This window comes from Parambassis ranga, chromosome 21, assembly GCF_900634625.1.
Source record: "Parambassis ranga chromosome 21, fParRan2.1, whole genome shotgun sequence".
Lineage (NCBI taxonomy): Eukaryota > Metazoa > Chordata > Actinopteri > Ambassidae > Parambassis > Parambassis ranga.
This window is the reverse complement of record NC_041041.1, coordinates 2,603,266-2,747,444: the sequence shown is the minus strand read 5'-3', so window position 1 is coordinate 2,747,444 and position 144,179 is coordinate 2,603,266. Positions and strand designations below refer to the sequence as shown.

Sequence of the window (144,179 nt, the reverse complement as noted above, 5' to 3'; positions counted from 1 at the left end):
AAGGAAACTTTCTCCACAGTAATGACACACACACACACTCAGAGGATGACCATCAGCCACGTGCCTCATTTTCAATCCAAGCATTGTTAACCAAGCGCTTAACTATCTCATAACTCCAAATGTTCCAGTCGGCAGAGTCCATACATTGTAAATTAGGTCTGTTAATGTACTCTACTCAGAGCGGGACAGCGGTGGGTGTAACAGCAAACACACACACACACTGAACAGAGAGGCTGTGCAGCTGGCCTCGTATGCACTTTTTGTTTTCCCACCCTGCACAAAGTGATCAACAATCACACCCCAGACGGTGAGATGTCAACATGAAATACCTTCATTTGCATCAGCTTTAAAAAAAAAAAAAAAAAAAAAACTGCCTGACTTCTTGTTATGCCAGCGACCCACCAGTGTCTCCATAAAATTCACTTTAGCCGCAGGGGTCCTGAGACCTTGCTAAATACTGCCCCAATACTGCTGTCAACAGTCCGTCAATCACATGACAAATCCTTGTGATTAAACAGAGCTTCGCTGGCTGCTTCACAATGCACTGGAATCAGCTGAATTAAGTCTGGGCCTGTCTGTACTGCAGAATTATGTCATTATGGTTTTATCTGCACTATAAAAAAACAAACGTTAAAGTTTATAATGCATGCGTTTGGAATTCTGCTTCAAATATTTAAAGTTCTTATAAACAGATTCACACATACACACATTTAATAGTAAAGAAAAACTACAACCTTGCATTAACTTTATTTATTTGTATTTTGAGTCCACTCTTACAACTTCTTAGCTTGCTTTTACAGCTGATTTTAAGTAAGCAGCCAAAAGGAACCCTGAATCAGCGTGTTAAGAGCATCTAAGCAGCCTGCAAAAAGCCTCAGACAGACAGCTGAATAAAAGGCAGCTCGAAAAGACAGGCTGTGCTGAGATAAGAGACAACATCTAATCTGACTCGGATAGCTGATACAGCCCCGGCCGCATCTAAATCCTGGAGGTTTGGTTTGAAGAGGAAGGATTTAACTTAAACCCCTTTCAACGTGCTAAATGTGTTTTTGTAATTAAACCCATACAATTAACACTGACAAGCACGGGTCAGAGAGAGCACAGCTCCTCTGTTCGAATGGACCCGGGTGAAAAGGGACAGAGACAGAGGACAGGAGAAAGAGATGAGGAGGGACAGACAGAGAGAGAGAGAGAGAGAGAGCACAAGCTGCACTACAAAAAGTTACAGAGAGAGAGAGAGAGGTGGGGACATGAGGGGAACTTAACTCAAGCAGTATGGATTTCAGTATTCAGGCTATATGGTGCTCTGCGAGTTAACCTCCAGACCACAGTGTTTATTCTGGGACTGTGTTCCAGATCTGGGGGGATATCCAGTTCCCTGACATCAAAGACACGGAGCTGTTGGAACAAAGCTTTTAGCTGCTCCTATAAACCCGACATTAAGTGAATTGGAGCAGCTGTGGCAATGTGCGACAATATTTTTACTGTAAATACAGCTCCACACATGGCTGGAGGGGGGGAAAGTAATGGATTACCCACAGCAGGATTACTGACATTTTAATGCAAAAATAAATAAATAAATAAATAAAAGTAAAAATATGTACAAATGCGCATTTATGTAGGTTTTTAAAATCATAAAGACACAAACTTTTCAATGTTTTAATAACAAAAACAAAAAACAAAGATTGTAAATTAATACTATTCGATGGATAAGGGAACAAAATGTTAATAATTCAGGAGGCCAGAATTTAGCTAGATTTAAGCAGCAATTTGTGGCAACACTTTTTTTTTTACTGCTTCAATAAAATGCCACCTTCATTATTATTATAGTGTCATAAATTATTTTGCGATCAAAATTTCAAGAATTTAAAAACAGTCTCTGTGCTTTTCTTGTCTTTTTACATATTTTTTATTGCATTTAAAAAAACATATTTATATATGTTCTAGTAATAAGTGCACTAAAAAGTCTAAAAAACTGCTAGTTTTATTAATAGTTACTAATTTTACTAATGCAAATGTGTATTATTAAAAGGCAAAAATGCAGCTGGGGCACTTTTAAAAACTAACTTTTCAATGTGAATATATATATATTTTTTAATTCTTCTCTTTTTAAATGTTTTCTGTGTGTAACGTGATTTTAAACCTTTTAATGGTAACATAATAGACCTCATTCAGATGGTCACTCATTATTGTGGGATCACTGGATATATGACAAAATCTTTCTGCAGTCTCTGTGGAGATTCTAATGAGAAACTCATGCACATTAATAATAATAATAATAAGTAATTAATATGCATTAATATAATCCACATTAAACTGTGTTTAAATGGCAACAGAAATAAACTGAATGTACTTCCCTCATTTTTTATTTATTATTTTTTTAAATCAGGGAGAGACATGAATTTTTCACTGCTGGTCATGAGGGAGCCTGTGAACATGTCCTCCCTGCACAAACAGAGAGACGAGCTGCTTTGCTGCCATGATCTTAGTAAGTTCTTAGCATGTGACCCATGTCACAGGCACCACGGCCTGATGGACACAGCTGTCCTGCCGCAGGCAAAAAGGAGCAAGGAGGGAAAAAAGAGACAGAGAGGGCAATAGATTGTGTGTCAGTGTGTGTGTTGGTGTGTGTGTGTGTGTGTGTGGACTGTCCTCTGGCACTTTCTGGGGCATTTGCCCACTCAGCGAGGCATCCTGCTTATTCAGCACCCCACGCCACCCACAAAAAAAAAAAAACTCCACACAACAGACAGCAGAGTTAACAATAAAACATGCAGCAGATAAAAGGAAACGTTTCACTTGATCATCATGCCACACGATCACACACACACACCGTGAACAGATATGAGCAAAGTGCACTGCTACTCAGGCCTTGACTACTGCATGATGAAACACAGTGAAGTTGCCAGACGCCATAAAGGAAGGCACACAGTTAATCCCAGGAGATGTCCTTGTACAGAACAATAGACTGAACACAAATACCACAGGACATGCTTAAGAAGGTCAAAAAAACAAAGTAAGGACACTCAGAAGGATTGTCTGTTCAACTGTACAAACTCTCAACAAAATTCATCCAAAAAAAAACCTCAGTGTAAATGAGCTATTAATTATAAACTGCTCAGAAAACAACATCAAAATAACAAAATACATGTATAACGTTTTACATTGTCAGGTTTTTATTACAATTTGTCTAAAAATACAACCAAATTTTCCAAAAATTATGAGCTGTCTTGATGATATGTTTCCATTTAAAGTACTGAGCTCCCTCCATAGCTCTTGGTAAATGGCCGGTCTCCTTGCTGAGGCCCTGCCTGTGCCGGACAGGGCCTCACAGAGCCACGCAGGGGCCGGTGGACAGGGCCGGGGGAGGCACAGAGCGCGTGTTAGGAACAGAGGAAAGAGCCACTCGGACCGGAGGAAAGCCCACATGTGCTGGGCCGTGGAGAGAGTCTCTGACACCGCTCATGCTGTCAACATGCTGACATATACATACACAAACATCCGTGTGGAGGTACAGACATGCACGCAGGCACACACCGATGCACATACGCACCACGGGGCCAAGCCAATTAACACCCTGCCACAGCACAGATCATATTCGGAGCAGTGGCGGAACAGGAGGGCATATGTGGATAATCATACATGCAAATTAGACAAACAAGAACGGCGTCTGAATTCTGGCAACATATCACAACGACACATCAAATATATAAGAAGATGAGTTCATGTTTTCTTGCATATGATTCCTAGATAAACAGCGAATTGAATTACACTTAAACCCCTGAAAGTCAGCCCTGAGAACATCATCTTATGTTAAATCAAGGAAAGAAACAGGCACTAACTCCTCTTATTTAACCATAAATATAAAATATGGAGCGCTGAAGGATCTTGGGGAGGAGGGGGGGGGGCAAAAATCACTGCTTTCCCTGAAGTTTGACTCTAAAACCAGAAGATGGCAACATACCTCTGGCTGAGGCAGCGGCCAGCCTCCCTGCTCCTGTAGTTTTTATGCATTCACATATTCACCTACTGCTTCATTTATTTATTTATTCATGTACTTGCACTGCAATACAAACATTATAAGTCTTGAGGAGAGGAGCAGGTAAATATAGTGAATTATTCACCGGGTTCCTGACTTGACTACTGGGTGGTTAGGCAAGATAAAAAGACAGACACACACACACTCTCTGTGGTTCAGTGTGTGTGTGTGTATTCACAGCTAAAGAGGAGAAGGATGGATGGATGCTGTGTTTTTTACATTATTACCTCTGAAGGTCTGGTCTCTGTTTCTTGTTTTGTTTTTGCTCTTCCTCCTCCTCCTCCTCCTCCTCCTCCTCTTTCCCTTCACTGTATGACATTTGTTACATAAGCAAATGGACAGAGACCGCAACAGGGTTCCAACATTAACACCCAAAAAGCAAAGAGTCAGTAGTGACTAACGCAGAGTGGGTGCCTTTAAAACGAAAAAATAGACACTACACAACTGAGTGAATGAAAAATGAGTCTCTCAGTTACAGTTGTAGGGCTCCACTCTAACGACATCCACTTTACCCACTACTCATAGCATTTTCGCTGTCACTTCAAACAGACTGGGCTAAGATGAGTCTATTTGCCGTGGTAAACAATTTAATATTTGATGTACAGTACAGTAAGCAATCCCTCCTCATGTTATTCCCTCCTGTCTTCTCTTCTGTTTGTTTTTCAGTGTGTGTGTGAGTGTGTGTGTGAGTGTGTGTGTGTGTGTGTGTGTGTGAGTGTGTGTGTGTGTGTGATGGGGGGGGGGCTGGTGCTGGCATAGTCAGCAAGGGTACGTGAGGCAACGAGAGTATCTGAGTGCATGCGTAATCTCTCAGAGAGATGACGATGGAGAAAATACGCTGGCTGTTAAGTAATGTTTCCATATGTCTCATTCTGGCCACTGTTTAGACGGCAGAGTATGGGACATTATTTCCTGAAAGAGACATTGTAACTGCTTAAGACACCATAAATGGATTTAATTAAATTAATTGTCAATGGGGAGTAAGGGCGGAGGGTGAGGGGGGTGAGGGGTGAGGGGTCTGTGCCAGAGAGGGAGAGGAGGCAAACACAAGGGCGATGTGGCACGACCAGGAGGTAGAAGCCAGTTGGATGGCAGAAGAGTAAGAGCTACAAGCAGAACAATTACAGCAGTCACTTACCATCACAGTGTCTGGTTGAGGCAATGGCACAGCAGGACGCCGCGGGGCAAGAATGAAGCTTTCATCCAGCTGGTATCACAAGATCAAGCTGGTCATGCCAGAAATGACAAAACAATATGCTGAGCTCAGCCTTCACCATGCGTTGGTTTTTTTTTTTTTATTTTGTAATTTGCAAGTTAAAGATGATAATGATGTGGTTATCAGTGTCAAAAATGAAAGTATCCCCTCTTGTTACAGTTTTGGAAATGTCCAAAAAGAGACATTAGAAGTCAAAGATGGCTGACATTTTGTCAGGTTTATATGTAAAATGGGACGCTGCCCACCTCATGAAGTATCCACCTGTGTTTATTACCTATAGTGTAGCAGCCAAAAATGGGAATGTCCTAACTTTTCTTCACTTTCCTCTCCTTTCGATGTGATTTTGTGTTCTTAATACCGACGTGTCGTTCGGCATCTGTCACAGTTTTAGAAAAGTCCGATAACAGACATTAAGAGTCGAATGCTGCTGATATTTTGTCAGCTTTCAAAGTAAAAATGAACGTCATACAGCTAATGAAATACTTTGGGTCCAGATGGAGAATGTGACTGGAGTGAAAAAAAGACTACATGTGCCAAAGTAACCACCCACAGACATGGCCATTCAAAGGCATGCATTAACATATCTGCATGTAAACATTCACATACCAGCCTACACACACACACGCACAGAGCCGAGGCAGCTGACCGCATCTGCCCTCGTCCTCAGGTTCAGTGGTGGCCACTCCTGCAGCCTCACCTCCCCCCCTGTCACGTCTGATTCTCCTGGTAGGATCCATCATCTGGTTGGCAGTCTTGGTGCCAGTCAGCTGCATCCCAAGGGGACTCCTATAGGCAATGGGAGCCTGGAGGCACTGGGCTGAAGCCTCCCCAGCCTCGGCAGCAGCTGTGTGGGAGACAGGGAGAGGTGCGGCACAGATGTGGGAGTCTGGAGCCAACAGAAGGTATGGCTGATTTCAGCGGCAGCCATGTTTGTTATTCCACCTTTTCCTGGGAGGAAGAAGCAGGCCCTTGATCTGGCTCACAGCTAAACACTTAGCTTTTGTTCCCCGAGATGAATAAGTGCAATGAGAAGGAGGCATGAGGGAAAAAAAGAGAGAGGGAGAAAAGGAAAAGAAAAGACTTGTGGGGGCCGGAGGAGAAATCCGGTGTCCGAGTGCAGAGTGAGGTTGGTCATTCTATACTCGGCTAAAGCTGCCTGAGCCTCTGTTGCAGAACAAGAGCCCAGCGACACACCTTTCCTGCTAACAGATGTACTCACGCTACAGTACAATCGCTGCACACAATCTCATGACAAAAAGAGCAATTTAATCTTAAATACAAAGAAGAAACATTACTATCAATGAAAATTACATTTACAAAATGTGGGAAGACGGGATTCATCCCACCGTAAACAAACTCGCTCTGCCATCTCTCTCTCTCTATGGACCCATGTGATGAATAGTACCAGTCAAAAAAAAAATCACTGCTAATGCTCATAACTAGATTTTCACAGGGAATTTTTTCCACAACTTCATTTTGTAGTAACACAATCCACCTTGTAAAAATGAACACCCTCTCCTAACAGCACAAGTGAGAAATGGGATAGTTTTCCCACTGAGTTCCCAGATGTAGGATTGCCATTGTATTCACACACCCGGTGTTAGCCCAAGACGGCACCCTCAAATACAGCTCTGTCTTGGCTTTGCAGAACAAACAAAGGCTGTGATATGGAAGAGGTGGCAGTGTGAAGCTGTCAGTACAAAATGTTTGTTTATACTACAATAACCCCAAAAGCAAAATTCGATTTGAAATCTGACAGCCTCTTCTCACGTTGCATTTAAAAACCGTTGTCCTAATAAATATTTGAGTTCCCATGATGTGCCTAATGCTAGGAAATACTGTGTGTGTGTGTGTGTGTGCAGTACAGCGGAGCAGAGTACATCTGCAGTGGTAAGGAAACAGTCTGTTAGCATACAGCTTTGACAACTCCATCAGGCCAGTCTCAAGGTAGCTGTCAATCACAACAAATCATCTCATCCCTCAGCGCTGCGAGGACCTCTCTCCACTACTACACACATGACAGGCCCCCATACAGCTCTATTTACCCATGCACACCCGCCCGGTGCCAGTGGGTTTGTAATTAGACAACAGGAAAAGAGAGAAAGGAACGGGGGTCAGTAGTAAAAGTAGCTCAGAAACAAGTTGGAGTACAAAGCCAGTGAATGGTGCCTTTTCATCGGCTACACTGGCATTTGAAGAGTGGGTTGGCACTTGTGTGGTGGCAAAGCAAAGGCATTCACTCTCCCATTTAGGGGACAATGTAAGCGTGTGTGTGTGTGTGTGTGTGTGTGTGTTGTTGGAAGGAGGAGGGTAGGGGTGTCACACACACTCCTGATTTGCAAGACTCATTTTCAGCTATCTATAATTAGATTAATGTGGTGATGGCATAGCACAAAGCCAGGCTCACTCCACTTCCATCCCGGAGCATACGAATTAGGGACTAAACACATCTCTATTCCAGGCAGAGAAAGTGGTGGTGGTGGTGGTGGTGGTGGTGGTGTGAGTGCTTAGCATATCCTTTATGATGGGGAAAGATGTTAATTGTGTGCCATTACCTCTAAACTGTTTGCTTGTTGTATTAATCACTGTGCTAATTGATGCAGAAATAAAATTGTTGCCACGGGCGAGGAAGGGAGTGAACCGGAGTCAGGGATGGAGGATAAAAGATTATCGTAGCGAACATATGGAGATGGCACCGCTTTGAAAGTCTGCTCTATATGCCCACCAGCAGCTCACGGGGCTGGTGAGTGGAGTGCCGGCCGCAGCATCTAATGTAAGGTCCCTGCAAATTACAGCGTGCGACTGTATTTACTGGACCCTTCCTTTCACTGAATTTGCATTACAAAAAACACATTTGTCAGATCTGTTTCATGTATTGAACATTTTATGACTCAGAAAGGCTGAGCTCAGCTCCAGTTACATTACAGTAGCCCTGTAATTATTGACACAGTCAGTACTTTGCTCACTTCCACCTTTGAACAGGTACGGTTTAATACATATAATTATCATCCTGCTCAATTTTCTCCTGTGAACATCAGTGTAATACACGATGCCGCCTTCAAATGGAACTTGTGAGGTACGAAGATGAAAAGTACACGGTGTTCTACAGGTTCAAATCACACCGCTGATGGCTAAATGCAGGTTTTTACTTTAGTTTTGGGCATGTTGCTTTTTATAAAACAGGCAAAGGGCTGCATCAGTTTATGGGGCAGACACTCAACCAGCTGAGCTACCTGGACAACCTGAGATGAAAAATTTAATGCAAATATTTTTTTCTTTTTCAAAGTTTAAGTGTGTTTTTTTAACATTTATAATTACTAGTAAATTTTAGGCAAAAACAAAAGTAGAAGAAGAAAGAAAATATTTGCAACAATAATAACACAAATCCTCATTTTCATCCATGGCTGCTTCAAGATCCCACAGAAAACAATAGCTACATTTAGAGTAAAATATGTGCAACAAATGCTCAGAAAAGTGAGATGCTTCTGTTTCTTTGTGGGGTGTTGATGAAAAGAAAACTTTCTGGACAATGAAGTTAGTGCCTGCAGTGAATAAAGCAGCACAACATGAAAGTAAAGAGTGAGAGAAAGCTAAACTTCAAAAAGAAAAATAATAATCCCACATGTGACTCTAAAGCTAAAACTTACACCTCCTCTGTCAGGTTAGCAAAATATCATCAACTAGAGCAAAAAAAATGAGTTTCATTTTTATAAATAACACATGTATCACCATCAGATGAAGAAAAACCTTGATATAGATAATGGAAATATTACTGTATAATGTTCTAATATTCTCACCCTGTAATTATGCAGTACAGCCTATATGAATGAAAACATGGTGAGACTTCATGTTGTGCAGACTAAAGCTGAGATGTAATGGATAATTACACATTGCACTCATAACCACTGCAGATGCATGTGCAAGCTGTTGATTTAGTGGCATGTATGAATATTAATGTTTGTATTACACCACCACTGTGACACGCGGAAACTTAAAGTGGTGAGACCACACTTCATTAAAGATTCTTCTTCTCTATTTTGCAGCTTTTTCACAAAATCTTCTGAAAGTTTCTGCATGAAATATTTAGCAGGTAAAATGATGATGTGCAGGTGCCAACCACAAGCACAGAGGATGTAATGTGTGTGGCTGCACGCCTCGCCGCCTCGCTAACCTCCAGAGTGAACAGGGGAATAAACACAGGGCGGCCATTTAAAGAAATGTAAGGAAGCGGGCAATGAATGAAGAGATTCAGAGCGAGAGCTTCAGAGGCCCTCATCGGCCGCTGCCTCCAAACCTGCTGTGTTTTTGTATGCAGATTCCCCTTGTCAGAATTCATTTATTCAAAGGGAGTTATCTGAGAGTGCGGGTTATGAGACAAAAATAGTTGCATTCACGTTGGTCTTGAAAAACATTTGGAATGCTAATGCCCTGAGAACATGCCGTTTATGCGCCTGTGTTTGCGTAAGAATCTGATCCAGCGCTCCCTCGGCTTGCTTGGCCGAGAGGCACGGTTCACATAGACAGGAGAGCACTGATACCACTTACAGGGTTCAATAGTCTAAATCTACTCTAGGAACATTTTTGATATTGCCAGGAACATTTATCATTGGCACTCGCTGTATGGAGCAGTTTGATCCACCAGCAGAGATCTATATTTTTTTTTAAAAAAAAGGTCATTAGATCACTCTGTTGACAGCCAACGTTCGCACAATTGCACCTTTGTTTATCAAAATAGATGTCCTCGGTGATGATGACAAAATTGCCCGCCCTAAACTAAGAAGCGATAAATCTCCACAATAGCTCGTACCGTGGCGTTGCAATCTCGCTCTCCCTGCCTGCTTCTCCCTGTGCTGCTCTCCCTCTCACCGGCTCTCTCTCTCTCTTGCTCTGCACAGGTGGTAGGAGCTTCCTGGTAGAGTCTTTCTCATTCCTTTTTGTTCCCCTCCAATTGCTCTGATCGGGAGCTGTTGATGGTGATGACAGTGCTGGCTGTCCATTGATTTGCTGTGGCCCCTAGTTGCGAGTTCACAGCAGATGACACTCTTTCTTTGGCTTTAATTAGAGCTGCGCCCATCTTCTCTCTTCTTTCTGCCCTGGATGTGGTTCGACAATATGAACACAAAAAAAGCTCCCATACACACACACATAAGACCCTGCTAGGAAATAGCCAACACTTGCCTACTGCAGCTACTATTTAGTGCCTTGACGATAAACCTGTGTGGTCAGGGTAGTGTACATATACTGTGAGTGTAAATACACACTATTGTATTCATGTTTATTAAACTCCATCTTATACAAACTGCTATCAGACTAGAAGGATGGCAAATTTTCTTCATCTTTATATCACCCATGAGGCTTTGTTCAACCCCCCTGCTCCGCCATCAGATACAAGGGCCTCAACTAACCATCTGTCCTGGACGAGAGCCACTCCAAACCTGGGTGGGAGTGGAGGAGAGAGAGAGTGGACAGAGAATCCGTGGTCTGGGCAGGGGCTATTATCTCAGTGGTCACGGGTCCTTGCACATATTTCATGGTTGCTCCCGGGGTGTCTTCTCACAGCTATTAGCACACTGTATTCATTTAAAGCACTTGTGGGTCACTTGTGGCCTGCGTAACGCTCTTTCACTGCTGAGAAAACAAAGCAGATAAGAAGCACGTGAGATGAAATGTGAGCGGCCACACAGAACATTCAATTGCTTTTGCTACAACTCTGACTCACAAGCAATTCAACATGGCCATCTTATTTTCACATTCCCTGTGTGGACGGGTACTGGCAGTTCCTTTACTAATTGGGACATGAATACTTAAAATGTGCATATACACTGCTTTCCTATTGCATTAAGATGAAATTGCCCTTCTGTTTTTATTTACCAGCAGTGCTGCAGAAGCTAATAACTACATTTATATATATATATTTTCTTACTTCATTTTGCACAAATTTTAATGTGACTGACTGATGTTTGAACAGAGACGTGGAATTTAAGAATGAGAATGCAAAGACTAATGTTTAGGTTTAACAACTCGGCCGTCATCGAGCGTAGAGACATTTCCATAATGGGCACAGTGAGATAAATAGCTCAGTAAGCATTGACCAACCCATTGAGAAATTTTTGCAGGATATTTTCATGAAACTCACTGTGGTTATAGAGGAGACCTTCTCTAACAATAATACAGTGAAATATCTCCTGCAGCTTTTATGGATTATTAATGGTGAACTTTTAAAAGATTCAAAATTTCTCAAAAATTTGGATTTTTGTGCCAAATCAACCTTCCATTTCTCCATAATTCTGCAGGATATTTTCATGAAACTCACTGTGGTGATAGAGGAGACCTTCTCTAACAATGATACAGTGAAATATCTCCTGCCGCTTTTATGGATTATTAATGGTGAATTTTTTAAAAATGCAAAATTTCTCAAAAATTCAGATTTTCCGTAATTCTGCAGGATTTTCTCATGAACCTCACCATGGTGATAGAGGAGACCTTCTCTAACAATAATACAGTGAAATATCTCCTGCAGCTTTTATGTATTATTAATGGTGAATTTTTAAAAAATGCAAAATTTCTGAAAAATTCGGATTTTTGTGCCAAATCAATCTTTTATTTCGTCATAATTCTGCAGGATATTTTCATGAAACTCATTGTGGTGATCGAGGAGACCTTCTCTAACAATGATATAGTGAAATATCTCCTGCAGCTTTTATGGATTATATATGGTGAATTTTTTTAAAATGAAAAATTTCTCAAAAATTCGGGTTTTTCAACCAAATCAACCTTTCATTTCGCCATAATTCTGCAGGATATTTTCATGAAACTCACAGTGAAATATCTCCTGCAGCTTTTATGGATTATTAATAGTGAATTTTTAAAAAATGCAAAATTTCTGAAAAATTCGGATTTTTGTGCCAAATGAATCTTCCATTTCTCTATGATTCTGCAGGATTTTTTCATGAAACTCACTGTGGTGATAGAGGAGACATTCTCTAACAATGATACAGTGAAATATGTCCTACAGCTTTTATGGATTATTAATGGTGAAATTTTTAAAAATGCAAAATGTCTCAAAAATTAAGATTTTTGTACCAAATCAACCTTTCATTTCGCCATAAATCTGCAGGATATTTTCATGAAACTCACAGTGAAATATGTCCTGCAGCATTTATGGATTGTTAATGGTGAATTTTTAAAAAATGCAACATTTCTCAAAAATTCAGATTTTTGTGCCAAATCAACCTACCATTTCTCCATGATTCTGCAGGACTTTTTCATGAAACTCACTGTAGTGATAGAGGAGACCTTCGCTAACAATAATACCGTGAAATATCTCCTGCAGCTTTTATGGATTATATATGTTGAATTTTTAAAAAAAGCAAAATTTCTCAAAAATTTGGATTTTTGTGCCAAATAAACCTTCCATTTCTCCATAATTCTGCAGGATTTTTTCATGAAACTCACTGTGGTGATAGAGGAGACCTTCTCTAACAATGATACAGTGAAATATCTCCTGCAGCTTTTATGTATTATTAATGGTGAAATTTTTAAAAATGCAAAATGTCTCAAAAATTCAGATTTTTGTACCAAATCAACCTTTCATTTCGCCATAAATCTGCAGGATATTTTCATGAAACTCACAGTGAAATATGTCCTGCAGCATTTATGGATTGTTAATGGTGAATTTTTAAAAAATGCAAAATTTCTGAAAAATTCGGATTTTTGTGCCAAATGAATCTTCCATTTCTCCATAATTCTGCAGGATTTTTTCACGAAACTCACTGTGGTGATAGAGGAGACCTTCTCTAACAATGATACAGTGAAATATGTCCTACAGCTTTTATGGATTATTAATGGTGAAATTTTTAAAAATGCAAAATGTCTCAAAAATTCAGATTTTTGTACCAAATCAACCTTTCATTTCGCCATAAATCTGCAGGATATTTTCATGAAACTCACAGTGAAATATGTCCTGCAGCATTTATGGATTGTTAATGGTGAATTTTTAAAAAATGCAACATTTCTCAAAAATTCAGATTTTTGTGCCAAATCAACCTACCATTTCTCCATGATTCTGCAGGATTTTTTCATGAACCTCACTGTAGTGATAGAGGAGACCTTCGCTAACAATAATACCGTGAAATATCTCCTGCAGCTTTTATGGATTATATATGTTGAATTTTTAAAAAAAGCAAAATTTCTCAAAAATTTGGATTTTTGTGCCAAATAAACCTTCCATTTCTCCATAATTCTGCAGGATTTTTTCATGAAACTCACTGTGGTGATAGAGGAGACCTTCTCTAACAATGATACAGTGAAAAATCTCCTGCAGCTTTTATGTATTATTAATGGTGAAATTTTTAAAAATGCAAAATGTCTCAAAAATTCAGATTTTTGTACCAAATCAACCTTTCATTTCGCCATAAATCTGCAGGATATTTTCATGAAACTCACAGTGAAATATGTCCTGCAGCATTTATGGATTGTTAATGGTGAATTTTTAAAAAATGCAACATTTCTCAAAAATTCAGATTTTTGTTGCAATTCAACCTTCCATTTCTCCATAATTCTGCAGGATATTTTCATGAAACTCACTGTGGTGATAGAGGAGACCTTCTCTAACAATGATACAGTGAAATATCTCCTGCCGCTTTTATGGATTATTGATGGTGAATTTTTAAAAAATGCAAAATTTCTCAAAAATTCAGATTTTCCGTAATTCTGCAGGATTTTCTCATGAACCTCACCATGGTGATAGAGGAGACCTTCTCTAACAATAATACAGTGAAATATCTCCTGCAGCTTTTATGTATTATTAATGGTGAATTTTTAAAAAATGCAAAATTTCTGAAAAAGTCGGATTTTTGTGCCAAATCAATCTTTTATTTCGTCATAATTCTGCAGGTTATTTTCATCAAACTCACAGTGAAATATCTCCTGCAGCTTTTATGGATTATTAATGGTGATTTTTTTTAAAATGCAAACTTTCTCAAAAATTCGGATTTTTGTGCCAAATCAACCTTCAGTTTCTCCATAATTCAGCAGGATATTTTCATGAAACTCATTGTGGTGATCGAGGAGACCTTCTCTAACAATGATATAGTGAAATATCTCCTGCAGCTTTTATGGATTATATATGGTGAATTTTTTTAAAATGCAAAATTTCTCAAAAATTCGGGTTTTTCAACCAAATCAACCTTTCATTTCGCCATAATTCTGCAGGAAATTTTCATGAAACTCACAGTGAAATATCTCCTGCAGCTTTTATGGATTATTAATGGTGAATTTTTAAAAAATGCAAAATTGCTGAAAAATTCGGATTTTTGTGCCAAATGAATCTTCCATTTCTCTATGATTCTGCAGGATTTTTTCATGAAACTCACTGTGGTGATAGAGGAGACATTCTCTAACAATGATACAGTGAAATATGTCCTACAGCTTTTATGGATTATTAATGGTGAAATTTTTAAAAATGCAAAATGTCTCAAAAATTCAGATTTTTGTACCAAATCAACCTTTCATTTCGCCATAAATCTGCAGGATATTTTCATGAAACCCACAGTGAAATATGTCCTGCAGCATTTATGGATTGTTAATGGTGAATTTTTAAAAAATGCAACATTTCTCAAAAATTCAGATTTTTGTGCCAAATCAACCTACCATTTCTCCATGATTCTGCAGGACTTTTTCATGAACCTCACTGTAGTGATAGAGGAGACCTTCGCTAACAATAATACCGTGAAATATCTCCTGCAGCTTTTATGGATTATATATGTTGAATTTTTAAAAAAAGCAAAATTTCTCAAAAATTTGGATTTTTGTGCCAAATAAACCTTCCATTTCTCCATAATTCTGCAGGATTTTCTCATGAACCTCACCATGGTGATAGAGGAGACCTTCTCTAACAATAATACAGTGAAATATCTCCTGCAGCTTTTATTGATTATTAATGGTGAATTTTTAAAAAATGCAAAATTTCTGAAAAATTCGGATTTTTCTACCAAATCAACCTTTCATTTCGCCATAATTCTGCAGGATATTTTCATGAAACTCACAGTGAAATATCTCCTGCAGCTTTTATGGATTATTAATGGTGAATTTTTAAAAAATGCAAGATTTCTCAAAAATTCGGATTTTTGTGCCAAATCAACCTTCCATTTCTCCATAATTCTGCAGGATTTTTTCATGAAACTCACTGTGGTGATAGAGGAGACATTCTCTAACAATGATACAGTGAAATATGTCCTACAGCTTTTATGGATTATTAATGGTGAAATTTTTAAAAATGCAAAATGTCTCAAAAATTCAGATTTTTGTTGCAATTCAACCTTCCATTTCTCAATAATTCTGCAGGATATTTTCATGAAACTCACTGTGGTGATAGAGGAGACCTTCTCTAACAATGATACAGTGAAATATCTCCTGCCGCTTTTATGGATTATTGATGGTGAATTTTTAAAAAATGCAAAATTTCTCAAAAATTCAGATTTTCCATAATTCTGCAGGATTTTCTCATGAACCTCACCATGGTGATAGAGGAGACCTTCTCTAACAATAATACAGTGAAATATCTCCTGCAGCTTTTATGGATTATTAATGGTGAATTTTTAAAAAATGCAAAATTTCTGAAAAATTCGGAGTTTTGTGCCAAATCAATCTTTTATTTCGTCATAATTCTGCAAGATATTTTCATCAAACTCACAGTGAAATATCTCCTGCAGCTTTTATGGATCATTAATGGTGATTTTTTAAAAAATGCAAAATTTCTCAAAAATTCGGATTTTTGTGCCAAATCAACCTTCAGTTTCTCAATAATTCTGCAGGATATTTTCATAAAACTCACTGTGGTGATCGAGGAGAACTTCTCTAACAATGATATAGTGAAATATGTCCTACAGCTTTTATGGATTATTAATGGTGAAATTTTTAAAAATGCAAAATGTCTCAAAAATTCAGATTTTTGTACCAAATCAACCTTTCATTTCGCCATAAATCTGCAGGATATTTTCATGAAACTCACAGTGAAATATGTCCTGCAGCATTTATGGATTGTTAATGGTGAATTTTTAAAAAATGCAACATTTCTCAAAAATTCAGATTTTTGTGCCAAATCAACCTACCATTTCTCCATGATTCTGCAGGATTTTTTCATGAACCTCACTGTAGTGATAGAGGAGACCTTCTCTAACAATGATACAGTGAAATATCTCCTGCAGCTTTTATGTATTATTAATGGTGAAATTTTTAAAAATGCAAAATGTCTCAAAAATTCAGATTTTTGTACCAAATCAACCTTTCATTTCTCCATAAATCTGCAGGATATTTTCATGAAACTCACAGTGAAATATGTCCTGCAGCATTTATGGATTGTTAATGGTGAATTTTTAAAAAATGCAATGCAATGCAAAAATTCAGATTTTTGTTGCAATTCAACCTTCCATTTCTCCATAATTCTGGAGGAAATTTTCATGAAACTCACTGTGGTGATAGAGGAGACCTTCTCTAACAATGATACAGTGAAATATCTCCTGCCGCTTTTATGGATTATTGATGGTGAATTTTTAAAAAATGCAAAATGTCTCAAAAATTCAGATTTTCCATAATTCTGCAGGATTTTCTCATGAACCTCACCATGGTGATAGAGGAGACCTTCTCTAACAATAATACAGTGAAATATCTCCTGCAGTTTTTATGGATTATTAATGGTGAATTTTTAAAAAATGCAAAATTTCTCAAAAATTCGGATTTTTCTACCAAATCAACCTTTCATTTCACCATAATTCTGCAGGATATTTTCATGAAACTCACAGTGAAATATCTCCTGCAGCTTTTATGGATTATTAATGGTGAATTTTTAAAAAATGCAAAATTTCTCAAAAATTCGGATTTTTGTGCCAAATCAATCTTCAGTTTCTCAATAATTCTGCAGGATATTTTCATAAAACTCACTGTGGTGATCGAGGAGAACGTCTCTAACAATGATATAGTGAAATATCTTCTGCAGCTTTTATGGATTATTAATGGTGAATTTTTAAAAAATGCAAAATTTCTTAAAAAGTCGGATTTTTGTGCCAAATCAATCTTTTATTTCTCTATGATTCTACAGGATTTTTTCATGAACCTCACTCTGGTGATAGAGGAGACCTTCTCTAACAATAATACAGTGAAATATCTCCTGCAGCTTTTATGGATTATTAATGGTGAATTTCTAAAAAATACAAAATTTCTCAAAAATTCGGATTTTTGTGCCAAATCAATCTTTTATTTCTCTATGATTCTGCTGGATTTTTTCATGAACCTCACTGTGGTGATAGAGGAGACCTTCTCTAACAATAATACAGTGAAATATCTCCTGCAGCTTTTATGGATTATTAATGGTGAATTTCTAAAAAATACAAAATTTCTCAAAAATTCGGATTTTTGTGCCAAATCAATCTTTTATTTCGCCATAATTCTGCAGGATATTTTCATGAAACTCACAGTGAAATATCTCCTGCAGCTTTTATGGATTATTAATGGTGATTTTTTTTTAAAATGCAAACTTTCTCAAAAATTCGGATTTTTGTGCAAAATCAACCTTCCATTTCTCCATAATTCTGCAGGATTTTTTCATGAAACTCACTGTGGTGATCGAGGAGACCTTCTCTAACAATGATACAGTGAAATATGTCCTACAGCTTTTATGGATTATTAATGGTGAATTTTTTAAAAATGCAAAATTTCTCAAAAATTCGGATTTTTCAACCAAATCAACCTTTCATTTCGCCATAAATCTGCAGGATATTTTCATAAAACTCACAGTGAAATATGTCCTGCTGCATTTATGGATTGTAAATGGTGAATTTTTAAAAAATGCAACATTTCTCAAAAATTCGGATTTTTGTGCCAAATCAACCTACCATTTCTCCATGATTCTGCAGGATTTTTTCATGAAACTCACAGTGAAATATCTCCTGCAGCGTTTATGTATTATTAATGGTGAATTTTTAAAAAATGCAAAATTTCTCAAAAATTCGGATTTTTGTGCCAAATCAATCTTTTATTTCTCTATGATTCTGCTGGATTTTTTCATGAACCTCACTGTGGTGATAGAGGAGACCTTCTCTAACAATAATACAGTGAAATATCTCCTGCAGCTTTTATGGATTATTAATGGTGAATTTCTAAAAAATACAAAATTTCTCAAAAATTCGGATTTTTGTGCCAAATCAATCTTTTATTTCGCCATAATTCTGCAGGATATTTTCATGAAACTCACAGTGAAATATCTCCTGCAGCTTTTATGGATTATTAATGGTGATTTTTTTTTAAAATGCAAACTTTCTCAAAAATTCGGATTTTTGTGCAAAATCAACCTTCCATTTCTCCATAATTCTGCAGGATTTTTTCATGAAACTCACTGTGGTGATCGAGGAGACCTTCTCTAACAATGATACAGTGAAATATGTCCTACAGCTTTTATGGATTATTAATGGTGAATTTTTTAAAAATGCAAAATTTCTCAAAAATTCGGATTTTTCAACCAAATCAACCTTTCATTTCGCCATAAATCTGCAGGATATTTTCATAAAACTCACAGCGAAATATGTCCTGCTGCATTTATGGATTGTAAATGGTGAATTTTTAAAAAATGCAACATTTCTCAAAAATTCGGATTTTTGTGCCAAATCAACCTACCATTTCTCCATGATTCTGCAGGATTTTTTCATGAAACTCACAGTGAAATATCTCCTGCAGCGTTTATGTATTATTAATGGTGAATTTTTAAAAAATGCAAAATTTCTCAAAAATTCGGATTTTTGTACCAAATCAACCTTTCATTTCGCCATAATTCTGCAGGATATTTTCATGAAACTCACAGCGAAATATCTCCTGCAGCTTTTATGGATTATTAATGGTGAATTTTTAAAAAATTGAAAATTTCTCAAAAATTCGGATTTTTGTGCCAAATCAACCTTCCATTTCTCCATAATTCTGCAGGATTTTTTCATGAAACTCACTGTGGTGATAGAGGAGACCTTCTCTAACAATGATACAGTGAAATATGTCCTACAGCTTTTATGGATTATTAATGGTGAAATTTTTAAAAATGCAAAATTTCTCAAAAATTCAGATTTTTGTACCGAATCAACCTTTCATTTCGCCATAAATCTGCAGGATATTTTCATAAAACTCACAGTGAAATATGTCCTGCTGCATTTATGGATTGTAAATGGTGAATTTTTAAAAAATGCAACATTTCTCAAAAATTCGGATTTTTGTGCCAAATCAACCTACCATTTCTCCATGATTCTGCAGGATTTTTTCATGAAACTCACAGTGAAATATCTCCTGCAGCGTTTATGTATTATTAATGGTGAATTTTTAAAAAATGCAAAATTTCTCAAAAATTCGGATTTTTGTACCAAATCAACCTTTCATTTCGCCATAATTCTGCAGGATATTTTCATGAAACTCACAGCGAAATATCTCCTGCAGCTTTTATGGATTATTAATGGTGAATTTTTAAAAAATTGAAAATTTCTCAAAAATTCGGATTTTTGTGCCAAATCAACCTTCCATTTCTCCATAATTCTGCAGGATTTTTTCATGAAACTCACTGTGGTGATAGAGGAGACCTTCTCTAACAATGATACAGTGAAATATGTCCTACAGCTTTTATGGATTATTAATGGTGAAATTTTTAAAAATGCAAAATGTCTCAAAAATTCAGATTTTTGTACCGAATCAACCTTTCATTTCGCCATAAATCTGCAGGATATTTTCATGAAACTCACAGTGAAATATGTCCTGCAGCATTTATGGATTGTTAATGGTGAATTTTTAAAAAATGCAACATTTCTCAAAAATTCAGATTTTTGTTGCAATTCAACCTTCCATTTCTCCATAATTCTGCAGGATTTTTTCATGAAACTCACTGTGGTGATCGAGGAGACCTTCTCTAACAATGATACAGTGAAATATGTCCTACAGCTTTTATGGATTATTAATGGTGAATTTTTTAAAAATGCAAAATTTCTCAAAAATTCGGATTTTTCAACCAAATCAACCTTTCATTTCGCCATAAATCTGCAGGATATTTTCATAAAACTCACAGTGAAATATGTCCTGCTGCATTTATGGATTGTAAATGGTGAATTTTTAAAAAATGCAACATTTCTCAAAAATTCGGATTTTTGTGCCAAATCAACCTACCATTTCTCCATGATTCTGCAGGATTTTTTCATGAAACTCACAGTGAAATATCTCCTGCAGCGTTTATGTATTATTAATGGTGAATTTTTAAAAAATGCAAAATTTCTCAAAAATTCGGATTTTTGTGCCAAATCAATCTTTTATTTCTCTATGATTCTGCTGGATTTTTTCATGAACCTCACTGTGGTGATAGAGGAGACCTTCTCTAACAATAATACAGTGAAATATCTCCTGCAGCTTTTATGGATTATTAATGGTGAATTTCTAAAAAATACAAAATTTCTCAAAAATTCGGATTTTTGTGCCAAATCAATCTTTTATTTCGCCATAATTCTGCAGGATATTTTCATGAAACTCACAGTGAAATATCTCCTGCAGCTTTTATGGATTATTAATGGTGATTTTTTTTTAAAATGCAAACTTTCTCAAAAATTCGGATTTTTGTGCAAAATCAACCTTCCATTTCTCCATAATTCTGCAGGATTTTTTCATGAAACTCACTGTGGTGATCGAGGAGACCTTCTCTAACAATGATACAGTGAAATATGTCCTACAGCTTTTATGGATTATTAATGGTGAATTTTTTAAAAATGCAAAATTTCTCAAAAATTCGGATTTTTCAACCAAATCAACCTTTCATTTCGCCATAAATCTGCAGGATATTTTCATAAAACTCACAGTGAAATATGTCCTGCTGCATTTATGGATTGTAAATGGTGAATTTTTAAAAAATGCAACATTTCTCAAAAATTCGGATTTTTGTGCCAAATCAACCTACCATTTCTCCATGATTCTGCAGGATTTTTTCATGAAACTCACAGTGAAATATCTCCTGCAGCGTTTATGTATTATTAATGGTGAATTTTTAAAAAATGCAAAATTTCTCAAAAATTCGGATTTTTGTACCAAATCAACCTTTCATTTCGCCATAATTCTGCAGGATATTTTCATGAAACTCACAGCGAAATATCTCCTGCAGCTTTTATGGATTATTAATGGTGAATTTTTAAAAAATTGAAAATTTCTCAAAAATTCGGATTTTTGTGCCAAATCAACCTTCCATTTCTCCATAATTCTGCAGGATTTTTTCATGAAACTCACTGTGGTGATAGAGGAGACCTTCTCTAACAATGATACAGTGAAATATGTCCTACAGCTTTTATGGATTATTAATGGTGAAATTTTTAAAAATGCAAAATGTCTCAAAAATTCAGATTTTTGTACCGAATCAACCTTTCATCTCGCCATAAATCTGCAGGATATTTTCATGAAACTCACAGTGAAATATGTCCTGCAGCATTTATGGATTGTTAATGGTGAATTTTTAAAAAATGCAACATTTCTCAAAAATTCAGATTTTTGTTGCAATTCAACCTTCCATTTCTCCATAATTCTGCAGGATATTTTCATGAAACTCACTGTGGTGATAGAGGAGACCTTCTCTAACAATGATACAGTGAAATATCTCCTGCAGCTTTTATGTATTATTAATGGTGAATTTTTAAAAAATGCAAAATTTTTCAAAAATTCGGATTTTTGTGCCAATTCAACCTTCCATTTCTCCATAATTCTGCAGGATTTTTTCATGAAACTCACTGTGGTGATAGAGGAGACCTTCTCTAACAATGATACAGTGAAATATGTCCTACAGCTTTCATGGATTATTAATGGTGAAATTTTTAAAAATGCAAAATGTCTCAAAAATTCAGATTTTTGTACCAAATCAACCTTTCATTTCGCCATAAATCTGCAGGATATTTTCATGAAACTCACAGTGAAATATGTCCTGCAGCTTTTATGGATTGTTAATGGTGAATTTTTAAAAAATGCAACATTTCTCAAAAATTCAGATTTTTGTTGCAATTCAACCTTCCATTTCTCCATAATTCTGCAGGATATTTTCATGAAACTCACTGTGGTGATAGAGGAGACCTTCTCTAACAATGATACAGTGAAATATCTCCTGCCGCTTTTATGGATTATTGATGGTGAATTTTTAAAAAATGCAAAATTTCTCAAAAATTCAGATTTTCCATAATTCTGCAGGATTTTCTCATGAACCTCACCATGGTGATAGAGGAGACCTTCACTAACAATAATACAGTGAAACATGTCCTGCAGCTTTAATGGATTATTAATGGTCAATTTTTTAAAAATACAAAATTTCTTAAAAAATTCTGATTTTTGTGCCAAATCAACCTCATTTCTCCATAATTCTGCAGGATACTTTCATGAAACTCACGGTGGTGATAGAGGAGATGTTCTCTAACAATGATACAGTGAAATAGCTCTGCCAATTCAACCTTCCATTTCTCCATAATTCCATCTTGAAAATTATGTCTACATAGGTTGGACTAAACCCTCTTTCATTTTGTTCCCCTTAATCAGAATGAAATTAAACTTGCCATAGATAATGTCCACACGCTTAGCTACAGCTTGATATAACTTGGATGCTTTAACTGCAACATTTTTAAGGAGATATTAATTGTAAAAGTGACGAGAAAAAACATTTTCATTTTTGCTTTTTGCCATCTTAATTTACAAAGAGCCAGAGGCATACAAACTAATACTTACACATCTTAGCAAATGTGAGCATTATTCTACAAAAACAGTAAGACCTTATTAGGATATTTAAGGGACCAAACACTATTATTTATTTAATTGTTAAGTTGCCTGGGCCAAAGATTATGTGAGAATGCTAACAGATAAACTAAACCTTGCCAGGGTCACAGTCCTGTCGTCCATACCGAAAACTGTGGATGTGAGAACTCTGGTTCATGTACTTATGCAGCAAAACCTTCAAAGACAGATCTAAAGACAAGTGCTCACATGTTCCGGTGCTACAGTAAGCTGCGTACGGCTGACTGCCTGCTTGCAGACAAGCACATAATCAATGCAGCACTACAGCCGGGTTGACCAGTAGGGGGGCATGACCTGCCAGGTGACCCATGCATGTCTCATGTGCCAGTGCATGCCTGTGAGTGTGTATGTGTCTATTGGCGTGAAAGTCAGCTGTTCATCCAAGCGAGCACTGTATATTTCAGTTTACAAGTTTACAAGAACTCACTTCATAGTGAAGCTGCAACATGCACAAACCTGCAGACCACAATGACAATGGATAGTATCACTGCTCACCTATTTATAACACACTCTTGTCCACATATGAGGACAATGTGTATGCTCACGGAAGCAGAAAATTGCCCTGTGAGTTACTACACGTCTGTCACTCACAAAAAATTTCAATCAAAGAGTTATGTAAAAATACAGCTTTCATATAAAGTAAATGTATCGATAGAGACCATGGTGTGAAAGTGGTTATTTCTGCTGCAAAGTTGAACACTTTAACATGGAGGTCTTTGGGGTCTGACTCTCTTTAGGGGGTCTGCCCCTAGAGGCCATAGAGGGGAACTGCAATGTTTAAACACTTCCACACACTGGCCCCAGAAGTTGCCACTTTCTCCCCTCCAGTCCTCTGTATGAAATCACTCTTTGCAGCCAGTGTTTAGAGATGAAGTCATCCTGATGACATTAGTGGAGAACAGAGTGGAAGTCCAACCATAAAGCCAATCAGGAGAGTCCTCATTGGTCCTCGTAAATCATCTACTTTGTAGGGTTACTGGGAGGTCTGGGAAGTGGAGATTTCCCACCTATTATTCTCAGGAAACCTCAGACAACCTCCCCCTGAACTCAGGTCACGCAGGGTTATGACCTTGGGACGATGTCATTGTTGTTTCAGTCACTATGGTAATCAAGCTCCACGGCAACAGGAGATTTAAACTGAGGATGTCTATACTCCTATAGTATGAGCCCTAACTTTGTTAACATGTTGGCAAAATGGTTAATTTGTTGATTTAATGTATCAACTTTTTAAATTTAATTCATCAGATGTTGTTTCTTAATAACCTTAACTCATCTTTCAAGGGAATTCAGGCCTACAAAGTCCCTAAAGTTAGAAATAGGTGCACATTTTTAGTGTGTTTTTACTTTGTAAAAATAAAACTTCATAAATAGCTTCATCATAGACTTGAATCTTTTTTTATCGTCTCATTTGCATTTTTGCTGCATGTACTGTCTTTCAAACAGGGGGAGCTTATATTAGTGTACATTATAAAATGTATCCTATTGCAGCCTGACTGTGACTAATAAAGGGAAACGTTAACTGAACCTGTTGTCAACCACAGCCATGATATAGAACTACAGCAACACACATGGACATGATTTCCAGGAGTAACACACACCTGAACTGTGTCTGTATACAACAGACTAGCACGCTAACTAGCAGGCTAGTTTCCCTTCACAACTTCACTAATTTGAACAAAATTTTTAAAAATTAACGAAACGTACACAACAACCCTCAACAATTTTACAGTGATCAGTATGTTTTATTCAGACTGTAGTATGACCGAATAGACCGGATGGACAGCACGTTGTTTCGCGACTTCACTCTGGGATATCCATTAGTGAGCATTAGACATTCAGCGTCCGACTGTGCTGTGCACTCAAAATCATCGGAGAATACAATAAAATCTATTATTATTATTATTAATAATAATAAATAAACAGATTGATAAAGACTTAGTCATGAAGGTAAACACATTCTGGGAAGCTTTTAACGGTGCATATTTGACCGTTTATTGTGTGAAATGTTAGAGGAAGCTCAGCTTCCCTTCTCATCTCAGAGGAATCCCCACTGATGTACTGTTTGCCGATGTTTGTGCGCCTCTGGTTTTTAATTCCAACCTCCCAAAACTTTGTACCTTTTAAGGTTCCAGTCACCTTAACAGGCATGCAACACATTTCCAGTGGGACACCAACCACCTCTTACTATCTCACAGCAAAGAGCGGCGCTCAGGTGCCAGCCTGGTGGCAGGAGCAGCACGGGGATAAGCTGCCTGACACAACACCAACAATTCAATTCAATTCAGTTTTATTTATATAGCGCATATTACAATCAGACATTGTCTCAAAGCGCTTCACAGGAACCCCCCTAAGAGCACTGTGGCAAGGAAAAACTCCCTTTAAGAGGAAGAAACCTTGAGCAGGACCCGTCAACTTAAGGGGGAACCAGTCCTGCTGCTAGTCAGAGAGGATGAGGGAGAGAGAGAGAGAGAGAGAGGATGAAGGAGAAAGAGAGAGAGAGAGAGAGGAGCAAACATGATACAAACATGATACAGTACAGAGCAAACATGACAGCAAGATGAAACAGTGATATATTGTAATGATATCTATATATATCGTCGGTCCATAAGTAGGAATAGTAATTTGGTAGTAAAGATGAGCAGCAGGGGCTAGTGAAGTCGATGAGCACAGGAGAGACTGCAGGTCAGTATGCAGGTCTTGAGACCTGCAAAGAGAGAGAGCGAGAGCGAGGCACAGAACTACAAGGAAGACAGTTAACACAGATTATGAGACGATATTACCCAGTATGATCCAGACTAAGGAGAGTGGAGGAGAGGTCAGAGGGTGTTCAGAGGATCGTGTTTGTGCCCCCCGACAACGTAGAGCAAGAGAGACTTCACGGGCCGGACTGCAGGTCAGCATCCAGGTCTTGAGACCAGTGTGAGCCAGACTAAGGAGAGAAAAGGAGAGGTTAGAGGGTGAGAGGGAAACTGCTCAGTGGATCATGTTTGTGCCCCCCGACAACGTAGGCCTAGAGCAGCATAGCTGTGCTACACACTAGGTCTAAGGCTAACTGTACGCCTTACTAAACAGAAAAGTTTTAAGTCTAGTCTTAAAGGTGGAGGCAGTGTCTGCCTCTCGGACCCAGATTGGTAACTGGTTCCATAATAGCGGTGCCTGATAGCTGAAAGCTCGTCCTCCCATTCTACTTCTATGAATCCTAGGAACTACTAGTAAACCTGCACTCAGAGATCTGAGTGTCCTATTAGGAACATATGGTACAATCAGGTCCTGCAGATACAATGGAGCAAGTCCATGAAGAGCCTTGTAGGTTAGAAGAAGGATCTTGAAGTGTATTCTTGAGTCCACTGGGAGCCAGTGAAGAGACGCTAGGACTGGAGAGATATGATCCCTTTGGCTGCTTCCTGTCAGAACTCTAGCTGCTGCGTTCTGGATCAGCTGCAGACTGTTGATGGAGTAATGTGGACATCCTGACAATAAAGAGTTGCAGTAGTCCAGTCTTGAAGTGACAAAAGCATGGATGAGCTTTTCAGCATCACTCTGAGAGAGGATGCTCCTGATCTTAGTAATATTACGCAGGTGAAAGAAAGCGGTCCTGGAGACCTGCTTAATATGAGAGACAAACGACATGTCTTGATCAAAGATAACTCCAAGGTTCCTCACAGTCGTACTGGAGGCCAGAGTAATTCCATCCAGGGAGAAAGTATTATCTGATAAACTAGTTCTGAGATGTTTCGGTCCAAAAACAATGACCTCAGTCTTGTCCGAGTTTAATAGTAAAAAGTTGGAGGACATCCAGTCCTTTATGTCCTTTAGACACGCCTGTAGTCTGACTAGCGGCTCCGTTTCTTCAGGCTTCATGGATAAATACAGCTGGGTATCATCAGCATAACAATGAAAGTTTATGCCGTGCTTCTGGATGATGTATCCTAGAGGGAGCATGTAGAGGGTGAACAGGATCGGTCCGAGCACAGAACCCTGTGGAACACCGTGGTTAACCCTTGTACCTGTGGAAGACACATCGTTAGTGTGAACAAAATGAAATCTGTCAGATAAATATGATTTAAACCAGCGCAGTGCTGTTCCTGTAATCCTGATCTCGTGTTCCAATCTGTGTAGCAGGATGCGATGGTCTACGGTGTCGAAGGCAGCACTGAGATCCAGTAGAACGAGTACAGAGACGAGACCCCGGTCCGATGCCATGAGGAGGTCATTGGTGACTTTAAGCAGTGCTGTTTCTGTGCTGTGATGGGCTCTGAAACCAGACTGGAAAGCATCAAACAGACTGTTACTACACAGGTGGTCGTTTAGCTGACTTACAACAGCTCTTTCAAGTAGTTTGGAGATAAAGGTGAGGTTGGAGATCGGTCTGTAGTTTCCTAGGACGTCCGGGTCCAGTGAAGGTTTTTTAAGTATCGGAATGATCACAGCAGTTTTAAAAGCCTGTGGTACATATCCTGTTTCCAGAGACAAGTTGATCTGTCCTAATATAGAGTCTCCGATCAGAGGAATAGCATCCTTGAGGAGCTGTGAAGGGATCGGATCCAGAAGACAGGTAGTAGGTTTAGACTTGCTGATGCTGGTGGTCAGCTCAGGGAGGCCGATGGGCGCGAAGCAGTCCAGAGTTAGATCAGGATCCGTTTCCAGAAGTGGCGGTGTATCCTCAGCGGTCACAGAGAGATTGTGGTTGATTTGTCCTCTAATAGTGGTGATTTTATCAGTGAAGAAGCTCATGAAGTCTTCACTACTAAGAGCTGCAGGAATGCGAGGCTCCACAGAGCTGTGGCTCTTTGTCAGCCTGGCCACGGCGTTAAAGAGAAAGCGCGGGTTGTTCTTGTTTTCTTCTATTAGTGATGAATAGTAGGCTGTCCTGGCTTTACGAAGGGCCTTCTTATACGTCAGCAGACTGTCTCTCCAGATCCTCCGGGAGTCATCTGATTTAGAGGACTGCCACATCCTCTCCATCCTACGTGTAATCCGTTTCAGTGATCGGATGTTTGAGTTGTACCACGGAGCTAGCCTCTTCTGGTTTGTAGTTTTCTTCTTCTTCAGTGGAGCAATCCTGTTTAAGACTGAGTGTAGTGTGTCTGCAGTGTTGTTGACAAGGCGGTCCAGCTCTGCAGGAGTAACATTTAAGTTGGTACCCCCATCAGTACTTGGGACTGTGGGGAGTACTGGTAGGATTGCTGTCCTAAACTGCTTTACGGCGTCTTCAGACAGACATCTGCTGTAGTAGACCTTTTCCTCAGGTGCTGGTAGGTCTGAAAGAGAGAAGTCAAAAGTTATTAATGAGTGATCTGAAAGAACAGGATTTTGAGACCACACTAGCAGGTTCTCAGCTTCCAGGCCGTAGGTGAGAACCAGGTCGAGGGTGTGACTGTGACAGTGTGTGGGTTCATTTACTAACTGAGAGAACCCAACTGAATCCAAGAGTGAGTTGAAGGCAATCTTCAGACTGTCGGAGTCGACGTCCATATGAATGTTAAAGTCACCCACTATAATGACTTTATCTGTGCTAAGCACTAAACTTGATAAGAAGTCTGAAAACTCCAGCAGGAACTCTGAATAAGCAGCAGCAGGTGGACGATACACTACGACGAGTAAAACAAATTCTGACTTCTTCCAGCTTCCGTGAGACAGGCTGAGAGTGAGACTCTCAAAAGAAGTATGAGTAGACTTAGGTTTAGGATTCATCTGAAGACTGGAGCGGTAGATTGCTGCCACTCCTCCTCCGCGACCTGTAACTCTAGGAACATGACAGTTAGTATAACAGGACGGAGTTGATTCATTTAAAGCAACATATTCTTCACCCTGTAACCAAGTCTCAGTGAGACAAAGTATATCAGTGTGATGATCAATAATTAGATCATTAACTAAGAGCGACTTAGAGTGTAGGGATCGTATGTTAAACAATCCACACCTGAGTGTTCTGTTACCTTGTTCTATGTGTTTGTGTGTGTTAGTGTGTATTTTTATGAGGTTATTATGATTAATATATCTTAGCTTGTGTGCTTGATGAACTGTGGGAGGACGTGTGACCGTCACCACTTCAATAACATTATTAAGCTTAGTGTTTCTATGTGTATTTGTGTTTAATGTGTTTCTAACTGAGAGTCTACAGAGTCAACAGAGTCTCCTGAGGCCGTTTCAGAGCCCCAGAGGATCAGCAGGCTTCCAACAAGTGGTCTTCAGGGCAGCAAGGGCTTCCATACTGTGAGGGTCTCTAACAGTTTGAACTGCAAGAAAGTGAGTGACAGGAAGCAAAAAGCAATTACAAAAGTGTGTCTCAGTCTAGGCTCGTCTGAAAAAGAGCGCACAAAATTTATGCTGTTTAAAGGATACAAAACGACATCATGACAAAGCCGGAGAAAAACCTTAATTTGCTGAACAATATATCATTCTTATTTTGATGGTATATTTGAGAGAGTCCATAATTTCCCTCTGTGTTGTTATCATGTTAAACAACATGCCCATTTTCCACATAATCTAAAGCACAAAATAGATAAAGCACACCTTCCACCTCAAGCACTTAAAAAGTTCCCCCAACCCCAAATATATCAAAACGTCTTTTTATGACTTCTGTTCCACTTCTAGTTCTTGTAACAGCCATGTAGGCCATGCCAAATGTGCCCAGAAATAAGCTGGGCCTCCCCACTGTCTCTGAGATTGCCCACCCAGGAGTCTGGCACACGCCACAGTGAGCAGGAGGCCCTCTGGATTACAGTAATACACACTATCTCATAATGGAAAGCTGCCGTGCACATTTCCCTCTCTCCGCCCTCATTGTCCACACTACCAACTGCACAATCAGGATATGAGACTGTGATTGCACCCGTTAGCATGTGTGAGTTCGCCGGTGAGCTGCCTCCCTTCCTATCTCTGGGCTCAGCGCTGCTTTGCTTCAGCAAGGTACAAAAAAAATGATTTAAAACAAGTAGCTGCAGTGTGCTGCTCAGAAGCATTTCAGGTAAGGATGAACCTTATCACATCATAAACACACACCACCACGTGAAGACATAAATAGATTGATTGATTTCAGGCAGCAGAAGTCACAGGTCACAAGGAAACAATGGGGAGACTACCATGGTTACATAAACAGTCCAACCTGTTCAGGTTGGACCCGCCACACGTTAGGGAAACTTCGCCACTTTCCCTCTCACCCTGTAATCACCAGAAGCTGTAATTAATGGGGAGGCTGACCTGCAGTTTAGGGCAGTGGAGAGGAAAGGCAGACAAAGTTGAAAGCCATTAAGAGGAAGGGGAGGTGAAGGGGAAGACAGACACAGACGTGGAGGACTTTGTTGGGTGGCTAACAAAAGGTGCAGGTGGGCCAGGGTGGGGGGGCAGCAGAGGTGTATTCTGCCCTGAGCTTAGACCACCAGCTTACCACAGACTGTACATAATTACACCACAGAGGTCACTTACCAACACTAAGTGGCTTGCCTACCAGCCCTGTTGGTGCGTGCACGGTAATCAGGCCGGTGCTCCAAACAATGGACCATGTGTGCCTCTGAGTGTTGGTGGGTGGAGCAGAGGTAACCAGCAGACCACCGCTGATCAACATGGACGACATGTTTCAAAAGGACACAAAAAGCTCTGAAAAGGGGGGGAGCACGTGAGGAGAGACCAGAGACAGACAGACGGACGGGGAAGGGTCCAACTAAAGTTGCAGACTGGCATGTCTTCAAACCTATATTTATCCAGGAGGTTCAAGAGGATAAAGGCGGATACAGTGACACTTAGGACAAGCATAGGACAGATGCGTTCTCACACAAGGACAAAGAGGATTTGGAGACTTTAATAAACCACAAGTCTCACATATCCACTTTATCAGAAATCATGTCAGCCTTTCACTTCTGTCTGCTGTCACTGCTCAGGTTACTGTGTTGTGTTACAGTGATAAGACCTTCCAAACTCAACAGAAGCATGTGAAAAAATAAACAACTGTTACAAAATAAAAAGAAGCCGTGCTGCAGAAATACATTATATGCACTAACGTCATGTTTGCTGGACTCTTATTTTTTAAACATTTCTAATGAGGTCTGGACAGAAAGGGCTTTCAATGGCAAACTGGGAAGATCCTTTCATAGACACCAAGTTATCATCTAAATGTTCAACATATGTGCTTGAGCTGCAACAAATAATGAATGAATGGACATTTGGAAAGGAACATTTTCAGCATGTTTCATTGATTTGTCCAGAAAATGTCAGAATACATTGATCGTTCATGGACAATCAGTTAATAATACAAAGATTTAGTAGACTATAGCGTTAAGTTTTCAGCAGAAGATGCACATAGTGTCCATTTATTTTTGGTCACATAGTGTATCTACTAGTTAGCATCCCTACCACCTAGCACCAGCATGTACCATTATTACTTAGATAGTAGTAGTAGAGTAGAAGCAGAGACGGTCATGCAGAGAGCTGCTTTTATTCTTATACAATCTATAATTCTCACCTCTGGTCAGTCGTGCTGACAGACAGGAAACAATGGCTGAAACTTTTAGTAAGTGGCTGTTTAAGCAGCACACTAAACAAGCGGACGCCACTTCATCGGCTGCTGTCCTCTTATGTGATATATGTATCGCTAACAAGCCAATCAGTCCTGCCAACAGAAGCAGTGGAAGCACCAGAGAGCCATTAAAGGCCTGGCTCCAGCTACGAAAACAAAACCTATCCACCTGAGACCACAGAGGGACAGGATGCAGGCTACTTATAGCAACCCAAAACCAACCCACAAGAATAGCAGGAAAAACCACTCAGTACGGGAGCTACACTCGGCCCCTTTTGAAGTGCGCCACCTCTAAACTATTCTGATAAGCCACCCCAGCATCTTTGAAGGCAGGTTATCCTCCGCGGCCTCGTGTCCTGTTGTGGACGAATTGTTTCCTCTTTCACTTTGTCTCTATTTTCCTGCAGAAACTGACACTGTTTTATTGATCTCCGGGGCCCCACTGTTGCCTTGTGGAGCGTGAGGCACAGGACCTCCTGCGGGTGAAGGAGGACACTCCTGCTGCTGACAGGTGACACAGGAGTGGTCATCCCAAAGAATCGGGAGAAGGATGACCCCCCGCTTCTGGCCACCATTTCCCCTATCCTCAAGGTCGTGACCTTGCGATGCCCTTTTGCTTAAGAATGGACCGTTTGAGTAATTAATCAGTCAGCAGTCAGTGATGTCATTGCACAAACATGCCAGCGGTGACATACTTTGTTGTTTTTGGTGTAGTTCTAATGGTTCTCCCTGTAAATACAACAGATTTATGATGTTCCCCGCTGGCAGGAGGAGGAATATGCACCTGCCATTCTCTAAAAGGCAAAAAAAACAACCACCTACTGTGTTTCTCAGACTTTTACAAGTTTTTGTCAAGTAACATCTCACACCTGAATGTGAGCAATAATTTATGGATTATTTATGGCTCTGAGACAGACAGGATGTGCCATCAAAATATACTTTTTTATTACACTTCAATAAAATACATCATACTCATAGGAAGGAGATGATGCTAAAATATGCATACATACATCTCATAAGGAAAAGCTCTGAGCATTGTCACCAGGTATTAACTGTGTAATCTGAGTTAGCGCTACAGAACACGTGCTTCCCTCGACTCCTGTGGAGAAGGGGAGCTCACTTTAACTCTCAATATCAGGGAATCTAATTGCACTTACTTTGTTTCTTCTGAACAAGTCCATGGAAAATACTGTGACCCTTTCAGGTGTATTGGGCTCAGAAATGCTGATTTAAACTCTTACAAAGGGCCACAATTACAATAGTACAATTATCAGCATCTTTCCTTTTTCTTTAATACGGTTCCTCGTGTTTTATTAGTCTCTCCTTTTTGTCCTGTGTGGTGCCTGTATGGTATTTCCTCTGAGGAGCATCAGCCAACGTGCAGATCAGCACTGATTTTCTCAGAGCACGGGCAGGGGATCAAAGTACAGTCTGAACGCTCACTACAGCTAAAAATATAGCCGTAGATTCGGGGTAGAGGTTAATGCGTCTCACCTCTGGCAGCTAAATTGTTTACATTAAACACAGACACTGATTGGTCTATTTGATTAGTTTCCCCCGACTTATCTCTAAAGCCAATTTCCCTCATACACACTGTTAGACTGTTTCCTCCATTGTTCATGTAGCAGTCGATGCCTTTGTAGCATTTTGGAAGGATTTCTGTTTTTTCTGTTTAACTAAACACTACATTGAAAATATGCATAACAATTTTTTTTTTTTTTTTTTTTTTTAAGTCAGATTACGGCTGTAAATTCTGCTCTCTCGGGTCACTGCTCATGTGGTTGACTGTCAAAATTGCTCCTTGGGGATAAATAAAGTATTCTGAATCTGAATCTGAATCTGAATCTCCAAGGTTGGATCTCTGGACAAAAAAGGGACTGCTGCAGCAGTCTGGAAGTGGAAGTTTGGACACCTCACAGAGAGATGTGGTTCCGTGACGGAGGTCTAGATCTTCATGCTGACAGGTGTACAGTTCTGTGCATTTGAGCAACAGCTCATTCTGGTTACTTCCTATTGTTCAACTCCACAGTTTCTGCATCTGCTATGTCTACTGTTAAAAAACATCCAATTCTATCAATTCAAGTTTTTTTTTTAACTACAGCATGTCTTCTGTAGCTATTTTTACGAAAAGGGCCTCAAGCATGTTTTTCAAACTGAATGAGAGTTCTCCTGTTCACAAAACGGGGTCTTTTATTTTACAACAATGCAGAAAAACTGTTGTTATACTTCACACGCTTTGTGTGAATATTTTTATGTTTCAGTGACAGCAAATTGTTATTCACATAAATTAAGAGACCTAAACAAGAGGACTTAAACTAATGAAGTATTTCTTGCAGTAATGACAAGAGATGAAAATAATGGATTGTTAGTTTGCTTCATAATGATGCTAGATATCCAGGGAGGTGTAGATAGGCACATTAGAAGTCAAAGACGGTTCCAGAATAATAGGAAGGCTCAGAGATAATGTACTCTCACAAGGGGGCCGCGACATTAGCAACAGCCCAGCAGGACTCGGCTTGCACGTGTGCCAATGACGCATTAAATCTTTCAATGACAAAGGATACAAGAAAGGTATATCTGTGGGCATATTGTTCTACCCCCATCGTACAGCAGCCACCATACTGTACATACGGCTGTGACACAGAGGGTAGCTGAGGTGCACGGAGCCAGAATATCATATCGTTTGGAAGCTGCCCTCTGGATTGCCCAAATTAATCAGATTTTTTTTTTATTGCTGTCTTAAAGGCAAAAAAAAACACAAACCAAAAAAAAGATGATAGAAATCATCCTTCTCTGCTTTAAAAATATTATTTTTTGGGGGGAAAAAGAAGAGTCAAAAATCTTTAATCAGCCCACACTGTGATGAAAGCAGAGATTCAGCGTGAACCTCACTAGATGAAAACACAAATAAGACAAAAAATGAAAGTACAGATGACATTAACTTCTGCTCAAATGAGCACAGTAGGAGAGCACACAAAGTATTTAGCACCACTCTTTCTGTCTTTTGATGCTGTTTGTCAATTCACAGCATCCACTGCAGTATTTAGTGTCTTCAACCTCTCTCCTCCCTGATGGCACGAGTGCAGGGTGAGTGCAATAGTGGCCCTCTCCTTCATTAGATATTAATTTATTCATTACATGTTAACTCTGCGAGACCTTGGAAAGAGACGCCAGGTGACTCTTCTTCATTTGGTGCCTACCGCTCTCCACTGGGCCCGGGGAAAACCACAGTAATGCCACACAGCTGGGGAAGTACAGAGCAAATTATTCAGCTCCATAGAGAGAGACTCTTTGTGGTAAACACGCTGTGGGACACTTGTGCTGTCATAATTAAATCTGTAAATCCATAAGAGCAGGGTGCCTCCATTTTGATACACAAACATGGCACAGGAGACACAGTCAGGCCCCTAAGAATATCATTTATTGCATTTTCTGAATTTCTCAGTAGAATTTTGCTCCTATTTGTTACAGTTCCTGCTTATACTATTACTGCGAATAAACAGAAAACGAGTGAGAGGTAATGTAAGGTGTGTGGTGGTGGCAGGACTTTATAACTTCCTCATATAAGACCAAAAGAGCTCTCAATCTTCAACCGAGCCGTGGCAGATCAGAGAGAAAGACGCCAGTGAGCATCAATCCCGGCTTCTCTCAGTGCCCCCATCAATGGGGGGAAAATCCCCAGTGAACAGGCAGCCCGGCTAATCCACAGCTAAATGACACCTCCAGACGCTAATGCCCCAGACTGACCACAGAAGCAATCCGCGGCGACTCCTCCACACATGTACCCACTGATGCTTTTCAGCCAAGGAAACTTGAAAGGGCCGGGGCCGTCTCTGTCTCTCTGTGTGCCACCTGCTTAGCATCCCGCGCTGCAAGCTGCTATAGAGAGACATCTCCGGCAGAGGAGAAAGGCCCATTGTGTCCAGACGCCTTTGAGGGCATTGTTCTGCTTCACTGAGGCCAGGCCGACATCTGCACCATTCACGCTGAAGGAAGTTGTAATCACTCCCCTGCTCTTAGCTCTGTGGCTCCAACTTCATACCAAGACGGCTTGTGAAGTTGGGTCTATGTGGTAAACAACGGAGAGCGAGGGGAAGGGGAGGAGTGGTTGTATAGGATTTGGAAGGGTGGCTGTTTTTGTTGAGAGGCATCAGTTTAAATAGAAACTCTTACATACCCCTATACAGGCCCCCTGATCCCCACCCTCCCCTTCCAACCCCCAACTCGCCCCCAAGTGCTCTCAGCCTCCACAATACAAAGCTGAGAACTGATTTACAGAGTTACCTCTCCATCAAAAGCGCTGATTAACTGTTTGTCACTAGATTTCAAGTGTGTCCATGTAAATTAATCTGCCCGCTGCAATCTAAAAGTGCCCTTTACTTTCTTTTCAATTGCAAAAATAAAGAAGAAGAAGGAAAAAAAGCCAGGATCGTTTCAGTGGTCAGCTCTGGAGAGGGGTTTTATATAGTTTTCATTTACATATAATTACACTTTAATAGAAGTCTGACTGGTGTGGGCTGCTGAGGAGACCCCCTATGATACAGGATGACAAGCTGTAGTGCTAGCTCCATCTCAGGCTAATTAAACGAATCAATTAAGTGACTATTGTTGTAACTGATGTTCTGTAGTGGCAAAAATGGTCCCTTGGGGAGGCCTTCAAACCACATTAAAACCCGCTATCCCCTACATCTCTATCTGATACCAATATAGACACTTATTTGCGCCTTGCTGTCATGTCATTGGAGGCGGGCACATTATGGAAATTGAAATGGAGGGGTTGAGGGGAGCGGGGCTGAGCTCAGTGTGAAGCGGCGGGGTTCACTTCCCATCACCCTCCAAGGAGAACTCGCTTCAGCAAACTCCAAAGTCCCTCAAAGTTCCCTAATAGCAAAGCTAGAGCCAGCACACCCAGCTGTGTGCATCCAGTCACTAGGTAAGGGTCGCACAATTAGCATACTCCTCCCTGCCAGGCGAGTCGCGTTGATGCAGATAAATTATCATATTAGATTTACCCTCCTCAGTTCAACTGATTGGCTCCCAAATTGTTTTAGATGGCCGTCATTAATCCTTAGCATAGGCTAAGTGCTTTGGCTTCAGATCTGATTGCATAGAGGCGCCTAGGGTCAAATTAACAGAATACTAATGTCTGAACTCTATCTCATTTGCAGTTCGAGGATGCTGCTTCTATTATAGGAAACAGAAAAGAGTCAATTGCCATTTATCTAATGTAGGGTTTAGAAACTCTCAGGATGATAATTGAGGTCCAAGGTAAGAGCGGAGAAGATGTTATTGAGTTCCTGAGCAGTCATTTTAAATATATATATATATATATATATATATCTCTGTATACGCCTAGAAAGAAATGTTCAAAGAATGTCAAAGAATATTATCATTTCAAAGAAGAAACCACACTCTACATAATTAGAAGTGAAGAGAAGAAAGACAATCACTGCTTTAAATCAAACACCCCCTCTAACCTCCAACCACCATGCAGCTACATCTGTGCACGGGGACTCTGACAGATTTATGAATAGAGCAAATCTTGACCGAGAGTCCAGTGGATCCATGTCCCTTCTTTGTCTTTGAAAGCTGACCCTGTTTGTTTAAGAGCTGGCACCACATGAGTGGAATGGGGCTCCCTTGGCGCTCCGAGCTGTCCTGGCTCCTGTGGCCAAAGTCAGCACTGGCATGTTGCTGAGGACTTCTGATGGAGATCAAGGGATTATCCAAACCTCACACATACACCCATACTATATATTCACTAGATACATGCACATATAGTTCTGTTACACCAATAAAATATATCAAACAGGATCGTGTTGTTTTTACACACTGCACTCGATAGTCCTGCTGTATCATCAGCCGCCTGAGCGGCAGCATCAGATTCCTGAAGAAGCAATTAAGGATGTCAGATCCCGGGACCCTGTAAGCCAGCATGGACACCATATAGCTAAAATATCAGTCCTCAAATCCAGAGACTCCAGGCAGGAATCCAGCAGGAGGTGAGATTCTATCTCTCGGACTGTTCCGGGGTGGTACACAGATAATCCAGAACAACACAGGTGCACAAAAAAACACACATACTGTGCAAAACTGTGACTAACACAATGGGATAAAGAGGGCTTTGCTGCATTCTCATTATGACTTTAAAGACACATTGTTGGGATGTGTTTGGACAATCTTCTCCCATCAAAAATATATTGAAATTTGAAACTGAAAATTAGGATTTAGGGTTGAGACACAACATTTTCTGATTGGGTTCTGGCTCCAAAAGTGAGTCAATCCCCACAGACCTCCATGTTTGAGTGTCTAAATTACCAGCTGAATTTAACATGGACTTTAAATTTCACCCACCTGAGCTCTCCACTCTTTGCCTGTATTTGGCTTAACCAAGCAAATTTCCATGGGCTCACAGACTGACAACATGGTGGCAGTATGTGAGCCCATCAAAACCAAACATTGACAGGCTCTTCAGGAACCTATTAGTGGTGTTAGGAGAGATTCGTCCCTTTGGTTCTACAGTTTATGTGGCCTGGATCTGTTACTTTGGCCTGGAATTGTGTGTTCTATGATTGCACCTATCTGGGTGTACACCTGTGTGTGTCTGTTACGACCAACTAAAGGTTATGACTAGTGCACCACTCAGACTTAGACCTTATATGCGGCTGTACGTAGTCCAGAGACGCCCGTTCACACAGGAGAAACAGTTATACTTCTCCTGTGTGAACGGGCGTCACCTACACACCGTCAGCACATTCTCCAATTACCTGGGCTGTTACCAGGTCGCTGGCTGGACAAAGTCTGCTTAGTGTCCAGTTTGACATTTGGCTTCTCACATGCATCTCTGCCAGGTGATGTCAAAGACCATGGGCACAAATCCACATGTGGAAAAAGGTTGTGATAAGAGTTGAAACTCGGTAATTGTTATATAACAAGTTGCAGGACAGAAGGTTAAACGTTGGGATGTGTCACTGTCAGAATGTAAAAATAAAACTTTGCTCAGCTGATTTAGTCTTTGATTAAAACTAAGGCCACCTCTCCTGAGGATACATATTCCCAGCTGTGTTGCAGAGGTCTGGAACCCTGTTCATTGTCCTTCAACGGGTGTGTGTGTTTAGGTGTGCAGACCTAGCACAGCCCTGTGTTTCTTTCCTTTTCACCTCCTGCATTTCTCTCCCTCTGTCTCCCTCTCTCTCTCTCTCTCTCTCTCTCTCTCCCCGCCTCCCTTATACCTGTCATCTGGCAAGGCTAACCCCTGGTAGCTCCCCGCCAAATGCACACACATTCACACATACACACGTTGTAAATCCCCGCCAAATGCCCGCCCTTCCAGCCTCCGCGCACGCCAGCCGGTGTCAGCGAATCAGCTGAACCGTCTCCGCCCCGAGAATAACCCCATGACAGACAGCCCTAGTGGCCTCCCCTTGTCAGCACAGCCTGCCTGGAAAGCTGACAGCCAGGGCACAGGGTGGACAGGCTACTGTAGGCAGGAGTTTACACTGGGCCTGCTGAGGATGGGCCTCTGGGTGAGAACAGCAGAGGGAATGATGATGCAGTAGTGCAGCACACTGTTATCATAGGCTTTATTATAAAGATAAAGACAACACAGGCTGGTTGTTAAAACGTGTCAGAGCTGAATTTATATTGTGGGAGCCAAAAAAAAAAAAATCCATCAGAAAATAAGGATTATAATTGCAGAGGTCAGCTCCTGTCAAGGTGACTGCAGCACTTTCTCTACAGTACTTGGCTGGCAGAGTTGAGTGGTCAGTCCCTGCAGAGTGAAGATTGAAAGGTTTGGTTTGGCGTGCAGCCGGCAGATTGTCATTCTTCTATCCTCTCTACACACAGATCAGATAAGAGACAAGCCTCCATAAAGAAACTTCACACATGCAAAGCTAAAATTTGACTTTTGTTTCAAAAAGTGGGACATAAATGACACAAGACGAAATTAAAGAAGGCATGTAAATAATGAGTCCCTCTCTAGTGAGCTCATGTGCACACACGACCAACTAAAAAGAATCACATGATGAAAAATTAAATCTTGTTGAGCACTGAACTAGCAGATGTGGTTTTATTTTTGGTGTCTTACATCTTGCATGGCTGCATATCGTTTTTAGCATTGATCAATTAAAAAAAAGAACTGTAGCCCTGGAGGGAAGTAACTAAGCAGCAGCATTCTGTGAAGCCTTTTAAAGAACAACAAGATCAGTCCACTAGCCTCCTGTTATTATTCAGGTTAGCCTTGTGACTAGCTAGATAGCTGTAAACAAAAATGATGAAACGCCTTCGTGGTTTATATACGCCAGCAGCTCAGCTTTGCATTTAAGAATGACAACAACAAAGCTTCCTATTTGATCAAGGTCAGAAGCTGTGTTTGTGCAGGAAGGCATCGATTCAGATTTCTCTGAATTGTCAGACTTCATAAGGACGTCTAACAATAGTGTTATAAGCAAAAAGGGCGCACGAAAGAAGACAGTTGAAAGCAGGAGGAGGAGCGCTTCGAATGTGATCCTAATGGAAAAAATCAATTAGAGTTTTTATCCACAGAATATGGATGCGCACATCCTCACTAAGCTAATCGCAAACCAGCAACCTGGGAAACACAAAGATAGATGAGTGTGAGAGTGAGATGATGATTCGATGCTTATATGAGGCCGCTGCACACACACACACACACACACACACACACACCAACTGTGTAGATAAAAAGGGATCGTCACATGACAGATTCCCAGCAGATTGTACATGCAGAGATCTTAGGTCTTTGCTTCTGTGGCTTTTTGACTTGAAGCACATGCATCCTCAGAAAACACTAGCTGCAGCCCAAATCAAAATTCAGGATCAGGATTAGGCGCTCAGTCGGAGATATCTCAATTTTCAAGGTAAAAAAATCTTCAGGGATGGTTTAAGTTTTATTTAAGGGCTTATGCCAGCGGAAGCCTTTGAAACCCTTCTTACTAGTGAGCTTTGAAATGAAGCTGAGCTGTGCTAATGAAGCCATCAGTGAAGACTGACATGAGACAGTGTTTACAGGCTGCATCTTTAACAATGACATGACTGTGTTGCTTTTCAGTAACGTCCAGATTCTCCTAAGATTTCACACAAAAAATCTTTTAATCTCTCAGATGTTTGAGTGCTTTACTAGAAAAGAAAGAAAACAGTGCAGCAGACCTCCTTTTTTTTCTTTATCTGGCAAAAATATGCTGTTACAACAATGACATTTACCTGGATTTTTATCTGTACAAACATGAGTCGTCCTGCTGCCAGGCAAGTGTACAATCCCCCTGTAGTGGCAACCTGTAACAGGAATTCTAGCATCAATCATGCCTTTGTTCAGCCTTTTGTGATTATGCCCCAGGAAGTTGCATCGCTAACTCATGAAGGACTGACGAGTGAGAGGAGCATAAGGTTCGGGCGAGCAAGGCAGAGTCGAGAGCAGTGGGACGACGCAGCTTAAGCCAAATACATATTTATGAGTAGCATCCACCCACAAGCATGACTTTTCAAACCTAGCCAAGCTCAGGCAGGCGTGCGGGCACACAAGCTGGGCCAGAATAGGGCAGGCTGATTGGGCCAGAATCAGCAGGGGTTTGGGTCTCTACTCAACTTTGTTTTATGTGCTTTTGTATCCTCTCCCCTCAGTTATTTGACTGTCCAAAGAAATGTGCTAAAAAAAGTGATAGAGATGAAATCCTGCAACCTTTACACAACAGGTGTAAGAAGAAATGGAAAAAAAAGGATGTGGAAGGTTTGTGAAGACTCTTCAGAAGGTGTTCATGATGAATAATTTCAATATTAAGCATCTTCCTCTTCCTGTACTCTCATGACCTTTCCCTCCTCAAGGTCATTGTGTAAGATCCTGCAGTCCAAGCAAGGAAAAGGAGCTCAGTTAGCAGCGACTCGGAGGAGTAGTGCAGAGGGTCGGCTATCGACTGGCCCATCCAGTGTGGCTACAACCACCACAGTTTGGTCTCCTTCACCCAGTTCTTCAAGGCTACCTTTAATCTCTCCCTGTGCCTCCCAATCCATGCCTTTGATGTGGTGATGCCCTTCCTTCACTTACTCAATATTTGATCTATCTCACTTCATACAGCTAAATCCAGTTGAAGTGGATTCACATTCACAGACTACTCCCTCTCTTCTTCCTAACACTATCCTTTCTTGCTCTCGCTTATGTTCAATAAAATGTCTACATAACTGACGACAGAAAATCATTTCTTTTGTGTCATTTAACATGAAGCTGATGTTCATGTTAATTGATAGAACGGCCTGTCTGAATGATTGATGATATCTGTTAGATGTAAAACTGAAACATTGATATCTTGTCAAACATACACATGCTGATGTTGTTTAAATGATCCAGCACCTCTTCAGATGTTCTGTCCGTTCTCCTTTTGTCATGAGTGGTAGTGCTGGACCTTACCTCTGGTTGCCATAGACATAAAATGGAGAAACATGATGCAGTGACTCACTAACTTGCACAGTGTGTGGCCACTACTGTCATCCAAGATACATCATGAGTCATCTGCATCATCCAAAAACAGGAAATGTCAAAAATCCCTCAGATAACCAGGTCATATGCAGAATGATAGCAAAGCCACGCAGGCACAGGGAGAGCGTGCAAACTCCACACTAGCTTAGGTGGGTCAACACCCACCATCACTCCTACAAGGCCCTTATTAATATGCAGACTTTCAAATTTTGGGGGGAACCCAAGGGAACCCCACATAGAAAGGCCAACCAGAGGGTTCGAACTAAGATCCTTCTTGCTGTGGGACAACAGTGCTAACCACTGCACTGCCAAAATAGCTAATGTGCTTTAGCTGAAAGCAATGCAGCACGTTTTGATTATGTGGCAGCAATGATGCAATTAATGCTGCAGAGAAAACGACGAGGAAGTATCTGAAACAGTTGTTTATATATACACACACAGGTTGGCAGTTTGATTCCCTGTTTGTGTCCCTTGGCATAACTGTTAAATTGTCAAAAAGTACTACTGTGAATGAACAGGTAAACAGGTTGAAATGCACACTGTGATTGTGCACAGATGCTGTCTGTCTCTCTCTCTCACACACACACACACACACTGCAATGCCTTAATAAAAGTCAACCAGCTGCTGTGCACTCGCCCACCACGTTAAGCCAGAGGTGTGAGTATCAACTATCATCTCCTGCACCCACAGACGAGCCTATGAAGTAGAAACAAGATCCAGAATTACAGCCTGTTTACTTCAACTGGAGACCCGACACATGTTGTGTAGGAAGGTAGACTTTATTGTCAGCATGAAAAAAAAAAACAGCGGCTGTATTTCCATAAACATCAACAACAGATGTTTCAGCGTACAGCAGACTGATTGCTGAGGAGCAGGTACAGTCAGACGGTACAGTTCGCAGCCTACCTTTGACTGGCTGTGTGTATATAATTGCTGTCTCTTTATGGTGCACGGTAGCTGATGTCAAAGAGTGACCCTGTGGCCCGTTCGTAAGGCTTCTCTCTGCGTCAGGATGGCTGAGGAGACATCTACCATATGGCCTAGCCTTCTGCATCCTTGTGCCTGCATAATCACAAGACTGTATGCAGGACAACATTTCAGTGATCAAAATAATGAAATAAAACCTCTAAGGTGAGCAATTCTTTCTGTTTGGATAAACGGAGTACAGCCTCATTCAGACAAAGACGACAAACGACAAACAAACCCTGGATTTGTTTGAGACGTGTCTCGGATCAGTGACGCGCTAACACCAATCAGAGAGCCCCTTATTACAGAGCAGAGGGTTTGTGCAACACTGAAGCCAAACCCTCCACTATTCTGTCCCACATTAGTTCCACTTAGTTGGGTTCCAATGACCTATTCAATGTAAATGTACTGAGCAATAATGAGTGGCGGCGGACTGCAGCAGCTCTTTAATGGGTGAGTATGTTCAGGGAGAGTGAAATGACAAGGCAGCAAGAGAGAGAGAGGGAGAGAGAGAGAGGAGGGTTCAAGGCCTTTCGGGATGGGGTTGTTTAAGCAGGGTAATGATGGGAAAGTAAATTACTTTAAAAGAATAATTAGGCCAAGATAGGAAGAAAGACAGCCAGGTCTCAACAGATACACCTCCGGATTCATTAAATAAAAAGCTGTGTCAAGCTCCTATTAGGAGGCTCAGGGGCCACCGGTGTCTGATTTCAACAAAAAATCAACAGAGAAGGGGGAAAAAAATGCATCTGTGATACTGTAATGGCCTCAAAGGCAAAGGACCTGCAAATCAGTCGGAGTCACACCTCAAAGCCATCCACACTGTTTTGATTTGAACGCTGCTAAAGGGAGAGAGGACCCAAATTGATGAGTGAGGTGAACAAATGAGTGCATCAGAGACATATTAATGACTTATGTGTTAAGAGGAGTGCGACAGTCTCTTCTTTTCTCCGTCTCACTTTGGCAGGGGAAGGTGTTGAGGGAAACAGGCTTTTGACATAGCACCGTGTCGGCAGCCAGAGAGTGTTAGAAGAACTTGACTCAATCTGTCACGCTCTGGGACCGCCACTCCTAATGCTGCTTTAGCTTAATGGCCCGAGGTGTTTGTGTGTCTAAAAGAGTAAGAGTGTGTGTGTGTGTTTTCTTACTGTGTGTGTTTTCATTTATTGACGAGGGTGCACCTGTAGGTCCTTAGGGGTGCTGTTTGATACTAGGTAGCACATGCAAACAAATGCCAAGTTCAACCCAGTCCCCTCTTTCTCCCTCTCATCCACATCCCGTCTCTCTCTCTCTCTCCCCGTCAGAATCCCCTTGTAGAAGCCAAAAGACAGGACTGTTACCTCTGAGACAGACACCGAGCAGATCTCAGGTTGAGCTCCCTGTTACCATGCGGCAGCCATTGGAAACAGATGGTCTCCAAACAGCCTGTCATGTTTACTGCTGCTGCCATAAAAGACAAGAGTCCAACAACACACTCCCTCAGGAGCCCCACGGGATCGCACAGGGGCCTGCAAACAGCTGCCTGGGGGGGTGGGCGGAAGGTGGTGGTGGTGGGGGGCTGGCGTCGGCCTCGCACACCTTGAACTGACTCCTACCTTAACTGCTATTCAAATACCTCTATTACCAAACACACACATACACACCTAAGCGGGCAGGCACGCACTCCAAATGTCCTCCACCGAGCCGTCCGGACATGCTACATTTACTGCAATTAAACAAGCATGCCATTTGAATATCTGATGACACCTTGCAACCTGCTCCATGGGCTCTGAATATAATGGTGTCCCTGTGGAGCGCGGGAGAAATTGTCCATGTCACAGTTAATGAAGGGAATTTGCATTGTTATCTCAATTAAGGGCAGCGGAATAATGAAGCTCACTTCTGAATTAGTTAATCGGCAAAAACTTGTACAAATGTGTTTGCATGGCCCATAGGTATGGCTCGCAGCTAATGTATATTCTTCAGGTTACGTCAGACCCGTATGTGTGGGGGGGGGGGGGGGGGGCAGACGGTAACGAGGCAGGTGCTACCGGACACATCCATTCTTCTCTTCGGCAGTCAAGATGCTACTCTGACCTCCCAACGCCTCATCCTTCCTCACACCACATCTTCCTCAGCTCTCTTCCCAGCGCCCTATTCTTTCACTCGCATCAAACACCAGAGGCAGATAGCAGATTGCAGCTGAAAATCCAGGTGTATTTCCCTCACCACACATCACACGTCGCCTTCTCCTCTATCAGGACATCCAGCCGTAGCTGGATGAAAGCCTGTACAGGATAAACATCTATTTGCTCGGAGTATTGTCAGATGTAAAAAAAAAAAAAATCTCAGCTTTGACATAAGAGGATAATGCAGAGTTTAGTCTGCCCATTGATCTGCTGTGACAGTTTAAGTGGCTACTTAGGTTTGGTTTGAGAGGAGTGTATTCTTATGTGTAAGTGGGTATTTGTAAGGAGTGACTAAAGGCCAACACTAAAGGCTCGCACAAGTGCTCTTCTGCTCCGAGGGGCCTCAAATGGCCAATGAATTATTTATAACAGCCAGGACATGAGTTGATGTTCGGGTAGAGGAGGGGTGGCACACACACACACACACACACACACATATAAACAAACACACACTGTCCCGCCCAAGCACGTGCACACACAAACACACAATGTAGCCTCTGAAGGGGGTCAGTGTGCCAGACAGCCACAGGCTAAGCAGACAGCTCATAGTCAAAGTGCATTGTGGGACAGTGGCGAGAGCAGGATGGGTCAAAGGGGAAACTGAGTGTTTGATTGCTGTTTTCTGCTCAATCTAGTTGCTAGGGAACATTACAAACAGATAAATAATAGACTTTTTGTTTTTCACTTACAGTATAAATGTAGCCAGAATGAATTATTTACTAATCAGACTGTTTTCTCTGGTCCGTAAGGCCTCTTCATGTATTCCATTCATGTATCTGACAGCACCTTCATGTCTCACACCTGCATTAATAGAGACTTACAACCAGGAAAGAAATCCATGCCTCTACAAACTTCTGAGCACATTTGCAGATATTTGGCAAACACAGACATAAAGACAGGGAGTCAGACATGATCACGTGAGGGTTCACATGGAGGAAAACAAGAGGCAGGAACCAGCCATGCAGGTTATACTGTGGAAGGAGAACGAGGTGAACATGGATTTATGAAGCAAGCAACATCATGTATCTCACATTGTGTGATTAAAACAGCCTCCAAAGACTGAACGTATGCAAAAACCTTTCATTAAGCTATTCTCAGCATATTTCCGATGTGATAATCCTTTAGCTTTAAATCTATGTTATCTGAATATGACTACAGGGATTAAATTAAACTCTGTAGTCTGACAATGTGTGTGCGCACACACCAACGCACACAGATTTAGATCAGTAATGGTATAAAATCCCATAACCTTACACTGCTGCCTCCTTCCTCCATGAACATGGCCATATGGTCCAGTTCTGCTGCAAGGTGGAGGCAGATCTCGGAGAGGACTGTGCTGGTTTTTACTCACCCCTTTTTGGTTATCTGATCAGTCAGATACGACACAGAAAGTTATATTTACACCAACACAACATATGGACAGACAGTCTGATGTCATCCGATTGTGGGACAGATACAGGGAAAAAAGTCCTTGAAGGAATTTGGTTGGAGTATGTGTCAGTAGAGGCAGTGTGGCAGATTTTCTCTGCAGTCTGAGGTTGAAGACCCTGTGACAGTTTCGTTTATAATCACCTTTCGGTTTGGCATAAAATGTTGGGCTCCATATGGAACAATGTATTGGAACGATTAGTCCACAACAACAACAAGGTCGAACAACGTGCGCTGGATGAAGCACCCAATCACCTCAGGGGAACGAATCCTGCCAGTTTGTCCCTGTACCGTTCTCTTCTATGTGCATATACCTTCTGAATATTTACTATATATATTTACTAATATTTACTCTGTATCAAAATGTCTGACTTTTAGTGCTAATTATAATAAAAGTTTTGTTCATCAATAAAACTAATGCACTCTGCACAGTCTGTCATTAGACTGAGCTTGACAATGAGTCGTCCATGTTTCAACGTGGCTGTGAGAAAAACAGCGACGCACATTCACCGGATGGCGACGTGGGAAGCAGCAATGTGCCGTCATTAACTCATTAATCACCAATCAATCATTTAAAACTGCTTCTCAAATTGAATAAACACAAGCAGAATTCAGCAAGTCTTTAGATAACGTAATCAAAGCTTATCCACCGGAGAAAAAAGTAAAACACTCTCCATTTAACAATCAAAATATACTTCAGGGTTACAAATAAAAACAGGGTAAAGGGTTAACATGTTGTGTTTTCCTGGTGAGAATGGGCTGCATCTGATATCTACTCCTGTTAGGGGTCTGGCACCAATACTCTGCACCACTGCAGATTTTTTTTCAACATAACCTGATCAGTAACTGGCCCATTTTCCTCACCTTGGAAATCATCTGCTTATCACCGCCTCCTATGTGTGATCCAAATATAAACACCATGAGATTTAAACAGAGGTAGCATCGTACACCAACTGTTCAATGCTGTCATAGTGGATAGGTCTTACAAAAAAAAGAAGAGGAGGAAAAACGAAGAATAACTTGTGGACAAGAAAGGAAATGAGAAGTTCAGCTCTGTGGTTCAACGAGGGTTAAGTCCAAAACAAAACAAAGTGAACGTGGTTGTCAGTAATAAAAGCTTCATTAAAAGGTCAAAGGTTCCAGAGGTCACTCAGACGGGTTCTCCCCACCTCTGAATTGTCTCCCTCATTCCCCGCAACACTAGAGTTGCGTCGCGGCAGCCTCTCTGCTCTGATGCAACATGGCATCTTAAAACAAGCAGTTTACAATGAAAGGTCAGCTGGGGGAGGGCACCACGCTGAATCTGTGGCTCAGGATGAAGAGGGCATCCAATAACAAGAATATTAAAGCACAAATCCACACACACACACACTGGCCTGTCTGTCTTTTCCTCCACAGACACACACATGCATACTGTAGATATGTATGTATACGCTGCCTGTAAGCACACACAGGCTGCTTCTCCGTCTCCGTCTGCCTTTTTTTGTGAAGCAGAAAAAGTAAGAAAACACGTGTAAATACCAAAGAAGCTCAGACTCCGAAAGGTTAGTGAAATCCAAAAATCAACAAGATCGGAGTTTAAATGCCAAACGGTTTTTTAGACAAAGTTAGATTTCCATCAGTGTAAAGAAAGCTCAAATAAGGCTTTTACATGAGAGGAAAAAACAAGATTATAATAAAAAAAAATAATTAACTGACTTTTAATGGGTTTTATAATGAGGTGTATGATATAGATGCAGGGTTGAATATATATCTACATATGTGCTTTAATTACGTGCACATTCTTTGGGTCCTCCTCTGACACAGAGCCACGGTGAGCGGCTGCTTGATTAATTCTGATCCACTTAATTAGAAAGCTGACGATTTCCCGCGTGAATACTGATAACACAGGGAACTGCTGTCATTGACTGTTATTGACTGATGGGTTCATTAAGGCTGAACATGACTGTTGAGCTGAAACTTTCCTCAAAAAAAAAAAAAAACTGCAGTTGGTGTCATAGCTCATGGCTCCGTTACATCACACACACACACACATATGATAACACCATAAAGCTCCTTTACACCTGAGCCACGTGTTAAGCCACTTGCATAGCTTCTGTATACATATATATATATCCATGTCTAGTCCATCCTGTACATGCACTAATTTGCTTTTTATTTTTAGTACCCTGTGTTTATACCCTCATTCATGCTATGCTGTCTGTCCCAATGTTGCTACTATATACCTGAATGTCCCCTCTGGGATCAATAAAATATCTATCTCTCTATTAATACTGTAATTTAATGCAGACTTGTGAGAAGGAGGCGTAGTTGTGATGCTCAAAGAAAGTTTTGGCGACCCGGGTGAAGGCGTGCGCGCTAAATTTTCAACAGCACGCTGCGTGCGGTGTGTTTAAGTGTGACTGTGCACCAAGAATATTCATTCTGTTAAAGCAACACATTGTACGTTCTCTAAAAGCCTGATGTGAACATCAGCGGGAAGTTCTAACAGCTGCAAACGTGCAGGTGTAACTTCTTTCTGTTACCGTGAGCAGCCAGACGCTTTCACGGCTGTCGAGAGAGGGAAAAATGTTCCCGTGCACAACGACGCACTGTAAATGTGACAATAACACACAAAGAGATGTAAATCTGCATGATTGCAGCACTGATGTAGTGTGACTCCTGTTTACTTTTATATACATTATATCTGTCAAAACAACACATTCACACCATTTTTTGTGCTCATCAACACATCCCTGCAGCAGTAAACAAACTGTGATTTAATAAAGACGTCAGCCAAAGGTGGCTTTAAACAGAGAGGAAGATGGACGGGCCAATATGGAGAATATGTAAGGAATGTGTGTGAGGGCTGAGGATGGATGTGTAGGGGGCCAGAGTGCACTCTTTCCCCCCGCAGAGATCTCTTCAGTAGCGCAGACAGTGATAGTATGGACCCCTGATCTCCAGCCCCGCCAACAATCTCTACATGTCCAACTCCCGCTGACTACCGGAGACTCTGCTAAACAAAGCTTTATGTCTCCACGCTGTCTCTCTCTCTCTCTTTCTCACTTCTATCTTACTATTCTCACCTTCTTTGTAATAGATGCATGAACGCATTTGCCCAAGCTGGTCAGCTACTCTAACTGGATGTAACAAAAAAAACTCACAAAGCTATCCACAGGAAGAGGAAAAGGAGTTCTGTTTCTGGTTTGGATTTGCGTGTAAACTCACAAATCTCGTGAGAATCCAGTTGTTGTGTACCGAAACAACAGTCCCACCCAAGCAGCAACCAGGAGCGAGAAATAAATACCATGCAGAGTTGTCGAAAACTCCCATTCCCCCCACGGCTGGCTCCAAAAGTGAGTCAATCCCCATAAACTCCCAACTTTACAGCAGAAAGAAACACACTTACAGCCCGGGACAAAAACTGCTTGGGTCTCTATTGATGACAATGGACTAGTGGACGTGAAAGTCTGATGGCCTACTGCGGCACAACCCAAAGTGGACGCTGTACTAAGAAATCGTCAGGGTTACGTGATAATGCAGAGGGGACCTCTTGAGCTTTAGGTGTTACAGGTCCCAGACCTGAGGGCCGTGGTGCCTGTATGAATAAAATAAAGCCGGAGCAGTTTGGCCACGCCTCCAGACTGCATCTAAGAGCTGGATTTATTTACCAAGAACCTTCAATGGTATACAGTCTATTGAATCTATTTTAACCCTTCGCACATTGTATACTACATACCACAGTAATGACTCAACTAGTCAAGAACATTCAGTGCATTAGTTCCTTCAGAGTAAACGTCACATTCACACACACCTCTTAGGTGTTTTTCCAGCTGTTTAGAAGTTACAAAACCCCTTCAAAGAATTAACAGGTGAGCATCATTATAAACGAATCCATTTTAACTAGATGCTGTTGTGACTTAAACCACAGTTTACTGACCTGTATAAGGTCAGGTGAAGCTGGAGGAGTTAGGTCACGTTTGTCAAGTTCACCTCCAGAGGTTGGAAGATGCGCCCCAAGCTGCCCTCCCTGTGGAAACCACAACAATCAGACAAACGTTCCGCCTTGCTATTTCATCCATCCAGCCACCATCTGAACCTGCTCTGTATTCTACAGATGAGAGGCGGGTACACCCTGGACAGGTCACCAGTCCATCACAGGGCAACACACACAGACAAACAACCACACACACACACTCACACCAACGGGCAATTTAGAGCGACCGCTTGACCTAACAAGCACGTCTTTAGAATGTGGGAGGAAGCCGGAGCACCCGGCTCAAGGAGAACGTGCAAACTCCACACAGAAAGGTCCCAGTTGAACCGGGAACCTTCTTGCTGTTTCGTAATTAATAATGATAATGATCAAATTTAAAGAAGGACACAGAATCATTAGAAAGTAGATAATCACCTAAATGTGACACCCCAGGTCAGGGGTGTTTCAGAAGAGATGGTTTGGCCTAAATGCACATTTTTTCTTCTTCTTCCTTTAACATTAAAAATGATGTGAGGTGGTAGTGTATGTGTCAAAAACTGCAGTTCCCCGTGTGGCCTCTAGAGGCTGGGTCCAAAAGTGAGTCAATCCCCATATATGTCCATGTTAAAAACATGTTTACAAAAACTGTTTTGACCACTGTTGATGACAATAAGGAGTACTTGGTCAGCGGTCAGACACCTTAACAGACAAATAGCTGACATCACAGATGGTCATCCATTTTTATATGCAACCTGCGGTCCAACCTCAAGTCTTTAAACATGTTCTGAGCCTTTACTGTTTTTCTGTAAGACTCAGCTGCCATTAAAGTGAGTGAATGACTGACAGGTTGTGTAAAATTTGTTGCCAAAGTGAGTCGATTGTGTGGAGCAGCACAATTCATCATTCAAATGTGTCTGTCTGTCTGTCTACTTCACTATAAGGGCCCAAACATATGTCCTGAGTGAATTGATTACAGACCTCTGGTCTCCCACACTTTCTCACACAAATCAACTTAGGCAATATTGAAAAGCCTTGATTATGTGTAATTTTGATATATTGCTTTGGTTTATTAGGGGAAAAAAACACAGAAACAAGAAATATGATCTATTTCTGTGTTGCTCCCTTCGCCATTTTGGCAGCACCCACTCACTTCTACAAAACACATTAAACAGAGTGAACCTTAAACACACACCAACACACGTTTCAGAAAAATAAAACACACAAGAAACTTTGGGGAGGTCAGGTTTTTTGGGTGTCGGGTTGCTGATGCCAAATTTAGGTCACAGATTAAACTGAAGGAAGACAAAAAAGGGAAACTATTTTCACAAGCTGTATCGTTCCCATCTGAGAGGGGTCGTTTGCATTGCTTGACATTCAGAGTGCTTCCCACAACCCTACAGTTGTGCCCCAAACTCCTTTGAAGTCAGCTAGAATTACTTATGACACAATAAGCTGCAACAATGAAGCAACAAAAGAGACTGGAGACTGGAACTGGCATTCCTCTTTAACCAAACTCCACCCAAGAAACGCCAGCGATTCTCACGTTACTGTAAAAAAAAAGAAAAGAAAGGGCTTGCAGGTGGCAGATTTGCTGCCACTGAAATGTCCCTTCAGCTATATGATAATGTTTTTTAATACGCCCTCCAATGATTAACATCTCGGTGTAATCCAGGCTTGGCAGAGCGACTTAACCAGAGCTTCCACACTGGCTCCCAGCCAGACTGGCGCTGTGACTTGTCTTCCTACAGACAGAGGGATGAGCTTGGGACGAGATGGGAGATGCGGGGGCCTGGATGGACCGGCTGCAGACACAATACTGGCACAGTGACAACAGACACCGATCAAGACTAATCTCACACTCCCAAATACAACAAACACACGCACCCACACACAGACTCTATATTTATGCCTTTTTGCTTTCCACAAAAAAAGTTTTTTTCATCCCAAAAACACATCATTTCAGATACGTGTGAGCTTTAATTTTGCAATTTTGGTTGAAATAGCATAGAATTAGTGCACCATCAGCCACGGTGAAGTTCCCTGTCAGCTGCAGAACCCGCCGCCCCATCACTGTGCCCTTTACTTTGCCAATTATTGCCATAATCAAACAGGCTTATGTATATTTTACCAGAACATCGTCACCACAGATTGCTTGTATCTATATTTGACTGGTTGGTTAGGAGACATTTGGACATAAAACAGTGTTAATAGTCAGAGCATCATTAAGGGATCTTTCCTCATAACTGGCTTCATGGGGGGCAGAGGAATGATCAAGAATAATGTGCGGTGCTTTGTAGCCACCCAGGTCACAGCCTGCATACAAATCTGCAATAAGGAGGAGAGGCAGGGAAGAAGGGGAAGGCTAGGGACAAGGCAAGGGGGATCTGAAACAGTGGGAGGGTTTGAGAGAGAGAGTGAGGGACGGAGGGTGAGGATAACTGATCACAATGAGGCGGGTCATTTCTGTGTAGCAAGTTCAGAGATTCTGTGGGCCCTTATGGGGAAGAGGTGGAGGGAAGTAAAGGGGAGGGGAGGGCTATTTGGGAGAATGGGGGAAGAGGTAACAGGGGTAGAGAGGAGGATGGTGGTGGTGGTGGAGGTGGAGGTGGGGGGGAACTTGCGCAGGCTGAGGCCCAGAGCTGTATTCAGTGGGGGTATAGGCTGCTCCAGCGCCAACACTACTACAAAGCTGGACTCCTAGGGTTCATGAATAAGGCGAGGAAATGATCAGAAAAAAAGGAAAAAGAACCCTGAGAGATGTTTAGACAGATGGCCCACTTAAAACGACGCAAGGACACAGGCAGAGAAAAGTGATTTTAATGAAACTTCAGATTCCGCAGATCTTTATTCTGCCCCCCCTCCCTTCCCCTTTAAAATCCCAGCAGAAAGGTGAAAGTAAATTTAATGTGTTACAAGTGCCTTTCCAACAGACATTAAAAGATACTGGTTGCTTTAAATCCTTTAGATTGAATTAAATTGACATCATGAGAAGAGGCTGGAAGAGAGAAAGAGAGAGAGAGAGAGGGAAAAAAGGAGAGGCAGGGAATCAAATGGAAGACGTTCAGAAAAGAGCTGTGGCGCCAAAGAAAATAGATAGCAGGGGACCTCTCTCCTCCTCCAGTCGTTCTTAAAGGGCCACTGAGAGCCTTTGAGGGAGAACATGCTAGTCAGTATTTTTAGAAATTTCATTTGATGGGATTCTGGCAAACATCTCTGCTCTGGGCCTTAGATGTAATATCAAATGTTACTTGCTGGGGACAAGATGATGTTTTATGAATTTAGTGAGCATGAATTATTAATGACCAAATTGCTATCAAATATCCAAAATGTGCAACTAATTATTTGATGGGGGAGACAGAGACAGAGAGAAAGAGAGAGAGAGAGAGAGAGAGAGAGAGAGAGAGAGAAAATAAAAAGGTATCGCTTTTGTGATTCTATCAAATTAATGCTGATTATTTGACCATAGCAAACCTTCACACTTGAACTGCCTCATAAGAGAAAAAAGCCAGAGGAGATTTCAAATGTTCCCAGATGTGACAGCAGAGAGTTATTGAAGGCTTTGACTGGAGGAGCAAATAAAATGTATGGTACAGTATGGTGGCATAGAAGAAAAATGGTCAAGCCTACAGTTTAGGCAGAAAGGACAGGAGAGCCTCCTGGGGGAGTGTAGGTACGGTGCCAAGCCAATGCCTATCCTTTATAATCATAATCCATTTCAACTGCTATTGTCCTCCATGGAAAAGTCTCACTCCATGAGATCACCAAATGAGTGAGAGACAAAGACGGAGAAGGAGCAATAACTGTGTAGAAATGTGTGTGTGTGTGTTGAAGCCAGGAGCTCTTACCAAGTGAATGCCTATTAGAAAGTCCCCCTGAAACCAACCTGCCTATCCCACCCACGGTCTCCCCTCAGCCTCACCCAAACCCACCAAGGCCTAATCATACGCTTGGATTTCTCTTCAATGACATGACCATAGCATTGCAGCAGCAGCAGTTAACCACTTCACTTCTACAACATGGAATTAGATTTAGGATGGTGATGAAACACCAAAAAAAAAGCTCCAGTCAACATTTGAGCTGTGTTTATTAACACTGGTGTTTGCAGTGCAGGTGTGTGAGTGTGTGTGTGCCCACAGGCCTGGCGTCTGCCCTGCTCAGAGTCTTCATTACTGTGTGAGTGAGCAATGACTGTTCTGCTTGGGCGATGAAGGGAGCAAAGAGGGACGCCTCAGAAAATGGGTTTTCTGAATTTTGCTTAATCACATTTTGTGTTTTTCAGTTAGAAATAAAAAAAAAATAGAGGATGGACATTTTTAATATTTGAATCTACCTTCATACACAATAACTTGGATGCAAAACAAACCAATAAATACATTTCTTTGAGTCCAAAACAACTCTAAAGGCAAAGAGAGAGAGAGAGAAAACACATATATATGTGCATTGTATGTAGGTATGGGCAGTTCTCACTCAGACCCGAACACTCTGACCTTTCTAAGTGTCCTATGATTGTGATAGCCTGCCATTACCTCGAACACTCCAGGTGAACACACTGTCCTGTTGACACAGACACACGCACCACTGTGGCCTCAACAGCTCACCAGTATTGATTTTCACTTAAGTCTTACAGGTCCAGCATACACCTCTAACCCCCTGCCATCCACAATATTTACCTTGTTGCCAATATTTTGTCAGGGTGCTGTTGTGACAGATATGTGTACAATGTGGCTCAGAGGCCTGTCCTTTGACATCTGTGCTGGGTCTATTCAGCCGGCCACTGCGGGGGAGCCATGTATGAGATGCCCTCTTCATTTGTTTGTTCCTGCTCCATCCTCCGTCTCCCTCCACCTGCCTGTCTTAACTGCCCTCTTTTCTCCTTCGCTTCTCCTCACCTATTGTTGCCTTTTCTGTGTGTTGGGTTGCTTGTATGTTGGGGAATAAAATTGCTTTCCTTTCATAATAAAGTGTAGTCTCTTTAGATGTGTTTTCTTGTAAGCTCTTATTGAACAGTGCAACATAATGGGACCACAACAAAACTGGGATTTTTGCAATATATGTGTAGCACGATTGACATCATATAGTAGTAACGTCTTTCTGTGATAACTTCTCTTCACTCGGTCTTGGTTTTGACTTTTGTTTGATTTTCCACAAACACTGTGTTGATGCCATTATTCTTTGCATTTTTCCATTCATTTCACTATTTTTATGATTATATCTCATCTGTGTGCCACAAATTCTGCAAAATCTAATAACAAGAAGCAAAAATAAAGCCAACATGAGACTGAAAAAAACTGCAGTTCCCTAAATGGCCACTTGAGGGTGGCACCAAAAGTGAGTCAACCCCATACACCTCTATGTTACAATGACTAGCTTCAGCACAACAATAACCATGTTTACAGTGGTTTTGATCTCTATAAATGATTTCCTGGATACAATCAAAGGTTGCTGGCTGTCAGCCCTGGTATCATCTGATCTTTAAATTGACTCTGATCAATGTATGTGGTCCCACCAGATGCACTGCACCATGTTTTAGAAGTGACCTTCTGTTTCCATGGATGGTGTATCAATCAACCAATCAATCAAAAAAGAACTTTATTTGTCCCCTGAGGGGCAATTTACAGTTAACACAATAACAGCAATACAATAAAGAAAAAGTTCGGTATAAAAAATCAAGAACAGAATCAAGTAGTATAACTGTTGGTGGAGCGTGTGACGTCACCTGAAGAGCTGTCTGCCTAAACTCCAAATACAGGCAAAGACATGGCTCATGTGGGGAGCTGTGGTAGTTCGCATGGACTCTATATCTCATCCCTGGAGATTACCACTAGTCTGTTCCCCTATAAGTACATTTCTGGTCTGCCTGGTGACTAATAGTGTCATAGCTGATTACCTGTGTTTCTATAGCTTCATAATTTTGCCCTTTTTGGTGCCATTTTCAGAATTAAAACTGTTTTCCTAAAACAACATATCCCAGGAAAGGTCATCCAACTCAACTCGAGGGTTGCAGGCTAGTCCCAAAGTGATGGATGCTGTCAGGAAATAGACGGAGGTCTGAAGCCCAGTCACTCTCCAGGTGGTTACCAGGGAAGCGTCCAAAAGTTGTGCAGGAATGCCCTGGTCAGAGGTCAAAGGTTAACCCTACAGGGGACAAATAGTATAGTGACAGGACATTTGGCTTCACATATCATACTTGAACACTGCAAACATACATGAAAAAAAAGAAAGAAAGAAAAGGCATCAGAGAAACACGCACACACACTTTAGAGCAGTAGGGTGCTGTCTAAGATGGCTGGTGTCTCCCAGTCAGAAAGGCAGCCACTGGAAAACAAAGAGAGAGAGAGAGAGAGATTTTAGTGTCTCCTTCCATCTACACCTTTACCTGCTTATGCAGAGAGTCTCAGTGTTGAAGCAGGTAATGTGCAATATTACAGCAGCCATCTTATCTGAATATTCATGCATGGCACATTTCCAAGTCCAGCGGTGAAGGAGAAACACAGGCTACAGCGCAGATTAAAAGCAGGAGTCAAAGTCCTGGGGAGGAAGGGTGGAGGTGTGTGTGTGTGTGTGTAAGAGTGTGTGTTTGTGTGGGCAGATTTTAATGCATGGTCAGAAGCAGGCATCATTGATTTCAACACTAAGTGAAGGACAAGGAGTGCAGAGCTCGATTCCAAATCAATGACACAGTCCAAAATGTCTGCCATGCCGATTGCAAGGCTCCCAGATTAGTGTGCAAAACATGGAGTGGCACAAATTTTGTCAGACACACACATGACAAAACCTCCAGGCCTGTGAGCCGAGGAAGACAGTCAGTCAGACAGACAGACAGACAGACAGTCAGTCAGACAGACAGTCAGTCAGACAGACAGGCTCTCAGACCGCCGTATCCCCTGTGACATATAAAATGTTTGTTTTTCTTTCCGTCATTTAAAGAAAAAGAAAAAAAATAGACGTGCACAGAAGAAAGAAATTGCCTGGCATATGCAAAGGAGCACCACTTACGGGGATCCTATAGAGACCAAAGCAGTGGGTGTGATGGACTAATTAGGTAGGGGCCTGTGTACTCAGACATCAATAGGTTCCATCAGACTGCACATAGCTTCTATAATGGCCCATGCCCAATCATAAAGGGAATACTGCTGAGTACACACCTGCAAATATGAACACATTTAAATACATCCAATGCTAACATGATATATACATATAATATAATGTTCAAAAACATAAAAAAATATGCATTATCGCAGTGATTTTTCAAAATATTTATTATTTAAATCAATATAGATCCAAAAAAAAAATGAAATCGAAAATGAGGATGTAAATCAATTTACTCTGATCCTTTGACTGGTTAAAGCGTTGGGAAAAAGAGATGCAGCACAAAGAGGAAGAAAAGGGAAACCTCTGACTGTTATCCAAGCGGAGGTGCGAGCAGAAATTAAAATGTTTCATATCGAGCAATCCAAAATGAATTGGGTGAGGCAAGAGAAGAGAAAAGAAAAATCAATGGATCTCTGGCTGCGCTGAAAGGGACGGCATCACGAATGGGATTTGCCAGTGGGGCACAGCAGCTGCCAAATAACCTAGAGCTAAAGAATTACAATAATACTGATGAAGTGTATGAGGGCTTTTAGAGGCATTGCTGGAAAATTGCTCTGATGGAGGCATAACAATGCTATCTAATTCTAGTGCCCTCTCTGCTGCAATGAAAAGGCACAACAACGGATGTAACACTACCTTCTGCAGAAAGAAAAGGGGCTTTCTTCTATTATAAAGTCTGTTTGTAGCACTCCTTTTACCAGCATATGCATACATTTATTTATTTATTTATTGGTGATCATCCTCAATGAGGCAGCTTGGTCTCACTGTTTGTGCAAGCTGGACAGACAGACAGAAAGAAAGAAAGCAGAACTGAGCACCTATTCTTCCATCTCATTCTGAGCATGTAGCTGAAGAAAAAAAAAAGAAGCAGCAGAGGAAGAAGAAGGAGAAGAGGAAGAAGGAGGGAGCGATAAGATGGGGTGAATAAAAAAAGATGAGAGGAACAAGCTCCCATCATCTATTTTTATGCTGCATTTAATTTACATTTTCTTTTTGCTGCCGATAAAAGCGGACAGGGAACACAAGGACGGTGACACCCAGAGAGCTCCCTGGGTCAGAGGGCGGCAGTTAACCTGTCAGAAGCAGAGTACTGATTAGAATAAATCTACACTCTCACTAGAGGTCAACTCCGGCCTCTGCTACCAGTCCGACCCACCACTCTTCCAGGCCGTGTGTGTGTGTGTGTGTGTGTGTAGATCTTAATAATAATAAATGTATGTTGTTTATTTTTTCTCCCTACTATAAAAACAGGGGAAACACAACAGAATATCAGTTTAATCCTATTGATCACCATGATTGATGACAGATTTACAAATAGTTTCTATTGTTTGATTTGTGCGCTGAGATGCTAACTTCCTTGCTAGCCTACAAAAATACATCAAAGGTTCCAAACAAGTCATGTTTAAATTATAACATGAGTTAAACATGATAGCTGCACTACAAAAATAATGGTAATCTTTTTTTTTTGATGAAATCATTATAAAATATATATATAATGTGAGATTATTTCATAATATGTATTGATTTGTCCCTAAAACATAAATGCACATTATTCACAATATTTTCTATTTCTCCTTTGTGACACAGAAATAAATTGCCAATCTGGAGTCATTTTAATAATCTGGATTATGATGATTTATGACCATTTTTTACAGCTCTGTTTTTCTTCCAAATTGTTGATATTGTTTGGTTTGTGTGCTTAGGAGCAACGCATCAATACATCTGCTCCATCTGTTTCTTTTGAAGCCAACAAATAAAAAATGAAAAGAGGCACGAGGATCATTGGTGTATTTAAAAACAGCAATATGTAGCATAGCTATTTATCCTAAATCCTTATTGCCTGTAGAAACAGTGGAAAAGTAAAAACTGTGGAGCTGTTGTCCACGTCTCCTCGTTTAAAATGTGAGCAGAAGGGGAGGGCCCGCTCTGTGGGATGGAAATCTAACGCACATAAACACAAGACTTCATCTCTGGAGCTTAGAGGGCAAGACCCTGCGGCCCTCTTACAGAGGATGAAAGAGCTATCGTTGAATAAAAGAGTGAGGCTGCCAGTGTACACATACGCGCACACTGCCAGATGCGTGTGCACACACACACAGAATACCTCATATGAAGAGCTGGAGGCTAAAACAGTGTGAGCTACCATGTGGGATGTTTCTGGGCCCACACCTATGCAGGGTGTAAAGCCGCTGCTGAACGTGTAGGGTGAAGTGAGGTTACCTGCTGGAGAACTGAGAAGGCTGGGGGTCGTGTAATCACAATTAATCTGCAGCTCATCAACAGGAATGATTTCGCTGTCTTTTATCTTCACTCTTTTATAGTTTGGGTTTACACTTTTTCATTAAATGCTAAACAATAATGACCATCCTCTTCATCCTGCTAACAAGGTTCCTTCACATTTGCATGTCATCTATGTGCAGGGACTACACTGCTCTATATCAATACACAAACTGTTTTTGCCTCCAGTCTGCATATTTTCAAACGTGAACATTTTTAAAAATGTTATAACCTGCTTTATTTATTTACAGAGGACTCAGCACTGCTAGCTCCCACTTTATAATTGTGTCTGTGGGGCTTATTAGGCCCTGAGACTGCCGCAAAGCAGTAAATTAAAAAACTCCTGCTATTTAATCTGAGCCATGAAAAAATGCCAGATGTGACAATAGAAGCCAGATTGCAAAGAAAATAATGGTTTAATCACTGTCAAATGATTAAATAATTTTTAATCACAATATCAAGGAGGAAACAAACAATGAAGCCGTCATCAATCATCCCTGCTGCTCTACTGAAGGAAGCAACATGTGGTGCTGTAGCAAAAAGGAAAACCTGCGCAGGTAGCTGTCACAAACACCCCAGAGGATCAGCGCAGAGCTCGTCCAGGATACAGATGAACATGCTATTACATCCCTCTGACTGCACAATCACTATAGCATGTCATCAAAACATCAAAAAAGAAAGAAATTTTTTTTGGAGCCAGAAATTCGGTTTAAGCCACCATTCTATCTGTATCTCAAAATATGAAGCACAAGCAGTTATGATAATGTTTTGATCCTATTTGAACTCTTCGTTGATTTACACACTGAGGGGGGGGTCAGACCGCCTCCATGCTGGCGGTGTCATAGTCCACCTAAACTCCAAATGCAGACAAAGAGGCAGGAGTCTATGGGGATTGACTCCCTTTTGGTGCCAGCCCCTAGAGGCTGTGGTTTGAACTGCAATCTTCTTAGGAGGTTGCCATTTGCTATGTACATACATCTGCTGCCTCCACGCCATATGAGCTGTTTGGACTTGTTACCATGGTAGCCAAGATGGGCAGCTTTATCTAAATCGAACCGTTTTAAAGCCTAACCTTAACCCTCAATGAAAAGAAAAAGAGAAGTGAAGTTCACAGCATTTATGAAGCACTTAAATAAAATAAAGCAACAGCACTGGGATCAACATGAACCCATGATGCCTGCAGCAGGTGTCCTTTCTGCAAGATGTAATTGTTGAGCAACAGTGTTGTTGTTACTTCAGTTATTTTTCTCTTTTTTTGTGAGGATGTGTTGCATCATAGCCATGTAATGCCAGCTACCTTTTATAGAACAGACTCCATCACCTCTTTAAAACTCATTAGGTGAAATGGATCAAGGTCATCACCGAGTCTGTGATGGTTTATTTGTGCACGACAAGAGATATGGGTATGTACCCAAGCTTTGTGACAATTTGTCTTATAAATTGATTAATAGCTGGCATATCTGGCTGATGTTTGGACTTTAGTGTGAGTCAAAATCTGCACTGATTTGTCAATAAAGCTCCTTCAAATCTTCCTGTGAAGTGCCACAGATTGATCTGTATGTAAAACTGTGGTAACATTCCTCAATGAAGCAGGTGCGCATGCAGCAGCAGCAGCAGCAGCAGCGTGCAATGCCCACAGGTATCTCCCATCTTCTCTTTCTTTGTGTGAGTCAGCCGGAGAGATCAGTGGTGTCAGAACTATCAGGAGCCAGTCTCAACAGAAGGGAGGGGGGGTTGGGAGAGGGGGGGTCAGGTCAGGGGAACTCTTTCTTCCTCTGACCTATTGTTCTTCCTCGGTTTGAAAACACAGCGCAGCTCTTTCATCCGCGGCTCTGCACCCAGAGAAACAGGAAGTGTCTGCATCACAGACTCCATCCATCATCTCCAGCTAAAAGACCTGTCACATTTATAGACTTTTGACTCTCATTGTTATCCACTTCTAACATGACTGACTCACACCATTACTCCTGGCAGTATGAACATAGTCATCATTACTTCGTTCTTTTTTACGCGGATGCTTTCAGACTCTGTACTTTTCTTTGATATTTCTGTTTCTTTTGATTTTCGCTGCTGTTATTAGTGAGTGACATGACAAGTGTTTGAATCTGATATGGCTTTAAGCTCCCCTTCCAGAGACCGACCCGGGTCGTTCACTCAGACAGGCTTAACTCTCCTCGTCTCTCCTTCACCCAGCTCCAGGCCAGCTCTAATAGCAATCAATGAAGACCCAGACACAATAGCTAATTCAATTTCCCTGCACCAGTTTTCTCATCAGGGCTCAAGGTCCTGTCCCCAGCTGATAGGACCCCCTGAACATGTCTGGAAGTGTGAGGATTTATCCAGGCCGTCAGCCACCCTCCTGTAATAGACACAGATAACCGGATTGTTGGAGGAGAAGGGAGAGCAGAGTGAGGTGAGTTGAGAAGCAGAGTGAGATGAGAAGCTCACCTGCCTGGACGCCCAAAGTGAAGCCCTCACTCGAAGCCGCGAGACACATCCACCACCCCCCCTCTCCTACCTGCCACCCCGTCCCTCTCCTCCACCATTTAAAGAAAAAAAAAAACTCAATCAAGAGTCTTCAACTCCCACTTTGCTGTCTTCAATGAGATTTCAGTGACTTAGGGCAAGAAGGGTGAAAAAAGAGGGGAAGAGACCTGGAAGGAGGTGGAGGAGTGCGGTGCGTGTCTGAGGGGGAGCCAAGGGGAGATTAACATCTGTGTGGCTTCGGTTCACTTACCTGCGGCTCCCAAATGATTCCCTGGCTGCAAAACGGTGCGTTTCCCCAAACGGCAAAAAAAGTCAGAGAAGAGTGGATAAGAAGAGAGGCGGCACCCTCCTCTCGCTGTCTGTCAGCGGGTGACCCATGGGGCAGAGGTTTGAGGAGAAGGAATCAAAGCCAAACTGAAAAGGAGAAGGAAGCAGTATGTGAACAAATATAAGGAAAAAAAGGTATAGTCAATGATCTCTTTCTGTCTCCTTCGATCTCACTTTCCTTTATTCCCCCTTCTCTTTGCTTGGCCTTTCAGCTCTCCTGGACAGTAACCTGCTGTCCACACCAGTCATAGTAAATAATACAAGGCTGGAGTGAGGCCTAAGTGCGCAACAATCTCCTACATGCACTGGGACAACAGAGTAAACAATACAAACATCAGAGACACAACAGCCCTCAGGCTCTGCATTCTGGCTCTCACACAGCCTCTGTGAAGTGTGTGTCTGTGTGTGTGTGTGCGTGCACAGGCGAGTTTTTTTTTCCTTTTTTTGTTTTTTTTGTGTGTACATGCACGTTCAAATGTCATGTTCAGCAGTGTGAAAGCAGATATACTGGCGTCTCCAGCACCATTCGGGATCCCCGGTGAGAAGACATCTGATGGCAGATGCTGCAGTCTGATGGTAACTGAATTATCCAAACACACCAAAGCAGCACCTACATCAACTTATGTGCATATACACAAACACATATGTTCACCATCATATCTGAAGATATCCAGCTACTAAAGAAAAAAAAACTCCAGCATGCATCAAAACAAGCAAAAGCAAATCCATCCTTTTACAACAAAGGAAATTGTCAGTAAAACCAGCAGATACACTGATTTCCATTTCTAATGCATCAGACATGGTGTGGAGATGTTGTTTTCTGTTGTCTTGAATGGCGTGCCGGCAGTTGTCATCCGTCTGCTGTACGACGAACTAAAGCCGCCATGGCAGGCCGGTCCAGACTGGTGTACAATGAGCTGGATGCCAGCCAAAATGTCTCCTCTCCAAACATCACACGTTTCAGACGGGCCCTTTCAACTCGACACAGGATGGAGGAAAGGCCGAATACAAAAAAGAAAAAGATAATTCAATTTCTTATGAGCGTGAAATAAGAGTTAAGAGGGTGGAAACATCCAGAAACATCTCAGAAATTCCTAAATAAAACTGAGACAATGAAATAACAGCATCAGTGTGATTAATGGAAATGTCAGATAATTGTTTCCTGGCAGCCTTTCATTAGTCTGTGTCGCTGCTCAAAAAGCCTCAACCAAAGCAAGAATTCATAAAATATGTAATTTAGCTCTGACCTTTGGCAGAGTTCAGCAGGTCCCCATCTGTGTGTGAGGAGCAGAGCGAGAGAAGAATGATGACCCCTTTAACAGCTTGCCTGCGACTACCTGCTGATCCAAAAACACTGGCCAGACATGAAGCCCCTGCATAGTCAAAGGATCAAACAGGGCCAGAGAATACTGCTTATTTCAGAGAAACAGAAAGAGGGGGTTTGGGTGGGTGTGTGGAGAGGGAGGGAAGGGTGTGTGTGTGTGTGTGGATTGAGTCGGGGGGGTTCCAGTGGTACGTTTTGTGCTGCTTTGGCCACTAGGGAAAGCAGAGGAGGGGTGGAAAAGAGACGGTGAGGAGGAGGAGGACAGGAAGAGCCACCTCTGTGCTGAGAAAAACAACATTAAAGAATGATAATGCCACCATTAGAGATAACCCATACGAAACCACACAAACTGTACTGTTTGAAGCCTAATCCCCTTTTACATTCTTAATTAGGAAACAACAAGCCATAAGCCTCTTTGCCGGGCTGACCAAACACATACATGTGGGCGTATTAAGATCTGAGGAGCGAAATTTCCTCTGTGATTCTGGAGCACCTGTGAGGTCATTTCACTATTCAGCTAATTTGCTCTTTTGATGCATTCAAATTAAATTGTAATTTGTGAAATTATCTGACTAGGGGGAAGACATGCGCGCGCACACATAGCTTGCATAAATCCTTCAGCTTCTGAAAGTGTAATTATTATCAAACCGTCCATACATCCAGCAACTCCTGTGCTGTTGATGTTTAGGAGGCGGTACTCCTAAACATAAACAGCTACTAAGGCCACATCAAGGTGGAGACGATGCCATTTTCATTTCAAAAACGTTACCCGGAACGACAGCAGCGTTTCAGTAAATGTGTGTGTCCACACAGAACCACTAAAAAATGCTGTAATACACATGCCAGGCCTGTGTGTGACGCTGTAACGATACCACAAACACACGTCAAAAACAGAAAAGAAGACATGACAAAACTTGTGTAGTGTAAACAGAATGGATCTAAAAACTTCTTAGTTATTGTCCACTTGCTGCTCGCTGTGTTAGCAGAGGAGCAGGAGATTTTGCTGTAAAAGCAAAAACAAGTTCAGTAGTTTGTTGTTGGAGTGAGCGCATGCGGGTTAAGGGAGAGGTGGAGCTGTGGCGTCATCGTTTGAGAAAAGTTTCATATTGGGCGTAAACAAAGAAACAGCGTTTTGAAATCTATCAGCTCTGGAACCTGATTTCAAAAGTTATGGTTTCCGAGCTCCTGAAACTTCAGATCCGTGTGGATGAAACACCCATACGATGAGAAAAAAAAAATATTTGGGATACGCCCGAGCTCGTCTCCATGTGGACAGGGCCTAAGAAAGTGTGTGGCTACTACTGCCAAGTTCAAGTGAGCGAGAGAGAGAGAGGGAGGCAGATCACTCACAAGATCAGTGGAGGGATGGGTGGTGGCTCTGACCCTGTGCAAACACTACTTCCATGTTCGAGTCAGGCATTAAAATAACTGGTTATGGTTAAGCACCATAAGCCTCTCCATCAACACGTTAAATGCAGGTGGCAGAGAAACATACATTTACAAGGCCTGGAATCATCAGCCTCTCATTCCTACAGATGCTTGGCTGAACAAGACACTCTAGAAGCTTCTGAGGAAAGTTAGCTCACTAATCATTCACACAGGGGGGCAATAACATCAACCTGCTCACCCACCTCCAGCTGCATCATGCTGCAGGTTCCACCACTGCAGAGGAGGCTGCAGCTCGTCTGCATTCCTGAAACGTCACGTGTGTGTTTAAAGTTAAGTTAAAGGTATCAATCAGAGCCTGATCACTTCACAGATAAAGTTAATATTTGACTGACAGTTCTTGAATACTGTGGATGTACAGGCCTTTTAATAACTACATATGATGTAATGCATGCATGCATCCCCACATGATTTCTGTCCTCCTGACCTGATTTTATTATTACTGACACTCTGAACGTATCTCTGCTCTGCACTCACATCTTCCCCTCCTCTCATCTCTGTATGGGCTTTGTATCACTCGCAGGCCACTGCTCAGACACACACTCCTTACATTTATGTGCACACACACACACACATAGAAGCAGCTGGGGAGCGCAGGGGCGGGTGACGTGAAATGCCCACAATGGCTCCAGAGGGATTAATTTCTCCCACTTTATTTGTTTATTACTGCATGGAGAGCAACTGGGGTGGCAGCGGCACAACAAACAGGATATAGTAGTGAGTGGCTTCCTCCTGTGGTTTCTGATGCCTCATGCTGATCACTATATTAAGATGAGTAAATCTGCTGTGATATACAGTGTGGAACATTCAACATACAGAGCGGCGAGGGGAAGCTGCAGCTGCTGCACACTGGCTCGAAATAAACATGTGTTTATAGCAGACAGAGGCCACTGGATTCATGTGGATCATTTATATATTTATGAAACAAATATGAGTCAGCATAACGTGAGTTTGCCTTTAAATTGATTTTACCTTCATTAATTGGGCACCAACTGCTTGTGTGTAAATAATATGAATAATTGAAAATGCTTTGTTTATTCCTACAAATGATTATATATTTTTTTTACAAGCATAACAACAAAAATGAAATAAAAATGTTATATGAAGAAGGGTTTAAAATGCAGATTTAAGATCTGTATAAGAATCTGTACTAGGGCTGTGTATTGGCAAGAATCTGGCGATACGATACATACCACGATACACATGTCACGATACAATACGATATATCCCGATACACCAACAAAGACGCTATATATTGCGATTTTATATATATACTATACTACTATATGAAACAAAATGTTCAATTATAATTATTTTAATTATAAGAACATTGCACAATGCAACTGTATCTCACATTCACGTTTTTATGCTGAAAGAGACAGTGTGCACCACAAAAGTAAAATGTTGAAATTAATGTTTGCTCATAAATAATTAATAAAAAATCAATTTGGCCGCAACTTAAATCGATACCAGTATCTCCAAATAAAATATTGCGATATATCACAGAATCAATTTTTTCTTACACACCTAATCTGTACACACTTAGTATGTAGGATATAAAAAAATGACATGAAAAAAAGTGGCTTTAAACTGAGGATAGCAAGAGTGGAACAGAATGTCCAATTTTAGATAAATACTCTCCAATCATTGGAACTTTAATCTGGGTCCCTGTGTCACCGAGGATGAGCTTGACCTCCTTTTTTTTTACCACCAGAGATATTTTTGTACCTTCTTAAGCCACATTCCTCCCTCCTCACAGCAAGAAGCTCACTCTGGGCTATCTCATACGCGACTAATGAAAGTCATATTTACAGTGCTCACACACACACACACACACACACACACACACACACATACACACACACAAATCACTTGTGGGGCTTTGAGATGCCAAAAAATCCTGAGTGAAGGCAGGTAAAGACATGAAGTAGAGTGATGCCTTTTCTATCTGCAGCATGGCTGAGAAGAAAAATGAGCATCAAGTACTGGGAAAAAAAAAACACATTAATTAGCCACAATGGAATAAAATCAACCCTCATCATCAGACCATTAGCTCTTGTAGAAAAAAGGAGTTCTCACAAATTAATTTTATAATGTCCATTCAGTGTCGTGTTTGTCCATGTTTTAATTTCCAGCTAATTTCCAGCTAACTGGCAAAATGATATTCAATTACTTAATTAAGTATGATCCAGCTGCGTGCCATCTCTCCACACCAGGGGCTGTCTCCCCGTGGGCTGCTGGTTTAAGCCTCTCTGCACTAATTATCACACTGACATTATCAGACTGTACCTGGCATTCTCCCTTACCTTAAGCACTGCACCATTATGAGCTGCCACCACAGCATCTTATTAAAAGGCAGTGAGTCATGTACAGCCTCACTTTATATATGAAGCAGAGCAGTTTTTTTTCTCCCCCCACTGGTTCAAGAATCAATGTGATATAATATGCTATTAAAAGTCCGATAATTAACATGTTGGATGGATCAAATTGTGCTGCTCTTACTGCACAGTATAAAAACAAACATAAACAGAGAGACAATGACTGTGTTTGCTGTTGTTTGAGTCAAAGGGATGCTATAGATAGAAACTTCCTGTCAGGAGACATGATGCTTCCTATAAATGACCAAAAAGAGATCCACCCATGCTCCTGTTCTGAAAATACAGATGGCGAGCGGCAGCTTAGATGTCATGAAGTCACTTACCGAGCTGTGTTCGGATTGGTAAAGAGTTAATCACAATATTGGGATTGGTATTGTCTGTTGCCATTTATTTAAACAGTGTTTAAAGAGAAGATGAGACTTCATTGATCCCCAAAGGGAGAAATTAGTTGTTTACAGCACCAGAGACAAAAGAAGACACAAAAACTAAGACTATATAAAATAGAAAAATGACAAACACACACAAACATATAGCTACAGATATCATAGAACTGCTGCTAAATGAGCTACACAGCCAGCCCGACTTCAGGAGGAAAATGTAACATGGGGTTAATATTTTAGTACTTGGGACGTATCTCAACCTGTTCGTGGAGATGAGGACTCATCTCTATGGTAGCCAAGAAATGGAGACCGTGGAAGGACTGGATTTCTTTATAAAATGTGTTTAATGTTATGTCTTCATTCATCCACCGACCCTGTTCTTTATTTAATGCCCCTTTAACTCTAACTGCATTTCGTATCAGTGAGTGAAAACAAACCAGCTCCCAGTGTCAGGGGGACTCAAACCCTGGACTCCTGAGTGAAGGTTCGCTATGCAGCTTGTACCCCCCAACCATTCCCTAACATGGACTTTTGCAGCTGTGTTGTATCCAATATCCAATATGTCCACAGTGTTCAGCTTCTTCTGCGTGATTTTAACAGATTCACATATTATTCTGTGTAAATGTAGGCATGTATTTTCTGTTGTTCAGTTATTAAACTGGATGAATAAGCTTGTACTGTTGAAGAAATGCTAATGCAGAGCAGATAGAAGTCATGCTAAAACCTCCACACCACACACATACTGTTCTTTTTACATGCCTAATGATGCAATTTGTGACACGTCCACTGAGGACACAGTCAATTTTAGTCAGCTGATACCCTCATCCTATTGGCCGATAACTAATGTTTCATTTTTTGTTATGCTGTCTTTTTATATATTTATTTATTTTGCATTACATGTCATAAAATGTTGAGGTGTCTAAAGTATTGAAAAAGTCTCCCTTTGGTGGAGTAATCTAACACAGTATTGATGCATTGTGTTATGAAACAGATACAGGCCATACCCCCCAGTCCCACTCCAGCCAGTACACAAGGTCTTCTATACCTAATTAAAAACACCTAGGGACCCAAGACCCAGTGCACATACAGAGTGGGCGGCCCACCCATGTCTACCTGACAACTGACAGCCCAATCTGATTAAAGGAGGGGCCTCCGTCGGGCCATCCGCGGCAGACCAAAAGTGATCACCATGGCGATGGGTAATTACAGCTGTCAACGCATCCTCCATCCTGCTGGCACCAGTTTGATTGCGCTCAGCAACAATGATAGACAAGCTTAGCATGCTCTCTACCGACCGCCATCACACTCCGCTCTATTTAGCTGACACGCAACATTCACATGGCCACTGCACAGGCCAGTCATGGCATCCCAGCCCAGCTTTAATTGTTTCTCTCTCCTGCTCGTCTTTTTCCTCCCAGCCTCACATCCCTCTGTTCCCTCCTCTGTTCTCCCGTCTCCCTCTCCTCTCCCTCTTCTCATGCGGACAGCTCAGAAGTGCAAGTGTTATTACATGAAACTCCCGCTGTAGCATTAATTGAAGGGAGATATGGTGGGACAAAAACCACGGGGGGTAGAGCATGTCCATTATCACTCCTGCTTTCAACAGGTCTCACATTTGGAAACTGCAAATTGCAAAAACTTGCAAGGGCAAAATGTTTGACATTATTTGATCCGCAACCATATGGTGCAAGCAGGGGAGGGAGGGGGAGGTAAACACAAAAACAGATAAATAAGTAAACAAAAGGAGCAGAAAAATACTGGCAGCACGATGGGAAATGTGGCCTGAAAGAGCAAACAAATCAAGAAAATAATTATCTTTAAGGTGTAATTAATGAGGGGTTTTGCTTGCAAGATGTCAAGTGATCCCACCCCCCCACCCCCCTGACTAACTTCTCTTCCTGGTAGCCTCTCCTCTGCCATGCCCTTGCCTCCCATCTTATGGCTGACAGTGACAATAGCCATACTGTGGATGCTAAACAGCCTATCGTGAAGAGCTGGAGGCAGGACAACAAGTTCACATTGAGAAAAACACAGCCTTCCTGCTAGCATAGTGACGGTTGATTTAAGTTAGCGGTATTAATGAAGTCAAGTGTAACTGGACAGTGCTTCCATATCCTCTCTTAATTACCTGGCTTTGTCTCGGCATGATTGTCCTTAATCTGACCTAATGTGGCTAATAACCCAACTTGGAAACAATCAAAACAGCAATTAGAAGCAAACAATTCTCAAATGAATGCAGAAGAAAAAACAAATCTTGGTTGTCTGTAAACTAAAAAACTAAATAAAGAAAAAAACTTTTTTATTATTTGCAATTAAAACATATTAAAAATAAAATATAGATTCTCTTTTTTTTTCCTCCCCATATATTCCAACACAAACACATCTTCAAGGAGGTCTTGTTTAAGCCTGTAAATTCCTTGAAAGTGGGTGAAATTAGGATCTGCCTATTCCGGTTACAGTCCCGGCATGGTACTGACAAAAACAGATGAGTGTTTCTCCTGAGGGAGAGGACTGTGGGTATGGAACGAGTTAGCACCGCCTGTTATTGCAGCTGATCATAAAAAGGCTATGTGCATGGGAATTCCACTGTAAAAACTGGAAAATGTTTGTTCCAATAAAAACATGTTAATGCAAAACAGTTAGGTGAAAGACAAAACTTTAACCGCAGTTAATAAGGCTGTAAAACAGGAAATTAATTGTCCACAGTGTTTTAAATCAGTGGAATGCATTTCTGAACATGTGCTGCTGGAACCATGACAAAAATTAATAAATATGCCAAAATACATTAATACATTAGATATGTGTAGAGATAATTTAAAAAAAAAAAACATGAGGAAAATCAGATTGTTTGCTCTGACCTCACTAAACTCTGAGTGTGTGCCAAGCGTCTGCTGACGTTTGATTGAACTGAGAGGCGCCTCCTCTCTCTGGCCCCCAACGCTGCCTCAATCCACCAATGGGGCGCAGGCAGGCGGATTAGCAGGAATCCTGAGAGGAAGTTTAAACAAGAGGAAACATTAAGTTTGAAATAAAACACAGGAAACAGGGTTAACTACGACTCCTCCCAGTCACTGCCAGTGGCTGGGCTATTTTTTGCCCAATTATCCTTGGTTAACGGGATTAATTACTCTAACTTCTTTTTCTTTTCTTCCCCCTGCAAGCAAACGGGCAATAAATCCTTCTCTGTGCTATACGCAGTCCAAGAGGGCCACTCTAATTAGCATAACAAGTTACAAAAACATTATGGCCTTAAAGTGCTTTCAGTGAAAACAACATCAGAAGCGCACAGGATGCAGGATGGGATTTTAGGAGGGCTATTTAATTGAATAAAATGTTTGAGGAGGCAGGGGTAAACACAACATAGGTGATGCAAAAGGAGGGCAGGAGCGTAAACTGTGGTGCTGACTCCCACCACAGCACTCACCCACAGACACCAAAATAAAGAGTGTGTGCATCAACAGATGCCCTCTCCTCATCACACACATTAGTTTTAAGCAAACATTTGTGCAAAAAAAAAAAAAAAAAGTCCACTGCAGTGATGGCACTGTACGCTCACCAAGCAGCGCCATGTGCCAAAACCCACACCGCAGAGGCTGAGGGCAAAAACAGCCGCTCTCTAGCCAACCTGTTTAGCATGAGTCCCACCCAGTCGTCTGCTTTCACTAACCTGTCCTGACAAGTACCCAGATTAACGTAATCTTATATCAGTGCAGAGGAGCAGAAGAGAGCAGATGGACCCCGTGCCCCCCCCCTCTCCTTTCCACCCGACACTAACACACACACACACACACACACCGGCAAATGCAAACTCTCTCACTCATAAACACACATATTAGACTTAGGTGCAGAGTGCTTAGCATGCAAAACCTGGGCCCCAGCCACAGCAATTAATGTTCTCCCAGCAAATTGCCACAGCTTTGGATGATGCTGTTTGGGGGAATGTTACCCGGTATATTCATATGCTGCGTCTCAGCGAACACTGCAAGTCCTGCTGGTGTGTGATTTTTTTTGCCAGTGTGGCCATTTTAATATGTGAAGGGGGGGGGGGGGGGGGGGGGGTAAAAAATAAAACAGTCATGAAAGCCTCTTTTCATTCATTTGCGATGGATGAAATAAATAAATATATTAATAGATAAGTAATTGAATAAGACACTCAACAAGAGGCTGCAGCCTGGGGAATTGAATTTGGGAATTTTAACACTTGTCATCTGCCGTGTTGAAGTGAGCTTGTCTTTTTACAGTTTCCCTGGTAAATCTCAACAACTTTGCTAAACTGAACAGATGGGCTTGCTAATTAGCAGCGCTCAGGCTGTAAGTTTGTTTATAAAGAGAGAAAGGGTTCCAGACATCTTGACACATTTTATTAACATATCATACCTTAAAGCTATGCTTCTTGATACCCACCAGGCTCTTTAGCTAAAAGCGTGCACACACACTCACACACGCTCACGCAGACAGTATTTCACACATACACATACACTTTTTTTATATAAACATGCCCATGTGCACACACATACACTGAACACACCAGGGAAACAATAAAAGTCAGCCTTGCGAAACGGAACACCCTGTATGTATGCTCATGAATATGCACAATTAACTCTGTGTGTGTTTGTGTGTGTGTGTGTGTGTGTGTGCATGTCTTTACAGAAGTGTAACAGCACATTTTGCACATGAGTGTGCGTCCACTGTATAAGCATGTGTGTATGTGAGAGATAGTGTTTGTTTACGAGGGTGTGTGCCCACACACATGTCCTTTGCTGGAGCAATGGCATGCTACTCTCTCTCTCTCCCTCTCTCTCTCTCCACCAGCTACCCCCTTCTCTCACCAAATTCACCCCCTGTGGTTTTGTCAGCTTTCACTATTGTGTGTCAGGACACTGACACTAGATGATGTCCCAAGCAGACAGGGTCGGTGAGCTCCCAGAGGGGCCCGGAGTATTCAGCAGCAGGATAGAGATGGACCGCGACTCTATCGGTGCCATTTAAACCTCCTGCAGGGCCCCGCTTTGAACGGTGGGCGACATCACGGCACCCACCCACTACACACTGATGCACTGAGATGTGAAAAACTTGAGCTCAAAAACTACAATGAAAGAGGAAAAGAGTGCATGAAAAAAAAAATTCTATTACCAATGCCGGATGATATGGCTCATATCACTGTTATCATTTTTTCTCTCTCTCTCTTTTCACAGACATACCACAGCCCGGTGTTTCGGCAGGCACATATTGCCATGGTGATCCTGGTTAAGAGGCTTACATTCGGCCCATGCGAATGGTTGCTGGGGGACACTCCCATTGCCATGGTGATGGCTACTGGGAGGACACTCGCATTGCCATGGTGATGATGGCAGGAGCCAGGCATGCCAACCAATGAGATGATGGATAGATGCCATGCAGGAGGTGAAGAGAAAACGTGACTAGAATGCCCGCTTGTTATGTCTACTGTCAAGGAGACTTTTCATAAATTGCATCTTCACATATCCAGCGGCAACCAGCAGCTTCCCTGCAAAGAGATATATTTATGCTCTGGTGATGGATGAAATAATAATTACATTTTTAAGAAGCAGAGGCAATAATATTTTAATTTACAGGACAAATATCAGGGCTACTCCAAAGATTAAAAAAGAAAACAGTGCAGATTACAGATTTTTAGGATTGCAGATGACATGAATTATGGATAGGAAACATGCAAAGAAGGAGCTTCAAATTCAAAGCATGTAGTAATGCAAAATACATCAGTGAAAAACATAAATTCAGTCACTGGTGGAACAAGGTTGGAGCCTATTTGTGTCAGCGCTTGTGTGTGAAATATGCATACCACCTAATTCTACATTCCATCAGTAATAATAACAATAGAGCAGCAGCGAAGGCGATCTGGTGATTTAGCTCCAGATAATAGCTAAAGCTATTCCGCCTGCCTCCCAGCAGAGGGAGGCTGGGACTGGGCTGAGGACCCAGCGGGACCGGGCTGGGAACCGAGGGACTGGGGGCTGCCTGAAGGCATGGCCCATGTCCAAATCAGGCCCTGTTTAAGTGACTACCAGGAGCTCCTGCACACGTAATTATGTGAGCAGCAGCAGAAGACATGCAACGGAATCTATATTTTCTTCCACACATCTCTCACCTGTCTGCTCGCTCATACTGCATGTTGTTTTTTTCCTCCAAGATGGTGGACTCTGCATTTGCCTAAAACTGCCCCCCCTCATCCTCAAGCAGCCCCTAAAAGGTCAACCACAGCAGCCCACAGAAACCTCTCATCCAGCTTTGCCACTAATACTTTAAACCCGATCCCGAATACATACACACTCGTACAAACACACACAAGAATGGACGGATCACTACATGTTTCTTGTCTTTTATGTGTCACAAGAGGCTTTTGGCCAATAAGAACCAGCACAGAGTGTTATCACTGACCCCCAGGCATTGGGACTCATACTGGCTGGAAATAAAAACATGTGTGTGTTTGAGCATGTATGTTGTTCATGCTCGTGCTCAGAGAAGGGACCTTTCACTGTCTTGAATTTGCTAAAGCTAACAGTTCAGATTTACCTTTCTGTTCCTGCGTGAGTGACACAGCTCATCAGAGAAAGAAGCTGTTTAGGAGTCTCAACACATTTGTCTCTGCATGGGCAGGAGTACCTGCAGCATGGTGCAGAGATACACCTTCACACCTTCATATGGATACACAGGAAGTGACGGAGGGCGTGCGTTTCATATGCTTTGTTATGCAATACAATCCACCTACTGTAAATCTGAATATTATCATAAAACTCAATCACCTGCTGAAACGTTTTTTTTGCCTCTTACTCTGCAGTTCAGAGATCGGCACGCTGCAGATAGCCCACCGCACTATAAATATCTACGGGACACAGCGTGATGGATACCCGATCAGCTTGGGTGCAATAAAATCATTCAGCACAAACGCAATCATAATTTTCCACATTTCAAACCACATGGAAATTCACTCACACAGCAACCGTCCCACAGTGTGGACTCCCATGCAGCAGCTACTAGAAAAATGAGCACTAAAGTCACAAGCGTTATGATGTAAAAGCAAGAGATGATATAAGACATAGATGAAACAATAGACCCCGCGATGATGCAAAAGCAACATGTTCCAGCAGAGTATGGAACAAAACTGGTGCTTCAGAGAAACACAACATTTTCTACACGGCAGAGATCCTGATGAGAACCCAATCAATGATATCAGACATTAATATTGGACCTGATCATGTATTTATTCATGAAAACGATCCAGCGTTACATATCTGTGAGTGGAGAAAGTTCATGTTTGAACTTTGTTCTATGAGTCTGTGGTGGCCAGTGCCATCATCTAGAGGGCCTGGACTCTCTGACAGAGGTGTCTGAGAGGAGGATGTTGTCCAAAATAAAGACTATACTGGACTTTCCCTCTGACCCGCTCCACAACGTGCTGACCAGCTACAGGAGCTCATTTAGCAACAGACTCCGACTCCCATGATGCACCACCGAGAGACACAGGAAGTCAAACCACTGAACTCTGAACTGTAACAGTCACTCAGACACAGACACTGTACATTCATACTGGTACATTCATGTCATGTAAAGGTTTTTATACAGAAGTAAATACGTTCTTCTTCTTTACACGCAACTCAGGGATTTAAAAGCTACATAGGTATTTAGATATTTATTATATATTTCAGTTTCATCTTTGATTTCTGACAAAAAATATTTCCCCTCAGGGATAAATAAAGGAATTCTGATTCTAATCTATTTAGAGGTGTTTTCAATCACTGGGTGAATCAGGTGTCAGAGAGTGTCCTGTGTGACCTATTAAAGTCTGATCTGACTGGGTGTCGACGTTCATGAATCCACCATCAGGAGAACTAATGATGGTGGAAGTGCTGCTCTCCCGAAAGAACACTGCTGCCTGTCTGAATCTGTTAAAGACCTTATCCCATCTGTGTAGCACGGTGGGGGTAGTATCATGGTTTGCACTTTACCTCAAAGTTGCAAACTATGTGTTTAGGAAAATATGATGGTGATAAAAAAAACTGTAAATTACCAGCTAACCTCATAATATGTTATGTTGACTTCTCTCTGAATGTTTGGCGACTGCAAACAGTTTATTATTGATACATGAACAGAGATATCTTACAAAAGGGATCATTAAACTTTATTCTGATGCAGGAATGTGAAATCCATGGAGGGCATAATGCTGTATTTGCAATTCTTTTGAGATCTTTGTTTTAGCTTTCCATATACAGGGCCTTAGGGAAGGAAATATGTGTGGATTACACCTTTAAAGACACCCCCAAACTAGCCCAGCCCCTGAGGAGACCAATAGTGTGCTGTGTTACCAAAGTCCCTGCAGAGACAACAAGCCATGTGAAGTGTGAAACCCCTCGCCAACACGGATTTAAGTTTTCAAAAACGTACATCAGTAAGAATGGAAATATTCGGGGAGAAAGAAGAGAACGAAGCGAGAGAGAGAAAGAATGGACAGACTGCTGTTTGACAAATATTGTGAGACGTGGTGGAGGGATGGTGGTGTTTTCATTGCTGACATCAACATAAATTTTCCTGGCGCGGCTCTCCTTGCCCAGCGTGGGCTCAGCACTGGGAAACTGGAGAGGAAATTCTCAGAGCCGCAAGGGAGTGGAATCAAAGAGCCGGGGCTCGGAGACCTCTGACACACTGAACTCCTCTCTGACCCCACAACTTTCTACCCTGCTCACACACACACACACAATAGATATGTACAAACTGGTTCACATGCACACAACATCCAACAGCATCGACCAGGATCCACAGTCAGATGGGCACAAACAAAACCCGCTCACTGCCTTGAAGACCATTTGGAATCAATGCTCATCATTTTGCGTCTTTAGTTCCTCGCCTGTGTGAAAGCAGTGCATCTGTTTCTGCCATCTGATAAGCAGTGTTTGTCCCTGTGTGGCTCCTGGGGGTGGCACACACTGGCCTGCATCAGAACTGTGAGGCGTTCAGTGGTGGACCAAAGGTTCAATGAGGCCTGTCTGAGGAGCCTCATTAAAACTTGACAGACACACACATACACACACAGATCTCCATGTGTCATACTGAGCACACACACACACAAGCAAACACGTGCGGCTTGAAATAATGATGATGTAATTAGCCCTGATATCCTTGAAATGCTGGGTGCCAGGAAGTGGGGATATGCTTCATGTCATCCGCAGCTTCTGAGTGTGAATGTGTGCATGTGTGAGCACACTATGCCGTCAAAGTTGCTGGAGACTGTACAATGAAACATGACGGCCACTCTATTCTATGCCGCAGTGAGTAAGCTTTCCACGCCAGCTCCTCCGAAAAGAAGCACATCCACAATGGTCGCCATAATGAGGAACTCTTCCACGCCGTCGCACAACTGCACAATCTGACAATCTGAACAGGTGTGGTTGAGGCAACTGCTACAACAGGCATTTTCTGGACTGGTTTGCTGTGTATGTGTGTGTGTGTGCATCACACCTAATAGGCCCTTGCTTAGATTCCATGCCCTCGTCCAGGGAGCATTCTTGATTGGGCACCAGGTGAAAGAGGATGCAGCTGGTTAGACTTCAATGAATGCTGCTCCCTCTGACCCTGTGTGTGTGTGGGTGGATGGAGGATGGTGGATAGAGGGCGTGGGAGGGCATGATGAGTGGACAAAGCGACTTTGTAAGATGCCATCACAAAAACACACCATCAGTGTGAGGAGGAGGAGGAGGAGGGGTACAGAGGTGAAGGGGAAAAAAGGGTTTACAACACTGCTCAACCATGGCAAGTAGTTACCCACCATTTAACAATGGGACAAAGACAACATTCTCAGGGACTGAGGATGGGTGCACTAATAGGAGGGAAAGAAAGATTCCAAAGACTTTTTTTATGGTTTAATATTTTGGTATTGGTCTGTTTTATATGTGTCACCTTCTAGAGGAGCAACAGGGTCCCCCAATCAGTGCTCAGAACAGATGCCGGGGCCCACCGAGGTCTGTCAAAGTGTGCAGGCTGTTTTAATCCACTCTGCTGGAGGCCTGCTCTGTAGGCGTGCGTATGTGTCTGTGCTGGAACAGCGGCCACGATAAGCCGCAACAAGATAAAAGCTGGCTCGAACAATGATGTCATAGATTGCCAACCTCCCACAAAATCTGAGGGAAAGTCAGACCTGAACGAAGCCGAGGCCCGCCACCGCCGCCGCCTCACCTCTGCTGTGACAGCACCGAGATTAACCAGCGCAATAGGTGAAGCGTTCACCTATCCATACCACATCGCACTCCCTGAACATTGGCCTGCTCTCCCTGCCTCAGCATATCTTTTTGATCCTCACTTCTCTATATCAGTAAACACTTGTTCTCCCCTCCATCAAGGAGGAAAGAGGAGGGTGACTAGAGGACTCCAAATAATGCAATTAAACACTGACCGCAGGGTTCAGTGCTGCTTATCAATACACCCAGCAGGGGAGCAAAGACCAGCTCAAACCAGGGCTTCAGCTCTCTGCACTATGGAGACCAGCATTTTATTAGAGTGTTGCTACATCCTCCCTCTCCTCACTGAAAAATAGACAGTAGAAAACTAAACGCTAAAACGATACGAGGTATAAAACAAGCAGAAAAAAAGAGCTAATTATCAACCCTGGCTTGCACAGTATCCGTGGGTGTGCTGTAGGCGACACACTCCCTGCTCAGTGGTGGGGACAGGTGTGCTGTTCAACAAGTTTCTCCCCTCTCTGCTGCGTTTCACTGACGGCACAGCTGACCTCCACGGGTGGCTTGTCTGAAGCAGAGCCAGATTGAGAGCTCGCACACCAGCCTGGGAGCCCACGGAGCGCATGAACCGGGCCTGAACTGGGCCTCTGCCACACAGCAGCAGCTCCCGGCCCCGCCCACCCCTCTTGGTCAGTCACTGTCAAACGCTGAGCCTCTCCCTGCTTCTCTGGTTTCTCCAACCTGGACATCAGACACCTAGAGGATAAACCCTCTCATACATAATAAACACTGGCCCCGGGGCCTGGTGTGTGATCTCATCATGCATGCATCCTCTGTAGAAAGAAATGTGACAGACTGCAGTGTGTGTCAGAGAGAGTGGCATGTGTGGAGAGCTGCTCGGGTGCCAAACAGTGATACACAACAGCAGTGTGCATCCTCAGTCATCTGCAAAATAAGAAATATGCTCCAATAAGGATGGTTAAACTGACACAAGGCGTAACCAGGAGGTCTCTGGACCACAGGGATCCACTGGTGGAAGAAGAAGAAGATGTGGGAGGATGGAGATTGAGTTACAAATGGAGAAGGGTCAAAGCCAATATTGGCAGGAATTTGGATTTTCACATGCTTCACCCAAATATGCAGAAATAAAAAGAGAGCATTGAGCAATTGATAAAAGGGTGAATTTTCCCCTACAAAGCCCGGGTGGAGTGATGAGTGATTCTAGACAAACAGTGCTGGAGAGTTTAGTGAACAGAGCCAAGCACTTAGGGGACATGAAAAGCAGCAAAGCCCTGACGAGGTGGTCCGGCTGTTTCATCTCTCCGCAGGCTGAGGAATCAATGGGAGCAGGGAGAGAGGGCATTCCTGGATGACTGACTCACTGACACACAGCAAGAGTGGAGTGGTCGCCCTGCACAAGCATGGACGGAGAGTAGAAGCAGAAGCAGAAGCAGAAGAAGAAGAAGAAGCAGAAGAAGAAGAAGAAGCAGAAGAAGGAGAAGAAGAAGAAGAAGGAGAAGAAGAAGAAGAAGGAGAAGAAGAAGAAGAAGGAGAAGGAGAAGAAGAAGAAGAAGAAGAAGAAGAAGCAGAAGAAGGAGAAGAAGAAGAAGAAGGAGAAGAAGAAGAAGAAGGAGAAGAAGAAGAAGAAGAAGAAGAAGCAGAAGAAGGAGAAGAAGAAGAAGAAGGAGAAGAAGAAGAAGAAGAAGAAGGAGAAGGAGAAGAAGAAGAAGAAGAAGAAGAAGAAGAAGCAGAAGAAGAAGAAGAAGAAGAAGAAGCAGAAGAAGAAGAAGAAGAAGAAGAAGAAGAAGCAAAAGAAGAAGGAGAAGAAGAAGTGGGGATCACTTAAAAGTATAGTATTTCAGTGCATCATGGTCAAATCATCGTTACCATCCAGATGATGCATGGCCCTGTGGGGAGACGAGGATGCGTGTGACAGACCGGCCTATTAGCTCCAGGCTGTCCCATGTGGACCAGTGTGGGCCTCTGATGAGAGGGAAAATAAGCAGCTCCATTGCAGCTGGACAAATGGACTATTGAGACAGGTGGACAGCATACGGCCCGCAAACATACACACACTAATAGCCGGGCAGCGTTACCCAAATACACAAGGTGGACACAAGATACTGTTCCACATGTGGCTGATAAAACACTGCAGTGTTCAATGTGGTCCTATTAAAAGGTCTTGGTAAATACTGAGCTAAATAACACACATGTTTTTTTTTATTTTACAGGTTGTATGCAGAGCTGGCTTACTGTAGAGGACACAAAAAGACCACAATTCAGTGTACACCAGCCAAAGCAATTAGCCAAACAGGAGCTCACAGAGGTGGGCTTTGATCACAGAACTGTGAAATATTTATGAAGAGATGTGATACATGAAATGAGCTTTGAGAATGAGAGTCTGTGGGGGTCCGAAAGAGCTACCCTCAGAGAGACCTTCAGGGGAGGACGACTGCTCGGACACACAATGGGGTTACTGGGCCTAACTAGCCCTTTCAAAATGACGGGCAGGGAGGGATCGGGCAGGCCTAAAATGGCGGCCTAGTTTCGAGGCAGAGGGTGGAACAGAGGGAGTTAATCCATGGTTTGGAGTGGCAGTGGCGGCAGCAGCAGCAGCAGCCACGGCGCTGGTGTGAGCTGTGTTTTGGGGTGGGGTGTGGGGTGTGGGGTGGGACACACTGAGCTGTGTTCTCTGCTGACATGCTCAGTTCCACTTGGTTCCACTCAGACAGAGCGCAAGAGTTTAAACACACTCAAGCATGCACTAATTAAAAATCCACACTCTGCATCAATGCTGCAGCGATCAATATGCTTAATTAACTCATCTATACATCAGCGCAGCACACAGTGGACCCTCACTTTCAGTGCAAAATTAACCATTTCACTTAGAATTCTTACATTCACCCCATGTGCTGTTTTTAAACAGTCTGTGGTTCTGATCCAGACTCTGTCTCGCTGCTTCTTCTCTGATAAATAAAATCATTATGATTCATTTCATTTTTCTTCCTTTCAAATTGCGGCTCATCTTACAGAAGGTGTGGTGTAAATGACATACATTTCACCTGTGATTAATGTTAACCAGGTTTGTAGATGGCAGGATACATCTCACTGCTCCTCGCCTAATTAATTCACCCTGAGAGACATGAACGAGGAAATAGTTTTATTCTGTAGGCCTGGTTATAATCAAACTGCCCCCTGGAATATTTTCACACTTCAGCATGGCAGGGAACTCGGGATTCTTAATGCAACCCGGGCTTCTTTAGGAAGTGTTAATTTGATAGCGTTCAAATATCAGAAGGGGCATAGCTTATTAATAATTCCTGTGACTTTTGATATAAGTGACAAAAAAAATCTTAATTCTAGGAAAGTTTTTTTTACAGATTTTGTTTGTTTGCTACGATGTTAAATTTTATTTTCTGTCCTCATGGCGTCTTCCATGTGATATTTGATCTCAGTATAGTCGACCCGCAGCAGCAGCAGCATAGGAAAAATAACAAGGTGCAGATATGAGCTGCAATCAGTCTTATTATAAAAACTGAAAAATAACAACTGCAATGTGTCTTTGACTAAAGCACAACAGACGTGATCATGGACCAATTGAGGGAACAGAATAGACCTTTAACTGCATCTTTTTTTCCCCCCAAACAAACAGCCATTATTGCACAGTTTAACATGTTTGTGTGGATGGATTAAATAAATAACTTTAACATGTGTGTTTTCACAGATGTCAGTCTGGGGTTTTTTTGGGGGGCCTTCTGTGCCTCTGGCTGTAGGCCTGCTCCATACTCCAAGGAAGCCTGCAGCATTTCTCCTCTGTTTGTTGAGAGAAAGGAGAAAGGAGAACCTTGAACGTGACCCTCGAAAGGCCTTTTTATTCTCGGTTCACGTGAACTCCCTCCTTTATGTCTGACTCTTTATTTAACCCTGACTATTTGCTGAGTTTCTGCTAAAAATCCAATTAGGTTAATTTGAACCAGTCCTGGTGAGAGAACTTTATCCTTTTGGTGCAGAGATAAGTAACCTAATTAAGACTAGACCTCTACCTCTGTCCCCTTTGAGTCTGCAAATTAAGAAAACTTGTCAGAGATTAGGGTTGAGATTAGATTGCTAAAGCAAACACTGGAGGCGAGGCCGCATCTTTAAATGCCCTTAAATTGTTTAGAGCTCTTTTAACTCCAGGGTTTGACAGCTTCAAGTGCACTAACACCAGATAAGAGCAGCATGCAGATGGAATGTCAGAATTTAAAAAAACAAAAAAAAAAAACAATTAGAATAAACTTAATCCAGAGAAAAGGCGCAAACAGAGTGATACTGTAAGACCACCTGTGAAAGTAGGCAGTGATGGATTGTGTTTTTATAGAAAGTTGCCTGATCATGTGATGCAACATAAGGGCTGTTCCATTCAGCTGACTGCAACACACACACACACACACACACACACACAGAGTAAACACAAACAACAGGCCTGCTGAGTTTAGTTTACTCCTATCAGCTGGCTCTGACCAGACCACCCCGACTCCTCACTCTCATTGGGACAGGAAGGGGGGAGGGGGGCTCTGGGTGGGGATTTAGATGGAAGTGGGGGGGATGGGTGGAGCTTGGTGTATGAGTTTGAAGGGGGCCCTCCACCAAATTAACACCCAATCAATGTGAATCTCACTCGGCCAGGCCAAAGCCCCTTTTTTCCCCACCAGCCTCCTCCTCCTCCTCCCCCTCCTGACCCACACACACTCACCCAGCACCATCATGGAGCAGTGACTTAAGGCTTCTTTCCCTCTCCTCCACACACACCAGGCAAAGCAACCGCTGCAGACTCAACTTCGAATTACAACACAGTGGGGACTAATCCCTGAACAAAGGCATGCAAAACCAACCTGATTATAATAATTTAAAGTGTGTTTCAGCATTTGTAGACACATGTGTTATGTGTGAGGAGGCTGTGCAGGCAACCACAGCATCATCATGGGTACATAAACTGTGCAGAATTAGGTTAACTTGTTGAATGGAGGACTTTCAGCTTGAAAATACACATTTTTTTCTAAATTCACTTTCTCATTGTTTGTTTATTCTCACAAAATATGAGAAAAGCCAGTGATTTCAATGCCTGAATGTCACTCAGTTTTGCAGCCCTTTATGATGTCATTTGCATTTTTTTAAAGCTACAGACTAAACTTCAGAGACACATTCATAAGTTATGGAAGTGAAATTTGTGACATTTAACATAGTTAAGGTTTAACTATTAGATCAACAGTCTAGAATATACAGATATTCTGTTAATCTGGGATCAATTCATTAAAAAGTCCCTTCCAAAAAAACCATCATAATATTTATATGACACACCACCAGCTGAAGCAGTGATGGAGCGAGTCCTCGCTGGCTGAACCTATCAGTGGGGAACAATTAAACCAAATAGCAGCCCTTGATCACTTGGTCATGTGAACATGACAGGTGACCATATGGCTGAAAAAATCCAAATGACAACTGCTGCCTCAAAGTCTCTGCATGGAAAAGAAAAGAAAAAAGTTGCGATGCCGTTAAATGACTTTTACTGAAAACGTCAGCGCTGGATTTTCCATGCCCTGAGTCTTACAGAGGTGGATGCCTTCATGTAGTGAACATGTCTGAGTTTTTATTCTAATCTGATTTCATTCATCTGTCTGTGAGTAGTTTGCGTGTATACAAACGAGTACACACACTAACGCAAAGACCAAGAAAACAACAACTTCGAGATCATTAGAATTTTATAGCTGGACGAGCAGACAAGAAAGGAAGGCAGGCTGAGCAACAGTCAGCCATCACAAACAATCACTAGCAGATGCCGAGCAGAGAGAGGGTGAGAGAATGGAAGGTGAGGTCACATACATATTTGTGGCAGGATGCAGCAGAATAGACCTACTGTGTAATGTGATGGAGCGCTGGCTAACATGTGCACATGCAAACACACTGGTACACAAACCCTCTCTCTCTCCCACCACCACCAGAACCACCAGCACCACCACCTTATAACATGCTCAGCCACTCACAGCCCAGAGGCAGTTTCCATCTAGTAGCAGCAGGGGGAGCAGCTCCACTATTGTTCTGACTGGATCCAGGCCCAAGGCAACTGGCTTGGGGAGTGTGTGTTTGCAAAAGCTGCATGCACACACTCACACACACACACACAGGAGTGATAGGTGCATGGGGTAACACACCACTACAGTATAGGCTTTGGTAAAAGCAGCACAAAGTCTAAAAACTCTTATTTAAAAAAGGTCAAAGTAAATATTTATCAGCTTGCCTTAAAGTACTCCATACTCACATATTTCTCCGTCCGTTTGTCCTGATCTACCCGGCGACTGGAGAGAAGCTCCTTATTTCCCTGCAGACGTCAGTGTGAACGAGGGATCCAGTTGTGTGTTTCCGCTGCTGAGAGGGATAAACAACACATTGTAGTGCAGGAATATGTCAGAACAAAAAAAAGTCAACCTTTACAATAGTGTTACAGAGTTCTTTGGCAGGAAAACTGCTGCATGTCTCTGTCAGTGACAGCATATTAATCACTGGGTCTAAAACCAGTCTTATTGTATCATGTACATTTATATTTTTACTGATTACTTTTTTTGTTATTTAAATTTTTATTAAGTTTTAAGAAACACCAGGTCACAATACAACAATTAGGTTTTGTTTGTGGTGTAGACTCTGACATGCCATATAACAATAAAAATAAGAGTAAACAATCAAAGCAAATTTCACATAAAAAGAAATCCACACCCTGGAAATCCAGTCCTAACTCAGGAAGTCCACCACGTTTACCCAGAATTGAGCCACCAATGCACACTCCCATACACAATGTAAGAAATCCCATTTCTGTTACACTTATTATCATTCAACAGGTTCATTCTATACAATCTCACAGGGGTATGATCATATCTGTGTATGATCTTGTACTGTGTGAACTTCCCTCGCGCCTCATTAACATACTTCCCACAGCCTGCCAACATTTCCAGCCATTTCTCCTGTGTTACATTCATTCCTAGGTCCCTCTGCCACAACAACGTCACATTAGTGGATTCCCCACTTAATGAAAAATTTGTTAGTTTGTAGAATTGTGAAGTTGTGCAGTGCTTCAGTGGCATAAAATCCATTATATTATTCTCTGTAAATTTACTTATTACTTACTTTTAGTACTTTTAAATGTGAGCACAGTGTCTATTGTAAGCTAGAAAATCCAAACTATTCACAAGAGGCATGTTAGAAATATGTTTTTAAGATAAAACAACCTTTAACTTAATGATGCACTGTTCTGTAAAGAGTACAGACAAACAGTAAAAACTGGACATATTTGCAGGATGATGCTGCTACAAGGCAACAAGCGCCCATTGTGTGTCTGTGTGTCGTTAACAGACGGCTTGTGAAAGATATCTACAGTGTTTGATGACACTAATTCCCGTTTGAGTGTCTCACACAGCCATCAGTGGTTTGTGTGCTCGTAGCCTTTGTGCCTCCTTCACAGTTGTGTGAAGACACTCATGGTTAATGGCTGTTAACAGCACAAGTGTTAAAGCATCCAAATGCGGACAATTAAAGAGCCGCTCTGCCAGAAAAGATGGATGATTGCTGTTGGTGCAGAGAAGGCAGAGCCTTTCATTCAGCCGCTCACACTTTTCTTTTCTTATGCAACGTCTTGAGCTGAGAGTTTAACAGGCCACTTCACCTCAAGGGCCGCTGCTCAGCTTACCGAGACGCATGCATGCACGCACACACACACACACACACACACACACACACACACTTACATTTGTTTGTTAAAGTCACTGCGTGTTTATTTTGGAAGAATATGTGAACATTTCCACTTATTTTACCCTCTTTAACGGCAGCTTGCTGCATGGTGGAAGGCAGCAAAGTTAGAGAAACTAGTCTGAGTGAAGAATAGATGGCAGATCAGCAGATGACATCACATAGAGTCTGATTGAAACGCACACCGGCCCATCAATCTCCTCCTTCATTTCCACCATCACTCTCTCCTCCCTGCTGCACAACAGACCTGAGTCATTTGCCATTGGCCTTCTGTGTGTGTGTGTATTTGTGTGTGTGTGTGTCCCTTTGCCTCCAACTGGACCCATCACCTTGACCACCACGACAAACCCAAGCCGGACTGACCTTGGTTTTTCCCCATTACCCATTAATTCTGAGTCTTTCTGTCTATCTCTTCCTCAAAACCTTCATCTCTCAAACCTTATCTCCCATGGCTTGAGTTGTATGTACGCTTCTGTGTGTGTGTGTGTGTGTGGTCTCCCCCATGGTTAGGGGAGCGTGCATGTGTCAGGTCCAGTGAAGGTGACACCTTATGCCTCGTGCAGAGATAATGAAGGCTTTAACTTTACAACTCAAGCATATCAGATTGCAGCACCCCAGTCCCTCAGACACGAGCCTGCTACATGACTGATCTGAGAGGGTCGCCACCCTCCATTTCATGTGCACTGAGCAGTGTGCACTGTAAAATCTGCCAAAAGGCCTCATCATCATAACCATCACTTATTTCAGGATTGGGTTTAGTGAGACATATCACAGTACACACACTCTATAAGGAGGGCAGGCGAGGAGTTGCATACTGTTTACCAACTGTTACGGCAGCCGGAGGCAGGGAGGAGAAAAAAAAGCCCTGTGTGCATAACCTCAGAACATGTGAGAGTCAAGATGTCAAAAATCATTCACATGCTCCACAACTGGGCTAATGTGGTGAAGTAAAAACACACACACACACACGCCTCCTAAATTCCCTCACTGCCTCTCTCTTCCATCCTTTCTCTCCTCGACTCACCTTTTCCTCCCCCTTTCATTCAGGAAGGGTTCTTTCCATAATAAAAGGAACCTGTGGAACTAATCCTTGCAAATCTCCTGTGCTTTCTGTCCTATACCTCCAGGCAACACAGCACACTGAAATCCTCCATTTGCATGCCTAAACTGCACTAACTGTGAATAAACCCTTTTAGCTGCTAATGTAATAACATCTCCATTTCAGGAAAGGAGCAGGGGGTTAGCCAGCCCTCAGAGATTCAAGCAACCCTCTCCCTCCTCTCACCTACCCTCTCCCGCTCTCCCTCTCTCTCTTTTCCCCTCTCATCCCTTCTCCTCTGCAGCACAATAGGCCTGGCATACAGATGCATCGAGCGGCCCTCCTTATCAGCCACATCTGCTACTTAGGGTCAGCTTTGGAAATGGAAGTGGAGTCCTGATTACAAGCAGATAAGCAACAACACACACACACAAGCATCCTCACTTCACCTTGGAATTGTACATCAGAGGATTAAAAGTGATATTGAACATGTTTTTTTTTTACTTCTAAATGTGAACTTTCTCTGTGTTAATTGAAGCTGTTTATCTGATCAGAAACAATTCACTGTGCAGCATCTTTAAAAAAATCCCTCACTGCACTGCAGTGATGAATGTAGGAAGCAGAAACACAGTCACAGTGTTTCAAGCCATTTTATGGGCTATAATTGGCCACTTCCACTCCACCATTCCTCAGCCACCATAACCCACAGTCACCGTCACTGCCTTTCATCTCTGACTGAATTATATTAATGCTGTTAAGTAGTACGGACGCACCTTGCCTTATACCACACACAGATACACTCACACGTGGAGTTACGTAGCATTATTTTCCACCTTCTTATCAAGATAAGGGTCAGAATTCATTACTTGTTTTTTTATTTCTTCATCTTCCTCTGAGCAGATGCCAAGATATGATTTTAATTGTCCAATTACACAGAACGTAGCTGTTCCAGCCCACCCTGAACTAGGTACTCCTCCCCGGATTCTGTTTTCCTTTTTTTTTTTTGGGTTGATATTTTTTTTCCCCCCTTCCTTCGGTGAATTAGGGCTTAAACAGTGGAGATAACTGAGACATCGTGCACGTATCCTCCTCTGAGAGCTGGCGTTCACTACCTCACAGAGTTCACATGAATAATATTAACATCAAAGAGAATTTCTTGGAAACCATCTGATCAAGCTGTATCATACATCGCAGTGACATGCTTATAACACATCATGCTCTCTCTCTCTCCCTCTCTTTTTCCTCTCATCTCTCTCTTTCTCTCTCTCTCTCTCACACACACACACATATACACACACATACGCTGACACGCCTAACATACATTGGTATTCTCCCTGTGTAAGGGGGAGATCCAGTTACTTCAAAGGACCCATTTCCACTACTACTAGTACTACTACTACACCTACTTAAAGCTACGATAAGACGTCAGTGTGAGTGCTGCTGCCGCGCTGCACTCCAAGTCAAACGCTCACAGCACAGGGAAAAAAAAAACTGAGCAATACAACCTATATGTTGAAACGTCTGTTACACAAATTGTTTGTAGCAAATGTATTCTGATGACCCATTTTCCCTCCATTCATCCAGCTGAGTGTTTTTTTTTTCTTTACTCTTCTTATTCAAATTCACCAGCATCCTTACACACTGCACCTACTCCTCATCCACCTGCAGCAGCAACACACACACACACTCCCACACTGTGTCTGCATGCACATACAAACACACATTTGTGGTATGATAACTAAATAAATAAACACATGCAAAAAAAAAAAACAGTGATGAGGAACAGCTTGTAGCTCTGCCACTCATCCATCCATCCAACCAACCAAATGCCAAGCAAGCCTCTCCCCTCCATCCACCCACCCCCACCCAAAAAAAGAAAGAAAAAAAAATGCACACATGAAAAAGATGAACTTATTGAGGTCTCTATTTCCATGGCAACACAGAATAGTTTTGATGATGTTCCTTCCCAGTCGGCAGGCAGGGCTTGGCCGAATCACGGCACAGATTGGTGCTCCGTGGCTTGTTACTAAGGGCGGGTTTAAAACGTGCAGAGAGAGAGAGAGAGAGAGAGAGAGAGAGAGAGAGAGAGAGAGAGAGGCGCAGATGGTTGGAAGAATTGCCACTTTGAAGAAAACCCCAACCCACACTCACAACTGAGTTCTGCAATATTGATTTGAATGGATGGAAGGGAAGAAAACCTAGTGGCCTATGAATAAGTAAGTAATGGATAATATGGGCTAAATCAAAAGCCATTCAAACTGAATTGGATATGTGTTCTCAATGATGCAGAGGTCCAGTGAGTCTTTCTCTCTACATGAGGGCAACGGCAAAAAAAAAAAAAAAAAAAAGTACGGTACTGAACAGTGCTGTCAAGCCTCCTCATGTCACGTCGCTAATATCCTCCAACACAAAAGCACAGAATAGAGACACCACAGCAAAAGAGAAAATCAAAGATGAGTGGATCTGAGTCTTATTTCAATAAAATGGATCTCTTTGCTCAAATATTCATCACAAATGTTTAACCGCAAATGCTAGTGACATGTATTAAAAATGGGATTTTGATGGACAGAACCAATGTAAATATCATAGTAGTAACACTACAGTTGATCAGATTCCTGCTATGACTGCTGGCTATTTAGCTTTTCAAATCTTAATTACAAAATTTTCCACAGCACTACAGAGGCTCTGGTTCTTTTTTAAATAAACAACATACAATCATCAGGGGTTTTCATTTACCCAGCAGGAGAAGTTGTGCTAAATACCATCTATTTGAAAGAGAGAATAAAAAAGGATCTCCCCCAAACTTCCTCTTCCCCTCTCACTCTCTTTCTAGAATTCACCCCTCTCATCTTTTTCCCTCTGCAGAGAGGAGAGCGCTACAGGAAACAGCATAAGAGCGCGGGGCCCTGGCAGGCCCCGGCTAGCTGTGATTCGTGTTCGACATGACGACACTGCTGTTCAGACAGACACAGCTGAAGACGCCGGGTTGATACCGTGGCATCATTTACACCAGGCACCAGCTCCCGCACACCATCCCTGTGCTGTCTCCCCCCCCACCACCCTCCCCTTCTTCCCTCACCTTTTCGGCTGCCCCCCCTTCTTTTTACTTTGACCCCACAACCCTAAATCCCCCCAGCACACGGCAACATGGCAGACAGGCAGCCACGCAGACAGGTGACCGTAAACAATTAATCAACATTGTGACACCTCTACATCTGCCAGGCCCAACACGGGGAGGGGAGCTGTCAGCTAGCAAAACAAAGCAGCCCCCAACACACTCACACACACACACACATGCAACTGTGCTGGTGAGTGGCTCACTAGCACATAAAAAATGTCACTCACAAAACGCAGAAGCTTGTAGACATGAAATATGAAATATTTACCACACACTGAAGAGCGAGTGACACGACAAAAAGCCTCTTTTTTTTATTGGCACATGTCATTGGATGCCAGTTGTGGTTCAGCAGCAGAATTTAATTTTAAATGTTGCACACTGCTGCAGTTTCATAGCGTTCCACCCAGAATAAATCACCACTTCAGTGTTGCATGATCAACCAATCACCATCCAACCTGCAGCGATCAATAATAAAGGTGTATGGAAGTTTGTCTGTGGTGCTTTTACAGCCCAGATTCTGAATAATCCACCTGTCAACAGTTACTTTAGATGTATTTTGTAGACATAAAACACAAAATTACCTGCATGACTACACACAATATAGGATTAGACAACATACAGTCTGATTAAATACATAAAGACATTGATTTCTGTTGAATTTGTCCAGTTTTTGGGTACCAAACAATCATTATAATAAATGTCATCAGCCACTGTGTATACTTTTGTTATACTGCATGAAGAACAATGCATTTCTGTCTAAAATAAAGCTTGCTAATCAAAGTTAGCATCACTTCCTGGGTGAAATTACTGCTTCCACACTAGAGCTCTGCTTAATCCAAATTAAATTACTCTTGCTGTGTTGGTGTTTAAAAAAAAAAAGAAAAGGAGATTTCCACTTCCAAAATGCGTATGCGAGCTTTTATCCAGCACAAATGACTCTCAGTGTCGAGGATGTTTTTCTTGATATGCCACCATTGTCTCAATGCAACACCCCCGCATGCCCTGAAATCATCCTGCAGGCCACAGAACAGAGCAGAGTGGCATATTCATATGGATGAGTGTGGCTAACAGGTGATGAATGTCAAAGCTGCTGGTGGCCTATTGTGGTCGGGGGACAAGGACAATATGGGGGGGGGGGGGGGGGGGGGGGATGGAGAGGTCAGCGCTGGGATGTGTGCTGCTAAAGTTTAGGCCATAGCTGACTTGTGCCATCCGTCAATGCAGACATATTGAAATGGGGCAGCAGCAGCAGCAGCACCCCGGGCTATGATGAATACATTTATGTGAACATGTGTAAAAGTGAACTTCAGGCAGGCGAGTACGAGTCACATAATAACAGCATTTGACAGTGAAAGGCTAACTTTGATGGTATTTCCGTTAAACGTTGGTGATATTTTGCTGGATTGTGTGTTTTTTTTAAGATTATTTCTGGATCTTGTTGACATAAAGATGCAGAAGGGGAGAGTGTGCCTGTGCACAAACACTCCTGGGGATTCTAATAACAATGCTGCGGTCCCGGGGAGCCACAGAGCTGCTAGAGCTGTCAGGCCTTTTGTTTCAAGGGGGCCACTCATTACATTACAATCTGAAAGATAAGGATGCTTCAGGGGGTAACACAAGGCCATGGAGGAGGAGGTATTGTTCTTCACTCCATGTGTACCTCTATGCTTTTGCAAACCTACAGGAAACACAGCCTTCAGAGATGAAGGGAGTTATAAAAGGATAAATGCTCACAATAAGAAGATGTGGGCAACGGCGCAGCTCACCTGGTGTGGGGAGGAATGGTGGAGAAAAGAAGAGGAGGGGATGGAGGAGGAGGAGAGAGGAGGGAAAAAAACTTAGTCTGGTCCAGATTAACCTACCATTTTCATAAAGGTAATCATTATGCTGCCAGTAGGAAACTTGTGGGATGAGAGCTGAAAGCAGAACACAAAGCTCTCATTTGATTTTGTTTGTTCTCTGCAGAATGGCTATCAGTCTGAGGACTCTGTGGAGTGTACAGTGGTGTGGGAGATGTTTACAATGCTTTTGGCTTTTTTGGGGGTGGGGGTGGGGGGTGGTGGTGGTGGTTCGGTGTGCAGCTTTGACTGCATCTCACACATCAAATTGAAGCAAAGTGTAACATGTGAATGTTGTGACAAATGAGACACACATGACAGAAAGCAGGAGTAGGTGAGAATTGGGAAGCAAAGGGAAGACTTCCCTGGGGAACGTGTGTGTGTGTGTGTGTGTGTGTGTTTATATATATATGTGTGGTATAACTCCAGATCCTGCATGTATGTTGATGCTGTTAAAATGATAACATTTCATTTTAGATAGAGATCATTTAAAAAAAGCCACTAAAGGGCTGCTTCTCCAGTCATTTTAAAGGGATAGATGCTCCTCATAACACACACACACACACACATATATATATATATAAATCCATAACTGTCTCATTCTCCATGGAGACAGGAGTGCATGAAGTAAGGTGAAAGGTTGTCAACGGCTGGCATGGAGCGCAGAGAAGTGAGGCATTAATCACCTGTGCATGATTTTAATGAGTGCAAATGTATCTTCTTATAGCTTTTTGGAAAAATCTAATGAGAGCAACTAAAAAAAATGCTAAATTCATATTTTAATTATATTTGTATTTTTATTCATTTTGCAGGAACCGTTGGATGAGACTGTGGTTATTGATGGGTACATTTTTAACCCTTTTGTTGCTACGACTGACGACTAAAGGAAAGAAGTGGAAAACTGAAGCACCTGTAATGTGTTCAAGTTTTATTGTGAAATTAAATTGTGTTGTTGTTGATGATGATGATGATGTTATTTTGTGTAATTTGTGTTGTGCAGTGGTCATGTGACGCAGGTTAGCCACATACAATGCTACGCTGGAAAAACAGTTTAACCCTCACTGAATATCTCTCTCTCTCTCTCTCTCTCTCTCTCTCTGTGTGTGTGTGTGTGTGTGTGTTCTAGCCTGCTGTGCAGTTGTGAATTTTCACTGTTTTAACTGTGTTGCCTTCTTGACACCGTAGCTCACTGTTTAAAGGGAGAGATTTACTTTTATTGCAACAGAAATGTAACAGGTTACCTCACAATTAAATGCATAAAATGTCTTTTGTATTTTTTGGAATATTTAATTAGATGTATAATCTCACATAAATGGGCTATCATGGTAAAATATGATCTAATATCATAGTTGTCATGTAATTGGAATACTTGCTAAAATTAATGACAAAAAATAGATACAAATTCAACACTGGCATGTTGTTCATTTAAACAAAGTTGAGATAACATTAAAAAAAAAAATCAAATGTGGTGCAGTGACAGCAGATCAGTATTTAAAACACTGTGGTCATTAAGGTCCAGAAGACTGGTCAGTAATGAAAGAGTGTGAAGGAAAGAGCGCAGCGATCCCCCTCGCTCAGAAAAACCTGACTACACTTTCATCACCTCGCCGACTCTTTCTGTCTGTGCTCCTTTAATGTTCCACAAATGCCACCAAGACCATCTTTTAAGCAAAGATCAAAAGATGAGCATGGATTTTTCAAATGTTTGATACTTGGCTCCATTTGTTTTGCATATGTTTATAGCTCCGTTTGTGAGCTCTCTCTTAGGCTGGAATAAAGTAGCTTCTACATGTTGTGGATCATTTTTCCCTGTGTATTGGTGTGTTCACTTAATTTACCAGTGCAAAAAAAAGAAACTATTCATCTCCTCCATTCACTGCCACTAAAACATGGGGAAAAAAGTTCCTGACACATGCATCTCTCCTACAGAGGGACTTGGAAATGTTGATCCAAGCAGAGCCTGCAGGCAGCTTCCACTCAGACCAGGAGAGGAGGCCTGAGGGTGCCCACCTGAGAAAAAGGGTTACCTTCCAGGGCTAAAGTCAGTGACTCGGTGGTACCCATGCTGGCCTGCCATTCCTTCTCTCTCCCCCCTGCCTCCCTGCCTGCTTCGCTCTGCTTGGACGACCATTTAAGTTGTCTAATTATCCATACAGAAATAATTGGTCCTCCTCCACGTACAGTGACCCTTGTGTTTCGTGCATATGCGTGGGCGAAGCACACATGTGAAAGCATGCGCGTGTGCAAATCAAGTTTTCACCTTGACATTCACAGCTTTAATTAAATTAAAGCAAAGGTGTTAAAGCTGTTGATTGTCACTGTGAACGGGCGAGGAGCACATAATACAATGCATATCAATGCAGCCATGAGTGACTGCGGTCCCCCAGGTGTCAGCCAAATGAGTGTGAATATTCAGCTTTTTCCCCTCCACTTAACTCTCATTTCACTCTGATGACATTTTATTAGCCTTCCCTTGGCAGTGCCGGCAGCAAGCGTTCAGCAGAAAACAGCTTCGTCTGTTCAACTAAATAAAATAAATAACGACAAAACTAATGATAAACTAAATGCTATTTTTTTGGTCGTTTTTCCCTTTTCCAGTTCACAATAAACACATTTTCATCATCCAAGGCCTCCATCACATCCACGTTCTTCCTGTCAGATGACAGCTCGCCGCTCGCCACGCCCCTCCCTCAGTCCACCCCTCCTTTCTTCCTCCACGCTGCATATCGATTCAAATGAAAACAAGTTGCCAATCCAAATAAACACCGTGTCAAGGAGCCATCCGAGCAGACAGAAATATCTGCCCAGCATGATACCATAGGGCAAGAAAACCACGGGGGCACTGGTGCTGCTGACCTCACAGGGGGTCCAAAGCAAGGGAGGTGTGTGTGTGTGTGTGTGGGCACATGCATACAGTCTCATGTGCATGGGTGCACATATGAGCGGCTAATCATGTGTTCTCTTGTGACTCTATTCAAGACATTTATCTGGTCAATAAGTGCGATCATTGTTATTGCAGGCCGTGCCCTGTACAGTCAGGCTCTGACGTACTTTTAGAATCAGAAACATATGATGGCCTCACTTCATGATGCCTTTTGTAATATAAAAATGTCCACCTGTCACCTCCAACTGAAGCCTTTCAAAGAAAGATAAGGATAGCATCGGGAAACGGTGGTTTTCTGGACTGTTTTGCCTTTAATTGTGTTAAATGTGAGTTTTTTGTATTCTACCTGAATGCAGACTATGAGCATCAGTCTTTTGAATGACACTAGTTGGAGCTCTTTTGGCGCTGTGGAAAATTAAATTCATGATCTCTTAGCAAGGCTCAAAGTGGAGCCACCCTTGAGGGCAACTACAGTCGTTTCCTGCTCCCCTCATTTAAGTAAAGATGATTTGGGGTTAGGACACAAGGAGGATTCCTCAAGGAACTATAGGGGACCTGTGACCTCTACTTGTGTCCTGATGTGGTCCCCCAGGGCCCCGTGGAGTAGAGGGGTAACAATAATCGGTTGGACCCCACTGAGTGCGAGCAGAGCTGCAGCACACTGGGGTCAGAAAGGAGGACAGGCAGAACTGGTGGTCTACAGGGCAAAGGGGAGTGTGTGGGGGGTGAGAGCCAAGGCCCTCATGGTGTTTTTAAGGTCATGCTAATTGCCATGGATGTACAGCATGCTTTCAGTTATAGCCATAGTTCTGCAGAGGGGGGAGGAAGCAAAGAATGGGCAGGGGCGGGGGGGAGGAGGTGAGGAGGTGCTGGTACAGGTGTGGACCTTTAATTAAATACCACTGCAAAGGTTAATGCATAGAACCAAGAACCGCAGACACAGTTAAGTGGAGGACATTTAAACACGGCCAAGAATATAACCCCACACTGTGTGTGTGTGTGTGTGTGTGTGTGCGTGCGTGCAGGAGGTGGAAAAATTCAAAAAGGGCAAAATTCAATCCATTTTCTTAGCGAAGTGCAGGAATCTGAGTCCCTGATGCTGCATTCTAATGAAACTTGACAGACCTGTGCACAGAAATAGAACCACATTTAATCTATTAGGAGCTGACTGTCGGAAGAAAAAAAAAACCCAGGGTCTGCAGAGGTCTGTAGTCCGCATGCTTAGTCCACTTCCAGATCTTCACAAAACCAAGATGGATGACTGGACAGATTTTCCCTGCAAACCAACAACAATGATGCTGCTCAACTCGACAAACTGACCACATATTATCAGCATTTATCCTTCTTTACTTTTTCAACCACACCATGCTGCTGTGCAGGTGTGCACTGTACACAGAGGCCCACAGACCACACAGCAGAGGGAGGAACCCCCAAAAGAAAATGTCTGACCGCTATTACGCTTTTGGCAGCTGTAAAACTCACTCGTACACACACACAGATGCACAACTTCTTCTTCTTCTTCTTCAGACTCATCGCCGGGGAAATGCAGACAAGAAAAAAAAAGGAGGCTTAGGGACCATTCCAGGCACAACAAAGATATCCACAAAGCCAAAGAATACACACAGCCCAAATCCACCAATTCAAATATGTCCTCCTGAGAGGGAGCCAACACCTTTCATCTCATCTCAAATTAGACAGAACACACATCTTATTGTCTCGCTACAATAACAGAAAACTGTGAGTGTGTGGGGAGGAAGAAAAAAAAACCCCACATGCTCATCACGGTGTTGAATCTGTGCGGAGCGCGAGCCACTCTGTGAATGATGAACCGCCATGATCCCACCGAGAGTGGCCAAGCAGCAGTTTTGGTTATACTCTAAAAACCTACCCAAACATGCTATTAGGCCTTCACTCAAAGCACTAATTGGGTATTCATGTGGTGTTTTGTTTGTTTATCGCCGTGTTACCACTGAAAGTCTTGCTTCAACACATCTCATTTTCATCCTCCAACATGAAAGCTGGAGACAGTGGAATTTCTGCACTGTATTTATGCCATGGAGCATAATCTCAGTTAACACAAGCTGGTCCCAGTTCTCTTTTGCTGTGAATTACCACCCGCAGTGGTTTTGTTGTCAACCCCCCCAACACCCCACCACCCCCTCCATGTTTTGTTAAATAATTTATTCTGCCTTTAAAATTCACTGGTAGCATATACCTTTCTGAGGCGGCAGATGTGCTCATGAGTCTTATGTAACATGTAGGTGGCAGTGGTGAGCCGGTGGTCTTCAAAGGAGCCTGATTTTTTTACCAAAATTGATCATATAATAACACAAATTATGGCTCACATTTGCTATGCTTAAACATCTTTTCCCTTTTTGGGTTTCTCTACCAACGCATCACGTCTCCGCCGCTCTCTTTCTCTTTCCCTGACTGTCCCTAGCTGTTTCACTGCAGTCATGTTTCTTCACTGTTTCCAGGGTGTTGGGTTCGGGGTATGTCTAAGCCGCTGCCCGGCTGAGAGCTGAATCTGGCCTCTTTCAGACTCACAGCTTGCGCTTGCCTCTACACTCCTCCTCCTCCCCCCTCCTCCTGCACCTCCTCCTTCTACTTCTCCTCCAGCTTCCATGTTGTGGCAGCCTCAAGATGCTTTTGGGCGAGGGCCAAACCCAGCAACCATCGCCGCCATTTTCCCAACCTCTGACTATGATGGCCGTTATCCATTATGTACATGACCTCCTCGGACCTGTAACAATGGTTCCGTTTTTAATTCACAAAGATGCAGCTGTTGAGACACCTGACAGCGTGGACGCAAAATAAAAATGTACGTCAATATAATATGTGAATTTTTCCTGTATAAATCAGACTTTTGTGCGCCTCAGCCCGTCCTCCAGAAGTGTAACCACTGCATGCTGTGGTGACAAAGAAGCTAATTTCACACTTATAGCCACCTGGCTGCACATCAAATATTCCATGATTTGCATGTTTGGCAGTGAGAATATGATCATTGTTTCCTTAGCCTAGAGAGCCTAAAGCCCACTCAGGAACAATCCACGGAGAGTGTGGCGGTCCTGTCATGAGTCTCGGAACATTGTACCTGCAGCTGCACAGACAAACGCTGTGTAAGTTCTGGTGACTGTTACCATGTGCTGCGTTACACACCTCAACAACCACGTCCACTAACACATCAAAACATCAAAAAGAAACACGCATCACTGTACCGATGTGTGCTGCCATCTTGGATCATCCCATAAATCGTCAAGCTAGCAACTTAAGACACAAAAAGGAAGTTGCAGTTAATGGTTTAAACCTCTACAGTAGCTTTGTTGATGGTACGTACTTTAAAATGCAACATGTTAGCTTCCTGACACAGTATGACGGGGTGTTCAGATGGGCATCTCAAAGTCTGTCCTCACCAGAAACATGTTGCATGACTGCAATATTTCCACCCTAAAATGGGGGCGGGGACTACGGCAGCTGAAAACGCCAATCACGTGTGAGCACGTTATAAAATGTGTGTGATGTTATGAATTCATCTGTTTACCAACCCTAACAAGTCACCTTCTAAAGGATAAAAACGATATATTATAATACAGTAAATATGGATGTGAAGGTTACCTTTTGTTATCACTGATGGATGGCGCCATGTTCCTGTACGTACTCCACAGACGGTATTTTTGGCAGCATCTTTGGAGTTCATGATCCGCACCTCTCTGAGCAGAAAGAGAACATCTTTTAGGTGAAAAGCAGAGGAACTCGCTCATTTTCACTCACTTAGCCACCTTGCTTCATGCCAAATATTCCGGTTGCTGCAACCTGTTTGAAAACGACTGTCATGACTTATTACTTACTGGGTTTTTTTTTCCTAGGATTTAATTTGGTGTAGGCATGCACACTTGTGAATTGAACTGAACAGCAGGACCACACAGATGTGCAATACAGTCTAGTGAGGAGGAGGACGAGGAGGAGGAGGAAGGCTCTATGATCTCACATATGTCACAAAAGATGCTAACACAAGAAAAAAAAATCTTGTCATTGAAAAGTGTGAAAGCGATGTGTTTTACTACATCTAAGAAGAAGTAGGGGAGCCTTTTAATGGTTACACGCTCATCTCCTCTCCACTCTCCACACTAATCTCAACTGCTGTTTCCTCCCAATTAACAGAGTTCGCTGTGTCTCTTGTCATTTCCTTCCCCTGATGGATCACCTTAAGTTCCCCAAAAAAGAAACTCGGCCACTTTTTCCAAAGAAGGTGTGTCTTCCTGCACCGGAAGGTGTCCGCTGGTCACCTTAGCCTCCTCCGTGCAGCCCACATTGTTTATACATGCAGACTGAAGAAGCAGCAACGTTCAGATGCTGCTCTGCGCTGGCTCCCTGGGCAGAATGGCATAATTAAATGAATTGACTAAAAGGGATGCAATGAATATCCCTACACAGTGCCTCACTTGCAAATTAAAGCCAGGCACCAAAGAGGGTAAACACTAATTTAGAGGGAGAGAGGGAGAGCAGAAGAATGCATTCACTGATGATATATGTTTTATCCTATCTATCTTATCTAAGCTTAAAAATCTGCAACTTTTTGGCAGAAAATATTACACTAGAGTCAGTTAAATTCAATTCTATATATGGTTAAAGCAGACTGGATGGCAACAACTGGAAGCAACACACGCTGCCTCCCTTACAGCATCGTTCCGCCAACAAAAGAAGCTGAAACTACAAATAAATCTTGCTCTCTATCAAGGCTAATAAGCAGTGTTGGGAAGAATACTTTTAAAAAGTATTCAGTTACTGAATACCAATTACATGCCCTAAAACATAATTTGTAGTGTATTGTAATCTGTGGATTACTTACTGAATTGCATTTTAAGTGCAACAATCAGCCCCTGTTTAATACAGAGGACGCTATAAAACATTCAATAGAAAATGTCCAGACTGTTCCAGCTGACTGCATTCAGCGTTATTAGTTATTCTATTTAGAGAAACAGAAACAGAACGTAATGATGACAGAATATATTTTTTAAGCAATGCAACCCAAAGTCATTTTACACACAAGAAAGTAGTTGAATACGTCCATGAAACAGACTCATTTTACCACGTATAAAACTACCTGACAGCCACACGTTCATACTTAAATGTTAATCAGCCTCCATTTTGGGAGGAGTTAGCTAGCAGCTAACAGCTAACAGGTTCACTCCTTCAAGTGACGCTAACAGTGTACCGGCATAATGAGGATGGAGCATTAAGCACGCAGCGCTTCATCCTCAGACTCTGACCCCCATCAGTCCGGCTGCTCTGGCCTCTCTGTCCCCTGCTCCATGCAGCTTTCTGTCCAGCTTGCTGAACCAAAAACTTTAGCTTTGATTAAAGATGTTGTATTGATGGTAAGAGCTCTCACTCCAATGACTATTCACCATCATACACACATATATGACCACACAATGAGACCAGCGATAAGGAGAGTCAGACATCTGCCTTAAATAAGATCTTTGTTGTAAGAAGACAAAGATTTTTTACGTGACTTGTTTCATCCAGCAGAGTGAAAAACACGTGAAAGTACCATCATGTAATCCACTGATTTTAGAAATGTAACTGTATTCTGATTACCATCTCTTTAGACTGTAACAGAATACAGTTACTATTTTGTTGTATTCTAAATACGTAACGTCGGTACATGGACACATAGACAGCTGTTTGCTTGGATGAGGAAATTCATGCTTGCACAGTAGATCCCCACGCCGCGCCTAAAAGCTAATAGTCGGCACATTTCCCAGTATATTGATGCAAATTCTACACGAGTAGCGGCTAGTCATCCTCCTTCAATTCAGCTTCAGTATTTCAGCGCTTGTACAGTTTGAGCCCTTGGAGGAGGCAACAAACTAGTGGGTATGTGGACATTTACACACTCCTGTGTACACTTGTGATGACAAAAATCTACACCTCATAAAGTAAGAGGTGTTTAAAGAATGCTCTGCAGTCGCTCTTCTTTCTTCTTCAAGCCACACATAAACAAATAAAACAATTACAATTTACAAAACAAACAACACCTGCACACTCTCCTCACAGCTGTATGCACACAAACACAAACAAATGTACCTGAGGAGCATGTGGTGCTAAAACCGGAGGCTAATTAAGTGACAGACAACAGCCAGCAGGGAGATGCAGCCTATGAAACTCATCACCAGCTCACATACAGAAGCTGTACGAGCCACTGGTTTAAAAAAAAGTCACGTTTTCTTTATATAACTTCTGTCTTTGTACATAAATACAGTGAGAAGTGTTAATAAACAGTACAATGTGTTACAGCTCATCCTGTTCCATCACCTCAGGGACACAGAGCAAGATGTTTATTTTGACTCCTGTCTTGAGTGAAGTTCCCAACTGGGAACTTGAAAAATACCAACGTACCATCAGTGGTGGAGGAAGTACTGAAGCTTGGTACTTAAGTAAAAGTACAAATACCCAGCAAAATACTCAAGTAAAAGTAGAAGTGCTACATCAACAATCCTACTTAAGTAAAAGTCTTAAGTACTTTTAAATGTACTTAAAGTATTAAAAGTAAAAGTACTCACACACTGAATATATATGATTGATTTCCACTGCAAAGGATCTGAACAGGTTCAAATAATGAAAGAAATCATCTTAAATGAAAATGGACCATGTGTAGTTAATGTACATGTTCAGTCCAGAAGCAGCTATGGACAGGTCTGTGTGTCATGAGGCAGGCTGTGGGCATCAAGTGAGAGAGGCTGCTGATAACAAACAAGCATTCAGCATGTTTACTGTGTCAGTGTCCCTGCTGTAGATTCATGTTATGATTCATGTTCATCAGACATTAATGGATGGACCTGTGTTAGCAGACAGCAGCTAACTAGTTAGCTAACTGAGCCAGAGCACCGGCATCATGACTGAGGCTCATTATAGAAACACAGCTGGCAGCGTGACACCACCTCCATGCAGAGTCTGACCTCACATCAGTCCAGCACTGTGTTCATCACATGAAACAAGGAACTACAGACACTGTAGAAATGTAGTGGAGGAGAAAGTACAGGTAACAGCTGCAACATGTAATGGAGTCAAAGTACAAAGTATGCACTATTATTTTTACTTAAGTAAAGTATAAATACATACAAAATTACTTAAGTACAGTAACAAAGTACAAATACTTAGTTACTTTCCACCACGGCTTACCATCTGCCTTACACATCTTTACTGAGTTCTGTCAGAGTGGAGACAGAATTTATGGCTAGGGTTGCAAAACAATGCTGTGTGACATATAGATATACCAATTCATCATCAGCATAGCTACTGTATCATGAGCTATAAGCTCATCATTGACCCTAAAAAATCCCCTCAGTGGCTGTTAACTGAGCATAAAGAGGAACAAGAAGCAGGAAGAATGTCTGCCATCACAGAACTGGTGGCCTGACTAATTTTCTTGCTATGGGAAGAGTTCCTAAATTCAATTCTGTCTAATTAATTCACTTCATTAAATCAAATATGGTCAAGTCAATACGACGGGGTTTGCATGAAAAATGTGATTAGCTTGCAAATGACACTCCGATGCTTGACACCACGCCAGCTGCACACTTCAGCCTCTCAGTGGCTGTAAGCTGGATAAAAATGACTGAACACTACATGTTCTGCAGCCTGGATTGATAATGAGCCCTTCTGTGGGTAAACCGCTGCTCCATCTGTAGCTACAATCTCAGGGCTGGAAACAATGGCGGTGACCTAATGTGTTTTAAAACACTTCCTCTCCGCTCTGCAAAGAAAACACATTTGCATTGTGGTGCGCAGAGATGGCTGCGCATTGTGATGTAAATGCCTTTGTGTACAGACGTGAATCTAAATCCAACAGGTAAATTGTCCCACTCTGCCGCTCTTACAGCTGTGGACGGCTGGTGATTCAGAAGAAAAAAAAAATGCATCTGCATTAGAAAGGCTCAGGTTAAGGAGCACTTCTGCATTACAGCCTATTGTGATCATCATGCTACTCCCTCTATATCCAACCTCGGCACTGTAGTTAAATAGGAAGGTGTGGAAATACAACTACGCCTCTGCACATCTACATGTGAGACTTGTGAACCCCCGTACTGTAAGTGCCCTATTTACAGTTCCTCATGTTGGCCAAGATTGACTCTGAAAGACTTTGCTTTGTGTTTCTAATGCAAGGTAGAAGGCAATCAAAACAATCACGTGGAATTAGAAAGAGGAAGAAAAAAAACTAAATAAAAGTAAAAAAAACACCATCATCACAATCAGAAAGGATATGAAATATAATAATGAAACAATTTTAAACATGCACCACCAGAAGAGATTGATGTTTATGACTGAAGAGGCCAGTAACAGCTCTATTGTGCATTAGGCATGTCTCTTATTGGTGAACAGAGCCCGTGCATGTCAAGCAGAGGTGGGGCACTGTCCCTAGAGTCCACTATCACAGCAGGTTAACCTGGCACTGCTTTTCTGAGGCCTGATTGCCAGGCCCCCTGCAGCTCGAGGTAAACCGACAATTTTCCATCAGCAGGGAACGTGGCTTTATTAGTAAAAGTAGGGGGGGGTGGAGGCGGGTGTGAGGTAACAGAGAAAAGTGAAATCAAGTTCGCGTCACGGCTGCAGTTGTTGTTGATGTAGGAGTGCAATAAAGTGTGAGCAGACCGGATCCTAAAATTCATGATGATAGCACCGTCTATTGTTTCCTAATGTTTTTCCCCAAATAAAGCATCAACCGGCTGCAAAGCTTAACACTCCACGGAGAAAATTTAGCAAACAAGCTCGAGGCTATCTGTCAAAGCAGTACTGTAAAAGATGAGCCGGAGTTTCTGACAGGTGAAAAAACATCCACCTGAATAAAAAGTGCAGCCGCTGTATGAGAGATGAGACGGAGCCTGCACAGCAAATCGATACCTTCCCCGGGCTGCATGTGATTTTAGAAGGGGCCATCTCTGCTGAAGACATTCCATTTCTAAAACAAATCTACAAACAAACACGGGCGCATGAAGCTATCTAGGTGAACAAAAAAAGACAAAAAACACACACACACACAACTTAGAGGGCAAACAAGCAGTGCCTTATGGTTTTCAAGGTCTCCATTTGTTTTTTCGTGTTCCACTGTCAGGTGCAGAGAGAGGAGAGAGCAGTGGAGAGAATGGTGAGCCGTAGAGGGTTAAAAGGCCATGGCTGGGATTATAGCACAAGTAGGGACCACATACTGTGGCTTGACATGCCTACCAGCTTACAGTGCATTTTCCTCTGACAATGCAGGGTCATACACTGTCAGAGAGCATGAAATGTTTTCACACACATGTTGAAAGACAAGTGAAGAGCTCACTGTTGAAGTCTCTCTCTCTCTCTCCCTCTCTCTCTCTCTCTCTCTCTCAAAGGTTATCTGTTTGCATGATGCTCGTTAATAACAAAGTCGGTGCCCAAAGTCAAATTTAAATTGTGGAAAAAGAGACGTTTTATTCAGAGCATGCGGATGATGTTTGACCTTAAATGCAGAATGTGTTTTTTAAAAAAAAGATGTTGTGTGTGTTTGCATCGACCACATACTCATCTAGCAACCCACCAGCATGATGGATACTCATTCTGGATGGACCAGGCCTCAGCATAGACCACAATGAGTTAAATAAGTCAACAACTTATTTCCAGCAAGCTCATAAAACCAAGCATCTCCTCAGATGTTTCTGAGTCTGTGCTGCAGTCATTTGAACATGTATCAGCTCCATCCTCTCACCACTGTCTGAAGTGCAAAAAGTAAAACAGAAACAATACATCCTATTAATATTTGACATGTTTTTAGTGCTGTGTGCATGACGTCGTCACCAGATTCTGCATGAAAACTGCCCTTTTCCACTCTCTGTAACGAAGAGGCCACTGAGCACAAGGACACAGCGAGTGCTGGGTGGTAGTTACTAATCAGCATGGGAGCTAGCTAATCCTGCCACCAAATGAACTCATCTGTCTGTCCACTCTCCCTCAGACATGTGCTAACATGCCATAATAGTCATAATTCTTCCCTTTGCCCTGGGCTCTGCCTCCTCAGCTACCTGATTAAGGCCACAGTCCCAAAGGTATCAGTGTTAAAGCTTCAGTAATTCCACCCTTAGCTTCACATATATCTGAGGCGGTGAGGGAGGCGTGTGCGGCGTTACAGGGAGGGGAAGGGAAGCGGTCTGTGCATCCACAGCGTGTCACCTGCGCTGCTCCCTGATGCAGCATCTGATTGTCTTTTATCAACAGCCAGCGATGACACTTTCCAAATATTTAATACATGTGGGGATATCTCATTCAATCGTGTGTGTTTAAACTGAAAACTCTCCTGTCATGAATACCACTCTTTTCATGTAATTCCCCATCCTCCTGCTTCACTGTAAGCGGCTGTCAACAGTGTGTCTGATTTATTTCTCAAGTGTTGGTGGGACGGGGGCTCCCGCATGGCACTCCTGGACCAGCATGGGGGGTAAGGGTGTGTGTGTGTGTGTGTGTGAGAGAGAGAGAGAGAGGAGGGGGTCCAGCAGGGCAGGCAAACCCTCAGTTCCTCTGACTCGGGGGACTCTTGGTGGGAAGTAAACTTAAGCAACACTCCTGAAACAGGGAGCCACACACCCATCAACGCCTCCTTTGCAGGTGAGCGCAGAGAAAAAAAACCAGGAGACGAGAGGGAATGTCAGCCTGCGGTGGCAGCGACGTGTTGAATTTGGGAGTCATGTTTATATTCATGTTTTTGCAAGACAAATATGGATCCTTCATGAATAAATATGACAGCGAGAAGAGTAAAAGCACGCTGACACACACGAGGTATCCTGACACTATACGACACACACACACACGACGTGACTATCCATCAGCGTGATGCCACGCACGCTTACACAGAAAATGATGATCCAGCAGCAAGACTGAGTTATGTACCATCATACTCATTCAGCCACACAGTGCCTGCTGCTTCTTATCTTATTTTGAAAGGGTCAACACCACGCAGCAACCATTAAGCCTGAAAAATGAAGCCGATGCCTAAAAGTGCAGTTCCTCAAAGGGCCACTTGAGGCTCCACCTCCATCTGAGCATACCAAACAAACAATTAAAAATAAGAATAAAATGTTCCACCGCTCACAAAACAACAACAGGCCCAGCTGTGTGAAAGGCGCCTCTGATTGGTTTCAGGTTCGGTCCTAAAACCCAGAAAATCGTTGCATTTTAGCACTTCCTGCTCTCTTGTTTATGTGTTTCCAAACACATCAGTACGTCCAACTGAATTCATGAGATTCTTCTGACATTAAACACACCAACAAGTGCCTCACTGATCATTTTTTATGATTCTAAGTGTCTTAGAAAAAGGGCTCTTCAAACATCATCGAGCCAGTTTTCCTGTTACAGAGGTCAGGGCAGTAAAGTTGGCGCTGTCGTCATGTGAGCATGCCTTACTTAGTTTATAGCCTAGCATTAGCTTTGTATAGGCTTGACAAACATAAATGTGTTTAATCAGCAGGGTCTGTTGACATGCTAACCTATTTTTAGTGTCCCTCTTTATTCTCTGTAATGAGCCCGAGGCTGTGCAAACCCTGTGAATATCATAAACTTTTTGTTTATTTTCTGCAATAATCCAGAAGTCAATGGGGAAAAAAAAATCCCATCGGCTGTTTGTGTGGTGGTAAACACATGAGATGCTAACTCGTGCACCGGCCTGCAAAAAACACAGCAATTCTGGCCTATAAACTGAAAAACAGCTGCTAACTTATTAGCAGCTTTTACACAGAGGCTAACACTGCACAAAGTTAAATCACTTCTGTCAATGGAAAACACACAGAAACACCCAGAATATCCTAACAAGAGCGGAGCAGACTGGACATTGATGTGTCAAGTGCTAACTGACTGCCTGTCAATACACTCACTGACCAGAAAAGTCTCTGTCTGTCAGGGGACTGCGAGGTACAAGCAAGGGAAAAGAGAAAAGCAGGTGAAAGTCAATCAAATTAGCTCCTTCCAGCTCACTAAACTCCAGAAGCAGAGGTAAGCAACCTCAGCCTCTTCTGAGAGCGCTGACAATGTCTGTGGGGTGCAATCTGAGTGGCACCCTGCTGAGAGAGACCAGCACTGATAAACCTGGGAGAGAGAGCGCTGCATGTACTTCTTCATATTTCCTATAAAACATGAACTGTATATATACAGTATATGAGCCGAGATCAGCGCTGTGACCAAATGGTGCGTTTGATTGAAATGCTGAAACAAAAGTTGAGGAGTGCTGATTTATTTGCATGTGACAAAGCCTCCGCCATGAGTGTGTGTGTGTTATTTGTTTGTCTCCTCCGGTGAGTGGAACCCTCTGGAGAGAAGCAGACAGTGAAAATGCTGTTAAGATCAGAGTGATAATGACTTACTGAATAAGAATCTGCATCATGGTTTGATCCCTGTCCTCCTTCATAGCTGTCTCATTAGATAAACCTGTGGAAGTCAGACAGCCTTTTACCACTGACGTCTTCTAAAGACATTAAACATTCAACACAGTCAACGTCACAACACATCAGAAATGAAATCATCTCAAAGTGAACGGCAAATCTGCTGAAAACTCTTCTTTAGATTAGGCTCATGTCAGGGGGTGTCTTGTAAGATTTTGAGGAGGGAGGGGGGGGGGTCAATGGATCAATATCTGAGGAAGAGGAGCGGGGGGAGGGGGGGGGGGGCACATTCAGCTCATTCCTGTGTCATGTCATATAAATCTATTTGAATATGAGCTGAGACTTTTGTTTCCTGTGACTGACAGCAGAGGAGGAGGGGGGTGCTGTGTGTGTGTTGGGGGGGGGGGCTCACACCTGGCATGATGTGAAAACTTTTCTAACGTGTCACAGCGGATTGTTCAAACACACAGAGGCTGATTTGCGGTGACGTACAGATTACTGCTTGTAACGCTGCAGCGCTGACCTCTGAGTCGAGCTGTCACTGTCAGAGGAGGCGAATCAAATGCCAAAAATCCCAAATCTGCCCGTTTAACAGGCGTTCAGCACTGATAGCATCTGATAACATCTGATAACATCTGATCAATGATCAAATTAGTCTGTTTGCCATGAGCTGATTTTCACACATAACAGGATGAAGCAACTTATTTTGACCTTTTTTGTGACTTTATTTTAAGAAACAAGAGTTTTTTATTATTATTTATTTATAGCTGGACCTGATCTCATCTGGAGGTGCTCCTCCTCCTCCTCCTCATGATGAAGACCTACTCCAGAATGAGCTTAAAATATGAAATGCTATGTTCAGTTAGCAGCCTGCATTCCTATAGAGGCCAGAAAACACTCAGAAGACCACCACCAGTCACCTTTCCACACAGAGGAGCCCCCCCACACCCTCCTCCACCCCTGCACCCCCACCCTCAGGGCACAGCCCTGCTCTGTTTGAAGATCAAAGACGCTGAGGTAAAACAGCATGTTTACAGGTGTGGGGAAATTGAAAATTTCCTTGGCCTGTAGTGGTGTGGGTTGAATGAAGGAGGAAGTTCATGTGCAAAAAAAAAATACATACATACATAAATAAATAAATAAGCCTGCTGCCTGCAATAATAATTGGTCTTTGGTGCTACACCTGCTACCTGTCTTGGCTACAACAGAAAGAGGACACCTGAAATGTGCCCCCATATTAACAGCACAAATAAACAGAGCTGGCAAGGTGCTGCATGGAAGCCATATTGAGCAGCTCGCTGCAAAAGCAACAGCAGGGGAGGATGCTGAGTTTGTGAGGGATTAGTGGAATTCTAACACTTTTTTTAAAAGAGGGGGGAGACCACAACAATACGCACACCTCAGTCAAACTCGAGTATGTCATTTACTCTGCACCTCTCCACTTTGTGTTTCTCTGTGTGCATGAGAGCAGCGTCCATGCCAAGCTTTCTGCATGAAAGGCAGAGTGTTTAGCTTTTGAGGCTATTTGTGCTTCTGACTCTGTGTAGTGTTTGTGTCCGATGGGAGGCGCCTGCGCCAGCTTCCTTAAAGGAGTAAGGGGAGGGGGGGGGGTTTGTTTGTTTCTGCGCCGTGCCAGGAGAAGAAGTGACAGCCATTCCGGCTCTTTCACAAGAAAAAAAACACAGCACATTCATCTGTGTGAGAAAAGGCGGCCGCTGAACTCAGATGAAAGGCCATGGGAGCTTCGTTGCACAGGAAGGCAGACTGTACATGGACTTCAGTACAAACACAACACAAGCCGTGTCACAGACAGAGACAGACAGAGGACAGACAGAGAGACAGAGAGAGGAGGGGAGAGGAAGAAAAGAAACTTTATTATAGCGCACATGTGACATTATACTTTATATATTCATAATATGAATGAATGCATCAGCCTGAGTTTGGACAGAGAGTCTCCTCTCACTGCCTCCCCCCTTCAAGGCCTCCTCCTGCTCCTCCATGCGCGCATGCACATCTTAAACTGTACTATAATCATAACCCTAAAATCATTCTGTAAATCCTCATTTAATTCACATCAGGCCCAAGAAAATGACATTTGTTGATATACACTATACAAAAAATGACAATCAATAACAATCAATATAAGATGTATTTATATTATTTTGTTGTCTTTTTCTTATCATAAAACTTTTTTTTAAATCAAACATCATGTGTCTGTAGTAAAAACACTGGAGCTCGGACGCCCACTGTTTGAAGTGACACCGTGTGTGTGTGTGTGTGTATAAATAACACATGCCGGCGAACAGACACGTTCATTTCATTAGAGCGGCTCCAATTCAATTAGAGGATGTGGCGTTTGTTTTAAAAGTTTTCTTTCCAAACAGGCGCAGCGGCAGCGCTCTGGACGCTGTCTCCGTTATTTCTGCGCAGAAAGGCCCATTTGGGAAGTGTCACATGGTGAAATGAAGGTGGTTTAAAAGATTTAATTTGTCTTTGTATTATTTTTGTTATTTTAAATAACTGAAACGTCACATTTTTATTATTATTAAAGCAACTCAGAACCTCCTGCCTTCTGACTCTGTTCCTTCTTTTACTGTAATTTGAATCAGAGTCAAGTGAGTTCAGCAGAAATCAGTAAATAAATATTTACTGTTTGATCGAATCACTTGTTGACTACCAAAAAAAATCTGGATTTTAAAAATTGATGCCCTTTTTCCACTAATAAACACACAGCGTTGTTGTTAAGTTTTGTTTAGTTGCTCCTTTATTTTGTAACAATTTATCTGAACGTGTGAAGCAGCGTCACACACTTCTTAACGTGCGTAATGACGTCTCAGCTCCTGGAGTGACCGGGTTTTATTTTACATATGAGGTGTCTGTGTGGTCAGATCTGCAGGCTTCATTTAACAAAAAAAAAATCATGTAAACACACAGCATTAATGACGTCAACAAAACAAACAAATAAACAAACAAACTGTTGTGGACAAAGAGCAGTGACGTATGCTTCGCGTGATGGCCGCTGCTGCTTTACTTTTATTTTTCAAACCCTCCAACGTTATAATGAGGGACAGTTATGCAAAAACACGTGTTACAATAAAGCACTATAAAAACACACTGTGGTTAACTATGCATAATTATTGTGTGCTCATGAAAGAGACACACACACACACTGAGAGAGAGCAGATAAATTCACCTGAAATGACACATGATTGACACTTCTGATACGTTGCTGTGTTTACACACCAACCAGTAGCTCAGCTTTGGGCACGCAAATACACACACACACACACACACACAGACAGACACGTGTGCGCGCTCTAGTCAACAGTGTGGACCTCAGCGTGGACGCACAGACTTGATTTCCTCCCCTGAAGGCCTCTCTCTCTCTCTCTCCCCTGTCCATACACTCAGACTCCAGCCTCTCCAGTTAACACGCAGACCAGTTTAGTTCACATCCTGAAATGTAACAGCTTAATTTAAACAATGCTGTCCCAGATATGGACACGCTGGCTCCTGTCAACTGCTGTCCATCATAAATGTGTCCCTAAATACGGCCTGTGGCGGCCCAGCACCCTCCTCCTCCTCCTCCTTCACACTGATGCTGTGCGTAAAACTCAGTCACTGACGTAGTGGTTAATAAACCAGGAAACCAATACATTAAAAAAATAATCCAAGAACTTATTTATTAAGGTTTAAACCTGCTTTTTTCTTGTTGATTTCCTGCCTGTGAAGACAAAGAACCACAAAAACCTGCCTGCGCAGGTGTGCGTTCAGTCTTAATTATATGATCTTATACTAAAAATTAACCACCTCGAATTATTGATTATTTTCCCCATATAAAAACATGGCTGCTCTCTCCAGCCTCTCAGAAACTCCGCCGTGAACCCTCAAAGAAGTGAACTTTGACCTGAGTCCAAAGAAAACTCCATCATTCATACACTGTGCTCTACAAGCCCCAGCGAGGCGGGCTGGGTGTGTGCTCCTACAGTATATTATCCTTACAGTACAGGCAACAATGTACAAAGAGCAGCGAGAAGATAAAGAAGAAGGAAAAAAACTCGCTTCCTTCTCTGCGGATCAATATCAGCACAGCAGGAGCCGAACAGGAACCGACATCGACACACTGTGTGGAGCTGACCTTTCCCACTCCCCACAGGTCATCCCTTCCTTAGCCGAGGAGGTCACCGGGCCAGCCGCTAAAGGGGCCATTAGGAGGCGATTTCAAGTGCTAAATATTCTGCAAATACACCAACAGTTCCTCCACCTCCGGGACAGAAATACAGCGTCTGAGTTTACGCACAAAGTTCCACTCTTTTAATTGGCAGAAAATGTAAATATGTGAGAAGCGCGTTAACAGGTTTGAGCTGATATCACTGCCTGGTTGTAATCAGCATCCCCGGAGATCTACTTTTTATTATTTATTTTTAATTTACTACATGCTTCTGTAAGAGAAGTAATGCGAGCAGCAGCCCAGCAGCTCCTGGAGGAAGGAGCAGAGCCACTTGCTGCTGCTGCAGCGGAGTCCCACCATGCTTTACCAGGCTCAACATCCATGAAGCACGACTCGTGTAACAATAATGACATTCACACTGAAGCATGAGCAATTAGGAGAGCAACACACACACACACACACACGCTTCTGTTCTTCACATGTCCAGCCTCAGACTTAGCTCACTGTAATGTTTCATATCCTCCACAGAGCTCACTACAACGTCACTGCGTCATTATCTTTAATCACAGCGCCACAAAAAAAATCAAATCCAAACACGCCCGAAGCGATTTTTTCTTAAAACACCATCTAAATGAAGCAGCAGCATATGGCCACCAACCCCCCCCAAAACCAGAGCGATAAGATGCTCTGCTGCAGGACGGAGCCGAGACGAGTTCAAGTTCACGGCTGCTCCTGCACTGAGTCCTGTGCAGCCAAGTGTCCAGAATAAGAGAGAGGGGGGAGGGGAGAGGGGTGAGGAGGGGTGAGGGGTACATTTACAAATAAACTGACCACATATATGGAAGAGAGAATCTGTGTAAACACACCTGCATGTGCGCAAAAGAAGAATTTTTGTTTTATTTGACGCAGATGTTTGAATTGAATGTGTCGTTTTCGCCTGTGTGCACCTAAACCTCCAGCAACACCACAGCTACACCCCTCAGGGCCTGTACACTGTGCTCTGCACAGCTTCAGGGAAAAACACCCATTTTTCTTTTTTTTTTTTTTCTATTTAGAAGAAGAATTTAAAGGGATGATTACTTCCAAAATTAAAACACAAACAAGCTCTGAAGCAGCAAGAAAATAAAGGATAAAGCAAAGAATATTTAGCACTTGCAACACCTTTTATTATATTTGTATGCAGTAAAATTCTTATCACAATAAGGAAGAAAACACCTCTTAAAACTTTGAACAAAAGCACATAACGAAACAACTGCCCATGTTTAGCTAATTGTACATATTTACAGTATAGTAAAGAAACATTCTTTATAAATACTGTTTCATCTGTAGCAAGTAAATACCATAATTTAATTACAAATGGATAAATATGGCAGTTCATATTTACAAAAAAAGATAGTGGGGATGGGTGGAGGGGGAGGGGGGGCGGTTGGGTGGGGGTGGTTTGTAGTTACAGAAAAAAATAAAATATATAAAATAATCCAACGGCACAACGTTTATTGTCCTCACAATCTTCCAGATAGTATTTCACAATTCGAAACTTGCAAAGCACAAAACATCACAAGTTAAGCCCAGCAAAACTAAAATGTACATTCACAAGCATAATATTGTGGATCTGTTTGAGTTAAATGGTAACTTTGGCACTCTTTCCAGTTTATAGATGTGTTTTTTTTTGTATAGTACAATCAATTTGCCTTAAGGATCACAATATTCAACATTATAGTACAATTGTTTATGGTAATATGTGCACTAAGAGTCCAGTTAGAGAAATAGCTACCATTGAAGGAACATCTATACACCAAAGACGGACAGACTATCACAACCAATGGGGAAAGTGGGCATTTAAGGAATTATTTACAATATGAAATACACCTCAATTATTATACATATTTTCCTCTGTTGGTAACCCCCCCTCCTCTGGTGAATAATAAAATAAAAAATGTTCTGCTGAATGGCCCCCAGTGCTGTGAAATGAGTGTGTGTGGCTTCATTTCAGCTCAAGTCCTAAACGTACCATTCACTGAAATTGGAGGACAGGACACTGTGGCTGCTGGGGTTGTGCACAGCTGAGGCTGGGGACAGGGTGGTGTTGCTTTGGGTCTCCGTGGTGGGAGACACCAGGCCTGGAGGCGTAGAGGATTCATAACCAGAGCTGGCTGCTGGTGATGAGTCTGATGCTGGTGGGGAGGATTCGTGAACCTATGGAGGGCGGAGAGGGACACATTAGTACTTAGTATTTTACTAGGAGTTAATTTGACTTGTTCATAAGCAGGAGGATGATCTTATTTACCTTCATGTGTTTTCGTAGCGAGCTGGGATGTGTGTAGGACTTGTCACACATTTTGCAGAGGTATGGCTTGTCCGACGTGTGCACGTGCATGTGTTTCTTTCGGTCGCTGCTGTTTGCAAACCTTCTGTCGCAGCCCTCAAACTCACACAGGAACGGCTTCTCTCCTGCAGAATAAAAACAAGGAACAGTCAGATATGTTGTGCTGAGAGCGCCTCAGGCTGAGTGTGTGACAACATCAGGTTGTGCGTAAACATTTCGTTTCAGAAGTTGAGTGCAGCATTAAAAAAATCACAGTTTCAATTCAAAGTTAAAATATCTTGTTTTTTTCTTTTAAGGGAGCGAGGTGGGGGAGTTGCTACATCTTATTTAGCCTAAATAATGCGCATAGTGATTTGGAGGGGGGGTGGGAGAGGCGATAAGGCCGTCCTCGGTATAGGCCCACAGAAGGAGCACCATTTGCTGTGAGACAATAAAAATCTAATTAGCACCTGACCAATTTGATGGCACGACACCACAATGTATTTCCCAAGAAAATAAGTCCAAATGTGAAAGGCTGGTAATGGCCCTGTCTAGCACCTTATCACATACCAAAGAGGCGCATTAGAAAACAAAAGGCGCTGTGAGCGGCTCAGCCTGCACACATGTAAACACATGGATTCTAAACTAAATACAAATATTTCAGGAGGGCAGAGTATGAACAAATGTGTGTGTGAGAGAGATTCAGCGCAACACCGTGAACAAGCTGCTTTAACTATACGAGCCTGGCTGCCCTGCGACGCACGCAACGCGCTCCCCACTGTCCCCTTTGACCCATTTCTAAAGTTTACTCCAAACAATAAAAACCTCCACAGGCCCAGAGAAAAAAATCCTTTCTCCTCGTTTGGAAAAAAAATGTTTGACATCAGAATCAAGCGTTAAACTGTCCACGATGTCAGCGTGGAGGATCCCGTTATTCTCCCCGCCTCCCCCCCTCTCCCTCCTGGATGTGCTGCTAAATCTACTTTAACCGTTTCATCGAATACTATCTACTTTAGCAGCCTAAAAATACCCGCTGGTAATTAGGTCTTAATGTGTTTCTCTTGGCAAGACACTGCAGCGTATTTACAACGGCGCAATAGAGGGCACATGCACGCACATTACTAGCACCAATTAAAAACATTTAAAAAAGCAGACATGATGTTATAATGAATAAAACAATATTTACCTGTATGTGTTCTCTTGTGGATCTTCAAGTTTTCCGACCGTGCGAAGACCTTTCCACAGCCGGGGAAGGGGCATGGAAACGGCTTCTCTCCCGTGTGCACCCGAATGTGGTTCACCAGTTTGTATTTTGCCTTGAACGGTTTGCTCTCCCGGGAGCAATCCTCCCAGAAACAGACGTGGTTCGTCTGCTCCGGTCCTCCGACGTGCTCCACCGTGACGTGCGTGACCAACTCGTGCATGGTGCTAAAAGTTTTGTTGCAGCACTTCTTGGGGTTGCTGAGCTGCTCGGGGTCGATCCACTTGCAGATGAGCTCCTGCTTGATGCACTGCTGCCTCATGTAGCGGAAAAAGGCACCGGGGTGGTGGTGGGCTGCCATGTTCATCCCCATGTTCATATTCATGGAGCCGTACTGGTTGTGGAGCTGCGCGGCCGAGTACGGGTCGGTCCTCGGGCTGGAAACCTGGTGGTACTGGTCGGAGCGTCCGAAAACTTCTCCCGGTAGTCCGAGCCTCATTTGTCCATTCAGGACATTCGGGGATCCGTGGGACCCATGCTGGTCGTGGATCCCGGGGAACAGAATGTGGCCTTGAGTGTCTGTGTGGGAGTGATGAAGGGATCCCGCCGTGGGGCCAAAAATAGTATGTTGGCTGCTCGCCGGAGAGGATTCTCCGAAGCCGCGACTACGAAAGAGAAAGTCCCTGGTGGAGTTGAAAGGAGAGCTTGCATACGACGTGACATGGGCGGCGTGAGCCCCTAAAGCCGCAGTGGGGTAGCCCGGCGCCTGGGTGGTGAAGGCAGAGCTCTGTCCCGGGGAGAGATCATGGTTCAGCTTAAACGCACCCATGTGTGCGGAGTCTACAAAGCTATTTTGTGCCAAACTCAAGTCTCTCTCCTGCATCTCGCTTGCTGAGGGATGCCTGGCAAATGAGCCCACTCCCAGTCCGGGGAACTGGTGACCAGCATCCAGTAGCATAATTTCAGAAAGCGAGGATTTTTTAAAAAAAAAAAATAAAACCAGCGCAGCGCTCAGAGCTTTCAAATGAAAATCAGAAAAGAAAAATCAAATGCTGATGCTGGCACGCAACGATTCAACTTCCAGCCTGGGAAACACCATCAGGCGTGATTCAAAGCGCTGCTCCGCTCATGGAGAAAAAAACAACAAGCTCAGCTTATCGAACAGTGAATTTACTTCTACTTTACTTGAGACTGAAAAATCCAAAGAGAGTTTCCGTGCGTCCTCGACAGTTGGATGCGTTTAAAAAAAACACTCACACACACTCGAAGAAATGAAATAATTATCTTACTAGGTGTCTTCCGCGCACACAGTGCGAGAGTAGCTGGAGCATCTCAAAAAACGCTGTTCCAATTGAGCATGTATTTATTTCTCTGGCTTTGCCTTGTGTTTATCGCGGAGGGTCCCTGTTTCTCCGTGGACTGGCTCTACCTCCTCTTCCGCCCCCTTTAACTGGAGCCCGTTCCATTCCTCGCCATCTCATTGGCCAGTGCGCCTCATCAATCCCAGGTGCCCCTCCAATAGCAGGTAGCGCTTCGGAGACTTAATAGTGCAACGCCATTTTTCCACTAATAATTACCGCCTACTTTTAGGAGAAGATTTGGGAGGTGTGCAGGCGCAAGGATCACGACAAGAGAGAGGCGTTTTTTATGTTTATGTTGTGTAGGTGCTTAGTTGTACTATGTAAATATGAAAAACTGTCATTTAGAAAGCTAATGTAAAATATTATGTAATTATTTAATGACTTATTTAATCATAATGCAACACTTTTGTGTATTTTATAAACAGAAAACAGTGTAGGCCTGAGAGAAGCTCTGTGTTTTGAAATATCTCTAAGATGTTATGATATTAAAATTCTATAATTACGCATCTCTCTCACACACAGCCTATGAGCGTGTGTATTTTAGTTTTAGTCTGAGCTGCCTGGCTCTGCACAGCTGTAGCAGTGAGTATGGCCCCACATGGAACCACAACCACAGCGAGGCCTTCATGGTCGCTGGTGCTCCGGGTCTCACACCCTGCCAGCCGCCACAGCCTGTTGTTGTTGTTGGGTTCTTTCATGCTTCTATATGTCGCCAGTTATGCTTCCTCCGCGGTTCTCACGTTCACCACACCAATTATGTTACACGTTCTGGTGGTGAGCTGCTAAGATCCGAGTTAACCCCTGTGTGACCTGCAAGGTCGAGCTGACAATAATACAGTTCCAGGATGTTTTTCATGCGTCTGTTTGTTTGTTTGTGTTTGTTTTGTTTTGTTTTGTGAGCACAGCTCGGCGTAATATTATGTTGTTTGTGAATACAGCCATGAACATATAACACGTCATATTCCCATAACAAGTATTTGCTTCATTAACTTTCCACTATAATTACGCACAGAATCCACACACACCACAGCTGCTCGCTCACACACACACACACACACACAAGTCAAAGGAAGTTTACTCACATTTTCAGCAGCTCTGCTGTTCCTCCGCTCTCCTGCGCGCTCTGGGCGACACAAAAACGGCGAAGGCGAAAGGAAAGGTTTTAAAAACTTCTTTTTCTGGGGAAATTGTGTGTCTCCTAGCTCAGAGTGGGACAGGCTGAGCTGCGTTGTGTTGTGTGCCATTCTTCCAAGTCTATTTCAACCCGCACCACAGGAAACGCAGGAGCTGATCCAAGTTCAAAGTCACGTCTGCCGACCCCATAAGAAGTTCTTTATTTCTCAGGAAAACCACAAAACCTTCCCCACATCTAGAAAAAGAGAGAGGGAGAGAAAGAAAATTATTTTTGTAAAAAAAAAAATCAATCGGCAAGTGGCGCAATAAGGCTGCTGCTGCTTTTCCCTCATGCTGGGAAGAGAAAAGGGGCTCCAGCCTGTTAAAAATCCCCCAAAGACCCGTATTTCAACAGGTTTTAGAAGCAGCAACACACACAGAGAAACACGGCCTACATACGTAACAAATAAATCATTGGAAATATTACTCAGAACGTGAAGTTGGAGCTGACAGCTTTTACGCACAGTGTGGAAACACTTATCAATAAAATCCTGATCACACAAGGGCGCGCAGCCTGCGCGTTCTAATGGGTGCCAAAGGCGTACTCCTGCTCTCTGTTATCTGACAGTATCAATATGTTGACACACTGGAAGGTTACTTGTGTGGCTTCCGTGACCTTGTGTTTCATGAATGTTTGACCTCTGACCCGTTAAGACCACATATGTTGCCCTCTTGACTCCTTTTGGTAAAATAACCCTGTTTATGACAAAGCGTCTTTGTTTTAGTGTGTGTGTGAGGGAGAGAGAGAGAGAGAGAGAGGGAGAGATTTTAGCCGCCCCCCCTCTTCTGTCTGAGGCATCGACAGTTTAGGGTAATTTGGAAGCTATAAGTCAATAAAAATTTAACCCATTCCTTCAACAAAGCTCAACCTGCCTTTATTATTTCTGTCAAAATGCCACAAATCCAACTATACTGCGCAACAGTGTGGCCAAAATATGCACATTTATAACATTGACACATTTTACAGTAACAGATATGATGACAAATTGTAGTATTTTTATCATCAGAATGATCATTCCTGCTGGTAAAAGTGACGTGTGTGGAGCAGAAGCAATTTATTGTGGAGCTTAATTTAATGTGTATGAATCAGGGGCCCCCTTAGACAAATCATAAACAACGCACCCACTGCTCCTGCGCCGGTTTATGGGCTCTACTCCGAGCTGGGCATCATTTATTTATTTAAGAGCATCCCCGACACACACACACACACACGTTTTAATTCTGATGTCATTCTGCAAGTAAAATTCACACGTGTTAATAAAGTTGTGTTTACAGACCTTGAAATTGATTTGAAGTATTTTAATGCTGCAGCACCTCATGTGTAAATATGTAAACAAGCTCCATGAATCAACAGGGGAACAAGTGCAACAGGCCACATAATATGTGGAGCTTTCTCATGTGACGTGACGGTAATCAATTATAATAAAACATGCATGTGCGTGATGCTGCTTCAATATTTGATGTGTTGTTCAGGTTAGAGAAGAAGCTGCAGGACGAGCTGGTGTTGATGCACATTTATCACTATGGTTGGAAGGTGAATTAAGACATATCAGAGATGGATGGACGCAGCGCTGTCAGCGCCGTGACGCAGTCTGTCACTGAGGTGAACTTTGAGAGTGTTTCCCAATAAAAAAGCAGGTAAATAATGATTAGCATGTGGGGATGATCAATATATGTGTATGTAAATACAACCTTCACTAAAATAACAGGATATGGGTCAACTTTTCTTCTCTACTTCTTTTCATGGGAACATTTATTTAACTAAAGCAGAAGTCTAAATGAAAATATGATTTTTTAAAAAAAATATTTTTATTGCAAAAAGAATTAAAAAAATACATTAAATTATTTTTTTTTCCAACCTTATAATAAGATGTCAACCTCTTTAAACCTCAATTTATTGTTTTTGTTATATGTATAAAAATCTAATTTTATTTAACTTAACATGAATCACACTCATAAGACACAGAGCCATAAATGCTGTGGGACTAAAAGGGTTCAAACTAACGACACGTATTCTTCCTATGGCAGAGTATTTGTATTTATTTATTATAATTTTTATTTCCACGTGTTCACATCATCCTCTAATTTCCTGACAAATCCAAATATTAAAACAAAGAGTTTTTTGAAAACATAATCTGCTTATTAATTAAAAGTCGAATAAATAAAATCACACACACACACACAGACTGCTCATAGCTTTGACGCCACTCACCTACATTATACATCCACCAGCAGCAGCGGGCTTGTGTTTTTATTCTTTTTTTTTTTGCTCCCCGCTCTCTATGATAAAATCATATCAACAGAAAACACTTGGACAACGCGAACCGGGGACAAACGGGGCTGCACTTGTCACATAAACTGAGATTTCGGTCATCCACACATGCAGTACACAGAAAGGCGCACAAACAGATCTGCTGGTAACTTTGTGAGTACAACTTTTTGGAGTCAACAGCGATAAAGAGAGTGAGGGGGCGGAACCCTGCTGAGCCCCTGCGCTGAACGACAGCCAATCGCTTCGTTCTCCTAACTGCCAGTCACCGAAATCCGTCCAATACCTGCAGTGCCATTTCTAAACTGTATTCCCCACTGTGTCCTCCAACTGTTGTATGTTCTGCCAATCGCTTGAGGACAGAGTGGGAAAAGGAGCAAGCAGAGTTAGAAGCCGGACAAAAGAACTTATAGAGCCCCTTTATATACATATTTTCCTAATGTTTTAGAGAGAGCGTGGTGTGGTGAGAAACAATTGCGGTGAGTGCGGATGGACTTGTCAGCGTAGTTATGGAACCCCCTTTAAGCAAGAGGAATCCGGCGATAAGATTAGCGGATTTGGCAGCGACTCAACCCCTTCCTCATCAGAATATGACAGGCTTCCCGGGGCTAGGGGGGCATCACCCTCTCTCCCACCATGCCCACCTCCACCCTGGGGAGCTGGGCAACGACCCCGGAGTGGCACTCACTCCATTTGGACCAGAGCACATGGCACAGACAAATGCTCTCAAACTTAGCCCATCTCAGCACATTCAGAGCCATCCCGAAGCCCAGACCGCGGCATCTTTCACTTCTGCTCAGACCACAGTTGGTTTCCCCGTGGCTCACCCCCACTCAGGCTACTCAAGCAGCAGGGACTTCATCCTCAGGAGAGAACTCTCAGCCTCTGCTATGCATGCACTTGGCGACCAGCATAGTTCCGCCTCCTCCCCTCATCACCATGGCATGTTCATTTCCCCAACAGGTGCTTATGGGCACACGGAAAGTGGGGCCCATTCACTTTTCACTGGACTTCACGACCAGGCGTCCCCAGGTGCCCACCACCACCACCACCATGCCCTCAACGGGCAGATGCGCCTGGGTATACCGGGGGACATCTACGGCAGGCCAGAGCACTTCGGGCACAGGCCAGAGCACTATGGACCGTCTTCTCTCCACAGCTACAACTCCATGAACCTCAATGTGAACATCGCATCTGCTCCTCACGGAGCCGCGGGGGCGTTTTTAAGATACATGCGGCAGCCCATAAAGCAAGAGCTCATCTGCAAGTGGATTGACCAGGAGCAAAGTCAGAAGAAGCCCTGCTCTAAAACTTACAGCACCATGCACGAGCTGGTCAACCACGTCACGGTGGAGCACGTCGGGGGACCGGAGCAGAGCAGTCACGTCTGTTTTTGGGAGGAATGTCCACGGGAAGGAAAAGCGTTCAAAGCGAAGTACAAACTGGTAAATCACATCCGAGTTCATACGGGGGAAAAGCCCTTCCCGTGCCCGTTCCCGGGATGTGGAAAAGTGTTCGCCCGATCGGAGAACCTAAAGATTCACAAGAGAACTCACACAGGTCAGTGCTTCTAATTGTCTAAAACTAGCAGAGCGCAGTCTGAGAAAGACCGCAGAACATTAAAAACATCCGTGGAGACCATCGTGTAATATTCACGCTCTTAACAGTTGGACTGCAGCCGTGCGTAACTGCGCGCAAAAGCTAGAAGAAAAACAGCCTTTAATGCAGTGTTTCATTTCCTTTCTTAAATATAAACTTGTTTTTAACTTACACACCGAGACGCCTTCAGTAGGCGTGAAAGGATTAGGGCATATGATGTGTAAAAAAACGTGCTTACGTACGTGCGGCTCCGCGCAAATGTAATTGTCTTCAGGCGTAGCACGTTTACGCAAAAGCACAGTTGAAATATCGATGAGTGCATCACATGATATTTGGTATCTGAACTAAAAAAGCTGCTGTGCTGGGCTGAAACTGTGATTTACTGTGAGCCAGGCAGACAACGCGCCGTATGACTCATCCTCTGTAAAAAATATACGAGGAGACATACTGTCAACCAAAAGCACCACGTATCCAAAACACCATGGAAAGCACCGCGATAACACGCCAGTCAGAGCTGCTGAGAGTTAAAGGCAGTTTCCAGCACCATAAACTCTCAGGTGCTTAAATCTGGGAGCTGTTTTTCTTGTTGTTGCAAAGGCTGGGGTGCAGACAGGCCTCTCTACTTTTTTTGTATCATGTAAAATCCCCTGGGGATTTTTTATCATAAATATTACACATTTGAAGAATCAGCTTATGATTTGGGCACTAAAAATAACACTATGAATTTAGAGGACCAGTGTGTATGTGATCATTGCACTCAGCGTCTCCTGGTGGTCTCTTGAGCTCCCCCTCTCCACCCACATGCACACATGTACATGTAAACCAGAGGGCCTAAAGGCATGTTACACGTGTTCACACTGGAATATGCTTTGGATCAGTGGGTGTGGAGTCGTGGCTCTGGTACATGCTCAGTGAATAAGCTCTCCCAGAGGAGAGGTGCAGTTACAGGATTCCTCTTGTGTGTATTTAAGGTGATAAAATGAGTCTCAGTGACGCTGACTGTCTCTTGTTTCCCTGTTTTCTTAACTCAAGGAGAGAAACCCTTCAAGTGCGAGTTTGACGGCTGTGACAGAAAATTCGCCAACAGCAGCGACCGGAAGAAGCACTCACACGTCCACACCAGCGACAAGCCTTACTACTGCAAAGTCCGCGGCTGTGACAAGTCCTACACGCACCCGAGCTCGCTGCGGAAACACATGAAAGTGCACTGCAAGTCCCCGCCGCCCCCTTCCACCAACGTCCCTTACATCTCCTCCACAAACCCTCTCGGGGACCCTCTTTCGCCCAATTCTGAACCGCACAGGAACCGCTCTGCGAACCTCTCCCCTCAGGTCACCAACCTCAACGAGTGGTATGTGTGCCAGGGGAGCGGGGGGCCCAACCACCTCCACACCCCCTCCAGCGATGTGCCAACGTCAGATTCAGACGACGAGGACTCGTTCAGAAATTCAGACCCGAGGACGATGCTCTGATTCACACGACTGTCAGACGTGTCATCCAGGCTGACCCATTAAAGCGTGTAGATCCATGCTGGCCCGTGGGCTGTTGGGATATTGATCAGTTATTTTGGCTGTAGTGACACTAAAAAAAAACAAAAAAATCTGGACAACATGGAGGAAATTTCTCGGAGGCGACCCCTGACCTTCAACCTAAAATCACAAACATTAGATTAGATTTAACAATAATCTCCATTCTTCTTATTTGAAAGGACCCAAAAAGTTCCAGATCTGACCAGAACCTTTCAAAATAAATGATTAATATGGAGGGTTTAATTAACTGCATGACTCAACTGGTGAGCTGAAATGACATCTTTCACATGGCCTCCCATCATCCCTCTAATAACTGGACTGCAATCAATCACTGTCACATTTAAGGTACTGCTTGTGACCCCACAAGAGGCAACAAATGGACCCAAATCCAGAAGCTTAGAGAGGAGGACTTGTTTTTAAAGATGTGGTACAAAACAATAAGGACAAAAAACAAAAAATCTGAGTGTCTTAAAGGGTTCTCTTTTCAGATTTATACAATACGTGTGTTTGGATGGAATTTTGTAATATTTAAGAAGTATTTAAGACTATATTTTATGCAAAAACACACAAGTGTAATGCTTGTTAAAGAGTCCAGTAAGTCCCATGAGACCCTAAATGTCTACACTGACAGGCTTTGACCCTGTACCATTTGTATATATGTAACTGTACTGATGCTTGTGAATGTTGTGTAGTTTTAATTACAAGGAAAAAAAATGTTGTTTTGTACATTGTAATTTATTTGCTGGTATCAATGTCGTACTGGAATTACAGAAACACCAAAGAATAATAATATCAGTTTTGGTGATGCGTAGTACCCTACTGATGTTTTCTTTTTATCTCAAATTTATCTTCTATTTTATTTTTTTTTTGTTCTTTTTTGTTATTATTTTTTATTTGTGCTCTGTAAAAGAAGAAACCATTGACTTGAATAGGCTGTGTAATGTGAAAAAATGTCCCTTTCTCGCATGCCTTTTTGTAGTGATCTGTCTTTTTCTAATTTTGATGAGGTGCATGATGCCATTGGACAAAAAAAAGTAAAAAAAAAAAAAAAGGGGGAGAAGAATCAGACATGATTGTGCAGACCCTTGATGTTCAAGATTTAATTTACAATATAAAAGTCGTGCTAAAAATTAATAATAAAAAAAATCAGGACATATACAGTAAATAAGTAGTAAGTGTCAAAGTATTATTATTTATGAGTGCATTTTTATTCCTAGGGTCATTTTTGTAATTGTACAATATATGGATGGACTCTGTTGATTTATACGTTTTGTATCTTTTCTCTCTGATATTTTTAAATGTGGCCTGTAAAAATAAGAGTCAACAAAACATCACAGCAAACAGTGCAGCAGCTCTGTTCACTTGTTATCCTGACATTTCTATAAAATATCCACTCTCCTCAGAAACAGGCCTATAACGGGCCAAGGAGGCTGGTATAAACTAATCACTGAGCTAATGGGAAAACTTATAGCCCCCTGATGGCGCTACCTCTGAAAAGGCGCGACAGCACAAAGCAGCCGAGGCATGAATCATTCATGGGAAAAATAAAAGATAAAAAGCTATCTGACAATAAGCAAAGCCTTGTATAGAGTGTATAAAACAAGTTCCCCCTCTTATTTCCTCCATTAAAAACGCACAATCTCGCTTTCAAAGAGTTGCCTGTCCAGTCTATAGAATTAAAATTGACCAACGCCAGTTGTGCAGCACTTCAAAGGCCGCAGCTCTTCAGAGAAAGGCTGGCTGGCTTTGACAGTCTTCATGGTGCGTTAGGATTTCTATGGCAATTGGGTAGTGAGACGCTCACATTTGAATATGTCCGGTTGAAAAACACTAACTGCCACTAAATGAAGTGGAATCAAAGCAGGAGGATGCGCACCTCTCTACAGACATGTGTGGCAGGTAGATGATGAGGTGTACAAAGCCGAAAACACAAAAAGAATCAAATGACAAGTTGTGCGTAAAAACGCACACCGAAGACACACTTGACTTTTAAAGTCAACCTGGAGGAAAGTGCGCACAAAATAATCTTAAATATGAACATTTACAGGCGAAAAGCGGAGAGGCAGCAGCAGAGTGAGGCTGTAAGAAAGGGCAGGACTGTCTGCTTACGGAACCTTTATCACTTTTACAGCTGCCTTCTTTTGGAAAACTTCATTCAAGCACTTGTGGGGCCTCCTCCTTGTTTTGTGCGTGGACCTTTTTTTACAGGGTTCAGGGCCAGGAAGAGGTGCGTACTCTTGTACTAGGTCCTGTTTGGAAACAAATGCTCAATGAATGTTGCAAAATAAACACGCTGAGAAATAACCAGAGACAGTTCCTTCAGCATTAAAGAAGGAGGGGAGACTTAATAAAAAGGAGTGAAGCAGTCACCCTTCAGTGAGAAACGCTTTGAAGTAGAACTTATTATCTGAGAAATACTTTTTGGTTGTCCTAACGACGCTGCTGAATGGGAAAGGCGCTCCTTTGTCAGCGATTTGTTCTCCTTTAGTGGGATGTCCGTGGAAATCACTTACATGGGCCACCTTAACATACTGCCTGCAAATCAGTAACTGGCAGAGTCAGACATGCAGACGCCACTTTGGAGAGGACAAAGCAAGAAGTCGCAGTGAGAACGCCGCTGCTTCTCAATTGCGCCCTTTAAAGGGGTTGAACGATAATTTCTCAGACGAGCGTAGAACCAAAACAAACGCGGTCTTGTCAGACTTTACAAGCATTATCCATCTCCTGAATGCGGCTGGCACAATGCTGCTTGTGAAGTGATCATTTTGGTCACAAAAGTTAAGAAATAATAATAAAAAAAAACACGCAGGTCATTTGATCCGTGCGCACCTGCGCCTGAAACGCGCTGCGCTTTGGCGCACCTTGGCAGAAAGAGCGGAGGGGGCTAAAAATAGAAGAAGAAGAAACAAGTTCACAGATTTTTTTTTGTTTTAATTTTTTTTGGGGGGGGGAGCAGGTGCTGAGACGAAAGCTGCACCTCTTCACACCAACCCCCTCCTCCACCCTGCACCCCTCCAGCCTCCTTCACCTCCACCCCGGCAGAACAGCAGCACCTTGTAACCCGTTTTCACTCAGCTACTAAATGAAATCACACTTTTTCTCTTCGTAAATCTGAAAAGTGGATGCTAAGAATTGAGTGATAAATGGAAGTCAAGCCCCCTGGAAATAAGAAATGAGAGTGATGATAAAATCAGTCTCACTTGTATAAAGACATACTGACACGTTATAGAAAATATAAACCAATATATCAAAGTTCCAGGTTAACTCCAATAGAGGAAATAGATTCCTTTGTTTTTAAATTTAAGATTTTGCACGTGTTGTATAAATCCAGTGTCTAAATTACAAAAGTGGAGTTTTGATTATTTGTAAGAGGAAACATTAAAGTGTGCCACACCTGTGTGTGTGTCTACATCCGGACTTTCCTTCTGGCTTTTAATGGCCACATTATATTTGCATTCAGGCACTTCGCCAACTTTTCTTCCCCCCAGTCTCCTACCTGCTTATACTTTCTTAAGTTTCATGAGTAAGTCAGACACCAGGCAGGCCAGTCGCTGCTGCGCCTCTCCCGGTCAGACCTGCAGACTCCTCAGGACTGCCCTCCCAGCTGATTCTTTCCCTTTTTCTTCCAAAGCACAGCGGAGCAGCCAGCGCAGGGTTTTACAGTTAGTTACGCGCACTCCATCCTGCAGGACACAAGTTAAAGAGAAGACTTTTAAACTTTTTTGGGGGGGATTTTTTCTGTTTGGCACTCTTGTTTGTCCGGGTTTTTACGCCGAGGCTTGTCGGATGTCTGCAAGGGGGAAGATGACGCTCCTCTCCAGCCCAACTTTCAGCAGCTGTGCTTTCACCTATTAGCCCCGATGTCTTTCCACAGGAGAGCGGGAGTTAAACATCTGACAATGAGCGCGCCGGGGGGTTACTCATCTGACCTGTACTGTGGTTTTTAGTTTCAGAGGAACTTCGTTAAATCAATTACCCAGTGAGCACATCACCAAAATGTTTGTATTTTATGTCTTCTGCAGAGACATGATGGATGGAGAGCTGCGCTCAGAGGGAAAAACTGCTTCATGTTTTCTGTGTCTTTTACGATTTTAAAATTAGAACAGTAACATTACATCTGTTAGAAGGAACCTATTACACAAAACATGTCAGGAATTAGTTTAAAGGACTTAACATAACAAAAAGTGTAAAAATAAAATTAAGGAATTGTGCTGTAAACTATATTTTCAGCCCCAAAAGAAGAAAAATGGCATATTAAAAGAAATAAAATCTAGACAAAATAGCAATAATATCAAAAATATAATGTGAATTTTATTTTGTGTGGGTTCAAAGAAAGTGAATTATTCTGTATTACTAATATAAATCTGTCCCTTTATTGTGTTTTAATGGGAATATTTTGGATGGGCGCCTGCTGGTCCTCAGTGTGATAAAGATCACTCAGAGGAAGCAGAGTTGTAACATTTTATCTTCAATCTTTCAGGAGTCCAGACCTGAGATTTCCTTTGTTGTCACACAGTTAACAGACCTGCACTGCTCATTCAGAGGAGCGTGATACATCACTCAGAAACTGACATAATATCTGGTGGCTCAGTAACATCTGTGGGGGTAGAGACTTGGTGCTGGTCCAAAGGCCCCATCCCAGGACTGGGAGCCACTCCAAGGCAGTAGGTGAGGAGAGCAAGGTCGTCCACGGACAACCGGCATGAGCCGGGCCCTGCTACCTGGCCCTTGCATAGCCCAACCGGCCAGAAAGTAGAAACTAAAGTGCAGATAAGCGTGAGCATGCTGCCCCAGTAGTCTCTTATTGAATGACAGGGCTTTCCTAAAAGCCTCTAAATGCAGGATGTAGGCTTCAGCGTACTTGGAAAGTAGGGATGAGCGGGTGGAGGGAAGAGGTGAACTATATACTCAATCAAAGAGAAGCAGATGGAGTTTTTTTTTAATATATTTTTTTTTAAATTTGTGCCCAGGGATGATGCTGCTTACAAGAAACAGCTTCATGTCTGGCACATGCAGCACCCTGCATGACTCCAACATGTAACTGTTTATATCTAATAATAATAAAAAAAGCAGAAACTAAACAGAGAAGTTTAACCTTCTTATACACTGACACCAGAGCAGCATATGTTACCCAGCTAATCAGATTCAAATTTCACCCATCCTATTTGTGATTGATGAGAATGATTTTGATTTTTCTCACCTTATTGTGACCAAAGATTGGAATCAGAAGCACATTTGTGGAGAACTACCATGCCTGAAACATCAGAAGGAAGGGCCCTGAATGCACCTGCAGAAAAGGTCAGCATTTAAGAGAGAGAGGGGGGGCACTCTATAGCAGCTGGGGAGTGGGGCAAAAGGGGCAAGAGGGTTCCGCCCAGATAAGGAAAGAGGGAACATGAGCAAAGTCAACTCTAGAAATGAATAAAAGAAAAACGAGGGGCCATTTGTGCCAGGAGCAGATAAGGCCACGACTCCTGCTCTGCCCCACCAACGACTGGTCTTGGTGCATTTGAGGAAATGGTCAGACTGGTGAAGCTGGTTACCAATCATCCCTCAAGCTTCCAGGCTCACTGTAGGAGCCCTAATCCACTCTGATAAGCCAGTGCACTATAGCAGCAAAGCATCCAGCGTGGAGGCACCGATGCCTCCTCCTCGACCATGCAGTGCCAAGACCTCCCTCTGACTTCATGGAGATGTCTGCATGGATCCTGAACATCACAAAGCCTCACACCCTATACTCCTGGGTTTGGCAAGGACAGATATGGCTCTGAATGGTCAGAAGAAAATGTGGTGTCTTGATGTTTCCAACTGACCAGGGATAAGCCTGAGAGAGGAAGTATGGCTGGATAGGCAGCAAGATTGAGATATGGGGGTCTCCATCTGACCGAGGGGCTTCAAAGAGATGCGGTTTTTGGTCCGTTGAGGCCTCAGAATGAGGCTTAAGACATAAACGATTGAAAAGCAAGATGACCTATAGTATTAATGGTGTCCAGAAAGCAGACCGGGCAGCTCCACATCCTCCTCACTTTGCTTTGTGCTGAAGAAAATATGTTTAAAGCATCAGCACCGAGCAGCTCTTTCTATACTCGCTGTGAAGATGCTGATGACAGCCATAATGTGTCTGCTTGTCCCACAGGACGCTTAGCTCTGGACTGTCCCAATCACAAGACTAATTGTATAATTAGGCCGGCTCCATTGGGGATGGGGACCTTTTGGCCCTTCGCAGACACTTGCCATGGTAAATGACAGTATATCTCACAAACTATCAGAGCTTATCCATCTTAGTGACACAAACCTTGAGAGATGGTGATATTTTATTAAAATGACGGATGGAGCACCAAAAACATAACCTGTAACTCTCACAGAGGGTTTATCAAAGCGGTAATGACCACTGTTTACGCATCAGACGCGTTCTTACCGCAGACAGTTGAATGGAGGACGCTGCCCTCTGCGTGTCAGAGCGCCAGCCAGCAGATTATGCATTCATCACTTCAGTGGGAGGCTGCAGTGCTGCTTCTCTATCACACCTCACCCTCCTTATTTCCCTACTACAGCCCCTCCTTAGATTTTCAGCATCACCGTGCGCATCATTATCGTTGTCAGAAAAGTTGAACGCGGAGTCTGAACTCTCCGTGGTGTGGGGGCTGTGGCAGCCGCTGCCCGGGGGAGCCATGAAGAGGAGGAGGAGGAGGAGGAAGAGGGGCTGACGTGCGGGTGTCTGTGCTTTAGCTCTGACCGGCTGTGGCAAGGGTTAGGACACTTCTCCATCCAGGAGGGCCCCATAGGTGCCCTCATTAAGCAGGCCCCTGTAGCACCGAGCGGCGTGCGCATGAGGAGTAGAGGTGCGGCTCCGCACTCTCAGACTGCACCTCTCTCACCTGGCCTCTGACTGACTGTCACAGCTCCTATAGGGAAAAACTCCAAATCTGAATGATAATAAGCATAATAATAAGCGCCAGGACGGTGGAAGGGGAGCGGTGGCGCATTATTAGCGACAGATAGGCGCGCATCAATACATGCCGCATAAACTGAGTCATCACTTATAGCGCTGATCTGCCAGAGGGCGTTTTAAAAACGTTTTAGCGGATTTTTATTTGCAGCTTTGACAGATCACATCACTACATTTAATAACACGTCTGGAAAAAAAGTATGATAAACGAATGAAGTTTCTTCAAACTTCCCCCGCTGCACACTGTGACCGAGATTCAAAGGGCAAGTGGTGCTTCATTAACCGTATCCCCATTTACTTTAGATCCCCCCTGAGTCTCAGAGAGAGCGGATTAATGTCAATTACCTGTCATTTTGCAACACCTACAATATGTTATTCTGGCTCCGGCTTAATGGAATCATGTCGACTTTCCTTCAGGAGCGCGTAAAAAAAAATCATGAATTTTTCTTAAAAAGATCAACAATAATATGCTGCGATTTCGTTTGGTTTTTATCATTTTTATGATTATTTATTGTTGTTTTTTTACTTTTTGTTCCACATGGGGCTTCAACTGAAACAAAAATCTAATTTATCCCAGAATTTGCTGCGTTTTGAGGGTTAGAGGCGGCGAGGAAATGATTTTTGTAGAGTTAATCTGCTCACACAGATGACTAATTAGGCACATTTTAACGCTCTATAAATATTGTCTAAATCCTAATTAGCAGGCTGGTTTGGATTACAACACGTTTTAACCGGGATCATGAATAGATGTTTCAACATTTATTCTTTTTTTTCTCCAGCCTCTGATTCAAACTAATAACAGCTCCACAAATTTCCCCCTTTAAGGACTGCCACGCATGATGACCGTCCTGAACAAAAAGCCACAGCATACTGGACAAAGAAAACACCATCCAGCTCGAGGACCAATGAGGGGTTTCTTTCACTTTTCAATCACTTGTAGTCGTGCCCGGGATTAAGAGAGGGCTCTTGACTCTCTCTTTCACACAAAACCAAGAGTGCTTGTCAGCAACTTGAAGGAAAAAAAGAAGAGAATAATACGTGAGTCCAGGGTTATCGTGTTTAATTGGATTAGGTGGTGTCATGTTGAAGTTCGGAGCATGACAAACAAGAGATGGACGGCACCACGGCCGGGATAAATACAGCTTCATCTGCTCCAAAATATGTCAGAAATGTTCCATTTGCATTTTTTTTATCTAGAGAAAAAAATGCAAATAGAAATATTATTCCTAGAAAGGGTTCATGTTTTGGTGGCCCTCGTAAAATGAAGTGAAACATGCTGAGGCTGAGAACTGTGGCACTGGAGAGGTTTATATTGTCGGGATTGTGTTGTCGGCTGTGCGCTGCGCTCATCTGTGCGTCAAGCAGCGGCAGCAATAACAAGGTGCGCGCAGCTGTGTGTGCAGGTGCGCGGCCTCCACCTGCTCTGAGAGAGAAAGAGGGAGAGGAAGGGGGGAGCGCAGGGGACGGGGTGCGCGTCAAAAGCTGGGTTTTTTAGATTTTTAGAATTATAACAGCCGAGTTCATGTCCGGGTGTTGGTTCATTTTTAAATGTTCGATGTGAAATAAAAAAGGAAGAAATCGAGCGCAGGATCAAAAGTTGGCACAAGTTTCATTTTCAGCTTCAGATTCTCCAAAAGTCTTTTTGCCATTTTGCGCCAAAATGCAGCCACTCATGGAGGATGCGCAGACATTGATGCAGCGCAGGTAAACGTGGTGGAACAAAGACACAGCAGAGCAGGATCAGAGGGGCTGATGCGCATCAGTGCGCGCACACACACATCAGACATCTGCTGGAAAACTCACAGCAAAACATTTATCTACATGCATGTGTTTCTATGTTTAATCTCATTTCATCACAGAGACGTGACGTCATGGGAACTGGACTCTCAGCCAGGTTCTGAGGCGCAGGGGCAGGTGTGACATGTGATCTCAGCCTGCTCCTTTTACGAGGTGCTGTTGCCTTTCTTCTTCCTGTCGGACGCGTAAACTTTCTATTTGTCTGTCCTGTCTGGTGCGTTCAGGGACAATAAAGAAAAACAAACAACACTCAGGGAGTTTGTGGGGATGGTACAGTGGAGAGGTGGCTCAATATGAGTCATGTGCGCGCGTAAAGAACACAGAACGCTGATGTCCAACGCACAGGAGAGTGAGGTCTGAGAGAGAAAAAATATATGATAAAAGTACATAGAAGATTCTTTTTGAGGATAAAATGCAAACAGGAAGTTGTAATAAAAGTACATGAGGTCAGACTGCTGGACTAAAGTAACGGCCTTAGACGAGTCAGCAGCTACAAAAGAAACTTTGACGACAGATGGACACTAGAGGTAAGAAGGAAGAAAAAAAATCACCAAAAAGTTGAGACTTTTTGTGCCTCTCATTACCATGCCACCCCTCCTCTTCCTCCTCCTCCTCCTCCTCCCACGACACCCTTCCTCACTCCTGGCAACAGCACACAAAGCGGGCGGGTTTTAGTGGTCTCCGTCGGGGCGACCAGCCTTTGATCTGGTCCCCGTTAAGAAGAAGTGGATGTTGGGGGGGGGGGGGGGTCAGACCAGGAGAAGGGCTGGAGGAAGGTGAAGTCACCTACACACACACACACACACACACACACACACACACACACAGGCTGTTACCTAGAAGAATAACTAGAATGACTGGATTTCAAGTAGCATGTAACATTTTCTTAAAGTTAAATTAAATGATTTCTGATTTGAAAAAAAATGAAATTATTATTTTTAATTATATTTTTTTGCAGCTGCAGACCTGATTACCCGGACAGGTGAACGCGTCCCGGACTACAACAGAAGGGGACATCCGGGCCTTCAGAGGCCTGACCAACTTTGGTGGGTTTAGCTATAGACACACACACACACACACACCTCCCCGCCCCCCATTATTATAGCACACGTCTATAGCAGGTGCAGCTGCTGCACCACATTTTTTTTACACCTGTCCGTATATAAAGAATTAAAGCCACATATCATTCAATTAAATGTACACTAGTCTTAAACACACTGACTGGAGGTGGGGGTAGAGGTATTGGTGTTTAATATCTGTGATTGTGCTTCCTGCCTTCGCCGCCCTCAGACAAAAGGTCTCCTCAAAAGAAGTTAGTGATGGTCCACATGTGCCACAAGCAGCACAGGCTGCAGGCCGCCCTCAGTTTTACAGCAGGCGGACACTGAAGGACACACCGAGCCACGAAAGGCCGGCTCATGTGGGGGCGTTTATATTCAGCATAAATGTGCCAGTGGGGGAAAAAACAAGAATTTGAAAAATAAGAATTATTTTATATTTTCTAATTACATGTCAAATAAAAATGTAATTAACTTTTCTTGCTGCTAAATTATTTTCAAACTCGCCAGAAAGCTTATCTAAGAAAAAAAGAACCAATTTCTTCTACTTCTTTTTTTTTTTTTATTTAAAGCCTTTTATTTATTTTTTTAAGGAATAATTGATAAGGAAAAACATGTTCTGTTGTCTGCCTGAGGGCTCTGACATGCTGGAAATGAACACAGATTGAAAATGTCCTCATTTATTTAAACAACATTCCTAAATATTGAAACAGAGTTAATGATCTTAAACTAAATGTTTTATCAGCAGCTTATATTTTAGGCCCTCTTCTTTTTTTTTTTTTTTTGCTAATAGCTTTACACTATTCAAACTGTGCAGCAGCTACAATAACGAGGCTTTTTTATTGCTTTAGAATAATCTTTTGCTGCAATTAGTTTGTCATATATTGTCATTAGAAGTCTATTAAAACATCAAGTCATTATTTGGGCATCCCCGGGCGGGAAATTAGAATAAAACTATCTCTGCCCACACGGGTCCCATTTAGATTAATGGAAAAATATGTAAAACATTTCGTTTTAATTTTCCTCTGACAGTGTTTTGCATACATGCATTTTCTCCGCCTGCGCTGTCCCTCATTATTTATGAAAGCAATCTCGACCAACACATTACCGGCCTATGAAAAAAAAAACTGCTCGCAGCCTAATTGATTCCCGTCACAATTTTGTGAGGTTATAATCGTGTTAATTGTAATTTAATCTCTCAGGGAATACCGGAGAGATGTATTTAAATAAAACTGCCGAGCGAAGTGAGAAGATTTTATCAGTTCCACACATAATAGAAATGCCATGTAGAATTACACAGCAGAGGCAGACAGGGATGCATTCCTCTAATCTACAGAGATGTCACACAAATCTTTGTACTGTTCTTCATTCATATTGAATTGTAAACTCGTTGAGGTGCAAAGAAAAGCTGAGGAGGAGGAAGGGGGTGTGGGTAAGAGCAGGATTATTGGGTGGAACGGATGTGTTGTGCTTTGTTTAAATATAAACTGGTCAAATCATTTCCTGATCATCCCTTTTCTGTCTCTGCATGAAGCTCTGAGCTGCTTCCTCTGCTCTGAGATCCTCCTTCCTGTCTGTGAGGACACCTGTTGGCGCAGAGCAGCCAAGTTCTCCCCTCAGATTGGACTCCTTCACCAGTGAGGTCACCTCTTTGCTCCATTAAAATGTTTGAATTAAACATCAAAACCTTCCTTTTATTTTTCCACATGAAGCAACAGAAACATTCGAAATGAAACTATGGGGTGACAGCGTGAAACACGCCTCTTTGATCCAGCTCACTCACATGTTTTTATTTCCTCATAAAAGTTGATCAAAAGTGTGATTTAACAAAACAAACATCATAATTTAAGCCATCAACACACAAAGATGACACCCATGTCCAGGATCATTCTTGTCCATCATCCATTTTGGATTTTGAAGCCTCACAAAACAGCTCTATACCTCTCATGCACAATAATAGTACATCTCAGGGTAAAAAACAAACAAGCTGAATGTGTATTCATAACAGGAAAAAAAAACAGACCAGAACCAGGGGTGAGGGAAATATGTGGCCAAATGCCAAAGAGACAGCTTACTGTTTGGGTCTTTGGCCGGACGCAGGAGTGGTTTCGATCTTTTTGTCTGGCCTGGCCTGGCACAGACACCAAGCCCTGCCCCAGACACAATGGATCATACAGTAACAGAGAGAGGGAGAGAGAGAGAGAGAGAGGAGTGGATGGTGAGGTGGGGTGGTAGAGGAGGTATGGCGCCTTTCATTACCATGGTCACCAATGGCACTATTAACCATTCAACACCCCCCCAATTATCCTCCCATCCGCAGTCAGAGAGACAAAGCCTCGGTCCTGGTCTGCTGGAGCAACATGGCCACTAATCTGTCTCATTCTAACATCACACCCACTTCACTGTCTCTGCAAGTCTGACATGGACAAGTGCTCCACAAAGCCCCTTTGTGTGTCCACTTGTGACGAGAACTTCTTTACTGGACTCATTAAGGAGTTCATTTCCAGACAAGATTAAATACTTTTTTTTTTTTTTTTTTTTAAGGATGCCGATGCACTAAATGTTGTTTACTTTTCGTCCAGGTCATGGTGTGTGTAACACCACATGCCTTCTCCATCAACACACAATCAACCACAGCTGCCACAAAGACAGACAGAGAAAGAGCTGCATGCCTTAACTGAGGAGAAAGACACACACAAAAAAGCTATATGGTGAGTTTATGCACTTCCATCTGTGAGTTTTTTTAATTTAAAGCCAGCAGGACTTTGATGTTTGTGAGTCAGGTCCTGAGCAGGGGGGGCTGAGGCCTGACTGGAAGGCTGGGGGGGCCCAATGAATAGATCCACAACAGTGGCTTGTTGTGTTTGTTTACCCTTTCACCCAGCTGCCTGGAGATGTGAGAGCATTCATCATGACCTAGGAGAAATAGGAGGCGCACACACACACACACACACACACACACACACACACACACACACAAACACAGGAAAGGAGAATGGCATGATTGTGCCAAGGAGGGCACGCCAAGCCATAATCCTTGTAAGGTGGTTTCAAAGTGGCAATAGCTGTTGACAGTGTCTTTGTGTGGAGTTTGTATTGTTGAAATGAAAAGTTAATTAAAAACACAATTAAAACAGCAGCTTCCACCGTCCTTTTATGTCCACTGTCCTCTTGTGTCAGGACAAAAAAAAAGTGCTACGTTTTGGCCTCCAGTTTCCTGTGACCCCTCTTTAGCCGCGTGGTTCCTCCCATTTCTTCTCCCCGGTTGCGTTAGAGCTTTGGCACCGCGGCAGAGAGCGTTACGATGTTCTGAGCCTGCTTCAGCGAGGGCATGTCAATCATACTGCCGCGGAAAGTGAATGCACCCTGAACAGGTTCGCAAGAGCAAAAAGGAGAAGCGTTAGACCAGAAAAGTCCACAATAAATGTGTTTACATAAAAAAAAAAACTATGATGATAAGGAGGCAAGCAGCAGTCACTGTATAGGACACACACACACGCTGCACGGCACAGAGATGCTTAGGATATGAATCCCTCGGGCGATGCTTAGCAGGAGCAGCCCTGGCAGAGAGAGAGGTGTGGGCAGATTGTGTATTACCTCAGCAGATAGCCCACAGAGCTCCACACACAGGATCCAACCATGCACTAAATTAGGAACAATAATATTGTACACTTAATTGACCCAACTCCCCCCTGACTCTCCTGTGTTGTCTCTCAGAGTCACCCAGGGGTGTACAGTATGTATTCTCTGGAACTACGGAGGTGTGTGAGAGGATACACAAAAGGATCTGACCGAGTGTCAGAGCAGAGAGAGAGAGAGAGAGAGAGAGAGAAGGAGAGAGCTCCGTCACTCCACACACTCTCTGCACACAGATTTTATCAAAGATTTCCAGAATCATCCACAGCATCCTCCACCGCTTACTGTAATTTATTTAAGAAGGAAATCTATTTTTGGTTATTTTATTTGTCTCTCTGAGACAAATAAACCACGTCATGTCCATTACCTTGCCCTCCTCCTGATGTTGGTCAAAAGCAGCGATGAGCTCTTTGGCCCACTGGACGCTCTCCTGACTGGGGGAGAACTCTTCCTGCACAGCCTGGATCTGCCCTGGGTGGATCACCTGCTTACCTGCACAAAGACACGCACGCAGAAAGAAAATGAGCTGAGCTAATTATAGCAGCAGGCTTTCTGTGGATTTAAAATGACATTAAATAAAGGAAGGCTTGTTTGCCTCATTTCATTAACAGCATTGTTTGTAATAAGAGTAAAACGAGGAGAGGAGTTAGGACTGGGAGGGACTGCAGCTGGCGTTGCTCAGAGCTAGCACAGGACCAACAGCTGTTTGGTTATAAAGTAACTCCTCATGATGCCGTTAGCTTAGAAGAAGTCATTTGTAAATAAAGAAAAAAAAAAAAGAACCACCCCGAGAGCCTGACAAGTAAACCACAGAAAGGTTTCTATCTTTCCTATTTGATTTTGATTTACTGTCTCCTCTGGGCTACTGCCTCCCCTCTCCACCCTCCTGCTCAGTAATATGTGGGTGAAGGCCGCAGACATAATCCCGTGTACATTTGCAGATCAAACTTGTAGTGATAAGTTTAAGGTTATGAAACGTCTGTTGAGAACGGCGGCTCAGAGGCAGCCAGCGGGAACTCGACACTTTAGGGCTTAGCTCTGTCACCAACAACAAATCCTTCAAGGTGGCCGAGCGGGCGGGCGGGCTGCACAACCAAAAAAAAAAATGTTAAAAAAAGGAGGTGGAGGAGGAGGATGTGAGAAGAGGAGAGGAAATGAAGGGGAGGAAAGAACCCACGTTCTTCACCCTAGTTAACCTCAATATAAGAAGACACATCATAATTCATGATATTTATAATAATGAATAAATACCATCAAAGAAATGCACTAAATACATTTAACAGTGTGTGTTTTTGGGCTGTTGTTGACACTAACAGTACATTTCTGTTGTGTAGATGTGTGTTTCTGTGCATATGCCCTCACATAAGAAAGCAGGAAATACAACATGAATATGTTTTAATACATCCTGCATGTGTGTATGTAGCATCCTATCAGGAGGAAAGAGGAGTGTTTATCCCGCTCCTCTGTCACCTGAGCAGAGGACGGGAGCACGTTTCCACATGGAAACCGGTAAGCTTACATATACTGTAAGGGGGTGTCAGAGTGTGTGTGTGTGTGTGTGTTTAGGACAACAGGAGGATGACAGAGTGAAGGAACAGACTGGGTGACTCAGGTGCCCTCAGTTACAACCCATTGGTTGTCCTAAAATACATCATTCATGCCCTCCAGCCAATCGTGGCCTGCCATGTGGTGCTGGCATCTCATTGGAGGATTGCTATTTAGCAAAGTGCTCTCAGGCGAATGATGGGCAGGGTCCTGGCCATGGATGTGAAATGTGGTCCCTAAAAAGCAGAGAATTTCTGTGGAAGCGTTTTTCTATTTCTGGTAGGCAAACGCTGAGATCACTGAGGTTATAAACACAACTCGAACACAATGAATGACCCGCACTCCTGTCATTTGATATTTGTGAGGTGGGTTTTGTGTTTGCATGATTGCGCGCCGGGCGGTTTGTGTTTCACCAGTATGTTCTGTGCTCAGCGTTAATGGGTGCTGCACACGGCTTAGGCAGTGCCAAGGTCAATTACTGCACAGGTTGAGGCTTTTGGCTGCACCGTATTATTGCTTAAGCACACTCGGGCCAGTAATAGCTACTAACTAAGATTATACAGAGTGCCCATGGCTGGTAAGCCACTAATCCACAGCTCTGAATGGTTCTGTTCCATATCAAATTGAACCATTTATTTCATCAACCAGCTGTTTCCGGCTCGCTAGCTTTCCCCTCATGTGAAGCACATTTAATATCATTTGTATATATGAAGTGAAATTAGCCACAAAAACGGGATGTTTTATTTATATTTATGTCGGCTTAGATTTAGGGATTTTAGTGCTCAGCATAAGGTGCAACGTGAGTAAACATGTAGCTATAATATTGGGGGAAATAGTGAAGCAATACTGATGTAACACACACACACACAGTGACACACACAAAAAGCGGCAACACCAGAGAATAGAGGTGGCAAATGAGGTCACATGGAAGAGTTTCTGTATGAGGCAGCAAGACGCTGCAGATTGATTTGATGATGTGTGTGTGTGTGTGTGTGTCTGCAGTGCAGCAAAGAGTCGTGTGCCAGTGCTTCATTTTCTCCATGTCTTCCGAGTTTAAAAGCTGACTCATGTCGGAACAGTGAGCCAAACAATATCATCAACTTCAGTTCCTCACTTTGGTACGGATTACTGAAAATATCTGAACTGAATATTTTCTGCATCACAGGAAGAAGAGCTGGAATACTTATTTTGGAACAAGCTGTCCCGCCATCTGTGATCTGTTGCATGCAGGCTGCCGGGCTCAGAAACACACACACACACACACACACACCAAGGCGGCTACACTGACACTGAAAGCATTACCTGACGACACACATGAAGTAGATGCTGCAAACCTCCATAATGCCTGCTTTAAATCATACTTCCACACACACACACTAGCATTGAGCAGGTATGCACCTGCATGTTCACACATGCAATGCATGGCTGCACAACAGACACAAGTGTGATTTCAAGGTGAAGGCACGCAACACATGTATATAATATCAAATAAAAAGCCTCCCGCAGGTTTGCAAGATACATTTATGATACAAAAATGTGATGCTGCTTGCAGCAGGAAGTTGAGGGATGTCTGTGACATACAGTGTGTCAATTTACAGCTTTGTGAAGTGTAGAAATCAGACATGGGACTTCACCTGTGAAGCCCATCAGAGCTCCTTCTCTGGCCTGCAGCCTCAGCCCCTCCACGTCTTTGTAGTCGATGTAGACCAGGTCGATGGCCTGGAGTCCGAATGCTTTGGTGGTCACAACCACCTTCTGTCTCGCATAAAGGAGCTCCCTGGCATCTTTAGTCCGGGTGGCACCTAAAGAAAAATGATTCAGACAGAAGATGTGAAAGAGGCAAGCTCAGCTGACAGCATCTCATGTCCTGCTTCCCCTAAAACAAACCATAACTCAGTCATATGTCGTGATATGCTGGATATCTTCTCCTTAATCTGATCATTTTTTCTGGCTTGTAATCTTTCAATTAAAAAAAAATAAATAGGAATAATGTGACTAATCAGTGGTGACTGTCACGTGTGAGAGCAGGAGACGTGTAATAGCTACCTATACTGGCACAGAAGTCATCAGAGCCAAACACCACGCCGTCATGGTGGAGCCCAGCCTTGGGAGCGAGTCGGCGGATTTCCTCACACACATCCTGGAGACAGTACAGGCAGAAATGTTGGACTTAAAAGGTATACACATCTATTCAAAACTTTCCTGCTACAGATACTTTAACATGAATATGATAATGAACACATATCTGTCGAGCACTGTTAAAGGCGCCACCTACAGTCCCATAAACATACATGAAAGTAAACCAATGCAGGCAGGAGCCTGGAGCACAGAGAGACGCCTCAGGTCATGAGAAGAGGCTCGGTACCAAACCTCTAAAGTTTGTTCCCCTAATAGGTAGAGATGCATGATGCTGAATTTCTACCAATATCATTCATCTCCTTCTGGCCAATATATTCACATATTTTTACCGCCTAATTGATGAGACCATAAAGCATTTTTCTTATAGTGACAACATGTAGCGTAGAAGGAATTCCAGTGTGGAGCTACCAGCTAGCAGCTTCTGACACCTGCACACAGCAAACATACTTTTATTTTTCAGCATTATTTTTTTATTCATCCACCAGGAAGAAGGTGAGTCTAGGTGAAAATATCTCCATGTTATTGGGCCATATTTAATTTTAACACCAATATCTGCTGGTAGCAGCATCTTGCTACCATGCATTCCTACTATTTTCAGTGATATGTGGGTTATTTGTTGTCATTTTCCTTCTAAGCCTAGTCTGTGCTCAAACTATTTGAATTATTAGTGGATGGAGGAGCTGGTTTATTCTAAAAAAATAAATAAATTTAGGAGCTAAAAATGTCAACAACACTGTTGAGAAGAAAAAAAATCTGAAGTATGTGGAACAATAAGAGTGCGTTTCCTGGTTTTTTGTGTGTTGGCCTCCAAATTAATTTCACCACTAGCTGTGCCACGGTGCATTTTTTTTTCCACCCTTGTAACCTGGGGTTTAGTCTGAGCAAAAAAAATACAGGGTGTTCTCAAGAAAGCACACAGAGGGCCCCCCCTCCTTCCTCCTCCCCCTCCTCCTCCTCCTCCTCCTCCTCCTCCTCCCCTTCCTCCGCCATCAAAACACACACATGCACACACTCACAACCACAGTCGCAGAATTAGAGGGAACAACTAAAGACAAATCAAAAGAAAGAGTGACAGCTGGTTTCTCCCCAAATGCCCCAAATCATACCCTTTTCCCCATGAAGCTGAAGGTCATGCTGTACTATAACAGAAAGCGCTTTGATGCTAGCCAAAATATCATTAAGAACTTTTCCACTATGAGGATATTAAAACAGTTCTAATTAAAAAATGTCAGTGTGTCTGCAGAGGGACACACACACACACACAGAGAGGGAGAGAGAGAGAGAGAGAGAGAGAGAAAGGAAACGTAAAAAAAAAGCCTCAAAAGGCTCATTTTGAGAGACAGTCCGAAGCTTTGAATCCCTTTCATTTTGGACATGTGGAGTTCTCTGCTCACTGATGCAGTCTTTAATCTAAAGTGAACAATGGACAAACAGTAAAATGTCTTACGCATGCAGTTTTTTGGGTGTGGGGTGTGGGGGGGGTGGATTTGTTTGTAATTTACCTTAAAATTGAGCAGGCCCACAGCGGTTTCCACAAAGGTGACGAGGCGAATGGGTTCTGTCAGCGGCCGTCCTTTCAAGTTGTGCTGAAACCTGTCAACAAACTAAGCACAGGGAGACCGTCTCATGCACAACTCATTAACAAAACCCACTGTTTCTGTGAAAAGAAACCTCAGAGCACTCACGATAAATTCATTTGCTCTGCACAAACACAGATACATGAGCTCTGGTGGAGCATACATTAGTATAAAAATAACTTTCTCCAAATATATATGAGAAACTTGCCCAGTTGGGAGAGGAAATATGACTTTCTGCTGGACTTTATTTCTCATAAACTTCCTGCTCTTGTATAAAATTCTGCTGCTACCCTCTGTGGACCCATCGGCGCATTGTTAGTGATATAAATGAGACAAAACAGGGAACCCAGCAGAAATGGAAAGCCTGGGTACAGAGTTATTGTGTCAGAGAGAATTTAAAACTGTAAGGAAATATATTCAGCAGTAACGATCATAAATGATTTGACACATCTTTCAAAATCCACTGACAGAGGAGACAAAAAAGAAATCTTAACGTGCAAAAACTCACTTTTGATACAAATCTTGACACCTTTATTACCTGCGCTGTTCCCATTTCAGTCCTCATTCACAGACACATCTGTGAGGGTTCAAATAGCGCAGAGAGCAAGCACAGGAGCGCAGCAACAAAAGCAGGAGAAATGAAATATTTTACATTATCACCAGGGTTCCCCCTTCGTCTGAAGTCTTCTGCTCTACCTTCTTTCAGAGGCTCTGCAAAACTACAGCATGTGCTCCCTTGAGAGAGTGTGCACACATGTAAATGCAACACATGCACGCGGCGGCGGCGGCACATGCATACACACAGCAAAGCAAAAGAAGAAACAAAATTACCCCCCCCCTCCAAAAAAAGAGAGAGAGGGGGGGGGGGGAAGATACAAGATGCAGGGTTTGTCTTTGAGTGTGTTTTACTGCGACATTATTCTGGTTTGCGTCCCTCCTCCGTAGCAGGGAACAGGGAGACTGGAGCAACAATCAGAGTGTGATGTGACACTTTGCTGAGGCCTTTATTCTGCACGACTCCTGCTAATATGCAAGCTCACCTAAGTAGGGCTTTAAAACCAAGTTTGATTCTTTGAAGACCAAAGCATTCCAATTTTTTCCAACAGACCAGTTCACAGCTAGCCCTGGACTGCCAGTGGGGTAGCCCAAATTCCTAAATCTATCATCTGGAAACACACAAAAGCCCCCTCCGTCAGATATTTCCTTTCAAAGCCAGACAAAAAAAAAAAAAAAGAGAGAGAGAGAGAGAAGAGACTGCAAAAGCTCAGGGTAGAAGTGTACCTCTGTGTCCCCCCTTCCTCTCCTTTTTCTCCCTCTTTGACACACCAGGAAAGGAGACGGTTATAAATAACCTCAGGTACAGCACCACTATTTTTCTAAATGAAGCGAGAGTGGGCGTCCATTGAAGGATTTCAAAAAAATAGGGGCAATTTTAATCATCTCTCCATTCAATCTCAGTTGGATAAATCATATCTGAGAGATTTGCATAAATACAAACCATCAAAGACTTTTCATCTTCAAAGAGGTTTTCAAGACCCAATAGGCTTTGTACTGTAATCATCTGAGGTCACAACCCTGTGGGAGCAAGGCTGCTATGGCAACATAAAAACTAACGCTGGGGGCTTAGCATAATATGCCCCCTCCTTCGCAAACACAGGAAAAGGGTGGTGGTGGTGGTGGGGGGGGTCCGAGTGTGAAAAAAGAGGGTGTAGATAAACCTATTTCTGTGACAGAGGAAACCAGATAGATATGGCCTGTTGTGGGGAGGGTGGGGGGAAGCCTAGCTGATATTACACACAGAGATTACCACCAATACGCCGCGCCACGCAAACCCTAACAAGGCCGCGGTGAGCCGAGCGGGCCGCTGAGATCCTAGCAAAGGAAAACAAATGACAGCTCCGCCGGCTAAAAAGCCTCCGAGCCTCCGCTCTGATTACATGTTTCTGTCCTCCTGCTCTTCTTCAGCTATTATACACTCTGAGGGTTTGATTTACACTGCATAAGAGGCACGACGGTGCTCGTTCATTGTTCCTCTGACACATACAGCAACCATTAGCTGTAAATGGCTCTCAAAACTAGAACCCTTTTAAGATGTTATTCACCACTGAATTGAGAAAAAAAAGAAGAAATAACACCTCTTCTTGCCATTCAGAGCCACGCTACAAACAAGCCCTCTGACAATTTCACCACCCAATCATGAAAAGAGAAGGAGGGAGAGATGGAGCTGGAGAAAAGGAGGCTATAGTGGGACAAGTTTCAATTAATTTTCTTCAAAAGGGGGCCAGATTAAATGTTTCC

The 144,179-nt window shown here is 42.6% G+C and overlaps 3 protein-coding genes and 1 long non-coding RNA gene across 7 annotated transcripts in view; 1 reads left to right on the top strand and 3 right to left on the bottom strand.

The window, feature by feature from the left end:
- Positions 1–71,245: 71,245 nt before the first annotated feature.
- Positions 71,246–117,963, bottom strand: LOC114426134 (uncharacterized). Its single transcript, XR_003669331.1, has 4 exons — positions 117,693–117,963; positions 98,796–98,890; positions 84,824–84,930; positions 71,246–71,305 (listed from the first exon to the last, which is right to left on the bottom strand). It is a non-coding gene; the product is annotated as an uncharacterized LOC114426134 (long non-coding RNA).
- zic2a (zic family member 2 (odd-paired homolog, Drosophila), a) lies at positions 113,169–116,207 on the bottom strand. Its single transcript, XM_028393323.1, has 3 exons — positions 115,235–116,207; positions 114,031–114,194; positions 113,169–113,939 (listed from the first exon to the last, which is right to left on the bottom strand). Exons 1-3 carry the CDS (start codon positions 116,205–116,207, stop codon positions 113,745–113,747), a joined length of 1,332 nt encoding a protein of 443 aa, XP_028249124.1. The 3' UTR covers positions 113,169–113,744.
- Positions 117,964–120,537: 2,574 nt separating the features above from the next.
- zic5 (zic family member 5 (odd-paired homolog, Drosophila)) lies at positions 120,538–123,123 on the top strand. The gene is made up of 2 exons (XM_028393731.1): positions 120,538–121,612; positions 122,684–123,123. The coding sequence occupies exons 1-2, from the start codon at positions 120,562–120,564 to the stop codon at positions 123,121–123,123; spliced, it is 1,491 nt and encodes a 496-aa protein (XP_028249532.1). The 5' UTR covers positions 120,538–120,561.
- An 11,599-nt stretch (positions 123,124–134,722) lies between these two features.
- Positions 134,723–144,179, bottom strand: part of clybl (citrate lyase beta like) — a 78,742-nt gene continuing 69,285 nt past the window's right edge. For all 4 annotated transcript variants that reach the window (XM_028393028.1, XM_028393031.1, XM_028393030.1 and 1 more), the window contains 5 exons: positions 141,807–141,908; positions 140,212–140,305; positions 139,800–139,967; positions 136,988–137,112; positions 134,723–136,350 (listed from right to left, as the gene is read on the bottom strand). In XM_028393028.1, coding sequence (XP_028248829.1) covers positions 136,255–136,350; positions 136,988–137,112; positions 139,800–139,967; positions 140,212–140,305; positions 141,807–141,908 — 585 coding nt within the window. In that variant the 3' untranslated portion in view covers positions 134,723–136,254. The remainder of the gene's footprint in view (positions 136,351–136,987; positions 137,113–139,799; positions 139,968–140,211; positions 140,306–141,806; positions 141,909–144,179) is intronic.

Coding starts and splice junctions, on each gene's coding strand:
- zic2a (XM_028393323.1), bottom strand. CDS start 116,207: ATGCTACTGGATGCTGGTCACCAGTTCCCCGGACTGGGAGTGGGCTCA. Junction 114,195..115,234: donor CCACAAGAGAACACATACAG/GTAAATATTGTT, acceptor TTTATTCTGCAG/GAGAGAAGCCGTTCCTGTGT. Junction 113,940..114,030: donor CGCTACGAAAACACATGAAG/GTAAATAAGATC, acceptor CGCCCTCCATAG/GTTCACGAATCCTCCCCACC.
- zic5 (XM_028393731.1), top strand. CDS start 120,562: ATGGAACCCCCTTTAAGCAAGAGGAATCCGGCGATAAGATTAGCGGAT. Junction 121,613..122,683: donor TCACAAGAGAACTCACACAG/GTCAGTGCTTCT, acceptor TCTTAACTCAAG/GAGAGAAACCCTTCAAGTGC.